The sequence below is a fragment of the Salminus brasiliensis genome, chromosome 12, assembly GCF_030463535.1.
Source record: "Salminus brasiliensis chromosome 12, fSalBra1.hap2, whole genome shotgun sequence".
NCBI classification, from domain to species: Eukaryota; Metazoa; Chordata; class Actinopteri; order Characiformes; family Bryconidae; genus Salminus; species Salminus brasiliensis.
This window is the reverse complement of record NC_132889.1, coordinates 13010725-13154575: the sequence shown is the minus strand read 5'-3', so window position 1 is coordinate 13154575 and position 143851 is coordinate 13010725. Positions and strand designations below refer to the sequence as shown.

The 143851-nt window shown below is 40.0% G+C and overlaps 10 protein-coding genes across 15 annotated transcripts; 4 read left to right on the top strand and 6 right to left on the bottom strand.

Annotated features, from left to right (window-relative positions):
• The first annotated feature begins 21211 nt into the window (after positions 1-21211).
• Positions 21212-22691, top strand: LOC140574195 (ras-related protein Rap-1b-like). The gene has a single exon (XM_072693946.1). It carries the CDS (start codon positions 21418-21420, stop codon positions 22042-22044), a length of 627 nt encoding a protein of 208 aa, XP_072550047.1. The 5' UTR covers positions 21212-21417; the 3' UTR covers positions 22045-22691.
• Positions 22692-25632: 2941 nt separating this feature from the next.
• LOC140574301 (phosphoribosyl pyrophosphate synthase-associated protein 1) lies at positions 25633-36212 on the bottom strand. 2 transcript variants are annotated; one of them, XM_072694087.1, is made up of 11 exons: positions 35868-36212; positions 34805-34857; positions 34580-34646; positions 34306-34478; positions 33967-34082; positions 33830-33885; positions 32564-32709; positions 31573-31611; positions 29760-29830; positions 28540-28686; positions 25633-28138 (listed from the first exon to the last, which is right to left on the bottom strand). In XM_072694087.1, exons 1-11 carry the CDS (start codon positions 35948-35950, stop codon positions 27980-27982), a joined length of 1110 nt encoding a protein of 369 aa, XP_072550188.1. In that variant the 5' UTR covers positions 35951-36212; the 3' UTR covers positions 25633-27979. The 2 variants fall into 2 exon arrangements, with proteins under 2 accessions (XP_072550188.1, XP_072550189.1); XM_072694088.1 differs by lacking the exon at positions 31573-31611.
• Positions 36213-37834: 1622 nt separating this feature from the next.
• Positions 37835-59552, bottom strand: LOC140574300 (uncharacterized). Of its 4 annotated transcripts, none has more exons than XM_072694083.1 (16): positions 59197-59552; positions 56109-56211; positions 51135-51233; positions 50935-50991; positions 48903-48971; positions 48717-48806; positions 48510-48619; positions 47907-48408; positions 47468-47554; positions 44311-46212; positions 42144-42291; positions 41930-42044; positions 40660-40819; positions 39342-39443; positions 38592-38678; positions 37835-38450 (listed from the first exon to the last, which is right to left on the bottom strand). In XM_072694083.1, the coding sequence occupies exons 1-16, from the start codon at positions 59490-59492 to the stop codon at positions 38256-38258; spliced, it is 4122 nt and encodes a 1373-aa protein (XP_072550184.1). In that variant the 5' UTR covers positions 59493-59552; the 3' UTR covers positions 37835-38255. The 4 variants fall into 4 exon arrangements, with proteins under 4 accessions (XP_072550184.1, XP_072550185.1, XP_072550186.1 ...); XM_072694084.1 differs by having other exon boundaries at positions 44311-46209; XM_072694085.1 differs by having other exon boundaries at positions 56109-56208.
• Positions 59553-61540: 1988 nt separating this feature from the next.
• On the bottom strand, positions 61541-67849 carry LOC140574302 (myosin phosphatase Rho-interacting protein-like). The gene is made up of 6 exons (XM_072694089.1): positions 67684-67849; positions 65082-65159; positions 64416-64481; positions 63726-63877; positions 62743-62827; positions 61541-62024 (listed from the first exon to the last, which is right to left on the bottom strand). The coding sequence occupies exons 1-6, from the start codon at positions 67795-67797 to the stop codon at positions 61773-61775; spliced, it is 747 nt and encodes a 248-aa protein (XP_072550190.1). The 5' UTR covers positions 67798-67849; the 3' UTR covers positions 61541-61772.
• A 2469-nt stretch (positions 67850-70318) lies between these two features.
• Positions 70319-86000, bottom strand: LOC140574350 (splicing factor U2AF 65 kDa subunit-like). Its single transcript, XM_072694145.1, has 11 exons — positions 85838-86000; positions 84912-85089; positions 83952-84055; positions 82812-82963; positions 82196-82312; positions 80900-81038; positions 78814-78893; positions 75843-75965; positions 74374-74460; positions 73226-73468; positions 70319-71393 (listed from the first exon to the last, which is right to left on the bottom strand). The coding sequence occupies exons 1-11, from the start codon at positions 85884-85886 to the stop codon at positions 71262-71264; spliced, it is 1404 nt and encodes a 467-aa protein (XP_072550246.1). The 5' UTR covers positions 85887-86000; the 3' UTR covers positions 70319-71261.
• A 1744-nt stretch (positions 86001-87744) lies between these two features.
• On the top strand, positions 87745-92562 carry dhrs7ca (dehydrogenase/reductase (SDR family) member 7Ca). Of its 2 annotated transcripts, XM_072694025.1 has the most exons (7): positions 87745-87835; positions 89724-89880; positions 89979-90091; positions 91590-91800; positions 91875-91967; positions 92093-92245; positions 92354-92562. In XM_072694025.1, exons 2-7 carry the CDS (start codon positions 89733-89735, stop codon positions 92560-92562), a joined length of 927 nt encoding a protein of 308 aa, XP_072550126.1. In that variant the 5' UTR covers positions 87745-87835; positions 89724-89732. The 2 variants fall into 2 exon arrangements, with proteins under 2 accessions (XP_072550126.1, XP_072550125.1); XM_072694024.1 differs by having other exon boundaries at positions 92093-92562.
• Positions 92563-96168: 3606 nt separating this feature from the next.
• Positions 96169-102764, bottom strand: LOC140573804 (uncharacterized). Its single transcript, XM_072693376.1, has 2 exons — positions 102294-102764; positions 96169-100000 (listed from the first exon to the last, which is right to left on the bottom strand). Exon 2 carries the CDS (start codon positions 99898-99900, stop codon positions 99106-99108), a length of 795 nt encoding a protein of 264 aa, XP_072549477.1. The 5' UTR covers positions 99901-100000; positions 102294-102764; the 3' UTR covers positions 96169-99105.
• A 1165-nt stretch (positions 102765-103929) lies between these two features.
• Positions 103930-108316, top strand: LOC140573819 (protein NATD1). The gene is made up of 3 exons (XM_072693393.1): positions 103930-104156; positions 104307-104425; positions 107387-108316. Exons 1-3 carry the CDS (start codon positions 103982-103984, stop codon positions 107501-107503), a joined length of 411 nt encoding a protein of 136 aa, XP_072549494.1. The 5' UTR covers positions 103930-103981; the 3' UTR covers positions 107504-108316.
• A 1702-nt stretch (positions 108317-110018) lies between these two features.
• LOC140574526 (uncharacterized) lies at positions 110019-115800 on the bottom strand. Its single transcript, XM_072694371.1, has 4 exons — positions 115662-115800; positions 112660-112797; positions 111893-112019; positions 110019-110560 (listed from the first exon to the last, which is right to left on the bottom strand). Exons 1-4 carry the CDS (start codon positions 115798-115800, stop codon positions 110299-110301), a joined length of 666 nt encoding a protein of 221 aa, XP_072550472.1. The 3' UTR covers positions 110019-110298.
• A 17676-nt stretch (positions 115801-133476) lies between these two features.
• Positions 133477-138478, top strand: tspan10 (tetraspanin 10). The gene is made up of 3 exons (XM_072694236.1): positions 133477-133572; positions 135740-136347; positions 138151-138478. The coding sequence occupies exons 1-3, from the start codon at positions 133477-133479 to the stop codon at positions 138476-138478; spliced, it is 1032 nt and encodes a 343-aa protein (XP_072550337.1).
• Positions 138479-143851: the final 5373 nt, after the last annotated feature.

The window sequence follows — 143851 nt, the reverse complement described above, 5'->3', positions numbered from 1 at the left end:
AGAAAGAGAGATACAAAGTTTTTGCGTAAAAGCATGTGTTACATAGGCCTGACATGACAAGCAAATTAAATGTAGCTTCTGCAGCTTTTAGATGATCATATTCACATCACTATGTAATCCACCATGTAGTCCATGTCCATTTCAGTCTAAATATGTTGTTTGGTTTCAGGACATTCTGTAGCAGCTCAAGGCAGCAAAACTGTAGTTGCATTGGTTCTACCGAGGAAGTCACACTGGAGTTTTTACATACGCAAGGCCTTCTTTTTTGTCATACACAAATCTAAGGCTTAAATGATTTTGACCTATTGGTTACATCAAAACAACAAAGTCTGATTTAGTCTATTAACAGTCTAACAATACTAGTAGTTAATAGACTACATATTTGTAAAAGCTATATTATATAGCCCAGCCCTATAAAGCTAACCTCATATTGTAAGCTTTGGTGATTTGTAGGTTGTGAACACATGATTTATTAAAAATACAGAAAAAATTTGCTATACCAAGAACTACCAAATCACAAGCAAGAACAAGGTTAGCTTAAATGTGTTACTCTGAAATGTACAGTATATTTCCTTGGGTGTAAACAGCTTCCCTACGCAGCTTCCCTGTGGTGTTAAGGTTGTTAGAAACATTCTGAAAAGCTACACAACCTATTTGAATATATCTGAACTCCACAAAGCAACTCCATGCTCATAAAGCCTTCACTGCTGGTCACACACTTAAACGACAAAGTATCATTTTGGGCATTCAAGCAAAGCGTATTCCTTGTCGTGTGACCGTGTCCAGACTCAATGGCTGACGTCATGGCTCACAACATAGCCCATTTGTACGGCACATTACACGGGCAAACACATCACACATCCTAACACCCAAACATGAGCCACTATAGCCCACGATGCCGTGTTTACAATGACGCAAAAGCAGGGCTAACAGGAACCTCCTCACCTCGACACAGCGTGGCTGTTTGTTTTGGTGCTGATCACACGCCATGTGTGTCTGTCAGCCGAGTTTAGTATCTGATCGTGAGTGCGTGCTTATGTGTGGAGTGCAGTGAACCCTATAGGGTCAAACCACACAAAGGTTTACTGGAGCACGTTATTATGTTATAGCTCTGACACAGGCTGTATTTAGCGCTGAACATTGTAGCAGTCAGCCACTATTCCACTAGCAGGCTTTCATCAAAATGAGCAAATGTAATAATTCCATGTCCAAAAGAAGTGGAGACAGCATTAGGTTTTTCCTTAAAAAACTGATTCAGACCACTTGACATTGACCTGCAAGTAATGTTGGCTGTTAAGTAAGTCTGAAACTGCTGACCCAACTTCCTTCCCTCATTTACTGAGAGAACCAACATATTTTACACTATCCCTTTGAAAAGAGTTAAATTGTGTTCCTAAATCCTCTTCAGCTGGTTGACTTGCCCAGTTAGGGTAATTCTACTGAATGAACTAACAAGCAATACAGAACAGTGACTGTAATACAAGAGAACTAGCACACAGTCAAGTATACTGTGCTAAATAAAACATGGACAAATAACCCCAGCCCTGCAATTACAGTCTCATATACAGGTTCAAATGTAATGTTTATAGTTGCTAACTATCAAGATAGCTGTATCTAAAGCTAATCAAAGCTCAGTGTTCTTCAATAAGGCTCAGCTATGATGGTTATGGCAGAAATAATGAGTATTACATTAAGTAATAATATTACATATGTAATTATGTGCAAATGGCTTTAAAGTGATATACCCACACACAGTGTATATATCATGCTAAATTAGGGGGATTCTAGGAATATTCTAGGAATATGTTAACATTACGTTAACACCAATACACTGGATTTGTTTGGTCATTCTAGAGTCTTCATCAAACAAATATGTTTTCTTTAAAGTTTATTGAAGTAAATTGGAAGTTGACTTCGCAGAACTGGCCATTGTAAGTAAACTCTAGAGACTGTTGTATTAAAAATCCCAGGAGATCAGTAGTTACAGAAATACTCAGATAGAGCCCTACAAGCACTGAGATGACCTTTCCCCCCCTTTCTGATGGTTGATGCAAACATTACCTGAAAGCTGCTAGTATCAGCATGATTTACTGCACTGCACTGCTGCCACACGGTTGGCTATTAGATAACTGCATGAATATGTAAAGTGTATAAGTGTAGAGGTGTTCCTAATCTTCTTAAGGGTTTCTATGCGAGTGACTGCAAGTGAACATCATTGTACGAGGCGCTGCATTTTCTTTGTCAATAAATTAGATTACAAAAGAGCTATCTGGGGGCTCCATGGCGACAGACCACACAGAGTTATCAGTGGAGGGAAGTAAAGACAGTCATTATGACACAGCCAGATATTATAGTAAGCTGCTGACCAGATGTGGCCTTTCTCTATACTGTCATCAACCCTGACCCAAATCAAAGACAGCACTCTACCCAATCACCAGCATGAGCTCATATCACACCGCACTGTGTACATCAAGCCAGTATTTACTCACCATTGAGAATGAGGGTAACATTAGACTACAGGAGTCAACAGGTCATGGAAAGATATGAAGAGGCTTATATATCTGTGGCTATCTATGAAGCAGTGGAGCAAGAGCTATCGACTTGGCATTTCAAAACCATTGATTTCTCTGTAGGCTATAAAAGCACAGTAATCAATGACATTGCAGAAATGATCATTTTTATGCATAGATTTATAGAGCAAGACATATTGGGCAATGTGATTAGTGTAACCTTATGTGGAAGCGTACAAGGTTATATTATTGACGTTGGATCTGCTTTTTCTTAATATACAATGCACAACAAAGTCTTGAAACCTGATCAAACATGTAAGCCATCAAAGGTCAATAGCATTATTTAAAAAGCATACTCAGAATTAACTGGCTATTTGAATAATTAAGTAGTCGAGTGCTTTCAAGTTACTCTTGTACCTTATAAAGCAATGAAATGCAATTTGTATGTGGATGTTTACACATGCCGGCATTTTGCAATTTGGCAAAAATTATTCACTAATCTAAAGAGCTTTTCATATGGCAAGGAACAGGGTGAGAAGCAAGCATGGCCCCGGGAAGCCATGGTGTGGGTCCCTGAGGTGCACAGGTTTGCCTGCCCCATCCTAGTTTGATTCTGAATTAATGTCTATGTTTTTCACCACTGGATGAGGGCAACCAAGCTACACTCCAGAGATGGCAAATTCAGGTCCAGAATGTAAAGCTAAGCTGCACCAGAGCTTACCAGGCAGTTGGAACAACATCCTAGAGCAGATCTTTATTTCTGGACTAGAATTTTCCATTTCTACTACACTTAATAATCCAAAGGTGCTACAAAGGGTTCTTTGATTAATACCACTGAAGAACCAAATGTGGTTGCATAAAGAATCATTTCCAGAAGGTATGAAGAGGTCAGTGTAAAGCACCCTTACAAAAATGGATCTTTCCGAAATCGCAAGTGCTTCTTCAATGGCAGGGGAAGGCAATTCTGGTCCAGGAGGGCCAGGTACCTGCACAGTTTTATGCTTTTCCTAATGCAGGGGAATCCACAAACCGTACTGGACTCTGTCCCCAGTTGTCCACTCCTGTTTAATGGCATCGCTCAAAGAACCCTTTTATTAGCACTTTTCTTAAGAGCGTAGTGTTGAAGTCACAATGGGAAACAAGACATATTCCATTCACTGCATGACAAATTGGGCAACACTTTACTGAAGGGCACTGTTAAGAAGACTACACAGCACCTATATAAGCACTTCACCTGTTCACCCCTGGGCTCCCCTGCACCTGCATCAGACCAGCTGCTCACCCACCAGACTGACCGCCAGGCTCCCCTGGCTGAACAAAAGTGAGACATTGGCATGAAAAACCACTGCGTAATAAATACACTGAATACAGTTCCATTTTGTACTATTCTGCAATACGGCTGCAGTTAGTTTGTAGTGCCGCTAGCTACTATGCTGCTGCGTTTAAGATCAAGTTATTAAGTTAGATGACTGAAAAGATTCTCACTCTGCCTCCGTTAAATCCACTTACTACATTTCCCAGAATCCTAAGCAACCCAACTTTATGGTCCTCATGTGTCACTTCTACCAATCATGGACAACTTTCCAGTTTGACAATCACACTGCTAACTGTTTTGCCTGTTGCTCTTATCTAGACTACTGTATATAAACCTGTCTGTCATCCTTGATAAATATGGCTAACCTTATCCTTATCCATTGGCTACATGTATTCTTTGTTTGACTCACTTGTTACTGACTTAGTTTTTCTTGTTTAAGTTTCGTCTTTGGATCGTGTCTTTATATCTGATCATGTCGGTTGTGATCTGGTTTGGCCTTGATGCTGCTTTCTTAATAGAGAACATTTACTGCTTAACATCTAATATCACTGAAACCTTCATATTAATCCCAACTTTTGGTTATATATATATATATATATATATATATATATATATATATATATATATATATATATATATACACACACACACACACATTTTTTTTCTTGATTTAGTGCTGTCATGACAGATTACTATACAAATTTCATAGTAATTTACAAATGTTTGTTTATTAAGTTGCATGTAGTAAAATCACCAAACAGTTTCCTCAAAAAATATACAGAAGTGCCACTACAGCATCATGGTATTTCAATGAGGACTGACAATAATCAGTTTTACCAACTGCCTCATTTGGTAGGCTGTGTCACAGCATCATTGTAAAAAAGCCAAAAGTCAGCTGACATAACATGCTATGCCATTTCACATTTCAAAAAATGTCATGGCACAATCTCATGTCACCAGAAATCTAGGACACTTGGCACAGTTGTTATACTGACATTAAAGCTGACAGACGCAGCCTTTATGACATATGACGCCTTTTGGACTAGGCATTTATAATTTTTTTATGTCAGTTGTCATGAAGCACTTATGTAAGTGTTATGTAGCCTTCTTAGCAGTGCTCTACAGTAAAGTGTTACCAAAAAATGTTCTGACCTTTGCAAATGGAAAGGGGAAAAAGTCCTTAACTTTAGACTTTAAAGTCAGAAGCTTCCTAGACCTAGATTAAGGCTAACCCTGGTTTGTGGACAACTTGCCAAAACCCATAAACCTTTAAAGCCAAGCGTATCATTTTTGATATCAGTTATTTAGACCATTGCAATATCAGTTTGCTAATAATATTAATACTTAAATTAATTTTTGAACAACAATGTGATCTTAAATAATTATCAAAGCATAACAATAATATATATAGTCCTGCTCATTGTTATTGGCACCCATGAAGTTTAAGGACATAATGTGGAATATCTCCGGAAACAAATGAATCACGTGAAACAGATTTATTTGTATATAGCACTCATGTTTAATACAAAAGAGCAAAAGACAAAAAAATTTACAACAAAAAACAATGGGAGGGAAAAATAGAAAAACCTAAAGTTGGCCATGACACTTTGCATTAAATTAGTATGGAAACATTTTGACTCACCTGTGGTAAATCACAAATGAGAATCACCTGTGATAAATTGTGACATGTGACGGTGACCATGTGACATGAATTAGCCAATGAATGAGGACCTCAGTGTTTTAAAAAGCCACGTTAGGCCCTGTTGCTTTGTCACAATGGTGAAGACAAAGGAGCTGTCTGAGGACATCAGAAATGCTATTATTAGCAAACACAAGACTTCTAAAAGGTATAAGACCATCGCCAAAGAGCTTGGCATCTCAGTTTCAACAGTGTGCAATGTTATTAAGAAGTTTGCCAAGCATGGAACCGTCAAGAACCTGCCTGGATGTGGGGGAAAGAGGACAATTGAATGGAGTGTGAATGGTTGAAAAAAACACCACGTCAAACATCCAAAGACCTAAAGGCCAATCTGGAAAAGTCTGGGGTCATGATTTCAACAAGTACCATACGCCACACACTAAACCAAGCACAGCTTTACGGGCGAATGCCAAGAAAAAAATCATTGCTGAAGAAAATACATAAAAAGGAACGACTGATCTTTACCAAAGAGTACCTTGACAAACCACAATCCTTCTGGGAAAATGTTCTGTGGATAGATAGAAACAGAGCTTTTTGCAAATGCAAAGCAACAGGTTGTTTACAGATGTGCAATGAAGCTTATAAGGCAAAGAACACCCTACCAACAGTGAAGCATGGTGGAGGATCCATAATGCTGTGGGGTTGTGGTACTGGAGACCTTGACCATGTCACAGGAATCATGAAATCAGAGAATTATCAAGAGATTTTAGAGCAAAAAGTCCTTCCCAGTGTAAGAACAATTGGTTTGAGTCCAAGATCATGGATCCTTTAAAGATCTTCAAAAAGTACACAGGAATGGTTTAAAAAATGGACAGCAATGAGTCCTGACCTCAATCCCATTAAAAATCTTTGGGGTGAGCTGAAACCTGCCACTGGGGAAAAGATCCCTGCAAAACAATGTTGTTGTTGTTTTTTGTTGTACTACTTTGGACCCCCAATTAAAAAATCCTGAAGATATAACTTTGGTATATTTCTTTTTATTTTTGAGGATATTGTACAGGTTGTGCAAAAAAATGAAGGGGTGGCAATAATGGTGAACAGGACTGTAATACATTTAATGCATAATAATTCATTACATATAGAAGAAAAGGCAATCAGATGTGTTTTCTGCTCCTTGGTGGATTATCAGTGCACTGCATGCACCAGAAATATGCCTACAGATGCATACATTCATACTTTCTAAGTATGAAATGACTTGAGTAAAAGTCAAGTTTGTTTTTTAAAAATCTGCTGTAAGCAATACTTTCCAGCTATATGAAATGTGAAAGTTATTTCATATTTAAATATTAACTATATGCAAGTTATTAAATGTCTTTTTTTAATTGAATAATTGATCAGATGGTTAAATAAACATTTTAGTTTTAAAGAATATTTGAATGGTTCAGGTTTTACCTGGGTTTTTTTTTTTACCTGTAACAGCACTTTTGGAAATACATCTACATTATTCATGTATCTGATTACTGGAATTGATCATCAAGTGGCCTTAGAGTATACAATGACATCAGCTATCTGGTTCTCATATATACCCTATTAATTAAGAATGGGATGTCACTCAAGTTCATATGCGTGCGCAGGCAGGCGAGCAAATACTTTTGGCAATATAGTGTATACACACACACACACACACACACACACACACACACACACACACACACACACACACACACACAGTTATTTCAGGTCACAATAGCAGACATGCAAGCAATGTCTCTAAAACTCAGCATGTCATAGAAATTATATTTTCACTTACTACAGAAAACGCTGACTCAGCCAACTGCACTCTTTTCATATGCAGAATACATTTTCATGATTTTTCAGCCTACAAATCACCCACGTATGCTCAAACTGACAAAACGCCCTCCAGAAAATATAAGGCATGGATAGCTCTGACCTCAAAGCCAACTAGGCTAGCTTTTCAATGCAAAAGGCGATTCATATGCATGACTCCCTCATTTTCGTCCCATTGTCGCCCCAGCAAATCCATAGAGCTCATGTACCCAAGGAACCCTGTGAGCGTGTCATAGATATTCACAGAGAGCAGGCCTGTCTAAATCTAAAAATGTACACTCTGACACAGTAGACTAATTTGATTTGGAAGCAGAATTTATACCCAAGCCTGATTATTATTCCAGAGGCGTACAGCAGAACCAAGAGGCTACGGCATACATCTGTGCATGCAATGCTGCTACTTCTACCTGTTATGCTGACAGTGGATCTGCTGCCTTTAACCCTGCCAGGGATAAACATATGCTGACAACTTGCCATTGGAAGCCTAAATGAGGCCTCTGCTTGTAGTACAACAAGCATCGACTTCTTGGAAAATGTTTGATTTATGGCAATAAACAGAGTCTGCTTTTCATATGTCTCTGAGAACTTGGGGTGCATTTGAGTTTACCGGGTTAATGCATGGTTAAGACACAGCAAATTCAAAAAGACATAAATGACCTTATGGCTGTCCTAAAGATTTAAAAGGAAGTCTTAAAAGAAAGCACTACGTTTTACAGAAAACCTCAGCTTCTGTTCATCAAGGCCCAGGTTTCTTTCAATGAATGCTCTGTGAAGTCTGCGCTTGGTAAATTAGGTGAGCTTACACTGCGCTGGCTATAATCAAAGGTGTGCTTTATTGGTGAGAAGGGCAGGGCAATCAAGTTTGTCGAAAAAGTAATTGAATTTGTTAAACATTAAATAGTACTGCTTTTGTGTCCTTCCTAGTGTTGTTGCATTACAGAAGTCGGCCTACTTCACTTAGCATGCAGCAGCTTCGTCCTTCAATCAGTGTTGTGGTATAGCCTACAAAAGGACCAGAAAATTAGGCTAGAAATGAGATATGCATCTCCATTTAGACTTTGTGGGAAGCTGAGCCCATTAGCAGGCAGCTGAAAAGAATGTAAAGGGCAATTTTCATTATGCTGAATATGTACCAAGCAGTCCTGTCACTGACATGCCATACCACCACTTTTCATTCCCAATAACATTCGACTTATATTTAGTTTGAAAATGTCAACATACCGCATTTACATTTCAATAGGTCTTGTCGGGTGCACATAAAGGTGGAAGAAATGATGTTTAAAAAAAATCCAATGGAAGCCTTTGGGCTCAATTATCAGGGAAATTACGTTTTTAAGTTAAGTTAAGTTAAGTTTTAAATTAAGTTTCGAATGCATACATAAAAATATCACCTGTAATTCTGCAGAGGTACGTTTTGGACAGGTATGTTTATTGCCAAAAGTATTTGCTATAACTTGCATATGGTTAATATTTAAATGTGAAATAACCTTTAAACAACATTTAGAATTTTATGGTTAATATTATTGTATCATTGTTATATTAATATTATTAATGGTAACATGTTTTGGTTTCTGTTTGTGACTTTGGTTGTTTGTTTGTTTGTTTTTTTCTTTTTTCCTTGCTCCCTCAATTAAAAAAATACATGCTACAACTCCAGTATTAGATACTTTACATGCTTTTGTAATACTTAGCAATAGTACTTATATTGTCATAGTTCATAGTCATAGTTAAACAAGGGGAGCCGTAAGTACTTTTCCAGATTCTGGTCTAACTACTTGACAGAAATAACAAAAAATAGCCTTTTTTTGCCTAAAGGATTCATGTCCAAAAAAGCTGTAGAACATTGACAAGCAGTGATAATTCTCAGATATGAGACCAATTTCCACAAATGTTCTCAACTACTCCCCACAGCAGTGAAAGCTCGGTCTTCTAGGAGCAAACAGAACATGGCTAAACTGCCTAGTCCTTCAGCACAGTTAATACAGGGAAGAAATACCAGCCTCAATGAAATGATGCATGTAGAGCAGCTCTGCTCTTAAGATGGCTCTGAGCTTTGAGATCAGATACAAATACAGCATTATTGGTATCTGATCACAAAGCTAAGAATAAATGATGACAGCGCTGGTTATATTTCAATGTGGTCCCCTGATGAATTACATTACACAGGTTTAGTTCTTAAATAGCTGCATTATATTAAATGACATATGGTTCGGTAGCTTGAAACAGAACAGTGGTCAAATGGCATGAAACCAGACACGTCACAAAACTACTGCTGCATATTGCAAAGATGACGCACACTGTGGAGAATGCACAGTTCGCTATCAAAGTTCGGCCTGAAGAGATTTGATTTATAGCTGCAGCCACAGAAATAAACAAAGGCACTTAAAAACCCAGCTCACTAGTGGCTGTTTAGCAATTCTCTGTATGCGCTTTCATCTGACAAACAATTCAGACTAAAAAACAGGTGCCATGGCAACAAACAGCCTTTTTTCTGAAGATATGCCTATGAAAAAAAGACCCACTCCATCAGAACGCATCTTATAAGGGAACATTTCAGCTTTTATGGATGGCAATCAACAAGTAAGAGTGAGCCCTGTAGTATTCCACTACCTCTCTACAAACACAGAAGGACAAGGAAAACAAGATTGTGCATGTCATCCAGATCCAACAAGGCCAGGACATGCCTAGCAAGACCCATTTCTAGGGTTCCTTCCCTTGCGGTGATTGGAATAAAAACTGGTGGTTGCTTTTTTAATGGTGCCACAGGTTTGTGCAACATTAAAATAAGGTGAAGAAACATCATAAACCTAGAACGTCATACTTCTGCAGTGTTCGAGTGGCTTTGCTACTGGAGCTGGTGCACCAATACAGCCACAACTTTCTTTTTAATATCACAGACTGAATGGGTTATGGGTCTGTTTATTAACGTGATGATATTAGCTCCAAGATGTCATTTATTTTGGCTCAACAGCGCAATATCCTCCGATAAGCATGTTGGGGCTGCGGGCAGTGAATGATGCCAGGGAATTTAATGAGCTTTAAAAATACTAACTGTAGCATAATGACACATCACAGCTTGGGGTTTTCGGAGAGTAAGGGGTCAATTCCCTTGAAATAATAATCACATGGTAATTTATGCTAAGCGTTCCGCCACAAGGTTTCCCAGAGCAGATGAAGCTTCAACTTTCGGCAAGTTGCATTTGAAGTCGACTAGCCAACATTTTTAAATATAATCAGAGCTCATCTGATCAAAAGTTTTACAACTTTACCAGCATAAGGGAAAACTTCTGTCTAGTGTGCTGGAATAACCTTGCTAAGCTAAAAAACACACATGCCCAATCTTTCTGAACAGAAAGTAGGTCGATCTGTGAAAATAAGACCAAATTTGACTGGATGAATCCAAGGCACACTTCACAGAATGATCTCTCTGCGTGCAGGAAAAGTGACGGGAAAGATCGGAACAATGATCAGAAACACTGCTTTGTTCTTTTTACTGCTTTTCCTTTTCATTTGAGAACCTGACCCTCAACACTGTGTGCACCATCTGTAAGATTAGCTGATGGTCACACATTTACTGAAGAACAGGACAGGCCCCAAGCTACTGTATAACTATTCCTGGCAGAATATCAACTATGCACAAACTTCTGAATGATATAATGAATAATGAATGACTGTGTCTGAATAATATGTTCTCATTGTGGGAGAACTAATTTAATGTGTAATACTGCTAATGTCAAAGTTTTCAGTGACCGTCTGAGTAAGAGGTCAAAGTCAATTACTGTGAGCACCAGGACTGCAACATTGCAACATTGCAATGTCAACTGTCAGACAAAAGCTCCTTTCAAGCGGGACTAGATTTACAGGAGGAGTTCTGGTAGGGCAATTTGCAAATATGTTCAATTTGTAATAGATAAAGTACCTGTGGAATTCAAACCGAGGCATCGCTGCCAGGACAAGAAAATGAAAAAGAGTCCAAGCAAACAAACAAAATGCTGAAGAATGCCAGCAGCATTAGGCTAGTTGGCCTCTTTGAGCTTATTAAATGTCATCCTATAAAACAGAAATGTCAGTGCCTAGGCAGGAATACTTTCAAGATTTCATTTTTGCTCTTTTTTTTTTTTTTAATTAAGCCTTTACCACAAGTGTTCTGTTTTGAACAGAGCTGTCAAGATGAGCTCTATTTTAGCAGCTTGGTTCGTTTTCCACCAAAAAAAAAAAAGAGGTGTCACTGTCTAACACCAGGTTTTGTTATTACATTACCATGAGATTGACTCCAGCCAGGACCACTATTACAGAGGGAGCCCTGAGTCTGGCGAATAATAGAGGCCAATTTGCCCCAAAATGATCACTTAGCACACACAAATTACAGCACCTAACTAGCTATAGCTGATGCGTGTTGTACTTTTGACCAGCAGTGTGCACTAAACTGTCTGTCTCTATGTTAATGCCATCAATGAGCAAAGTCTAAAGCCTCATTTTCCAGTCCTTTTGTAGGGTATACCACAACACTGTTGAATGCGAAGCGACTTCTTAGCTCATCGGCTGTCAAACCCGTTTGACTTCAATCAACATTTTATAGTGTCACCTTAAGAGTCTCGGGACTTAGTCTGTCACTCTAGACACATGGAGAGTCAAAATATTCCACCAGTTTTCCCTAATCTTTTATCCTAAGCATACTTTCATTCCAGGAAACGGGACTGTAATATTTTACACAGGTAACTGAAACTAATATAATTTAATATGCTTATATAAACAGTCAAAACAGTCAGTGGTCTTCTGGAAATGGTGCACTAGGTTCCCTAATGCACCTTTCATAAAGTACCCTAAAGCACTTTCTTTAAAAAAACTGTTCTGAGATAAGAAAGTGTGAAAAGGAAGTTTTAATTAAGTTTTTTTTTTTTATGAAGTTTCCCAAAGATTCTGTCTTGGATATTTGGTTTTGGGCAGAAAATAACTGTAACCCCCTAATGCAGAAAGATGTATTATTCAGTAACCACAGGGACTTCTGTACAAACTAGGGGAGGGGGGGGGGCTATTCTTTGGTAACAGAAATTGGTAATAACACTGTCCTCTATTGGGAACCTATGGTGACCCCTACAGCACTGGTTCCTTTTGGCACAATTGTTTTCAAGACTGTATAATCAAGGTACAATATTAAGGAATCTCTAAGCACAGGGTTTGTGAGTGATGGGTATGTTTTCCCAAGTTAAATAAGTTTGAGTTACTGTGAAATATTTTGGTGAACACTGGTGTAAATTAGTGGTAACCAACCTTGGCTGAATTTCCTGAAACATCTTGGCACAAAGATGATTCTTAAATGGCCGAGCAAGCTTCACACAGAACACTCTCTCTACAGTTAAGATGATCTTAACAAAAAAGTGCTTGTGGGGAAGACATAGCAGAGAAAAAGAGTTACTATGTTTCTTTGGTGAACTGCAACACATCTGTGTATTGGGCTGTGAGTGACTGGGACTGGCATGTTTCTTGGCCCTTTATGTATGTGCTTTTTATTAATGCTGTCGATCTATTAAATGGTTTAATCTCGCTTATCGCAATAATATGCTGTGATTAACTGTGATTAATCCCAAGTTAAAATGCTAGCTAGCACGTCCTTGAATTTTTGGGCGGGAGAACAAATAAATGTGGGATATGCAAACAAACAAACTGGCTTGAGGAATCCGTTTTTTTATTTTTTCCTTATAATCTTGCAGTGTGGTTTTGAGGACTGTAGCTCAGAACACGAAGAAGCTCAGACACACAAGCTTTAATAGAGAAAATGCTTCAACATTTTTTAAGAGATAAATGGATAACAAGTTATTGGGCTGGAGTAAGCGAGCTAAGAGAGGAGCAGCTGTGTGTTTGTGTGTGTGTGTGTGTGTGTGTGTAAGAGAAAGAAAAAGAGAGAGAAAAAAGGGAGGGGTAAGAGAATGAGCGTTCGTTATGGGATTTAATCCATATTTCAGCATAAATAAAAGTAATCTACGCTCTGAGCTCAACAGCAGTTACGCTGTGTTTACGTCACTAAATAAAACCGCTAATACCTCACTAGGCTCTGTAAAGAGAATGACCTACAAGAGAAAGTTTGGGCCGAACTTAGTAAGATAAGTTTGCATTAAAAAAGTTTGTATTAAAAAACGCATTAAAGTTAGCAGATTATTCGTTAGCATCAACAGCACCACTTTTTACACATCTAAATAAATCAATTGCACCAGACCAGTTCAAGAATTTTCCATCTCCCTTCCCCGAGTGAACCATTTCTTTCTTGAGAGTTAGGTTTTTAACAACAGAAGAGTTTGTAATTGATCTTAATGTGGTTTAATATAACAATAATACCATCCCACTACTACTTCTGCCCTCAGCCTCACTCTCTCATTAGAATTTAAGCTAGACACACTATAAAAAGAGTGCATTCATTAGCATAAGATATAATGCAAAAAGGACGAATCAGGTAAAACTGAGAAGCTCAGACTGACAGGCGAGATGAGGTAATTTTAGAAGCCACCTCTGAAGAGTGTGAATGTCTCGCTGCACCACGGGCGCCAGTAACAAAGGCTAGCGGCGTAGGAGGCAATGTGTCTGCACAGCACATGACCGTGTGCAGGGCGAACGTACCTGATTGACACATCATCTCCCGAAGTCAGACACATATCTGGGTAACGGAATGTGACAAAGAATAGAGGCAGTTCCTCCAGGCCAGCAAGAAACAAAGTTTGCCTTCCGCTTTGTCTTCTGGATGTTCCCTCCTCAGCTTTATGGGATCTCCAAGCTGGCAGATGGGAAGGGAGGGAGCAGAAGGGAACGGGATAACACAAAGCACGGTAATGGATGGAAAGAACCAGAAGGCACATCGTGCTCTGTTTTGCGAAGGCTGACTCACAGATGGAGAAGAAAGAAGAAAATAATAATAATAACAACAGTACGAAAATAGGCAACACCACAATACACACAATCTCTGGATTGCTTCACATTCAGATGAAGGTCTGCATACACACATGCCACCAATGCACTGTAAGACATCAGCAGGCCCCAGTGCAAAAATAGCTTGAATGTGTTTGCGTCACATAAAAGGGTCTGGGGTCACAGAGACTGAATTCCTGGAGGCTTCCAGAGTCCTCGAATAAGCTAGTATTAGCAGAAAGCTGAAGCTATACTGATCTTCTGCGCCTGACACTCCTTTCACATTATCATTTCATATTACACACACATTAAAGAGGAAGGGCATGGAGCATTCGACCAACAAGTCACCGGCAAAGGTCAGCAATGTTGGACTAGGGTTGCATGAGCAGCCAGAAGCTACATGAGTGGCCCTGTTCTAACACTGCTGAAAAGGTGCCAGAGCGGAAAAAGGTTAAGAATAGAAACAGAAGCTATTTCCATGGAGGATAGAACAGATGGAAAAAGGACATTGTCCATCAATGTATGTAAAATTACTGCCAATTTGTTTAGCTCTAAGCTCCATTACAGTTGAAATGGGCCTTATGTCTTATGGTATTTAATTAACACTAATTGGAGCTGGAAGCAAAGAGGTAACTAAGTCAGCATGATTAGTATCTGGTCCAGCTCTTCTAAATTCTGTAATAATCAGTAAATTCATCATTAAAGGTCCCCTAAAAAGGAAAACTGTATTTACTAGGGCTGTCAAAGCTAACGCTATAATAATGCATTAACGCAATTTCAATTTAAAATGATAAAAAAGGGCCATTAATTCCATTTGGCCCTGCGAGTCATCCGTAGGTTATGTTGAGACTTGACCGCACACGGCATCCCTCATTAAAAGTAGAGGCGCAAGTGAGTGAGTGATGGAGAAAGGTCTGTTAAACGGACTCACTGGACAAAACAAAGGCTGCAGTTATTGTCAGGCTGAGTTTAGCCATCACCAGAGTACATCCCACCTGAAATATCCATCATCAACAGGATTCACGAGCTATATGAAACAAAGAGGGCAAAACTAGCTCAGGATTTGGAACACAGCCACTATTGCTCTAAGGGTGACTATTGGAAATGAACTTAGCAACGACAGCCATCTCAGAGTTACAGCTCAGTATATAGATGAACAGTGGCGACTTCATTCATATGCTTTAACGTTCATGAAAACAGAGGAGAGGCATCATGCTGCCAAACATTTTATGGTTGTGGCAAAGCAGTGGTAAAGTAAAGTGAGCACCCTAAACCCTACACCCTAAATTGATGTTTAGTGCAAGGAATATGCACTAGCATAGCAGTGACACCTACCTGGTATAGATACACTAAAATGAAACTTAATTCTGTAACATTTACACTGATTTTTAAAAATGTGATTACTCTCGATTAACTATATGAAATTCTGAGATTAATCACGATTCATTTTCAGCTCTAGTATTTACCATTGAGGAGTTGAATAATGAGAGTTCAGTACACGCAGTACAGTGAACCTCAAACCCTGTTGTCTCCTCCTTCAAAAGAAAATTCAGCTTAACCAATAAAGTGCTGGAAAATATGGCAGTTACAAAATCCCTAAAATGTTCCATAACAGCCTTGAGTCCATTTATTCACAGCCCAAAAATGTACATCCATCCAGCCCTTTTGACACCTAAAGCTGCGACGCAGTCAAATGCGCGGCCACTCCGGAAGAACATGCTGTTGTCGATACTTGGACACTGGAGAGCAGAACACCACAACCACCACACGCTGCTAGTTATGGGAATACCTGTTGCTAAATGAACGTTGTTAGAGGCTCGAGATCACTGCTTTTCTTGTGCCAGTGTCCAAAGAAGGGGAACTCAAAATTGGCAAGCGATGAAGCAAAAGCCAGGGAAGCAAACAGGGATCCATGCTAGGCTAAAAGCAAACACTAGCTGAGTGGCTTTTACCACCTCGTCTACTACCTATGTCCATTCTCTCGAAATCGAACTGGACTACCTTAGCTGCCTACCAACCTGGAGCAACCTGGAAAGTGCCTTTCAAGCAAGCCAAAAACTGACTGTGAATCCCAATGTCAAGTCATTCTGTCATATTACCTAGACTGAATTCTTTTTATTTAAGGACACCCATAGAGGTTTGATAGTGGATTTAATTACAGCTTGAAATAGTTGCCCAAGATGAACAGGATTACTTAGCACAACATAGTTGACTAAAAAAATAGCAGCTGCATCACGTAGCGTAAAGCTTAAAGCTTACAAGATGCTGTTCAAAGGCAGTAACTGATGACAAACTCTGTTAAAGAGGCTAGCTGGCTAGCTAGCTGACAACACTAGAGGCTATTCATCTGAATGTTCATCAATCATCTGATAATGGCCGTAATTGTCTCTACAAGGTCTTCTAGCAGGTGCTATCATTTTGAATGTGGAGTTGTTGGTGGTCAGATTTGGAAGATCAGAAGTTCTAATTTGGACCGAAACTCCAGGCTGTACAACCTCTCTACACTCAATGTAAGAAGTAAAACAGGATGAACATGAATTATAATTAAATCATAAAATCAGCATGAGATGAGTGAGTAATGTAGAACGAGCTGCTGTCATTTTTTGAAGTAAGCTTAAAGTTACACCCCTATGCCTGAATCCTTCTCCACCGTTATTACCCTGAATGAGCAAGAAACCACGAGGCCTCACTGCAGATCTATTTCTGGCAGGAGGAAAAGTCAATAGCAGGCTTTTCAAGTTCCTTCAAGCACCACCACCACCATAGTGTGCTTATCGTTTGCGGCTTCAGACTGCGAAAACTCTTGAATGATACAAATCCAATTAGACTGCGTGCCTTCGTAAGATCCCAAACTGGGTCAGTGCTAAAGACGCACCCGTGCACGAAAAGAGAACTAACGTTAGGCGTTGGGGATGATTCATATGGGTCAGTGCCTGGCTGACTAGGCTGATGGAAGCGGGGAGCAAGCTTCTCGTCTATGAGCTCCATTGCCCATAAGGCAGACAAACAGTCTGCAGCGAACGGCGTTCTGCATAGCTGGAGTGTGAATGATGACGCACACAGTTCTCATTAGTACAAATAACTGTCACTTGGCTTCGCCCTTCTCCAGGGAGAAAATTGTCCCAAGACGGCTATAAAACGGGAAAAATGGTGCTGTCCCCAGCTGCCGCCGACAGAAAACTGACTTGTTTTGCAGATAAAAACAGGTCAGGGCCCGCTTCATTTATAGAATTAACCTTTAAAACGTCTGGCGACTATTACAGCTCTCGGAGACAGGCACAGTGTCATCCTTTCCTGATGCTTTTACAAACCGAGCTTCTTAACTCTCTTAGTTGGGATGTTTGTCTCAGCCTGACACAGTAACAACGAGCATTTGAGTGAAGGCCTACGACAGCTTGTTAACTTTAAATGGTTCAATAATAAGCACCACCGTCACCGAACCTTCCGAAATGCCTGCTGTTTCAGTCTTAACACCGTTTACATAAAGTCAAACTCTTCTGTCCATCACAGATCCCTGCAGGGCTCTGGACTGCACCACTACAGTTGACCTAAGATTACCCAATTAACTCAGCAAAAAACAGAAATGCATGAGTTAGAGAGATTGCTGGAGTCAGCTCTGTCATTCCAGCCAGAGCTGCAAATCCGGTGGCATCCAGTGTAATTAGCAGTGATGCTTGATTGAGGGATGTGAGCTTTGTGTTACAGGAACATGGTGCATTCAGGGATTTTTTAGAGAGTGAAAGGAGCTTCAGTTTTTTGCTTTTAGTCTTAAAAAAAGCATTTCTGTATTTGACAATTACAAACTTATCAACTAAACAATAAACTATCCTTTTTTGTATTCATTTTTTGGCCTGTGAGCCTTAGAACAGCACATGAGTCCCCAGATACTCAGCTATGTTTAATTATGGTAAACAAATCACCTCCTACCTCTCTGAACCAAGCTCAGCGACATGGGCGACCAGGCCTTCTGTTCTATCAGCCCTTGTTTATGGAATGCCCTCCCTGACCATCTGAAGGCACCCTAGATAATAGAGAGTTTTACATTTATTTTACATTTCAAAACTTTGTGGGTTTTTTTTATGACTTTTAAGAAACCTGTGCATTTGCAAGCTGTTTTGCATTAGTTTGCTGTCTTTTATAGTCCATCTTTTACCTTGTAGCACTTTGAGATTTAATGTAATGATTTAAATGTAAAGTGCGTAAGTAATTAATTATTATTGTTATTATTATTATTATTATTATTATAACATGAATGGGAGCACATAGCATTTACATTCTGTTCTTTCACATTTCTTGCACGTGGCACATGTGATTTTCCTTCTGACAAAATTAGATTTATATTATATATAGTCTTATTTTCATTGTAACCATTCAAAACAATGCACATTTTAATCACCATCAAGAGTGAAGGCAATTCGAATGGGCACAATACAGCAATACACAATATTGTTGTCAGTCGTACACATTAGTAGTAAATGGCCCTCTTACAGTAGATCACTTACCTTCCAGAACAAGATGTTCCTGCCATTGTCTGTGGGCTTGTGTGACACTAAACCTCTGGGTTTGGAGACAGCTAATGAGTGGTTGGTGGCTTAATATCAGGATATTATGTTCAAGCACACAGCCCCCTCAATCCCACGGGAGTAAATCAGTTGTACTGTTTTCATCTGGCAAGCACAATCTGAGTCAGGACAGCAATGCTGTCGTAACGCACACAATTTAATTCCCATTTACATACTTTCACAGAGATGGTGATTCATGTTGATGCATCATGGCAAAGTATCTGTGTTTCAATTACCCACGCAACAAGGGGTGCTTTAGCAAAGGCGCTCAAAATGAAATAACGCGTGTTACATCAGGATCATAAAAGCACACCAATGCAAATGTGCTCTTTTAGGAACGAGACGAACGCAACAATTAAAAGAATTATGATACTACGGAGAGCAGAGGCTAGGGTGTCATCGTGGTTTCATTTTCAGAACAGCAATTTGAAAGCAGTAATAATGCCTCTGTTTTGGGATGTAACTGACAGCGCTGCAGCAAGCGCTCATTAGCGGAGGACAAATATTGTGACACCAAAAAAATAAATAAATAAATAAAAAATAGCCTAAGGCACAATGTTCACATACAGTGAAGGGAACTAGCACAACATGTACAACCATGTCTTAAGCATTTCTTTGCTTAGATATACAGTCTTAAGAAAAAACTTTGGACCTTTATTTTTATCATGTGCTTCATGTTTACTGCCCAGAATAAATGTGACTAGATAAAGTATAGTGTACAATAGTATAGTATAGGCAGTGTTTACCACTGTAGCTCATATCTATTACAAAGCAGAGTGCACTGAATCCAAGGAAAAAGTGAGCGCTAGCAAGGATCCGACAGGACACTGAAATAATGCCACTGCTCTCAAGCTTCTTTATTTTACTCCGACAAAACTAGTGCCAGCCTATTACAGTGATGTGAACAGAGCCAGAGAGATGGGACTGATGACAGTCTCCCACACAAAAGCTTACAAGCTAGAGGGGCCACATCAGCAAAGAATGAGAGGGGCCTTACATGTGAGATGAGCAGATGGAAGGTGGCTCGTGGCATAGCCTCTGATCATCACTCAGATCATGATGAAAGCCTCTAAGAGTAAAGTCCTGAGAGAGAAATGGAATCCTAGGTCGATACCAAGAGAACTACATGTATGGGAATCTCAGAATGATACCAAGAGAGTGACGGGGGAAAATACAGAGATTATGACTGCAATTTTTGCTAGGTTTCATCGAGCTTTTGAGTATTTCTACACTTCATTCACCATCAAATTAAAAAAAAAAATGCCTGTTTATACCTGGCATTAACATGCCTTTTTGGTGATCGGATCACATTCGCATTTTACTTGTCCGCAAATGTTAAAATAATAACTATTTATGACTGTTTTTAATGGTTATTTAAATGGTTGGTTTAATAAAGTATGCAATCAAAAATGTTCTTTGGAAAAAAATACAAAAATGAAAAATGTAGGGCGTCAGTGAGCTCCATGGTATCTGTGCTCACTATTGCCGATACAGATACAGTGTGTAAGTGCCAGTACGCTAGTAACTTGGTCAAGGGTGCCAGAGCTTTTGCATAAGACTCTATGGCTAAGAATAAAAACAGATAAGCATGTACCAAAGCAATGGCAAGAATAACACTAGTAGTTTTCCTCCAATGCCACACACATACTTCATTAGAAATGCCGCAGTGAACCCCATTGTATATACAAATTGGAGTTTGTACATCCCAGAAACTGACGGAATATTCATCTCTGTTTCCATAGGGTTTGGCTCTGTGACACAGTGACACAGTAAGGACCGCTGAGGTGATTTCGCATGTGTACATGTAATGTCTTAGCTGAATCGAATCCACTCTGCTCTCACAGCAACGGCTCATTTGTAAGCAGCATCTAATCCTCAGCAGTACTGTCAGGATCTCATGCATTTAGATGAGCTGAATAAAAATATGTATTAGTAAAGTATCAGTATCTAAACTCTCTGGCTCTTTGCAAAGGTTCTCTAAGCACACTAACAGAGAAAACACTTGATAAGACACTCTGCTAAATAAGCTGGTTTCTGTCACTCTAAATTGCATATTTATTGCATTTCTGGAATTTAATTTGGCCATTACAGCCCATGTCCAAACAAGAACAGAGGGAATCATTTTAAACCCTTTAACCTAAACGTAGTTAGAAATGATCGAATCAGCCCATCATAAAAAGAAAAATTGCCAGCCACTCTGCAAGAACAGATTTTGAAGCCCAAAGCACATATAGAGCTCCACACAACATAACCCCTTATTAGAGGGTCTCATAACATTTCTCATCTGCATACTTCTTTTCAATTGGTCACAGAGTTAACAGTAAGGGATGCTGCTGTGGCGCGATTGGCTGACAGCTCGGAGGGGGCATGCAACCTCAGTGATTGAGAAAATCTATAAATAGAACGCACAGGCGCACAAGACACAGAAGCACCTGTCAGCTGTGTAGCGCGCACTTCTACGGCTCCTCGATGGCTCTTTGCAAGCTCTGAGACAAGTGCTGCTCTTCTTCTAGCATTCTCTGCAAAATTCCAAAGCTCTGTTTTCTGACGGGCTCCAGAGGCTTCCAGCTGAGCGCTTGCTGTGCCAGGGTCTCCGAACTTTGTTGGGGTTTTTAACTTAAGACTTTCACAGAGCTACAGGAGAACATGTCTCTGGACGTGAAGGAGAAGACAGAGATACGCCTGGTGTTCATGGGAGCGGCCGGCGTGGGAAAGACAGCTCTGATCCAGCGCTTTCTTCAGGACAGCTTCGAGCCCAAGCACCGGCGTACCGTAGAGGAGCTGCACAGCAAAGAGTACGAGGTGGCCGGCGTCAAGGTGACCATCCACATCATGGACACCAGCGGCAGCTACTCCTTCCCGGCCATGCGCAAGCTGTCCATCCAGAACGGGGATGCCTTCGCCCTGGTCTATTCCGTGGACGACCCAGAATCACTGGACGCCATCAAGAGCCTGCGCGAGGAGATCCTGGAGGTCAAGGAGGACAAGTTCACGCCCATTGTGGTGGTGGGCAACAAGACAGACAGGCTGGGCGAGCGGCGGGTGTCGGCAGAAGACGTGCTCGCCACAGTGGAGCTGGACTGGAACAACTGCTTCCTAGAAGCCTCGGCCAAAGAGAACAACAACGTGCTGGAGGTGTTCCGCGAGCTGCTCCAGCAAGCCAACCTGCCCAGCCGCCTGAGCCCCGCTCTCTGCCGCCGCAGGGAGACCTTCCCCAAGAACAGCGGAGCACGGCCGCCGATGAACAAGACAAACAGCTGCACTGTCTCCTAAAGCTGTGTGGGGACGGGGGTCAGGAAAAAGGGGACGGAGGCACGTCGGTTCGAAGCCCTGAGGCAAGGGGAGGGTAAAGTAAAAGGCTATGAAGCTGAACTCCTGTCAATCTTTGGAACCTTTCAAACCTAGCATCACTGTCATCATCCTAGTATTAAAAACGACAAAGGTTATGAAGATGGACACGGACCGCTCACAATGGGAAGAAAAAAGAAGAAGAAAAGGGGAACTGTGATGGAAAAGCAAGAACTTTTCAACAAGACAGGGGGAGCTACAGTAACCCAGTGAAGCTCTAGTGCTCTGATGCAAGATACGTGTGAAGTGTCAGGCTGACGCAAGTTAAAAAAATAAATAAATAAAGTATCAGACTATAGTCAAGTTGTGTGGGCTGTAGATTAAATATTTATAAATATTTATATAAACATCTGTTCCGTTTTCTCCAAAGTCATTGATTGTATGAAGTTTGCATTGGTTGAAAAGTCACTGCAACAAAGTACTGAGCCATGGTATCCGTTTTAGGTTTGATCTCCAATACATGCTTGTAACCACTCACGTGGACTTTTTATATTCTAAAGACATCTAATATGTTGCACATTTTTTATGTTTTTGTTACTCTATCAACAAATAAATATTTAAGTGTTCAAACATTTCTGACTATGGAATAAATGAGGCATTCGTATGGGCTGGGGTGGCTGCCAACTACTCAATATTACTGGTTTAATACAAGCACAATTATGCATATTTATTATTTTTGGAGCTCACTAGAATCTATTTATTCATATGTACTGATCTGAATTATTTGTCCTAAGGCTTACATGCAATATGTGCATCACGTCCACATATTTACACAAACATTCGTTTCAGGAGAACATACCTATTCTAAAAGTTGTATTAACTGGGCCTTATGATCCAGCATCGCCGTACTTCAGAAACTATTGATTAGGAAATCTATAAACACACCTCTAGACGGTCCTTTCATTCAAGGTTTATGTGGTGGCAAGCTTCTTATTATCTTATTATCCAGCATCTCTGTATTTCAGAACAGCCTAGAAACTACAAACACATAAGCACATACAGTAAGCTTTGAGTAAAAGGACCATCTAGAAGCCTACCGCCCTCTAGTGGTTACCCGGACTCCTCACCTTCCACTACCCACACAACAGTGCAATTGTTATATGCTAGTCAAAGCAGAAATACAGTGAGAGGAAGCTCATGGTTTGTTAATCAAATGCCCACTTTCTCTTCTCCTGATCTTACGGAACATCAGCTGGGTCCCATTGTCCCTTCCAGTAAATTAGACTTTTTTTAATGTAAATATCTGCCAGGTGATTCGCTTCTGAAAATGGAATTTTGGGCCAGAATAAGCAGTCGTCAACTTTCTTTTTTTTTTACCAAAACATGCAGGTCAAAACAGTTACACAATGTGATTGTATAAATGCATTTACAGTATTCATATATTTGTTATGCAAACATACCTCCTAAAACCAGTTCCCTTAGTAACAGCAGCCAATTCAAACCACAGTGCTACTTTTATGCAGTCTGCATGCCGCCTACAGCTGCAGTGGAGTCTGTAAGTACTTGGACAGTGACCATTGTATTTTTTCCCCCTTTGTAAACTATCATGACAGATCAGATTTAAAACAAAGCAGTGAAGTTTTCAGCTTTAATTCAAGCAGCTTAAAGCTTAAATGCTTTAGGACAGTCATTTACTGAGTACCTTTAGATTCTTTGCCAGGTATTTTACTGCAGCAACCTGGAGTTGCTGTTTGTTGATCTGTAGAGTCTGCCATGCTCAGTTGGGTGGCAGTGGCAACTGACTACATTTTATATCTTTTGCTCTTACTCTCAAAACATGCTTGAGAGCACTGATAATATATCCAAACTGACAATCTGATACAAGCTCTATACACATTATAGTAGCCTTGATTCTGCTACTTTAATAAGCAATTTTAGTATCAGTGGATCAATTACCACCAGTGAACCAGTTCCACTGGCAGCCATATATGCTCATGCCATAACAGTGCCTCCACCATGTTTGACAGGCGATATGGTATGCTTAGGATTATGAGTCTTTCCTTTCTTATCTCAGTTCACCATTCCAGTAGAAGCTAATCTTGATTTCATCTGCATAGCATCTGAGATCTTTTCTAGCAACGTCTAATCTGGCCTTTCCATTTCTCCTTCACTTGCATAGACATCTCTTCGGACCGTACATCTAAAAGCTGCCAAATGCAATTTCAACAACTTGGAACAAATCTTGTTGGCCACCTCGACCAGAAAACTACTAAACAGTCAATTGTCCAATTACTTTTGAGCATGTGGAAGTGAAAGCTTTATATAAAAAAGGTCTGTAAATCTTAAGCAGTTCAAGCAATGTTAGAGCCTTTGAATTGATGCTGAACATCCACTGGGGTGGCAACAGTGTTTGTTAATATACTCAGATGTAAACCGGTGGTGATCTGCTCTACATATTACAAAGAGACACACACACACACACACACACACACACACACACACACACACACACACACACACACACACACAAACACTTCTATTCAGCACAGATACACACACACAAAAAGTTTTTCCCCTTTCGAGACAAGGTGTATTGTTCCCCTGACCTGAAAGAAGGAAGTAACAAAAGGGTCAGTGCTCTAGTTCCTCTTAAAAGTTCGGTTAAAACACACAGCTGCCTCTGTCCTGTCCACCAAGCTGCTCGAGCCTTCCACACACTGGGGTGAGTCGTTTTCTGTTCAAAAAAGTAACAATATCTGGTAAAGCGCTGATAATATTTTCAATAAAGTTCAATTCAGTTATTAGAACATGCTTGAAATCCTATGTTTAGAAGGATATGCCAGTTGTGAAAACATGTATGGCGGAAAACTGGTAGGGCTGTTCTAACTCAATGTACTACTGCAGTATGGGCTGCTGTATCCTATAGTGGAGGATCACAGGTATGTTCTGAAATTTTCAAACTCTACATTATACATTCATACATACTTCAACTTTGGATATTTAGCTAATTAAAAGTTATGCTGATGATTAAATGGTCATGGGCCGAGATCAGAAAAACCTGCGGAATCAAAAAACACACTTACAACATAGCTGAAAAAGGTAGTGTTACTTTAAATGACCATCCACTAAAAGGCCTTCATTCAAGGGAATCAAAAGTGGTTATTCTAGAACATTGATCAAAATAACATCTTTACTTTTAAGCATGTGAGAAACAAAGAAAATTAAAGTGAAGTGAGACTTCTAAGAGCAGAACTTGAAGCCATGGTTTTAGAATGCATGTAATGAGAGTAATGGACTAGGAAACGCTGTCTCTGCCCCTGGACTTGGTCTAAGCTCCTCAGTGTCCTCAGAGTTATCCTGAGGAGTTCTGAGCAAGTAAAGGGTCTGTGACCAAACCAAATAGCGGGATCCAAGTAGTGAACAGCCGAAAGAATTTCTTTATGAGGTTCAAGGGTGTATTTTATTCTGCCATCTTTTTCCAGATGCTAGCAAGGGTCTCAAGCTAAAGTAAAGGTAATTTAGCGGGTTTTTTTGTTGTTGTTTTTTTTAGTTTAATAAGACATTAAACACAGCTTTAAACAGTTTTCTTTATTTACAAAAATATGGGTGCAAAACAACAGTAGTGACATAAGTAACATCACAAGCCAAAAAAAAACAAAACAAAACAAAACCTCTGCTTTCTAAGATGTTGGAACGCAGGGCATATCTGCACTGCTGTGTAAAATAATAATAATAATAATAATAATAATATTATAATAGCAACAAATACAGCTTTGAGTACGGTTGCCACAGCAACCATTATCGCTCTCATAGAGACACTCAAGCAACTCACGTGCCAGGCACGCAAGTGTCTGACAGAACGTTGTCCACCATCAGAAATGACTGAGTTCAAAACTGGAAATGTATGTTACAGAGAGGACGTTGGGAGTAACAGTGCGGGAAGCACCTGTTCACAGAAAGAGTAGTACATGGAACAGCACAATGGCAGAACGACAAGAGTATCCAGCACCAGGATGTGAGAACACTGCGGTGATGCAGATTTGGTCTTGGATGACTATTAAGTAAATGGTACTGCCAATTAAATAAAGCTACCTTGTGAGTATCCAAAGAAAACTTCAATTTTTTTCTTAATGGCTTTCCCTTTTCTTTTCTTTTTTTAACTGTGAATAGGTGTGGTAGCATCTCCACAGTGGAGCAGAAATTACTGTTGTAGATCAGCTGCCAGGTATAGAACACAAAGGCTAGCTGTGTGAGGTCTTATGTTAATTCACACGTCTTGTGTCACTCTGCTTTAGGGTTAATAAAGAAACAAGCTGAGCTGTGAGAACACCGCATCTCAATGTAAAGGCAAACGAAAGCATTAACTAGTGCCTAGGTCTGTTCCCTTCACATGCTACAAGCTTGAGGTGGGCAATATGACAATATTTAATTGTTATCGTAGTAAAATTTGTTAGCACTATGAACAATGCGCATATCAGAGAACATTCGCCAGAACTTCTCAACTGCATGGTTCATGGCGAGGCACATACTAAGCCCTGTTTTAAGAACTACAGCATGTTTTTAAATAAAATCATTGCACTAAAGCTTAAGTTCAAATTAGTTATAATTCTCGCAGTACTAGTGCAGTGTGATTTTCTGTGACATTTCACCTCTGACACACAAACAAAAAAACCCTTTATCGCCATTTTTGCAGTTTTTTTTCCCCCTTTTTCTCCCAATTTGGTACTGCTAATTGACTCACCCGTTTGTAAATCCCCCAGCACTAACAAAACACCCCCAACACACGACTTTTCAAACTGCCATCAGTCCGACTGACACGCTCGGAGGAAAGAACCCGGTCCCCAACTTTACCACATCAGCTAACAGATGCCTGTGCCAGCAAACACTGCTTAAGAGTGATAAGGACAGAGAGCGCCATCTACCCACCCGGAGAGAGCACTGCCAACTGTGCTCTCTCTGACTCTGATTCAGGATTCGAACTCGCGACCCCCTGAGTCACAGCAGTTGTGCATTAGACTTGCTGAGCAGTTTGCCCAATTTTTTACATAATGTGAATCATTGTGTCCCTTATTATGATGTCAATTTCATGATGGACCAACAGAAATGCTCAAAGATGTCTTGTAATAAAATATTTTTTACACAGACTTCCAGTATTTTTAAGTATTTTTTTTCTATTCCCCAATAACACTATGAGATTTTTGTGGACACATCAAAGTATCATGATATATTCATGTCATATTGCCCGCCTCTACTACAGGCATGACATTTTTAGGTATCCCTTTCAAACTCGAACCTGAAAGCCAGGTACGCTACACAGAAAAGAAGAACGGAGTACGACTGCCAGGACAGGACAGACACAACATATCTTGCACAAAAGGTTTGGTTCGCTTCACTTCAGGATACATTAATACAATACTAAGAAAGCTGTGTGGAATAACCAGCAAGCAAAAAGCTACTCTTACACACACACACAAAACACATTTAGGCTCCTTCATGTGCATCACATGGGTATCAACTCTGACCAAATGCTTTCATTACTATTCAAGCAAGCAAAAATATGAGACCATACAGCATACAATTAATGAAATGAATACCAGTGAATGAGTGCAAATTAATAGAGTAACATTCAACACGTTTGCATATAAGAGGTACTGCTGCAGCCATGAAGAGCTGCACAGATTAACTGACGACTGCAGAAGAGTAAAGTGGGACAGTTGCTTACTGACACAATGGTAAAGTCGGCTCCTAAAATCTAGCTTTTTTTTTTTTTATCTTCTTCCCCCCCATGAAGCACTTATGTTTATTTGTTTTATTGTTTTAAGTAGTTGTGTTTTAGAACACTTGGCACTCCTAGCATGTTCACCAGGGGAGGGAGCGCCTCCTCAACTCTTTGGACAGACCTCACCTCCAAAGCTGCCCTCTAATCGTCTACAGTGATGTTACGGAACAGGTAAGCCATGGATTCGCCATTGTGGATGCGGCGGATGGCCTCAGCCAGGATCATGCTGACGTCTACGGTCTTGATCTTCGGGCACTGCAGCTTCTGTACCTCGTGGGGGACGGTGTTGGTCACTACCACCTGCAGGAGAACATTCATTTCATTTCATGATTAAATTACACATTTTACATAAGCAAATCATGTGAAATGCTTTTGCGGGCAGGTCATTTTGCTTCATTTATTCATTCATTTATTTCTTTTTCAAGAAGTAACTGAACTGAAATGAAGCAGGAACTACACGGTCAGTACAGGAGTCACACCAACATAGTAGTGTGGGGCACGGTTAATAAGTTGGCCTGAGCACTGCTTAGACCACTACCAGAGAATGACAAAAGCCAAAGTCACTGACCCTAAAGGAAAACCTTGCAAAACATGTTCATCAGACTAAACAGAAGTATGATGAGTTATGTGCCACTCTACGCAGAGATGGTCAGGATAAGGACATGGACTGGGTGTGACTCAGAAAGACCCAAGTGACTCACTTCGTCTATGGCAGACTCCTCGATGAGACGTGGGGCGTCAGCAGACAGCAGGCCATGAGTCGCCATGATATAGATTTTATAGGCGCCTCTCTCCTTCAGTATCTCTGCTGCTGCCACAAAATCTTCAACGTCATCTATGATGTCATCCTAAGAGCAGGTAAACAATATTGCTATAGCTCAGAAGAGCTGTAGACACATGCATGGCACATTTCTGTATATATATATATATATATATATATATATATATATATATATATATATATATATATATATATATAATCTTTTATATATAAATGAGGCTTTTCAGTTTCATTTCAGTTAACATAGATAATTGAGGTTACTGTGGCTTTTAGCTCTTCACTTTTAACTAGGCATGCACCAAAATGACTTGGAATAAAGTCCTTTTATAATGACTTTCCTTGAAAGTTGAGAAGTTTCTTTTTTCTCCTGTGAAGCTTCCATATTTGGAGAAAAAAGGTTTTTGCACGACTGTGAGGATATGGTTAGCTATAGCTGGGGTATGCGAGGTCAGACAGAAAAGGCTGGTGTGACTGCAGATCTGCATTGCAACTAACCAGAATCTCCCATGATCTGAAATCAACTGATTACACCAGTAGAATCAGGGGAGCTCCAGCAAGGAAATGAAACCCTGTAGCTACTCTGGCCCTTCGCAGCCAAGACTGAGGCTAGACACCCCTATGCTATACCAGCATCTTGGGCAGGACTCTTAAATTTATATTCATCTTCCTCTGTAACATGATTCAGTTGTAACTTGCTCTGGACAAATGCCATAAATGTACCATTAAATAAACAACCATACCAGTATCTCAAACTTTTTTCACTTTAACCCAAAACGGCAAAGACAGATCACTGATTAATTGGTAACACCCAAAAGCCCCAAACAGAACCGGAACACAAAGCGCTTCACCTGTAACAGTGCAATTTTTAGTGTTGTATGTTTTTGGAATGCAGAAAACATTAAACAACCTTTTCTATGAATATACTAGAACTTATGAAAGAATGTGCTTTTAAAAAACAAATATTGGCACTGTGTAAATGATAGTTTTTTCACCGCAAAAAGACAACAGCAGCAAGCTTTTTTGTGCATTTTAATTTTTTTGCTTGTAAATTATATCGTACTTTGGTGGAAGCTAGCTATTATTAGGCGCAATTTTAGTACAAGACTAATAGTAATAATACACACATGCAGCTCTACTTACAATAATGATGGCAATGCGTCCTCCAACATCTCCCACCACTGTGATGGGTGGTTTCTCCTTGGCCATCATTACTACAAAGAGAAAGAACAGCAAGTCAGTGACAGAATCACCACAGAAGCTTCTGAAGAGGGACACCATTGTCAGTGTAGATTGGGTAAGATGGGTTAGAGTGCATAAAAAAATTACTTGACCTATTCTAACACTAAACCAGCCCAAAACCTCAAATAAATTGTAAATAAAAAGCTGCATCTGAAGAGCTGCACAAACTATAGTCGGTGTGCTTTAGTCTTTCATTTTTGAGTCTCTCATTCGTTTGATAAAGGTTTCATGCTTCCCATTTTACCCCACCTACAATCCAGCTTCAATCTGGAATGGCAGACTTGTTAGCAGCGCATGCCATGCAGAACTCAAAACATCTCTTTTCACCCAACATACCCAATCACAGAGGAGAATTTCTAGGAGGCTTCTGCACAAGAGCCTGTGACAACAAACTACACCGAATACACATAAACCAATCTTGTCCTTGAAAGCCAACAAGCCTGGCTTTAGCTAGGCCAGAACTCAAATTCATGGGGGGTGGTCAAGATTGCAGGGCCATTCTCATTCAACATCAAAGTCTTCGGTCAGAGGAGAGGCACAGGAGCACACAGAGAGCAAACACACTTGCGCACACACACGCTCCCTCACACACACATCTGCATATGGCTTAACACAGGGAGCAGATTGCAGGTTCTGAAGGGTTAAACGAGTTAAACATGCCTTCAACACATGCCTTTTATCTAGAGAGCAAAATATACTACAGCGACTTTATTGGAAGCCATAATGGGTTATAATGCTTCACTCTGAGCTGCACTCAATCAAACAACTCTTATGATACATTGCCAGTCTTCAATCAGACTTTAAATAGCTTCAAGAAAGCCAGTGGCCTTCTATAGGCCATTTTGTTAAACAGCCTTTATTTTAATCAAGACAAGAGACTGGCAAAGGATCATTATTATTTAAGTTTGTTAAAATGTGTGAAGCAAATCTTGAGCAAACCATTAGATAGCAATGCTCCCTACCCTGTTGTCCAGAGGAGAGAATGCATGCAAAATGTACATGATGACCAACATGAAATGGAAACCCCCCCCCTCCCCTCCCACCTCTCAAATGACGTTCAATTTCAACCCTTTACCCATTTTTACAGTCCAATGGTAGGTGTTTTTTTCTCAAGGTCATGTGTTTCCAAGGCCTTTCAATAGCCTTGGCCCATAAGCAGCTACAAGACCACTGCTCTAAAAGGTCTAGTCTACATAGTTCTCCACAAGCAGGCATGGATGTGTTGATTGGCAAGATGGGCCCTGATCGAAACCGATTGCATGAACATATCCTGGACAGATATTCAATGGTTCCATTGGTTTGTTAGGAAGGATGGTGGTTACGGAATATTCAGAATAGAAACACTTCATTTGAGGTTTCCCAATCCTGACTGAAAGCACTCTGAAGCCCACCGGCCTGCATGATTCCAGGATTCAGCTCTGTGAAATATAGTTACTTTCAGAGAACAGTAAGTGGCCACAGATGACCAGGCACTGAGAACCACCGAACAGCATGTGATACGTGATGCAGGTTTCAGCATCAAGTGATCTATTGAGATTAGACAGCCTTCAAATGATGGACAAATCGGTTTAGCGCAGCAGCCTTGCGTCTAAAGCCCTCAGAATGCTTTTGGCTGCAGGTATTGAGAAGCCTCGATCACTGCATGCACGCATAGAGGAACCATTTCAGTGCGGTCACTGCTGTGATCGGAAGCAAAGAGAGTTAACCATCGTACTTGGGAGCTCTATGCCTGGGAACGGAGCTTGTTGCTTGCCTATTACCAACAAATAAACATCACGTTAAATAACGTCCACATACATACAGCTCAAACAAAATAAAAACCCACAGATGACAGCAGGACTTTAACAATCCTCAACATTCGCTCAGGTTATTTTTCAGTGGGGGTTTCCCAGTTTTCTCCAGATTTAGTCATTGCCTGTTCCTACGCTAGATTTCTACAAGTGCTGGGAAGGTCAAGGCTAGCAGGAGATCCATCTGCGTCATGAGAACTGCGTCATGAGTCATTGGACAGCTGAACTTACTTTGAGGAAAATGCTAATGGTTAATGTTAATATGTAGGATATGGAAACATTGTACATTTTACAATGATTCTTGATAAACAGCATGTTTACAACGTTCATGTAAAGAGGAAATTAAAAATGTCTCAATTACATTCAAATCTGCACTGCTTAACCTCACCAGACTACTGCATTGCAAATACTAATAATTACTGAGGATTGTCAAAGTCCATGAGATTTACAAAAAACACAAATGAAAACACTGGGGTAAATATCTGTCAAGTAATATTAATTACACCAAAGCAATATAGTAGGTAGCCCAAAATACCTGCTCGTGACTTTGTTCGTGACTTAGATTTTTTTTTCATGTCAAAGCAGTGCAGGTAAGAAAATTAGTGTAGGCACCCAATCATTTAACACATGCAAGGCAAAGCAGTGAGAAGAAAAAATGTGTTTTGCAGAGAGCGCTTCAGGTAGGCTGTTAGTATTCAACTGCAATTTCTAGCTTGATTTTGTCCTCACCCCCAATCACGCTATATACAAGCTCAATTGAGTACAGTTACTAACTAATAACATTTATTCTAAATTTCATATGACAACCACTGGCTGAAATAAAGGTCCTATTTTGGCAAATTATCCAAGCTAAGGCCTTACTGAGAACATCATCTTTGAGCCTATCTACAGCCAGAAGAAGCAGTAGGTACTTACATGGCAGCTCCAGGCCAGGGTGGCCAGAGGTGTTGCGTACACAGGGAGGAGAGTGTCGCCCGTCGGCCATGTCTGATTCAGAGCACTGTGCTTCTCCATGAATGACAGCTAAGCCCAAACGCAGTCGTTCTGCATAAGACTGAGCCCTGCGGTTAGCACACAGAGAAAGAGGGGTTATTGTTTATCATCAAATTATTTCACTGATTTAATGCCCCAAAAAAAGACCATGCAAGGGGTCTTAAGCCTACATTGACACCAGCAATACAAGCGGTTACATTTTTAGATATTAACTATTAAATGTTTAATAAGAGTAATGTCAGATCTACAAATCTATAAAGCCATTCTAATTAGTCATAGGGCAACATATCTAATGTAATTATAAAAATTCAGTGACTCCCTTATGTATACATGCATTTTTACTAGTAAAAACTCCAGTTTCTGAGATGTACAGCTATGTTTTAGTAACAGAAATTGTGGTTCTAGAAATCTACACTGTAATTCTGACTAGTACAAACTACAGTTCTAGGTATCAATGACATTAACATTAGTAAACCCAATTGTAGATATTACAAAATTATATTTTAGAGATCTAAAACTGCACATCTCTGAAATGTATGGCAAGCCGCTTTAGCCTAAAATGTAAAATCACCGAAGATATCTGAAACTGCGGTTTATACTAGAAAAATGTAATTGTAGATATCCTTAACTTGAGTTTTTAATCCTAAAAAAATTATTGGCTTTGTTAATCTGTTTATCTGGTATTAGCACTAGTAAACATTTCCCAGCAGATACCTGAAATACGTTTCTCACAGTAAACACTGCATTACAGAGATTCAGAATTTGAGTTTTCACTAGCAAACAAAAAGTTAGGTATTGCTTGTATTGCTGCTGTGATTTTAGGCTTAAACAGACTGCCATATAAATGCACATTACAACTAGTCACAACTACATTAGAGATATTAGTATCTGAGAAATTAGCGTTGGAGTGAATTAGTATTTCCATTAGTTGTGAACCTGGAGCTTTTACTGGTCAGAATTACAGTGGTGTTATCTAGAATTACATTATATTACATTACATGAGGTGACATATTAATTAAAATACAATTTGAATATTTTGGTTAGTTAAAACAGGAGTCAGAAATCTGGTTGAGTGATAATATCGTCAGAAACATGGAAGATATACCTGATATGTCTATATGGAAAGCAGCAAACAGCCTTAGACAGCACAAGTGGTTACAAAAAAAAGTTGTAGATGTACAAACCTACCTTTTAGCAGCGGAAGGGGACTTTGCAACAATAATGGCATTTCTGTAATCTGGAACCTGTAGGAGGACACAATATATAGAATGACAATATTCGAACCCTCAAAGGTGATCAAAGGACAATTCCAACCAGTTACTTGCCTCTTCTTGAATGTACTGTAGAAGGAAAGGGGAGGCACGTAGATTGTCCACAGGGAAGCTAAAGAAACCCTGGATCTCTTTCTGATGGAGGTCCATGGTGATGATGTGGGACAAACCTGATTCATAACAGCAAACTCATGAACTCTATCAGTGACATGCAACAAATACACAAAGGGGGAAAAAAAGCTATCAGAATTACCACTTAGTTCATACACATGCACAACAACAGATTTCATTAACTTGAAATGCAAATGTGCTTTCTACATATTAAGAGTCTTGGTCCAGAGTTGGACCAGTTATTAAAATATGATCACTGTTTAACAATAAAAACAGATATACCTGCTTTGGCCAGCATGGATGCCAACAGTTTACACACTATGGATCCCCTCTTCCTCATCTTGCACTGCTTACTGTAGGGGAAGTACGGGATGACTCCAATGATGTTTTTGGCACAGGAGGTCTTGAGCGCATAGGCCATGACCAGCAGCTCCATGATAGCTGTGTTCACATCTCTGATAATTGCACAAACAGACAAGCAGCTTAAAAGTAAAACTAGGCCCTTTCACCCAGACTGCTGTTGGAGAAAAAAAAAAAAGTGAAACCATCACTTTACCTGGGAATTGTTTGGATGATGAAGATCGTTTGGCCTCTAACGGACTCTTTGACATCCACTCTGGTCTCTAGGACATTAGAATTGAATGAACTTAAGTCAAATTGAAGCACATAAGCACAGACCTATGCACAATGTTTAAGAATCGCAAAAAACAAAGCCTAGTTTGCACACAATCAACGTGAAATAGCTACACATTAATCCTCAACTCAGTGGCCGTGACATCACCTGTGTTGGCCTCCTGGTAGACCACAGATTTCCCCAACTCCACTCCAAGGCGCCTAAAGAGGAATGAGAAAGAAAGCTTGAATGTGAATCACAGTGAGAATAGAGGCTCAATCTTGTGTCTTAAACCATGACTCAGCAAGGCGATCATTCTGCGGCCTTCCCAAAGTCAGGTCAAACCCACAGTCAAATCGATAAGAGCGCACCAATCACTGTAGCTTCAGGCTTTACTCCCATTCTCACGTCCAGCAAGCTGAGCCAGGTTTAGAGGAAGGCTGTGTGCAAATCAGACAAGTGTGCGTTTTCATCTGCCGTTCATACACATCGTACCCGAAGTCTCCCATAAAAAACCATGCGACTGGGCCAGAACAGGGCAAAGTCCTCCACTCCGCTAAACACGTAGCTATGCTCTTTCTAGGCACGTTATAAATGATGGCTTGCTAGCTGTGAGTTCAGTCCAGTGAACCCAGACACATCAGTCGGAAACCTAGAGCTAGCTTAAAGTGACGGGCGGAGGATAGTACCAGCTAGCTATCTATATTTCAAAACCTTGTGTAGCTATTTAGCTATAACTAATACAGTAAACTGATTCATTGACCATTTTGTTAAAGCAAAACTAGCTAGCCTGGCTATGGATGAAGGAGCTGGGTTTGTTTGCTCTGCTCATTCAGACAGAGGTTAGCTAGCTCCAACTTTTTCTGGCTGGCTATCTAGCTAGCTACATCAGTTTAGCCTAACCAACCAGCACTAGCACACAGGCTATCTAGCTAAAATACTCATCAGCACCAGCTAGCTAGCTAGCTAACTATTAGATACCTTGTTATTATTGTTCTAATACTGAGAAAAAAATAATATAATAATAATTAAAAAAATAAAAACATCAGATACAACACTGTGTCTTTGACCTGGAGCTAGAAACTCGTCGTGGCGAATTTATCTAGCTAATAGCACCGTGTCTCTGTATCTGCTCGCTTCAAATCTCTTGAGACATTAAAATAGTCTGATATCAGCACAATTAGCTAAGTGTATTTAGATAGCTGTGTGCTAGATATCTATAGCTACATACTCAGTGATCTTCTTGGCGAGCTCAGTGCAGGCAGCGGTGGAGTTGGCGGAGAAGACGCGATAACCGCTTTTCGGGACGTTCATTCTTCAAGTTTGGACGGTCCGCTAGCCTAGCGGGAGCTAACAACAGCTGTAGCTCTGACAGGCTGAGAAAACGCGAGTCTGGCTCAGTTCAGGTGCGCTTTTTGTAGCTATCTAGCTATTTTCCTCGCGAAGTCGATCATTAAAACGTTGGCTAGCTAATGTTAGCTACAGTAAAAGCGAGAGGGCTAGGCTAGCTAACTAACACAGCCCCAGAGAGATGAAGACTGGACGCCGAGCAGGCTGTTGCCAAACAACCGCTCCGTTACTCCCCGCCCTCGAGCCGATGCGCTCCGCGTGCTCCTGTAGCGCGACCAGCTGGTCTGGAGATGTGCCTGCGCTGCTCCGCCTCTCTGCCTGACAGCGCTGTGAAATGAGTCCGATCGTTGACTTTATGTCTTCAGGTAACTTCTATTTCCGAAATGTTACCGTATTATCCTAAAATAATTACAAAGCCTTCTGGACATAGTGCTAAAATATACTGTATCTATTTTTTTGTCATTTCAGTTGGCATTATTTTGTCTTACACTGTTATCATTTTGAACCACTGTCTCCTTACTTGAGATCCCTTTCTTAAGATTAAATAAATAAATTATATATATATATAAATATATAAAAATATATATATATATATATATATATATATATAAATATATAAATATATATAAATATATAAATATATATAATACAATGCAAGTTTTGTTGTTTTTTTACAATGCGAGTCACCCAGGTCCCTTATGTAAACAGGCCTCAAGCAAATACTGCCATCACATCAGCTATAAGCACACCACTGGCTAATAGGGCTGGACAATGTAGCAAAAATATGAGTTAAAAAAAAATATAAGTTTTCACTATGTGGTGTATATCACTATTCATATATTAATATTTTTTTGTTTCTCTAACATGGAGAGACTAAAGCACCAGTAGTTAAACTACATGCATGTGAAAGTTTGGGCACCCTTGCTTTGTATTTTGTTTTTTGTTAGTAGTAGTAGTAGTAGTAAACACAATCTGTAGCTAATCAAACATAAAACACAATATGTCCCCCCTCCAAATATATTTCAGTATTTAGCGGTTTTTATTTATCCATTCACTTGTGCAATATTGCCAAAGCCACTAGCAGCCCACATCCATCCACCCTGTGTGCTTCACAGTTGCTTCACAAGGTGTTCCCTTTTCACTCCAGACGTACCATGCTGATTGCAACCACAATCTGAGCTCCAGTTTGACGTCATCAGTCCACAGCACTTGTTTCCTAAACTCATCCGGCTTGTCCAGATGTTCTGTAGCATACTTCTACCGTTGGATGTTATGAGAAGGTCAGAGTTAAGGTTTGCTTCTTAACTATGTACAAGAATAGTTAAGCTGTTTGTACAAGCAACACTGATGGTGCGCACCCTCTTCACGCAGTTAAAAACTGACTGCAGGATCTTGGCATGCATATGTGAGTTGGATTTGCCTTTCTTACCAGCATACAGTTTGTCAAAAGAAAAAACAATCAGGGTGTCCACAATTATGCATTTGCCACATTGAGGATTTACATTTTTGGGATTTTCTGGTATGTTATGAGAGCCAACACATTAGAATTGCATTAAGACTTGCTGAAATTGTTGTGTTTTAGAGTTACCTTCAGACCCAGTGTTTTAAGCTTTTGCATACAACTATATGATTGTAACTGGTTTTGTGGAGTAAGCAAGGAAGCAAGAAAATCTTGTCAACGTAAGTTCACTGACAGAGGCTTCTGCTCGATATCATGCATCAGGGATATGTAACTGTAAGGGGAAAAGGTTTGTACCCCTTTGTACTTACTATATTGTAGAATAGCATAACAGTTGCACACACATGCAGACCAACAAGCAAACATCAAAATGATACACAAGTCAAATGAACAGTTCTGAAACTCTCCTTTCATTTATTGTAAAGCTTATTGCTCTAGGTTATAAAAATAGCCCATTGTCTCTAGCTCACAGTAACTTACTTTGTTCATGATATCTTGAGATCTTTATACAAAATAAATACAGCAATCAAAGTCAATCTTGACGTCCATTCACTATAGCGCTCGCTGGTAACTGTTAAGTGACACAAAAGCCCACTACTCGTTCTGTGATGGTCAGAAGTAGTGATACAACCTACAATCATGTTGTTCTTTTTTTGTTTGTTTGTTTGTTTGTTTGTTTGTTTCCTTCGGTTGAACGCTGACCTCGTCCCATATAGGTAAGCATCTGTCCCATAGCCACGTTGCAGGTACACTAGTAAAAAGTAGTGTTAGAAACGTAATGTACAGAAATGCAGCACTGCAGGTTCAAGGTCAGCTTTTTAGTAAGGTGTGACGAGCAGCAGTAAGAACAGTGGTACATGTCCTCTTCTCCACAGACTCTGCTAAGGCCTTGTAAACAAGTCTCAGATGCTCCCTGAGCTGCTCGATCTGCTGTTCTGCCTTCTCTTTCGCCATGCTGAAGTCTGTCTGCAGTTCCTGGTGTCTCTCTGTTGCAAGCTTTTGACCCTGAATAGAAGAGGGAAAAAAAACACCCACACAAACAAAATGCGGCTGAAACATTGAATGCATTTCAAATGACTTCTTATTATGCTTGCAGATCTGATATCTCCAGTATAGTAGCTTGTGCTACTAGCTCGTCATGCTCACCATTAGGGAAGTGTCAAGTTCAGTTTTTAAAGTGCTGATTTCCTGTTTTAGATATTCAACTTCAGACTCTTTTACCCGCAGCATAATCTGAAATCAGACACACAAAAGCATAAAACATGCACCCCGGGCTCCTGGAAAAGCTCATAATCACACTGTTAAAGCAGCATTATGTGAGGCTTGGGTTAAATCTCAATCTGCGTTCTCGTCTGTAGCCAAGTGCAGTCCAAATGCCCGCCATGTTATCAAGGACACATCAGGATGTGACTTGTGTGGACTTGGCACAGCCAAGCATTGCAATTGCAAAAATACCGTACAGCGTCCTTCCTTCCTCGGGAGTTTGTACTTTCTAAGTCAGTAGTACCACAAGTGCACCAGTCTGAACTTGGTATGTCTAGCCACTGAAGGACTAGCTCTACACATGCTTTTCTGGACAAGCTGAGAGATACAGAACCGGTATCTGAAGTGAAAGAAGCACATGGACTGACACTGTAGACTAATATTAGAAGATTTTCTTCTTTACCAGAGGTACAGTTAGCAGCGTGCCAAGCCCGGAGTGGGAAAGACAGAGCCGCAAATCTCTGAGGTTTATCAAAATATATATATATATATATATGTTATTTTAAGGTAAAAATGCTACATAATGTTACTTTGAGTAAATGTACAAACTTCTGCTGTCAAAACTGCTGTTTATCTATGCCTCTAGAAAGGCACGATCACAACGACGTGGTGACTCTCAAGAAGTGCACTAACCTCAAGTTCATATCGTTGCCTGCCGTCAACCAGCTCACTGCTGCCATCGTTTGCTTTCACAGACAATCTGATGATTTCCTCAGCAAGGTGATTATACAGCTCCTGTACAATGGGCACACATGAGGTTTTAGGATTTAAACACAATGGATTAGACCAAGGCGTCTGTGGATGTGGATGCAGGTTTTCCAGGTTTTCATGCCAACCAAGCAGAAGCACACATTTCTCACCCCTGGCCTTGAAGGCACACCTGCTGATTTAACAAATTAGCTCATTAACAAGCCCCTGCAGAATTGCAGGGGATGTGTTAAAGCAAGGAGTCCACTAAAATGTGCAGGGCAGGGTGCCTCCAAAACCTGGGTTGAGAAAAATCCACTTTATGTAACCACTCAGTTGTTTAAAGCCCAAGGCAAACTGATTACTGATTAAGTGAAACGGCTTGGATTCTTTGCTTAGTTTGTTCAAAACCAGGATTTTCTGTCTCAAAATATTTGGCCAATAGATATTGTCATATCTTATAGCTGCACACCTAACCTGATTCAGGGCAGGTTCCGTTTGAGATTTCAGCTCATAAACACCTACTGGGCCAATCTAGGCTGGGTCTCTAATTGAGGAGGACCCCCTTCTTTCCTTCTGAGGTCACATTTGTGGTGTTAATCATGTGACAAATACTGTATATTGATTTTGTTGGAGGAAATGAATCATACTTTAGGAGAATAAGATTATTTGTGCTCCAATAAGCACTAATATGAATATATATATATATATATATATATATATATATATATATATATATATATATATATATATATATATTTTTTTTTTTTTTTTTTTTTTTTTTTTTTTTGAACCTCACACTTTTATTTGCACATACTTATTTGCAAGCCTGGACCTCAAAAACGAATTAAAAAGAAAATTAAGAGTGATTACAGCAATTAAAAAAAACTAAATGTTTCATGGTAATTTTTAGTCCTCAGAATTTATGTTTTTCCAATTTAAAAAAAATGGACATTAGAGAGTAAAAAAGCACAAATCCAGGCAAAACAGCAGTAAATATAAAGCAGAGAGAGAAACTGCCATTGTCTTGATTAGTTCTACAGCATATAAAAACAGTATGACCCACACATAAAGAATTAATATCCTTGAAATTACATTCTGAACAACACATTCACACTGTGTATTTTGTGTTGAGAGCCATAATAGTTCATTATTTCATAAGACTGAATGGGATGTTTGCCAGTGTTCTGTAAAGCTTGTCCAGGTTCACAACAGTAGGTGAAAAACAATGACCTATCCGTGATCTGCCCACAAATGCAGTTACCTGGTTGCTGGTACCAAGTGCTAGATTCTGGTGTTGACAATGCTGTAGAGCCTTTCTCTCTGCCTCCAGAGCTTGGGTCAAGTGGACACTCTCCAAACACTTCTGTGAGTACTGCTTGGACAGTGCATCCAGCTCCCTCTGAACTGATTCCAGCTCCTCACTAAAGTTCACACACACACACACACACACACACACACACACACACACACACACACACACACACACACACACACACAAAGTGTGATGGACCACAGAAGTCGTGTTGTCATATGTAGTTGGTTTTGTACTCATATAAGGAACTCTGGGCCTAAGCAGAATTTCTGAACATTTAATACTAATACATGCAAGCTAGCGCTGCAATCACTGCTGCGTCTAAACTGACATTATCAGACTGACTACCTCTAATAAGCTTTGTAAAACAAAGTCAGTTAAGTGTTCTAGCAGTATTATAGTACATATTAAGTAGCTGGTGCCCCCCCATGTCACTCAGTTTGTGAGGACGGCCTGCTCTAGGCTGATTTACACATGTGCTATGTTCCTTGTATGCCTTAATAATGGAATTAACTGAGCTCCAGAGGATTTTTGTATCCACCCCCATTGTATCCAAACTCTTCAATAAACTTGAAACACATTCACTGCACTCAGTTGATCTCCATTTCAGTAACTGTGAGAATACTAGCAAGTGCCTGGACCTCTGTTAAATAAGGTTAATCACTTTAAAGGAGGTGAATATTTATGCAATTTCACTGCATTCTACACTATAAATTCTTATTTAATTGGCATTACTTATAAATTGGCTTTTTGAAAGTGAAAACTTTCTATAACCATGATTTCATTTACAAAATCAATAATAATAATAATAATAAGGGAATAACATCCAAAGGTGTGAATACAGGCACTAGAACAGAGCTTTAGTGTAGTAGAAAACTACTTATTACAATGCAAGTTTAATGCACAGGAGAGTTAGCATGCCTGTATCATGGATGTAGCAAAATGAATATTTTGACTTGTTAAAGACTTCATAATTTAGAGGATCCAGTGGCATTGAAAACAAGGACACTGCACAAAACACATTTCAGGTTTGTAACACTGGTTTATAAGTGGACGCAATAAACCCATTCAGAAATCCAGCTAAACCCCAGAGGCCCTAATGATGACACATCATTACTTATTACTATACTTATTATCACATATAGTGATCTGTACATAATCTATCTTACCTATACACTTCAGTGACTCACTTCAGTCTCTGATCTTTGTGAGCCCTTACCTGTGATTTTTCAGTATCTCAGCAATACTCGTGTCACCACTGCTCTTCTCCCAATTTGCCTTCTGCAACACTCTCTCCATCTCCGAGCTATGGGCTCTCTTCATGGCTTCAATCACTGTGGAGGGTCAGATCAGGAATTACACACCACAAATTTCCATAAATTAAATAAATAAATAAATAAATAAAAACCACCCCCAAACAAATAAAGAAACACCAGTGAGAGTAGCAGCCGCCTCCTCAGCTAGAAGTCTTTCATTCTCTTCCTGTAAGCGCTCCTGGTCTTGCTGATGCTTGAGGAGAAGGTCTTCTGTAAACTTCTGATGAGACTCCTTCAACAAGGTGAAGCCCTGTTCATATGCAGCCTGAAGAAAAACAGCACATCAAGAGACTATGTTGCTATGAGCTGGGCCAACTGTGAAACCGTGATAACAGGATTAAAGATTAGAGATCAGATCTGAATTGTGTTCATGCCAAGCTGTGCATTGAAGACATTTTAAAAATTGAGGGAAAAAAAAAAAAAAAGTTACATTATGATTACATTAAAACTGCACTACTGATACACCTCTGATCTTAATTAAACCAGTATTAATGATAAACACTAGGAATCTGGCTGCATCATAACAAATAAAAGTGGGAGGGGCCTCAAATGACCAGGCCTTCTTTTATATATATATATATATATATATATATATATATATATATATATATATATATATATATATATATATATATATACACAAAGCACTAGGAACATGAATATTATGTATAGTGAGATATGGTCCTCTAACTAAATAAGCCCAAAAACGTCCAACCCCTACAATTAAGGCGTTTCATATATATGGTATATAATTAGAGCTCATTACAGTGAAGTGAAGGTGGCCATTTCTAAAACAGGAAACGGGTCATAAGGTTAGTTGGGTGCATTCATTCTGAAAGAGACTCACCCTTATTCATCAAAGTTCTACACGTTGTACGTTTGCTGTGTCTGTCTAGATCAAATTTACATCAGGTTGGAGCGCATGTTAATTTTTTAGCACCAATGTTTGTTTAACTGCAAACCAAGAGTTTTCCATGCGTTTTAAATCAAAATTATCAGCCATAGCAAAGATGGAAAACAATGGTACAGATAACACTGCACAGCACACAGCAATCTCTGCACCAAAGTAAACATAAGAAGTACGTATTTATAAGTGCACGCTGATAAAAAAACAAGAGATGAGGCTATTTATATTGTATTTGTTTGTTTAGACGTAATAATAAATATATTGCGGAATATAGTTCATTGCACTTGTTATTTTGTTTTACCATTGTCATTTTAACACTATAAAGCTATTTAAGAGCAGGGCAGTAGGCAGAGCTGTGCTGTATATACCTCAAATGATACACTGGATTTCCAAATGTTTGCGGACACACCTTCTAATAAATGCATTCAGCTACTTTAAGTTGTGCCCACTGCTGACACAGCTTGTCTAGTCCAAGGAGAGAAGTGCTGCCAATAGAACAGGGCTCTCTGGAGCAGATAAACATGAACCTATTGGCACCATGCCTAATGCCAGAGGTGTGGGCTAGAGAGGCACAAAGCCCCCCAGTGCAACCATGTTCTTTAGAACGATGGTGCTCCGTAATCTAGAAAAAAAGCCTTGCATGGACAGTAGAGACAGCTACAGTGATTTTTGGAAGAACCAATAATCTAGCAGGTGTCCCAATATTTAGGTCCTTTTAGAGCAGGGGTGGGCAACTCCGGTCCAAGAGGGCCATATTCCTGCACAGTTTTGTACTTCTTCAGCTCAAGCAGACCTGAATCAACTCACCTGTTAATTATCAGGTTTAGTCAGTCTGTTAGAGATGGGGAAGCAGCAGACTAGTTTCCCACCCTGAGTATGTGTTCAAATGAACAAGCACACGGCGCCCTCTGCTGGTCAGACCTTAAATAGCGTTATAGTGTTATAATTTCCACTAAAAATAAAAATACATATCTATCTATATTATCTATATTAAATACAAGTAATACTGTGATTGTATAGTGGGATTAATTTCTTAGATCTGTGCTGCTTTGTATTTTATTGGTAGAATAAAGCACAGTGCAATGGGTCTTTAAATTAGCATTAGTTTCTATCAATGTGCCCACAAAAATAAATTCTTGCTCTTTATGTCTGGAATTCATGGAGGTTTGAGAAAAAAAAAAAAAAACAATCAGATTCAGTACAGAGTCATTGTACAGTTACGGTAACAATGAATATTAAATATCAGTGGGATTCACATGATATCGTTTTACACATTTTAAATCAGTGTTGACTGCATGCAACTTTGATGATAAGGGCTTTTTTCTTATATATTTTAAACCACAGAATTCAAATAATTAGCACAACTACTATTTCCACCTTGAGGCTGGCCTTGTCCTCGTCATGCTGCCGCTGTAGAGAAGCGAGCGTCATTGCACCATTGGACAACAGGTGCTCCAGTTCCTTTATACGACATCTCAAGGAGGAAGCAGTTTCTGTCTCATTCTCCTCACTGACCTCACTTTTCTCATGGGCAACCATGTTGTTCGGATACAGGGCTCCCTCACGAAGGGCAGCTTGTATTTCAACATCTTTTATGTTGCTATAGAATAGCTTGGCGACGGGCCATGTTCTTTCCTGAAGAGCATTACGATATCCTACCAGACAGGCAATAAAGAGGTCCATGGCTGCGCTGACAAAAGGATGCAGATGGAAGTCGTCTGTCTGATTCCAGACATCACAGTGTCTTTCACTATTGATGGACGACTCTAGTTTTGATGCTTCGTGGTTTAGCAGAGTCAGTCTCGTCTCCACGAGTTGTTTTAAACCTCTCCATATCTGACCATTACCTAGCCGCTCGTCAGTAAGTACTGTCTTTATATTTTGCTGGTCCTTCTCCATACCATTATAAAGGCCAGTAATGTCAAAGTTGGGGCTACTGCTACCCGTGGAAATGCTAAGGGCCAAGAGGTCCATTGTAATCTCTTCCAGTTTCTTCTTGGCACACTGTAGCAGAGAGCCAGCTCCCTCAGTCCCTTGAGTACCTTGAGACAGATGGTCTTTCAAGGCGTTCAGAAAGCTTTCCCAAATGTTCTTCTCCAACTGTAGACTCTGTACCACAGTACAGTTCACCTGTGTATTCTCATGTTCTAAAGCAGAAACCTGCTCCTCATTCTCAGCTAGAGGTTTGATGACCTCTAGTAACATGTTGAGCTCACTGGACCTCAGCTGGACGCTTTCCTCAACCACATGTTGAATTCCTTCTCTTGATCTCCGGCCATCCTGGACCTGTCGCCTGTTCACATGCATCAACCTTGTCCATTGGGATGACGTATCAGGTTCTCGCTGCAACTTTTCGACGTTCCCCTCAGCCTCCGTTACCCTCAGGCTGTTTACAAGCTCCGATTCTCTGAGCGGTGCATTCTGGTTCTGGAGTTTCCTGCAGGTCTGCTCCGAGAGACTTAGCTGGCTTTCCAGTTCAGACACTTTGCTCTCCAGCACCTGCACACACTGGCAAAGTCTGTTCATTTCATCTGGGCATGAAACTTTGCCTATCTTTTCATCACTGTCCTTGGTCAAGAAGCCCAAGCTTTGGAGCGTGGCTTCCCTCAACTGCAGAGTTGCATGTGTGTCTTTCAGATTCTCCTCCATCTCTGCCAGCTGGTTCTGTGCCTCCTGGAGTGCCCTACAGTTCCTAGCTAATTCCATCTCAAGACGCTCGACTACAGACGCCAGGTCTGGCTGGCAGCCATTTGGTTGATGTAAGAGTTCTGCCTTAAGCCGGTCTATCTCCCTGTTTGCCTCAGCAAGCTGGTTCAGTAGTTCTTGATTATGCCGGTCCAAGGCCTCATGTTGCCTGGCTAGGAACTCGTCTTCCTGAGAGAATCGCTCCACCATGGTTGGATCTGAACCAACATTTTTCCTCAGCGGCAGTACAGCTCTTTCACTGAACCCATCGACCTTAGCCCTGCTATGCTCATCCTCCCAGTCTCTGCTTGCCTCACACCAATCATGTGATCCAAGGCTGGAATTGTTCATCGTTTCACAACACAACACATTGCATACAGTCTTCAGTTCAGGTTCGGTTAAGAACTCAGAGTTTATCTGGGGCAAAGGACAGAGGTTCAGCCGATTCTTGATACGCTGTCTTCTCAGATTCTCCAGTTGAAGAAGTTGTTTGGTTTCTTGATATTTGTCAGTCAGAGTTAACACAGGGTTTGGCTTATTTGGACCAGTCTGCTGAGCTTTACATGGTATTCCAGTATCACGTGTTGGCTCCTGCTTTTAAAAGGGAATGAAAGTATTGGTCAGATGCATTTCAAAACGTAGTACTTCAGCTTATTTTCTACAGAAGTCTATAAGATCATCATCATCATCTTTTTTTTAGGTCACAATAATTAAGGAAAAGTTCATGATTTCCAAAACATTAGGCTACATTACAGGTTCTATTGATACCATACACCCCCCCCCCCCCACACACACACACACGTAAATATTAAAAACGTACTTTTATGTGTAGCTGAACTGTGTTTCGGGGTCACTCGCTCTGTATTTCAAATATCCTTTAAATGGTGCAGCAGATCCTGCTCCCTCTAATTGGCTGAGCTAATTCTAACTGCACAATGTTACCTACCCACCTACCCACCCTTTTGATGAAGAACACTTTTTCATGCGCAGTATTGCACCGTTGTGCTTGTTGGGATGCATTGTGAATAGCGTTGTGCAATGTCTATCATTTTAGTCTTCATTTAAAGGATTAGACTGGTTTATTAACTGCATAAATTATAACAGGTATAAAAACTAAACTTTCACTTCCTGTACAAAGACTATGTCCTCATAGGATGATTAAGTAAGAATCATGATACATAATCATAAGAATAAGTATCATATTGCAGAGAAGCAGAAATGTTATGTCCCCATATGAGGACACAGGGTCTCAAGAGGTTACAGTTTACTGAGTAATTGTTTACTACTTTTAGTGTAAAAAATGTTACTACTAATTAGTGTTTTAATACTTTTAGTGTATGAGTACTTCTTCTTCTTCTTAATTTCATTTGTGAAATCGTGTATCTAAAAGTGCAATATTGGCACTCCTGGAACGTCTCTCAGCCAATCACATTGTAGGTATTCAAAATTATTCCACGTGGACCTGTTCTGGACTTGAACGAACCAGAAGACAATATTAAATGGTAGCTTTCCTCATCCACCAGTTTCTATTTTCTGCATAATTAAATGGTTGAGATGTTGTGTTAATCAGATTGGTCTGGTATGAAATTCTCTATTCCAGAGAAACCTCCAGAGTCAGAATGTCTACAGAGAGTGATTGGAGACATCTACAATTTTTGTTGACTGTAAATCACAGAAAGTTATTACATGCTTAAGACACTGTTTCACAGAATGATCACTAAAGGGCTACAGTGCATATAAAAACATCACAAATACCAAAATATTGATGGTGGAGAAAAAAAAAAAAAAAAAAAGATTGGAATTTCCTTTAACCTAACAATAAGGAAACCTGAGCGCAGTACAGACTTACCTGCCAGATCCAGTCAGTGTTGTCTTCTCGTTCCAGGGACTGGTTCCCATCAGCCAACTTTGTTAACTGGACAGTCAGTTGCTCCACCTGACAATATTCAGAACGCATATACATGCACAATTACCAAACTTAAACGTACCAAATCTAAACTCCTCACTGCGTACACTGCTGCTGTATTTATCGATGATCAGTACACTGAAAAAACGAATAATATTACTTATGAGAGTGTTGTAAGACTTAGAATAGAATAGTTTTATCCAGAAAAGCGGTCTTATTTTATCGGCAGACCATTTTGCTTGTTTCAAAATTTCAACATTTTATAAGTATTTTTGCGTGTTTGTGTCGTAAATGCTTAACTGCAAATATAACAAGACAATTTCACTAAACAGAACTGAATCTAAAAGGACCCCAACCTCCACAGTAGCACTTTCTCCTTTACCTTTCTCTGATAGTGTTCTAATATCTTCTCCAGCTCTGCAGAGCTCTTGCTCTGGCACTCCGGATACAAAGGCACCTTCCTTCCATCTCGGATGGCTGTCCTCTCCACCTGCAGCCAACATTCCTCAATCTCGCTTATCCTCTGCTGCTGCTGCTGCTGCTGCTGAGCCTGGCTGCTCTTCTCCTCATCCTCCCCAGGATATGCTGAAGAACCCATCACAAACGCATACCTCTGTCTGCGCTCTTCTCTTCCCCTTCTCCTGCTCCTGCTCTCTTGCTCCTCCTGCTCCTTTTCAGTCTGGAGATGCAGCCACTCTTGTTCTCTGCTTTCTTTCTGGGCCATCATGTGCAGGCCCTGACTGAACTCATCCCAGTCCAACGTTTCAGAACCTCGTCCATGTCTTCTGTTGTGGTTGGGCCGCTGTTCTGGACAGCAGCGGGAGTCCTGAGTGACGTCGGGGCCAAACTGGGCTTTCACTTGGAGAAGGTGATTATCTGCAAGGCTGTCATAGTTCACAGCTGAAGTGCACTGAACTCAGATTCACCACCTGTTCATTCATGCATTCATTCTGGTGCAGTTGTTTTATGACTGATGAGCAAATACCTGGTAACATCTGGCGCATTATGGCTCTGCATGTTCTTTGTGAGAGCCTGGATCCAGTTTTGTCGTATCCCAGCAGTCACAGCAGCCAATGTGTAAACCAGTTTAGGAGTCTAGACAGATGAATCATAATAATTAGGATCTACTATATACACACATACACACTTCCTCCATCAATATGAAGAGGTAGATAGAAACTGTTTGGCTTACATGAAGCTGAAAGCCATAGTTCCTCTGAACTAGGTGCTCGGTCACTTTGCGACAGGTTGTCAGGTCAATCTCCCCAACCAGTTCGGAGGCCTTTCAAAGCAAAACGTTATTTAGAGCTTTCTGAAACTGTTAAGGGAATGCAGTGAGTGAGTGTGATGTGATTGTACGCAAGGTCAGTGAACCTGCCTCCTCTGCTCCAGAGTCTAGGTAGAAACGCAGGCTTTGAGCAGACAGAACAAACCAGTACTTCCTCCACTGTCAAAAGACAAAAGAGAAATCACTCAACACAGTGATAAAAACATGTGCTCACAGAATTGTCAGCTTTGTTTTTTAAATCAGAAAGTATTTCAGCTATTTACTGAAAGCTAGCAAAGGCATAACCTCGTTCTCCTTTCCAGTTTTGATATTGCAACCGCAAGTATTTGGCAAAAACCAACAGCATAAAAAAGTCCCCTTCCAAAATGAACAAACTTTAAATTGAGATATTTTTAACTGTAGCTTTTTAACGCTGATAAGAATCTAAAAGCAGGCTATGATGCTCAAGCCACTCAAATACTGTACTGCCCCACAGATATCAATCAACATTAATACGCCAGTTCTTCCATACAGTCAGGTCCAGAAGTATCTGGACAGCTCTACACTTTTTGGAATTTTGCCTCTGTTCACCACTTCAATCAATCTGAAATCAATCAACCAAAATGTTATTACAATACAGAAATTATGAATGAACAGGCTATGGTCATGAAACTACTTATCAGTCAACTGTCCCGTAACTTTTGAGCCGCTGAAAATGGAGGGACTAAATGGCAAAAAAAATAATAATAATAATAAATAATGTCAGTAATTCCTTCAAACACATGTTGAATGCTTCATTTTAAACAAACTTTGTCAAACTGTGTCACTGTCCAAACACTTATTGTTAGTGTTTGTGTTATTGTACTACACCGTAAAATGACAGAAAATCAAGAAAGGCAGCTATATCTGTCAATATTAATACTAAAATATCAATAATTAAATACTTTATGGCATCACGGCTAGATTTATGCAACACCAATCAGTAACACAAATTTTGAGCATTTTCTAATTTACCAAAATAACAATGATTCAAGTTCCATGCTAAATTCAAACGTCAGAGTTCAAACAGACATCTATTTAAACTGGTCTTAAATCAATACTGAAATTCTTCAAATAAGATAAATTCCTAAAAATCTCAAAGTGAGACATTAAAAGTGCAAAAAAAAAGGACAGAAACAAATCATATGTGTATGCTTGTGTGGTTACACTGCAAATTTTCTTCTTTCATAATGGAAGGCTTCACATTTTCTCAAGCTTGCTGAGTAATGTAATGTTCTAAAGTCTAGTCTGTTGGAAAATCCCTGAAATAAGGATTACAACAATATAATAAGAATTTATTTTAAAAATCAAATGTTCTGGAATGTTTTAGAAAGACTATGAAGCTAAACATCTGTCCAATTAAACTCTTACAGTAAGCTGCCTTAAAGTGGAGGGCTTCAAACTCTTCAGTCCTCTGAAAAAGGGTTTCTTACTTATTTTAAAACATCCAAGTACAATAATAGTTCTTAGTGTTTCTAAAAGCAAGCTGATTTATCCACACAGAATCTAGTCTTGCCTGTTAATCTTAAAGCAAAAATTGCTAAACACTAAAACTTTTTCCTTTTTTTTCCTGTCATGTCAAAAGCTGCCATGTGTGTGAACTGTTAGACTGGGACTTTTAAACACTACTGTGTCTTACAAACATGTAAAAGTAGGCATTATGGTCCACAAGTGAGGACAAAAAGGCACCCAAGTCATCTGATCCCAAGGGGAATCCCACATAAACCCATTTTCCTCCCCACAATAAGGCATCTGACTTTGCCCCACTGCATCTCATTGACGACACCAGCACAGACAAATAAAACCCTGGAGTACAGATAGTCTGCACAAACTGTCCCAATCGAGTGCAGACTACGCAGGTCACTGGCAGGTCAGGAAACCAACAGGGAACCGTTCCTCACACAAAAGATACATATTCTTTGTCGTTCTACAGAGCAAGATGCGAGTTTGGACTTGTGTCTCGAGGGGCTACATTAGAGCCGGCCCCACGTGAGCAGAAGCCTTTTCTTCAGTTACAGAAAGGAAGATTCTCAAAATACTGCTAGGACTCTCGGATCATCGCGGCTGGCACTGCTCAGAGGATTCCAGTTTAGCATGTGCTCACCTGCTCTTGGTCGTCTAGAGTGAGCAGCCATCCTTTTTTGAAGTTCAAAAGGTCTGGCTGTGGAGAATTAATAATGATGTAAGTGTTGACATCTTGACATTACATAAACACACATTTGCAGTAAACAAGCTTGATCTTTAATTAAGTTACTTCAGCACTTCAAGTCCAGCACGGAGTAACAGGGTTATTTGCTCGCCTACCGTCGTGGTGGAATCCGAGGCCCTCCCATCCAGTGACCTCGCTCTTCTCCGAGAACGAAGGCTGCTCTGGGGAGCTTCTAAAAAGCCTGCAGAGATCTCCTAAACCACAAAAGGAACAAAACATAAGTACACTTATTTTCATGTGTTATTATTTAACAGCTGCAGAAAAGATATCATGGAAGCTGGTGGGCTAAAAGCATGGTTCTCTGGAGACAATAAGGTTTGTCTACAGAGAAGCGTATTGAAATCCCACTTTTCCACATGGATTTCACATCTCGCAAACCAAAGGATATCCGATGCCCATCCCAGATCTCAAGGCTTTCCAACATGTGGTCCAAAAAAAAAAAAAGATTTAAAGCTGCTCTCTACTACGTCAGGAAACACTGAATCACTGCATGACTGATACTGGCCTCATGTCATTTCCCAGTGAAAATGTACCTCTTACAATAGAATTTCCCAGCTGATCAAGGACTAGTTTGAGAACAGTGTGAGACTCATGTCAAGTAATTTTCAATTTGGTGATTTTAGACCATTTCAGTTCCAAGGAAGCTCCCTTGGAACTAGGGAGCTTCAACAGAACCACAGAGCTAGGGTGGAGACTGGGGGACCTCCCTCCTCTAAACATATGGCTAATCCACTTCTACAGCCATAGTTACGCAACAGTTTTAGCTCCATGTGATATTCATCTGGGTCTCCTTATTCCATAGGCATATCAAGATCAGTTCAGTAAAAGAAATCAGACATCAAGCAAGTAACATTTGGGGTTTAGGTGTTGTTGTGTAATCAGATTTTTAGGAAATTCCTTTTTACAAAATCTATTAAAAAATAATATAATAATAATAATTGAGCCGAAAGCTCAGAACTGACCATACGAAAATCATTAGCAGTGGAAGGGTCACAAACGAAGGAGTCTACACTCTTAAAAATAAAAGGTGCTACAAATGGTTCTTTGAGTGATGCCATAGAAGAACCACTTTCGGTTCCATAAACAACCATGTTTGTCATAGAGAAGACCCAAAAAACTCTAAATTGATAAAGAACCTTTACATCAATTTTAAGATCACATCTCTGTTACAAAAATGGTTCTTTATTAAACCAAATGTGGTTCTTCTATAACATATTTGCAAAACAACATTTTGTACCACCTTTATTTTTTAAGAGTATAGAGGTATGATTCTCACCTTGGTGCAAGAGGTCCCAGGTTCAGATCCTGGATGAGCCCCCACATTTGTCACAACTGGCTGAAGTAAAAGGGGCACACACAGTGCTCTGACCTTTTATTTTAAATGTATTTATTTCTTATTAAATTGCAAACATCTCGGGAGAAACAGGTTTTGACCCAAAAGAAGTCAGAAAAAAAAAACTAAAGCACAAATACCCCAAAAGAAAACAGGCCCAAAAACAACCTTAAAAGCAATAGAACAAAAGAAGCCTACCACAAGCACACCACACAGGTGTAAAGAGTGCTCCTGATTTGGCCTTCAGCCCCACCAGACATTGCATAGGCTCATCACAGCAACAGAGGAATAAAGACAGATGCGACACAGTTCTGATACTAATAGGTTCAATAAATAGAGAAGTACTCATTTTATATTTTAGCATTAATATTAAACGCATAGTTTAACTATAAATTGAATACACAGAAATGGCCCCTTACCCCAAAGGTGACAGTCGATCAGTCTATCAAGACATATTTGGTATCAATAATGATATTTGGTATCTGTGCTTCTAAACAGAGGTGGGAAGTCACAAAGTTGAAGTATTTTGCTACTTTCTTGAGCATAAGTACTTGAGTATTTCTGTCACTTACTACTTTTTATTTTGCCTGTCTACATTTCACAAGGAAAAACTGTACCTTTAGAGAGTAGGCTCATTACTTTAAAATTTAAGGAGTTTCAGTTAGTGTAAAAAACAAACTGAGCTGAGCTTCAGCTGTGTTATCAGATTTAAAACAGAACGATCACTGTGAAACTATTCAACTTTTAAAATGTAATAAACCTCTAACTGACACACTAACACAGCCCTAACCCGCCACCCACCACCGTTCTGCTGGATCATAAAGTTTAACAAAACAGCTAAATGTGTTCTTCAGCCTCTACCTTCATGTAGCCCAGATTACTTTCACTATCCGTCTGTTTTGATCCAAAGTCAAATTAGCAGAGGTACGCATCAGATACCAGGAGCTGATAAGTTCATAAATCTGGTCAGTTTCACCAGTTCAATAGATAAATCAGTTGGTCCTGTGAGGTGGGAATGCTGGGGGTTTTAGTGGTCTGAGAAACGGGGCAAAAGGAGTGGAGGGGTTGTCGATTTCATTTACATTTACATTTAAGGCATTTAGCAGACGCTCTTATCCAGAGCGACTTACAAAAGTGCTTTGCCATTTACCCAAGAATAACCTCAGCTAGTTAGAATAGACTAATAGTTCAAAGATACCTCTAAGCTTTAGACTCTAAACACAAGTCAATAAGGTGACCACTCTGCTATTCGTTGTATTCTCTGAAGAGGTGGGTCTTCAGTCTGCATTTGAAGACAGCGAGCGTTGGACTCTGCCATTCGGACACCCAGGGGAAGCTCGTTCCACCACTTTGGTGCAGGACTGAAAAAAGCCTGGACGCTTGTCTTCAGTGGATTTTGAGGGATGGCGGGTCGAGCCGAGCCGAGCCGTACTTGAAGCTCGAAGGGCTCTAGGTGCGGAGCGGCTTTTGACCATTGCCATCAAGTACGGAGGAGCTGGTCTGTTCTTGGCTTTGTAGGCCAGCGTCAGGGTTTTGAATCTGATGTGGGAAGCAGCTACAGGAAGCCAGTGAAGAGAACGCAGCAGTGGAGTGACATGACTGAATTTAGGAGCGTTGAAGACGACCCGTGCCACTGCAGGGGCCTGATAGTGCGCAAAGGGAGACCAGCCAGAAGAGAGTTGCAGTAGTAAAGTCTTGAAGTGACGAGAGACTGAACGAGCACCTGGGCGGCCTCTCTAGAGAGGAAGGGTCGAATTTCAGATAGGTGGTGTGAGTTTTTATCTTGTTACATGTGTTACATGTGCACCGATTGCCGATTTGCCTCTAGCAAATTGCCGCTAGCAATCTCCATAAACCTGGCATTAGTTGACTAAATAATTCAGTACATTTTTAAAGACCCAAGTAAGTCACACCCCAGTGATGTAATTCTAAACAACATAGATCTAAATGAATGGCTCTATGCATTTTGAGCAGGTTGAGAGGCCTTTTAGCCATGCATTTACAGAGAGGAGATTGGAGATTGTTTGTTAGCAAGAACAGCCTAGCCTCACCCATTGTAAACTAGAGAGTCTTTATTTGCAGAATAATTCCAATAATACTATTCGTATTAAGCTTAATGAGGAGGTTTATCTTCTAGGAGGTTTTCTATAGTCCTCGAGATCATAGCAGAGGACTGTTGTTTTTTTTTTTCAAGGAGTAAGCAAGGACTTGCCACAGATTTAATGACCAGGGTTAAACAGGAAACACATAGGAGCGCTCACACGCACAGCTCAACAAACTGTTGAGTGAATTACATCCTACTCCCACACAACAAACGCTGAAAAACACACACATTGAAGTATCGGGATAGCCCGAGGGCAGATGACTCATTCATTCACACATGCTAGTCTAATTGAGGGTCTGTTTGTACGTCTGACGCTATGACTCGGCAGTATTACACCAGCTCCCTGCCATCACCTCACGTCACTAATGAAGAAGTGACATTTCTTCCCTTACCAACACCTGGTCTTCTGAGTCAGGGTTAAACAAGCCCCAGGGGAAAAACTTCCCCAAACAGCTGTGCAACGGTCGTAGCACTGGAAACAAAAATGACTCAGTGTAGAGAGACTGCACAGGTGATGATCCCATGGAATAACTGATCAGATTTTTATAAAGTGTCTCAGAGACGTCATTTGACCTTGGCCAATCTAGGACAGCAACGTCAAGGACATGCCGAGCCAGAAAACTTTAGACATTTAAACTGCTACTGTTTAGATGCTTAGCATCTGTAGCCTAGCATTAGCCACCTGGCTATACTTTCCATTCCACCTTAAAAAAAGAATGAAGAATTTCACTTACATTCTGACACTTGTGCAGCATTTATAACTGCTGCCCTATTTAAGGTGGATTGAAAATTTTCAACAAGGAGGCAAATAAGACACTTACGTTTACTTATTTATGGTTCTATGAAACTCATTTCATTGTTAATTTAGTTACTTATTTGAATCTAATTCAGTTTTAATAACTATTTCTTTTTATTTGACATGTCTTGCCTTCCATATCTGTACAAATAAGTGTTAACTTTTTCCTGTAATACATCATTTTTAAAGAATTAGGACTACAAGAGTGGCTTCCTTAGTACAGTTTCCCCTTGTCTTATAAACTGCTCAAGCTTGAGTCATGCAAGTAGCATGTTCTCTCGAACTGCTAATTAGTTGTGTCTGGTCTGCCTTGCAACCCACTCTCCACCAACAGCTTGTTACCATTACATTACGTTTGCCCACCTCATTAGCCTGGACATGAAGAAACTCAGAAACAAATACAAATTACAAATATAAAAGGTACTTATGCACATAGTAGTATACATATTTAATTATTTATGTCTTTCCTAAATCTATTTATTTTAATATTTTTTCCATTTACAATAATGTGCCCCAACATTTTTATTTAACTTCATGGTCCGATGCAGCTCATTTATTCACTGAATTCATTTCTTTATTTTTATTAATTATTTTTGTTATTGGTATGCATTGTTTGGCATGTCTTGTGATGCCTTTTTTTTTTATACCAACCACAAGTGATTATTATTTTGTACATTTTGTGTTATATTTTTGATTGTTTGTATATTGGCATCAACATTGACAGACGTGTACATAAGAAATCCCATGCTGCATCCTTAACTGCAATACTATTATGTTGTCTGTGCTGAGCAGCCCTACCCATGTGTCAACGAGGCAGGTGGACAGTGGGACAGTACCTTGTTGTAACTTGGGGTGGTGCACGTTTGGCTTCTGCTTCTGCCACGCCTCCTGCAGCACTGACACATTTTACCCATAGACAAATAGTCACCCCCAATCCTGCTGAGAGAGAGCGAGAGAGCGAGAGCAAGAGAGCAAGAGCGAGAGAGAGAGAGAGAGAGAGAGAGAGAGAGAAAGAGGGAGTAAGAGCAAGAGCAGACAGAATAAAAAAACATTAGAGACCTGCACTCTCCCTTCCACCGGCTTCCCTTATCTAAACCCCAGAAAGAGGGTTTTTGAAAACCGTGGTCTTCTGCGCTCAATAAAAAAAAACATGTGCCAATTAAAAAAAGTTGACATGTACAGAGAAAACATGTCCGTCACACAGGATTTACGAGTGACGCCCCCTCCATATGCACACACGCAGCAGGATGTGCTGAAAATGGAGGTCATAGACGCATGACCCATTTTTCTTAGGAATGTCTTCTGCAAGAATGCCAACGCCGAGAAACATGTACTGTAAGTGTTAAAACACGTTACAGTAAATGTGAGGTCTTATGCATAGGATTAACTTACCGGTGGAAAAATGGCAAGTATGCAAAATCCAGGCAAGGAAAGAGCAAGAAAGACTAATTGAGTGACTGATCTCTTACACAAGCCAGACAATACTTAAACTGTGCCAGTCATAACTTCAAGCTTTTCAAGCATTTTAAAGATTGACCGTGATCAATCCTGCTAGTGCTTTCTTTATATACTGCTTCTACATGCACCGCAATGTAGATCTACAACGGTCACTCACCTAAAATATTTCTGTTACGCTTTTCAAATGCTAGTTACTGTAATACAGTGTTCAGAGTACTGTAGCATGCGAAAGTTAGCGCACCCTTGATCAAAACAGTTGTTAATGTGAGTAGTAAAGCAAGTAAAAGATGACCTGATTCCCAAAAGGCATAACAATTGAGTATATGAAACATCTACAATATCTGAAGCAATTAAATGTCTTTTATAGTTTCAAAATAACCCCCAAAAAAACAACAACAACAACAACAACAACAAAAAAAAACACAACACCAGTTTTGACAGTGTTTAAGTCGGGGGACTGTAAACCTAAGGAAAAGATATTTAGCTTCTTCTTGAAGATCCAGTGTGGATTTTAAAGGTGTGTTTAGGATCAACAACCTGCTGTAGAAGCCATCGTCTTAACAACTGCTCCTCTTTTTTTTTTTTTTTTTTTTGGTACAGATACTGTGATGAATGCTTACACAATTGCTGGCTTGGTTCTTCTTTCAACCACTGGCTGCAATATGACTGCAGGTTTTTCATTCAGTCCCATTGCCACAGGTGTATAAAATCAAGCCCTTAGCCACGCAGTCTGCCTTTACAATTATTAGTGAAGGAATGGGTGGTTTTAAAGAGCTCACTGAATTCCAGCATGGTACTGTAATAGGATGCCACTTAGTAAAAATTTCTTCCCGTCTAGATATTCCACAATCGACTGTGAGGAGTACGATTAAAAAGTGGAAGTGTTTAGCAATCACAGCAAATCAGACCACGTAAAGTGACACAGTGCTGAGGTAAATTTCATATTCTTGCCTATGAATTTCGAATGGGAGGTCATTAAAGCTCCGGATGTAATGGTTTAGATCTGCCCTTCAAGCAACCCTACAAGCAGTTGTCTTGGAAACCTTTTCCAGTCTTCCAGACCTCCACATTTTCCTTTGTTGTTACTTGTTCAGGTTGTGTTTAGGGCTTAGCGATATGGTTAAAATGCTATAGCACGACAAGTAAAGACATTTTCACAAAACACAATTTGTATTGTTATATTTGTGATGCAAACCAAATTCACTAGTAACTGCAGATTTTAAAAAACATCCATCCAAATTAGGGCTGCACAAATAGATAATTTCAGCATTGATTGATCTATTTTATTGGGTTTATTGTGTGTGTGTGTGTGTGTGTATGTATATATATATATATATATATATATATATATATATATATATATATAGCAATGTCAGGTTTTTTTAGTAGTCCATTTAATTAAACTGGACTAAAAGCATATTGTGTGTCTCAATAACAAAATCTATTATGATACTGTAAAATATCGACATATTGCTCACCTCTAGCTGTGCTGCACTGTCTGTATTGTACTTGTTTGGGTATTATGTATGTCTATGTAAGCGTTTGTCTATGTATGTGCTTTTTTTTTTTGCTTTTTTTACACAGAATTTCATCACTTTAGGTTGTTGTTTTAAGAACTGGCCAGGGGCTACAAATGAAAATTAGCCTTTAGGACAAACTGTGGCTCATTTACCTTAAATCTTCTGTTGATCAATGAGGGCTGCGTCGTCTTTGCTAACTTTCTATGGCTTTCTCCTGCTTTATGGGCATCAATTATTGTCATTTTCAGAGTGCTAGGCAGCTACTTAAAGGGGCCCATGGCTGCTGACTGTAGGGATAAGGTTTCAACAGTTAAGAGAATTTATAAAGCATCATAAAACACCTTTGTAGTGCATTAGCTATTGCTTCTGGACACAGTGAGGTTTACCAGATCATTCCCAGATCACTGTGCATTCTTATTAATTATTGCAATATTTGTCTTTATTTGTCCTTCAATGATTCACTAGTAACTGCGTTCCTCCTAGGGATATCTTACTCAGTTATTCTGCCCCCCTAAAAAGCTGAAAGTCTGATCAGGCATGGTTTTTTTTGTGTTGTGTGTGTGTGACGCAGGCCTCACACTTTACAGGCTGTTGGGGATTGGACTGGGAGAGTTTCTGTAAGCTAAATTGGAAGGCAGCTTGCCCGCTAATGGTGGGGGGAAAGGCCTTTGATCTAGCCCTCCGCATAGGCTGTGGCGCGAGTAAAACTTTTTACTACATCGAAGCCATCTGCTGTCCCTCGCTGCAAATTGTTTGCACATTGGGACTATCCTTAACCAAACACACACACATACATGCAGGAAAAAGAACACACACACACACACACACACACACACACACACACACACACACACACACACACACACACACACACACAAATTAACATGCACAGCAAAGAGTGGAGCTGTTTGAGATTCCTCAAATCATTCATGCTTGATTGTATTACCTGCTCTTGATGAAGCAAGAATCCTCATGGTCACATTCTTCACAGCGCTGATAAGTTGGTCGGCCTCCCTCCATGGCTTGTGCTGACAGAAAGTTCTCACCGGGGCTAATAGCATTGCTCTCTGTATCCTCATCCAGCTCCCAGTCAACTGAGCTGATGGAGCTGCTGAGAGTGGAGTTAGTGAGAGGAGGGTTGTGGTCTGAAGGGAAAGGGTCACGCTCTGTACCCCATGGCTCAGGACTGGGGCAGAACAAACTGAGCTGTGGGGTCAAACGGGAGCCCTTCTCAGTGTCCATGCTGCATCTCTGATGGCAGAAGTCATACTGCTTCACCCTTCCTATATATATATATATATAGAGAGAGAGAGAGATGGAGAATGGTTTGTTCCTCAGGACACTGTAACAGTTAAATGTAGTGGATCAGTCAAAAAATGGTTGGCTTCCAAAGTCCCCATCCTCAGCCTTTCTGCACTGGAGCTACGAGTACTGGTCTCACTTTGTCATAAACACATGAGCAAGTCTATCTGAGATACCTAAACCATTCAAAGCAGTCTGAGGCTAGTGTGTGATGGGGTTGGCATGCAGTTTGCACAGTGATCAATATGCTTCCATCTAATTTGGAATTTCATTTGTAAAGTAATATTTACGAGACAACACAGCAGTGAGCATGCAGTACTCGTAAGGGGAACAGTACAAGTGTTACCACAAAGTGTATGCATACTAATAGCAAAACAACAGCAGCCTAGTATATCTAATATATCCAAATCACACATCACACTGTTCAGCCCATTGTGTCACTTAATTTAGACTATCTGGCACCAAATTATTTAAGCAAAGTGCTTCTGCGGTCTGAAATCTGACACAAACCTCATTTGGTTAATTTATTTTAAATATAGCTAGATTTTGAAGGATGGATTTATTTTAGTCAAAAGAGACTAGACAACATTACTCAGCACAAATATGTGCATACCTCTGCTGTTGTTTATTTGTTATCCATCTAAATGGAAGTTGCTAGAAGCAACTTGCGACTGACTTTGCTTTTAACGAGTTAAGTGAACCAGAGCAGTTGAAGAAGTAGCTTATGTGCCGTTCTCGATAATAAGGCATCACCCCCTAAGGCTGTTGCTGCGTTTCTTTGATGAGGAGCCTTGCTTGAACAGTCTGCACAGGAAAATCGTCTTCTAGACCTAAATCACATCCTGTCTGGTTTTCTAGGGGACTGGCTTGGGGTTAAAAGCACCATCTAAGCACATAATGTCCAATATGACCTTTGAATCAGATTTGTTTTTCAGGACAAGTTGATGAAGACGAAATGAGACAATGAAGCCATTCACAGTAACATGCAGGACTACGCTGTTTCCTGTCATGCGGCGTGTTGATTGGATGGTGGAAAAAGGGGAGAAGGACACAAATTATGTTCTACGTCACCTTATACAGGCAACATGATGATATTTTATTGTATTGTGCTAAATTTTGTTCTGGTGACAAACAATATGCTTTTCTAACCATATCGAGGAAATTGTCAGGGTTTAAAGAACCCTGATCAACTGAAAGTTTTATTTCAGACAGTGTAAAAAGGGCTGTTAAAAGGGCACATTTGGAGATAAAAACGGCAGTACTAAGTACAGGAGAGTATTTGAATAGTAGTTTCTGAGAATCTTTGGCTACCGATGCATTTTGTCTGCAATAATGTGTATTGTTAATATTGTGTATCGCGGAAACGCCTTTAAATATCATGAATTAATATTTTAACCACATCGCCCACACCTAATTACTATAAATAATACAAGAATCCCATGAGGAGAGCTTTGGAAATTGTAGGAGAGACAGTTACAGCTGCTATCCAACTGATTAAAGTTGTAACTGTGTTGCTCTTCCCCACTTAGGGTGCTGGAAACTATCAGAGTACATCAAAATGTTCTTCTTAGCGTAATCAACTCAAAACAAAAAAATTATTAACAGCTTAGAGGTTTGTTGTTCTTTCTCACTAAGGGTGCTGGAAATGTCTCGGGTACATGTAAATGTTAACGGAAGCTTTCCCAACTGCAAATTTGAAAGCAATTTGCTAACACTGGAATCCCAAGGATCAACTTCTGAAGGTACAATTCTGTTTGGTTACGGCATAATATTTATTCATCCATTTTATTTTTAATTCATTTTTTTAATGCTTTTCTTTTTCTTAATCTCTTTGTATGTTTCTGTATAAAGAACTTTGAATTGTCACTGTCTATTAAAGGTTCTATACAAATAAACTTGCCTTGCCTATTATTAGTAAATAAAAAAACTTATATATATATATATATATATATATATATATATATATATGCTTTACTTTGCCTTTCAAACACATTTCCTTCAAGAACATTAAACAATAAGGACACAATTCAGGTTTTAAAATGGCTGCTACTAAAGATTTAAGCTAGGTGTTGTTCTTTTTTCCATTTCCATCACACAGTTTACATTACAAAGCATATTTGCGATTACTACACAACTCAGCATGCTTGTCTGTACAGGCTGTGCAACGCTTACATTACCGGTTAGCCTTGAAGCTAGTTACAGCTGGCCAGTTTTCTTTAATTAAACTATTTCTTTAAGTATTAAAAAAGCAAAACAAGATAAGAAACTAACAATTTTGTGCTCGCTTTCGCTTTCTGTTGTTCTACACTTGCCTGAGCCCAGGGAATCAGCAGCAGCAACCGCCGCAGAAGCAGCAGTCTCATCAGGACTCTGTCCCTCTTCCTGCTCTGGACTGCAGAGTTCATTGCCTGCTACTGTTCCTATATCTGGGGCTGCAATGCCACACACAGCTGTCGTTGCAAGAGCTTTCTCCTATGAGAGCAGAAGAAATCAGTTTAGGGTTTTCATCGCTGTCTAAAAAGGTCTGGCAATACAAAAACAACAAAAAGTAAACATGGGACCGTAGGGAATTAAATAATGAGTTATTAGCTATGTTTAAACATTACACACTAATGGTTCAATATTAGCTTCACTGAGACTCTTAGCCTTAGTCAAATAGCAGGTTTTGGCTGTTAGTCTTAGCCGACCTATGCCTAGCCTGATTCAAGCATGTGGCCCAGGCTGATATTAGCCTGATTGAAAGAGATTGATCTGAACATGGAAACACTCAACTGACTCCATGGCTGACATGGATCACATGTGTAATGGTGTATTGGAGGAAGAGATCAGACATGCTTAGATACTGAAATGGAAAGAAAAAGCTATGTAGCCATTTGTAGACTGAAAAAAGACGTGCATGTAAACAGGACTATATAAGTGACTACTACTCTTTTATACAGCTCTCGTTAACTTGGTTCCAAGGACTAAAACCTTATTGGGGCTGTTGCGTGCATGTTAACATACTTAACATAAAAACTAAAACAAGGACACGCAGGGTCTTTAATGCAAAGCACCAAAATGTATTTGAGTGACTGGGTGAGTGAGGGAGTGAGTTACAAGCCACATCCACGAGATGCTGTGCATTAAAAAATGTGCTGCTGTTTTAGCAGTTTACTGTAGCTCATAACAGCAGTTAAACTGTGAGGATCACCTGGTATGGAACAGAAGACACTTCATGAATCTTCACTTGGTTCTGATTGTTGATCTGCTGGAAAACGATGAGCTGCTCACTCCAACTGGACAAAAAATAAATAAATAAATAAATAAATAAAAAAAAATACATACTTACATAAATATACAAAAATGAATATGCCATTCAAACCACTGTAAGTCTCTGTACATAAAGCATGTAATAATTACTAACTATCCTTAAACCCCACACACCACAGATGTAGGGTTGCCATGATTGCTTCATCAAAACTATTATCTTTTTAATCATAAACAACAATGTGAAGGTGCACAACAATAATAAGTATGATTAAAAAACTGTTTTGGACAGTAATGAACAGAGCACATTTTTGTAACTCTTTATTTTTATCCTTCTAAATTTCAGCATGATTAATGATATTAATTTACATCTATTCAACCTTCAGCAGTTTAGCCAAATCCATTAAGACTGAAGCTATGAAGAGCTATGAGAAGCCACTTTTTAATGAGACCCAATACAAGACAGTGTCGCATAAGGCGGGGGAGGGGTCATTTTCAAATGTTATTAAAGGGCGAGACCCCTTTATGACACCTCAATCTCAAAAATGTCTAACACTTACACACTTTAGATGAGCTTCTGTATATCATGTATAGTATTTACATACATCTACTATATTTTGTACTGTATATTTAGTATTTTTCATTCAATATATTTAGTATTTTTCGTTCAATATATTTAGTATAATTGGTACATTTCTGTATATTAGTGTTGCCCTGTCACAGAGTAATTACCTGACATGTTATGCAAATAACAAATAAATCTTGTCTACTGTTAAGTCCATATATTAAATTATAATTTACATCAATATTATTATAGGTGTTGGAGTTCCTTCTTAAAAATAAATATTATTATTGATAGCGGCAGCTCTATCCAGACCAGACATACACAACTATGTCTGTACTCAACTAACGAGACCTGTCACCAACCCGTTAATGATCTCTTTACTGTCTCCTCTGATGAAGATCTCCTGCTCCGAGGTGATGATGCACAGAGCGTTCTTTTGTCCTGTCCTGGCCTCAGCTTCGACCACCTCAGTGCCCAGACTCAGGTCCACTGTGCCTTGTGGAATAGTACTGGGCTAAACAAACAAACACAAAATCGTCCCCCCCCCCCCATCAGAAGAGGTCTAGACAGCTGTATGACGCAATACCCGCACTCACACTTATGTTTTGAGTTTTTTATCATAACCAAATAATGAAATCATTCAATCAACCCAAACTGAAAACACACCTGTCCGAAAAGAATCCCGTTCCAAAGCGGAAATTGGAATTATATTCCGTCACCTGTGCTTGATGACTCTTTACACAAATCAAGGGTGAGATCTGTTGTGGAGACTAGCACACAAAGCATGGCCCACGTTCCACCCCATGAGGTGAGCGCTGTTCCACATTGTTGGTGAGGCCTGTTGCTGTGTCTAACCATCAGCAGCACATCTGGCCACAACATGCACAAAGCTCTCATAAATTCACGGAGCCATGGAGCAACGGAGCCACCGAGACCTATTCCTGTTCTTCGGGTTCGTTTGTTTGTGAGCATGTGTGTGTGTGTGTGTGTGTGTGTGTGTGTGTGTGTGTGTGTGTGTGTGTGTGTGATGACCTACTAGTCTGCTCACTTACCGACTCATCAAGAGAAAACTGCAGCCTGCCGTGCTCATACAGAATGAAAAAGCGACGCTGCCATTTCTGAAACCCAAAAAAAAAAAAAGAGTCAAGCTTCCCTGACTGCACACAGCAAAGCATGTCTTCTTTGGCAAATGCCAGTTTCATAAATCTAACACTTATGTGAAAACTGCTGCAAAAATAGTATTAGATCATTTCACTTAACTTTTAATTTAGTATTTATTTATTTCTGCTCATTATTATATTTTACTTTATTACATTCACATGTATACAATACAACTGAACTCCAAGCTGAGTGTAACTGATTCTCATTTGAATGTAACCCTGCACCCTAATCTTACCCTTACTCTTTTAGGGATAGGTTAAGGGTTAGAGTTAAGATTTAGGTTAATGTTAGGGGTAGGATTTAGGGTTGATTCAAGGGTAAGGTCAATATTAGGATTGGGGTAAAGTGGAGGGTTGCATTCAACAGACAGACGTTTACATTCATTACATTCAACTTTTGCATTTAATGCGTATTCAGTTGAATATTAGTTGAATGTCTGGTGAGCATCTCCAAGGCATCTACAATGGACCATCCGAGTAAAGGATTCAAAAGATCCCATTATTTTTTTGCCAACATCATTCCAAAGCAACAAATTTCACCCCCAGCTCCGTGCGTACCCTGGATCGATGCATCGGATTGTCAAAATCGGTGCCTTCAGGAGCGAGGCACAGCCAGCTTGCATAGATGGGTTTCGCCTGTGAAGAAAGGCATTAACATGAACAGATAAATTATAAACAATAAATTAAAATCAAATGAACCTCTCCTAATGAACACCTGTCAGAGGAAGTCAAAAAGATCTACTCAAGTCACAATAACACTTTAGATACTACTAAACACAAAAGTCAATATGGATACCACAATACTCAACACTACACTTCGCCCAAATACACTTGGAAGACACTTAGAAGTTTTTAGTCTGCATTTAAAGACAGCAAGCAACTGTTCGGACACCCAGCGGAAGTTCGTTGCTTGTCTTCTGAGGATCTTAAGGGATGGCGGGTCAAGTCGAGCCTTACTTGGCGCTCGAATGGCTCTTGATGCAGATTGGCTTTTGACCATCAAGTATGGAGGGGCTGGTCTATTCTTCGCTTTATAGGCAAATGTCAGGGTTTCATGATTAATTGAACAATCAATTTAATATTTTACCTCAATGACAATTAATGTATAAACGATTATATAAAGCTGCTCTACACTGACACTTTCTATTCCTTAGGTGACGGTACGTATTCTATAGATTCTCTGTCTCACAAGTTCCTGTGCTGACGGATGCTGGACATACTAAGAACCTCCACTACAGCTTTATAATTAACTCAAGCAATTTACTGTGTTTTATCTGCTACTTTTGCACTTGTAGCTGTTCTTTAAAAGGATCATTTTACTTTTCTTGAGTGTGGTTTAAGGGCATTTGTTCCTAGATTCAAAATTCAAATATGAAGTTATATATTATTTAATAGTACAGTTTTATGCTCATTGGTAGATCAACACTCGTCACATGACAAGACTTCTTCACACGGGTCCATAAACCCACCCAGATATTTTTCTACACATACAGAATTCAGCTTGTATACCTTCATAGAAAAGAAAAGTATTTCTACTATCACTACTACTACTACTAATAATAATAATGATAATAATAAATTAAAAATACAGTTAAATGGACTGTATACCTTTACAGATACCAAATACTGTTGTAAAAAATACTAATAGAAATTGTAAAATAAAAAATAATAAAATAATAATAAATAATAATAAATAAAATAAAGTAAAATACTAATAGATAAAAAAATACACTGAAAACAACTCGTATACCTTTATAAATATCATGATACTGTAAAATCATAATAAATAAATACAATAAAACCAGCTTGTACACCTTTATAAATATCATGATACTGTAAAATCATAATAAATAAATAAATACAATAAAACCAGCTTGTACACCTTTATAAATATCATGATACTGTAAAATCATAATAAATAAATAAATACAATAAAACCAGCTTGTACACCTTTATAAATATCATGATACTGTAAAATCATAATAAATAAATAAATAAATAAATAAATAAATACAATAAAACCAGCTTGTACACCTTTATAAATATCATGATACTGTAAAATCATAATAAATAAATAAATACAATAAAACCAGCTTGTACACCTTTATAAATATCATGATACTGTAAAATCATAATAAATAAATAAATAAATAAATAAATACAATAAAACCAGCTTGTACACCTTTATAAATATCATGATACTGTATCTTTATCGATATCATGACACTGTAGTAAAAGTAAAAATAAAACATAATAATAAATAAATAAATAGCTAAATACATTACAACAGCTTGTATGCCTTTATAAATATTACAATAGTGTAAAAAAATGTATAAAATAAATAAATAAACACAATAAAAGCGCTTGTATGCCATATATAAACACACACATACTAAAACCCAGTACTGAGAATGATGAACATGAGCATCCAGGCGCTACTTGGGAGATTTCTAGCTTTATGTGTGAACTATATCAACTATAAACTGTTCAAGAAACAGGCTAAACAGACCGACAGCCAAGCCTTAACCGTGTCTCCAGCCCTGTTCACACCCTAAAACCCTCGCCGGAGACGATCGCTAGACTCCTCTGACAGATCCCAGCCGCAGCGCCTCGCTGCCCTCACTGTAGCCCAGCTTCAGACTCACACAGGAAGAGCGACGGCAGAGAGGTTCAACACCAGTCCGGACACACATCTCAGCAAGCTGGCTGACTGACTGGCTGGCTGACTGACTGGCTGGCTGACTGACTGGCTGGCTGACTGGCTGACTGACTGGCTGACTGGCTGGCTGGCTGGCTGACTGACTGACTGGCTGACTGGCTGGCTGGCTGGCTGGCTGGCTGGCTGACTGGCTGGCTGGCTGGCTGACTGGCTGGCTGGCTGGCTGGCTGGCTGGCTGGCTGACTGACTGGCTGACTGACTGGCTGACTGACTGGCTGACTGACTGGCTGGCTGACTGACTGGCTGACTGACTGGCTGACTGGCTGACTGACTGGCTGGCTGACTGACTGGCTGGCTGGCTGGCTGGCTGGCTGGCTGGCTGGCTGGCTGGGGTTATCTGAACCTCTGGCCTCAGCTCTGCTGAAACTCCGTGTATTTCTGAAGACAGCTAAGCTACGTTACATCAACTAGCATCTCTTCAGCCTCGAACTTCAGCCTTACCTGCTCAAATTCCTCGTCGGTCATCAGATGCAATTCTCGGGACTTGAAACAGTTCTGACATCTGCTCTTGTCGAAAATATTCGCCTGGAATTTGCTGCACGACATTTGCTCCATTTTCACCGCCGACTTGCCGGTGCTCCCTCCGCTCCGGCCGGACCAGTGTTTGTGTCTGAGACAGCCGGGCCGCGTTATCGCGTTTCTCCCTCCCGCATTCCCCAAAGCCCCGCCCCCTGAATTAGGATTGGCCAGGAGGGGTCTTCGAGATCAGCGCATGAACAGTTAGATCGCAGGTGGGTGTGGGCGGGGCTTAAATAGGCGGGGCTCCAATCCTTTCTGAGCCCCAAACTCAAGGGGACAAATTAAAGGAAAGAGCTCAGAGAGATCTGAATCGGAGGCTCGGGACACCAGTCTTCCCCAAGATCCCCTGAGATCTGCTGGCTGGGAAGACCCCAGCATACGACTTTTCAGTGATTTTCAATCTCATCAGACCACTTAGGGACCACTCATGCCACTCATTGTGAGGCTGGAAGAGGCCTTGTGATCGAAATGCACAAGTCTGAGACCTGTTGAGCAGTATTTCTGACTGAAGCCCCAGTAGTGAACCCTCACATCCATCCATTCATTCGTCTTCTTATCTGCTTCCTTCCGGTCAGGGTCGAGGCGAGTCCAGAGCCTGTCCAGAATCATTGGGCGCAAGACAGAGACACCCAGTGATAGGACGCCAGTCCACTACAGGGGAACCCTAGCTATCTTCACTGACAAATGAGGTCTTCTGGGCCTGTTTAGCATTTGTAAACATGCCACAAAGCATGAGAGGATATCATACGGTACAGCTGTCTGGAAGCATCTCCACTCATTTATTAATAAGCTTCCTTTGATTTGATACTCATCTGTAAGCCACTTATTATACAGAGGCAAATTATAATAATAATAATAATATCATAGAAATAGCACACAGTATACCACAACACAACCTACACAGCAGTCTAGTGTCTAAACTTAGAGGTATCTTTAAATTATCAGTCTATTCAAACTAGCTGAGGTTTTTCTTGGGTAAATAGCAAAGCACTTTTGTAAGCCGCTCTGCATAAGAGTGTCTGCTAAATGCCTTAAATGTAAATGTAAATGTAATGTTAACCCCTCAACAGCATTTCTATAGACATGATCTATGCAGACGAGAACTAAAGACCTCCCCAGTAGCAATATCATTACATTATTTGTGTGTCTCTGTGTGTGTGTCTATCCCGGGATCATTCATTTCAATTATGACCACCATCTCTTCAAGTAAGAAGATAGCTCAGTACAAGTGAAGCCATCAGCATATGATTTTAGCTGGGGAGGGTGTATGACTGTTAGAGGGTGGGAAGTCTCAGAACTTGGGCTGGAGTTCAGATGATTTATCTTTTGAGTTTAAAGACCAGACCCCACACACCCCCCCTCCCTGAAGACTGAGAGATATGACTTAGTCATGGGGGGGGGTGCGGAAACTCCATTGTGGGTCATAGAAGGTAGAGCACTAGCTGAGAGCAGAAGGCGGGGCTTCGGGTATGTTCATCCTCCTAAACTTCCGTTATTTCATAACTCCAGATATTTTAAGAAGCTATTTTTTTGGGACTTTTAAAATGACAGTAGTCCATTACAGAGCAACTGATGTGACTCATATATTTAAAACACTGCTGATCAACAACAGGCTGAAGTATCGCAACAGGCATCATTTATTACAGGGAAGGCAGTGGCAGGTTTTGAATTTTTGAAAAGATATTTAAATTTAATTTAATAACTTTTTTTGGTTTAGGATTTTAAAATGTTGCACATTACAGAGCAAGTAAATGTTAAGGTGTTACTTAATAGAAAGAACCTGAAATGTGCTTGTGTGTTTAATGTGTTCACTTAGCCCACAAAATATAACTAAATTAAAAATATTAAAAAATGGGCTTTAAACATACCACAATATCCCCAAATAGCCCAATAAAAAAAATACAAATGACAACATTACCAAAAAAAAAAGGAAAAAACCCAACTTTCAATGGATGTAAAAAAATATATATATTATATTAATATATTAATATATAATATAAATAGTACCATTTTGGATCATTTCTGTTGAGCCACTGATCATGACGTTTTTATACAATGTAAGGAATAACAACCAGCTTTGCATTATGTAAAAAAAATGGAGACAAGGCTTTTGCATGTGAGCAACAAAATGTTATAACCCTTAATTTTGGTCATAAACTTATCAAAAAACATTAAAATAGGTTTATGCACGAAATGTGCCACAAAAAAATAAAATAAAAAAAGGACCATTATCCCCAAATACATCATAGTGTTAAGCTCACGGTCACTGGTAGAGGGAATGTATAGTTTGGTGCTCACGCTACCAATTAGGGATCATTTTGGGTGGGCTATTTATGCTTTTGGGGAAACCCAGCCCAGAACAGTGACCTCCCCATTTATTTTTTGCTGGGAAAAAACAACCTGCAGGGGGCGACTCTGTCTAGGCCTGTAAAACTGTTAGGGACTGAAGTTAAGCCTTAAAACTCTATTAAGACTGAATTAAACACGGCTGACTGGCTGACTGAATCCGAGCTGCTGGATTAAAAAACAACAGGCTGAAGTTTTGCAATAGGCATCATTTATTGCAGGCAAGGCAGTGGCAGGTTTTGAATTTACAAAAGCAAGCATTGCTAAAAGTTTCTACATTCACTCTAAAATGACGAGCTGTTTATAGGCTGTGTGATTTTACATACTTTTAAATGGCCAGATATCATGAAGGATATGAGATTAAGTCCAATTAAATAAGCCCAAGTCCAGATAAATTCATATTCTGTGAGTCACAACCAGACCACTGCAGTGATTTAAGGGTCAAGTCTAAGTTGCAATACTTTCATTATAAACAAACATACACACTTAAAGGTCATACACTCTCATAATAAATAGAAATATCGGGATAAATATAGAACAGGCAGATTTATATATACTGTTTGCACAATTACCCTTTCTTTCACTGTCATTCACACATATTGTAACCTACAGTTCTACTATATTACAGTATTTACACTATTAGCAGCATTAAAATCTACACATCTGAATACTGTGATTGTATCTTACAATAAGATAAAGGAACTACAAACACCAACTGAGTTCTGCTGGTATGAAGCACAAGACCTTCCCTAACCAAACTACTATAAAATATATATATATATTTTTTATAGCTACAACACAAACGTAATTGTTGTGTTGTCTGTCAAACAGCACGGCTAAATGCTAAATGCTTTTGGTGTAAAGACACTTTTGTTTTGGGTTAATATAAAAAGATTGTTTATCTAATACTAAATGGTCTTTTTATTATATTTTTAAATGGAAATACTTCACTTCACACATGAACAATAGCTTTTTAATCCCTAATTTTGGTCAGTAATCTAGAAGATCTATGAGTCTACTCTTTTAAAACCGTGCCAATAGCAACTGTGTGAACAGTAAAAGTAATCAGGACTGATCACTGTTCCTACTTCCTGCTCGTCGCACAGTGCAAATTCAACGTCTCTCCCTCCTCTCAGTCGGCCTTGTCTTGATCTTCAGAATTCATGTCTGTGGTACATGTCTGGGTCGTAGTACTTGGTGACCACCACACGGTTAGCAAACTTGCGTCCAGTCAGCGCTTGCATGGCCTTCTGACAGTCTGCCGCTGACCCGTACTCCACAAAGATCTGCAACAAAGACAATTTGTTGTTGTCAACAATGGCAAACTGTTCATCATCAGGAGCCGTTTGTTCGAGTGAATCGTTCATCATTCCATCGTCTCGTAAAAACTAGGGGTGTATGAAAATATCGATATATCAAAGTATTGAGATATTATGTTTTGCAGCACCGTATCGATCCTCAAAAATACAGTATTCTTCATTTTGAATGAATAGTTTACATGTAAAGACTGGAGGCAGATTTTGTGTTTTGTTTAACACCTGTCTGCTAGATAGCAGGGTTGTCTTTAGATCCCACTGCATGGAAAGTAAATGTTTCTTTTATTCAGATTTTATGCAAATGATGGTGTGTTTTTATACTATGACAATTTAATTACAAATTTTGATTACAAATATATAATATATATATTATAAAATAGATATAATAATAAATCATCTTGTTTACAGTATCACAATATTTTGAATCTTAACCTGTTTTATGCATCAATACACAATCCTAGTAATTAAGTTTATTTATTTATTTTTTTGTATGATTTAAATCTAAGAGTTGCCCTTTACATTGGCTCAAAATGCTGACAGGACCAATAGAAGTGCCTAGAAATGACTTGGAATAAAACAAAACTTTAAAACAAAAAAACATTAAAAGCAAAGAAGCTGGATGTCCAGTGACGGCCAAAACAGAAAGAAAACAGTGTTTTCAAAACACAGTGGACAGAAAACAAAATACGGTTACAATACAAATAAAATTTTTGACTTTATAATATATTGACCATTTCCATCATTACAACCAAATTAAATACTGGTCAAATAACATTGATTATCTTGTTACAAATGCTGCAAAATATCAGCATGTAAGTGAACAGTAAAAAATGTTTTAGCCAGTTTCCTGAGAAAATGAACATCAACCTCTAGACTCAGCAAGTTCTAAGAATATGGGTTGCTGCATGAACCAGGCCTTGTGACCGCAGCTTTTCATGTGCCACAGCAGAAGCATATCTCAATCACTGTAGCTAAAGTCGAAGAAACGCTTGAGTGGGTCAAGAGAGCGCCAAAACCTGAGAACAATTACAAAAAATTATTACAGTGCTAAAAACAAAGCTATGCTATGCTGTTCCTGAGAACCGGCTAGTGGTGTAAACCAGCCAATCAGAGCAGAGCTCAACGGTTTTACATGAGAAAGCTAAATCTTTATGTCAGTCCTTCCAAGAGGACATTATTCAGAGTTAGTGAGGAGCTGTCAGACATTCCTGCACATCACCTACCTAATGATCAACAGCCATGCCCTGCTCGCACCTGCTGCTAATGACTCAGCCTGCCACTTAGTCTACACAAAGTCTCTAAGCCATGTAGTCTTGCTGTTTTGTTTTTTGTTTTTTTACCTGTGCCCTGCCCTGGTTCCCCTTTCTGAATTATGCTTCTGACCTCTGGAACTTCAACTGTGATTTTGCCTATTGCCTATTCCTGAATTGAAAAGTCTACCACAGCCTACTTGCCTCCTACATGTGTGACAGGGCCAAAAAAGCAGTTACATGCTTTTGACAATGAAAAACTGCTACTGTTTGAATGTGGCATTAATGATTGGTATTTAACAATTTATTGTCTGCCTTTGTATCAAAAAGTATTTGGTGAAAATACCAAACCAAATAACAATAAGCTATTGACCTTTTTTTAGCCAGATTTTATTAGTGGCGGACATTCTACTTCCGCTCTACTCATCACTGGAACAGCAGCATTTTTTAGCACCACACAATGAAACCGGACTGAAGAGCAAAACATGAAATTATTAGATGACTCATTTTCACAAAGCAGCACTATGGAAAGTCTGTATTACTGTGACTGACCTTGCCACAGCCAGGCACCTCCACGCCGTCAATGGGCCGTGGTATTTCGATAGAACGCACGTTGCCGTACTTGCAGCATTCCTCGCGGATGTCCTCCAGGATCTCCTCGTAGTCCTCATCGTCCAGCAGCTCCTCAGGCATTACCATGTTGAGGAGACACAACACCTCCGTGGGCAGGCCAGAATTCTGCAGCCTCTGCAGCCCTGGAACCTGCAGCGTCACTGGCGTCTCGATGATTGTGGTCTACGTGCAAAGAACACACAAGACACTTTAATTCAACTCAGGAGTTCATTGTGTTGGGTGAAGGACTCTGGGCACATTTTCAAGAAAAAGCTTACAATAAACCATTGAGAAAATGTAAAGCCCTAATGAGGACATTCAGAGCAACAGCTAAGGAAGAGACAAGAGGTTGGGACATGTTTCCCTTTTAAAACAGGAAGGTTTTGGTGGCTTGCCTTGAAGAGAAAATTTGGCTCAGTTTCCTACATCAAAAGCTGCCCCATTAGACTTACTGCCACACATCTAAGCAGCTAAATAGACGACATATATAAGAAAATAATAACTAATAACTAGAAAACAAACTGCAGCTGTATATCGATCCCGATTGGAGTAGCCTATTGTAGTAGTACAACAGAATACAGCTGAGAGAGAGAGAAAGAAAGCGATGTGAACTCAAGGTGAAGTAAATGCTATCTAACTAGTGCAAACAAGGACAAATAAGAATGAACTTAGTGTGTCAGTTAAAGGAACAGGACGTTAACTTGTGGGAAAAAGGGGATAATATTTCTCCTTTAAGATTTCAGAATCTGTACAAAAAAGCATTGGCGATGCTACTGTCCCACATTGTCCCACAATGACATGCAAAGGCTATAAAATGGTTGCTGATTCTGAAAAATGATTGCCAAGGACAGCGGAGGAATTATTCATATTGAGCCCTGCAAACCAGGTATACGCAACATATGATTATATTATGCATCTGATGAAACTAAAACCAGTTTATATGTAAGTTAGGTTTTCATTGTTAACAAACCCTCAAAGTCTGAAGAACAGCATGGTGGGACAAGAATTCATCTGGACTGGTGAGCTTGGCAAAATGGAAAAACTGAGAGCCCGATGTGGGCATGACGAGACCTGGCATTGGCACTTACTGGAGTGGCGTTTTTTGCACCCACACTGGCTCGCTGGACGATGAGCTTTTTATCGCCGAGCTGCATGCCGTTCAGCCCTGCCACCGCCTAAACACAACAACACTTTCATTTAGCCTTGAATTGTCTAAATAGTACACGAGTCACTCCCTTCGTTATGAATGTCACATTAGCATCTTATTTTCCAGACAAACTGATATTCAGCAAACCAGTTAACATACACCCACTAGGGCAGTGGTGTACACTCTTATCCACAATGGGCCAGTAGGCCTGCAGTGTAACTGCAGACACACCTGATTCCATTGGTTTAATCACTGGCTCACGTTTTGTAAGCTGTTTATCATGAGTGCGGATAAAATTGGATACTCCTATACGAAGGCATGTTTACAAGACATGTTAACATGTACAGTTGTGGCTCAAAGTTTACACACACTCATCATGGACATTTTGGTCATGATTTTGGTCGTAATTGTACATAGAGGGTAAACACGTTAACCAATTTTTAACCAATTAAATAATTTATTGGTTTCCTGACCAGATAAGTTACCATAGTCCACATATTAACATCACATAAAGGTTGAGCTCAGTTATGCCTTAAGGCAGCCATTTCTTAATGTTAGCCTGCTTCATCCATTTTACAGCCACCTTTGATGTGTCTTTGGGGTCACTGCCCTGTTGAAACACCCAACCCATGCGCCCATGTTTCAACAGCTGATTGTTTAAGGTTATGCTGAAGAATTCTGAGGACGTCATCCTTCTTCATGTCATCCACTTCGTAAAACGTACCTGTTTCATTCTGCCCCAGTAAAATAACTGTAATGTCTCCCTCTGCTGGCCTCAGCAGGGAGCCCATGCACAAGGGCTGGGCTCTGCCTCTCACCTGAGGCTTGGCCCCAGGCACACAGGTGAAGTTTATTTCTGGACTGATGAGGACTCCACTTAAGCAACTTTGTTGGGTGTGCTGGTGTGGAGTCTCTACGACACTACCTATTCCGTTTGCTGTGCTTGTGGTGCTAGTTTGGTTTCCTTGGTTTTTGACACTGGAATATGAATTTGCCATTGATATACCTGCCTGCCTGTGATTTGACCCCTGCCTGTCCTGATGTTGAGTTTTGTCTAAGCCCTAATAAAGTCTGTTTGCACATGCGGCCTGCCTCAAACATTCCATCACAGTGACAGTTGAAATAAATAATTGAAGGCCCAATGAATAACATGAATTATGTTCATGATAGGTGTATGTAAACTTTCAACCACTGGATAAAATGGGCTGTCTCTCAGTTTCATGTACAATCATACTGATCAGGAGGTACGACGAGTCCTGTCAGTGTTAAAGTTGGATGTTGGAAACAATTATATAGTACACAGATCTCTTCTACATGCATGCCAAACTGCAAATCCCTGAGAAATCTGCCAGCAAATCCACTGAAAACATTTCCATACTGAGACTGTGTTCTTAATAACGGTTGGCTTACCTGGTCAGTGGCACCGATATCCACATATTCACAGAAAGCGTAACCTTTTGACAGTGATGTAGCACTGTCTTTCACAAGGTTGAAAGCTTTGAGTGGTCCAAATGATGTCAAGAGCTCCTTGACCTGCACAAGAGAGGACGACAAACAGAATGTTTAGCATAGCAAAGGGTATTACAAGAGCAGCTAAGAATGAATGACAAGGTTCTGTTCCACTATAAGACATTGTAGGGGAAAGAGATGAGGAGGTGGAATGACTAGGGTGCAAGAGATGACAGCGGGAAAATAAACCCAATGATAACGAGAGAACACACTGCTTTACTCTAAACGTTTACAGTGTTTAACATTTAACCCCTTAACGCAGAAAGGCTTATTATACACTAAGTATTATAATATAATTATTATAATAATATTAAGTATTATTCAGTAACTACAGGGACTTCTGTACAAACTGCTGGGGCTATTCTTTGGTAATACAAGTTTGTAATAACACTTTTGGGCCTGTTTTAAGGCTTGATATATATGTTTAGCACCATGTTTCTTAGGCCTGGCTGACGGGTACAAAGAAGGCTGTCTGATTTAAGAAGAAAGTGTACACTGTATAGCAACTTACTAAAATGCTTATACGTGTTGCATCACAACAGAAATGAGGACAGCACTGTGCAAAGACTGTATGGCTAAAACATTCCCATTCTAAACCAAACATTCTGTGAACGTAGAGGTACCACTCTATGTGTCCCACCACCAAACCCACCACCATTATTCTTAAGTCTCGTGCATTTACTGCAACCCACCAGCTCCCGCCCTCCCCACTACCCAGGAAACCCTCTGCGGGTTAGCGCGCTCCAAAAGAGTGATGGTAGAAAGAGAGCAGCCATGGGAGGACCCCTGCTGGCAGGAAGTGTATCCGTGCGAGGAACGGAAATATCTTACTTGCCTTGTATTACATGTTGGCATGGCAGCAGTGGATCAGTACTACTGAACAAATTATGAGCGCAGACTTAACGATCTTACGGGCCCCTAGCTGGGGACAAAGTGGGGGGGAACAAAAATGAAAGAGCTGTGAGTTTCAGAGCAGTAACAGTGACTGCAAGAAATAAAAAAAAAAGAAAAAGAAAGAAAGAAAGAAAGAAAGAAATGAATATCAGGGTACATTCACCTCCATCTTAGTCTAGTACGTTGGTATTTTGATAATTAGCTAAACATCACTGAGAAGCAATGATAGTCCCTCTAACTCTAGACAGGAATTGTTGGAGCAGTGTTTAATCTATGCTACACTGGTACTGATCCAATACAGAAAGGAATCTTACCTTCTATAAAGCCATCCACAGTTACAAATATCAACCCTAATCTAAATGTCAACAGTCAGTTACATTATTACTATTAAATATTATAATTATGTCTCTAAAAACTATCTTGTGAAGATGTCTACACTGAGAAGCACCGATCTGACCACCAAACTCTATTATTATACTTTCTTACCTTCCCTGCCCCCTGTTCTTTTTTAATGGTCGGGGTCACTTTCAGCACCGCAGTGACACGGACACGGTGGTGGTGTGTTACTGTGTGTTGTGCTGGAACCAGTGGTGTAGACACAGAAGTGCTGCTGGAGTTTTTAAACACTGTGTCCACTCACTATGTAGTCAGAGACAGAAGCCCTGTATCTGTTGCTGCACAATTGGTGTTCGTGTTGGTCATCCTCTTGTCCTTCATCAGTGGTCACAGAACGCTGCCAACAGGACGCTGTTGGCTGGATATTTCTGGTTGGTGGACTATTCTCAGTCCAGCAGTGACGCTGTGAGGGGTTTAAAAACTCCAGCACACTCCAGCACTACAGCTCTGCTGTGTCTGATCCACTCAGACCAGCACAACACGCACTACTAACACACCACCACCAGGTTAGTGTCCCTGCAGTGCTGAGAATGACCCACCACCCAAACAATACCTGCTCTGCATTGAAGACCACAGCAAAGTGCTACAGTCTGTAATTATAGAACTACAAAGTGCTTCTACATGGTAAGTGGAGCTGATATAACGGGCAGAGTTCATTTCAAACCAGGGGTGGTCTTAACATCTGGATATGACTGTGTATATTGTCGCGGTCACGCATAAACCTTGCATCTCCAAAATGGCAACTACACTGATGACGGAAAAACCTTCTTAACTTAAAATGGAAGTCAATTCAGGAGCATTTCTGTTGATCCACTCATCAGGACTTTTTGACACATTATAAGTGGCTGCTTGTTTTAAAATATGTCCAAAAGTGAAATAGAAAATCAAAAATGGAGATGAGTTTTTGCATGACAGCAACAATACACGATTGGAAAGGGTCATTCTTTACAATAAGAAAGACCCACAAAATCATTGATTTTAAAGCCTAGACTTGGGCATCTGTAGATGTATTCCTTGACCATTCAGAACAAACCATGCAATTTTACCTAGTGTTGGCTCTCTATTCCAGTGCATAATGCAAGGCTGTGTTTCCATTAAAAGGCATAAGAAAAGCAATACATTCTCATTACTGTGGGGAAAGAAAGATAACACCAGGTAGAATGGCTAAATGATCCCTAAATAACAATCTGCAGATGCTAAATTAAGTGAGAAAATGGGTCTAATGTAACAAACAGCTTTTTAATGATACAGTTTGAATGGATTATAAAATTATAAGAAATACTCATACCAGTGTTTCAAGTAGTGGGGGAGTGTAGTTGTAAGTCCTAAATTGCTCCCTGAACTCACTCACACTGTGTATTCAACTGCTATAACTGAAGATACTGCCACCTGTACCCAGGAGGTGAGGTTCAAATCACTGAGCAGTTAACAGCATGACTGACCTTAATCAATATGACATACATAAGTGAAGAATCTCAACAAGACATCTACAGAAACATGCATGCCTGTTACTGCTGCTCATAGATGGATGGAGTGAGTTTTAAAACTGAATAAGAGACTTGACGCAACAGCTAAGAAATACCTGATCATCATTGAGATAGTTGGGTAGACCACCAATGAAGAGTTTGTGGGGAGAGTCTGGTACAACTGTGGACACAACTCCTGGTGGAACAAAAAAGAAACCACAACAACTCATTTAAAATATATATAAAATATGTAAATAAGTCCAAATGTTTGTGGACACCCCTTCTAATGAATGCATTTAGCTATTTTATTCTATTGCACCCATTGCTGAAACAGACAAACACAGCTTATCTAGTCCCTGTAGAGAAGCACTGCCAAGAGAATAGGACTCTCTGGAGCAGATAAACATGAACATAATTATGCCCCAGCATTGAATGGTGCTCCATTCAGGATTTTGCTCTTGCTACTAAATGTAATCAAATCCTGACAACAATGCTTCATAATCATTTGCTCCATTTCAGAGAAAACAATAAATGAGCTGGTGTCCCAGTACTTTTGGCCACATAGTGTAGCTTTTGAGTGGCTGGTTGGTTCACAAGGCACAGCAATGACACAATTAACATGTCTAGCACATAATGTCTTTTGTAATTCCTGCTGCCAACTCAAGTCGTACCAGACAGTGCTGTGCTATTCTGTCAACGTGATGTGTGGTTCGCTGATCTAGAATGCTGCCAAGCTAGAGTTAGCTTTTAGCCTAGCACGGATACCTGCGCTTTCACTTTCATACACAGTGCATCTGACATATCTTCCCAAGCTACTAGCATAACGCAAAGCTGAGGTATAGAGGCCATAGCATATAGGATATTTTCCAATATCTAGCAGAGTCTGTCATTGATATGCATGCTTCAGTTAGTTTTGCGAAGGGGTGGAAATGTCAGATAAATTTCCAGTAAATTATCAGTAACTTTCAATGGAAACTTTAGCTCGGGAACTTTAGTAAACTTTCTAAATGGAAATTTTGGGAACTTTGGGAATAAACTATTGGAATGAATAGGAAATATTGGATCATTTAAAGGAACTTGTGATGGACGAATAAACAGTGCATGCAGGGGTTTGGTCTCAATAGCCTTTCGGTGTGTAATGTGCCATGTGCCTGGGATTGAGGAGCAGTTTTGCTATTCAACTTTTTTGGGATCTTATCTAATTATTTTAGCCAAGATTATTCTTCAGTATATTTTTGTTTTACCAACTATTTGTAGGTTTCTTACCTTTAGCTTTGAATGTTCCCATTGTATTCCCATTAATTCTTGTTAATTCCCCTAATTACCCGTTAATTCCCAAGGAAAATTTCCCAAATTTTGCATCCCTATTACCAGTGTTAACACATTCTGGGACAGAATGTCTCAGATAACTGACCAGAAAAGCTGCATGTTACCGCACGGCCATCTTAGACTAGGGCTAGAATGTGGGCTGGTGATTGCATCTTTCGATGCTGTAAATATTAATGAGTGAAGACTGTTACAAAATACTTTAGGGTTTTGGAATTGCCCCGATTAAAGCCCTGTTTTGCGAAAGCAGGATAGGCATTGGAATGAGGAGACAACAGTGCTTGAGGTTCCCGGTATGTCACATTCATGTACCAAACTCTGATGAATGAACTATAGCAAAGTAAATACAGTTTTTCATTCTAGGACACTTCAGGCCAGACTAGGAAAACTAGTGTTGGAGTCATTTATCAAGACACACATCAAAACAAATACAATTACTGATATAAACAATTAACATATTGCTACTGTTTCATTATACTATAATCCAAGACAAGACATTTGACCCTTTGTGCTGGACAAGGATGGAATTTGGCCCTGGCCTTTAGCCCATCCAGGGTAAGCACACGTGCCCAGAACGGTGGCAGCCATCGGTGCAGCGCTCGGACAGCAGGGAGGGTTAAAGGCCTTGTTCAAAAGTGGCAGCTTGCCTGGCCCGGGTATCGAACCCACAACCCTGTCATTAACAGTTAGATGCTCTAACTGCTGAGCTACTACTGAATCACTTAGCAATCGTAGCCTCTTAAACTCTGCAAGTTCCAATATGTCCTAATACTACATATAGATCTAAAACAATGTCAAGTGACTGAGTTATTCCTACATTAGTGAGAAACGCAAGTCTGCAACCACCAGTGGTTCTGTAGAGCATAAGACGTTAACCTGGAACATGGAAGGCTGGCTGCTCAGAAATGCCAGGCAGGGGGCGATAGTCATGAGGCCGCCTGATCTTCAGCGACTGCCCTTGAAAGATGATTCCGTCAAACGCCATGGCCTGCGTGGTCTCGTCTACAGATCTAAACTGAAGCAGAAACATAAATGCAAGCCATGAAGACAGAGCAGCTCTTCACTCTACACAGGAACTTAAACGGAGTCACGCAGACACAACCATGCATTACCACAGTCTAAGGTCTAGGCTATTTGTACAAAAGTATTGGGACACCTTCTCATCAACTGTTAATCAAGGGGATTCAAAAAAAAGTTTATCCTGCTTTTGTTGGAGTAACTCTCTCTACTGTCCAGGGAAGGCCTTTTTCACAGCATTGCTGTGAGAATTTGATTGCATGTTGAATAATCACCACCCCACCTCATACCCCAATCCCAAAAGTACTGGATGGAGCACCATCTTTCCTGAAAACACAGTTCCACAACTCCACAGCTCATTGCCATACCATTCTAGCCCATGCCTGGCATTAGGCATGCTGCCAATAGGTTCATGTTTATCTGCCACCACAGAGAGTTCTATTCTATTGGCAGTACTTCCTACAAAGGAACTAGACAGGCTGTGCATGTGCATCTGTATCAGAAATGGCTGCAACTGCAGCGAAATAGCAGAATGCATTCATTAGAAGGGGTGTCCACAAACATTCGGCCATATAGTGTATCAGCATTAAAACATTCCACAGGAGGGCAGTATTGGGCCATGAGATTAGAAACCCTGTGTGAAACATGGATCACCAAATTACATTTAAATTAAATTAAATCCATTGCATTGCATTGATAGTATCTTGAAAACTACTTTTGTTCACCATAGAGAACAAGAACACTAAACATTTATTTAAAATAGACAACAACAATTATAATTACAATATGAACATACAATATATAAAAAAATAAAGAAATAATAAAACAAATCTGCTCTGTGTTTAACCTCACTGTGAAACTGCATGTTTTGCTTCAATGCTTTTAATAGCGATGCCATTTAGACAGAGAGGCCAAAGTGGCTTATTGTCACAGATTAAAAATAGCACCTATAACTCTCCAATCTTTAACAGACGTGTCTGGAAAAGGTCTGAGAAACTGGATTTTCCCTCCAAAACAGAGTGAAATGTATTGATTTGAATATATAAGATACTGGCATATCTTTTGGTATCTGTTCATGCCCCTAATGAACAGTACTTTGCATGCTTATTTGCACGAGAGGAGCTAATAAATAACCTAATGGAGAAGGTCACTTACCTCAAGGAACGCAAAGTTCTTATCCTGATTGATCTGCACTGCAAGCACCGGGTTGCTGGGTGCTTGGGAAAGTCCAGCCAGTCTCATCTGAGTGTTGAAGAACTCTGCCATTGACTCCTAAACACAATATAGCAAAAGCAGAACATCTCAGCATAAAAATGTACTGGTGCCAGTACTGGAATCAGTAACTGTCCATCCCAGCGAAACTATCCAAGTCAACCTATCCATGCTCCCATCTTCACACATGAGGAATCCCTTGTGGTCTAATAGAATAATTGTATAGAATAAAATATAGAATATTTTATGAATTCCAAACATGCAATCAGCATTTGATTACTTGCAAAGAGACTGTGAAAGATGGGGAGAACTCCCTTCTAGATAGAAATAAAAGATATGGCAGTTAAGCTATGGAGCTAAGGAGCAGACAAGGTGATGAAGGGGTTGCAAAGATTTTGTCATGGACACGTGAACAAAGTAGAGATGGAAAGTTATAGAACGTTAGATTTGGATCTCACAGTATAAGATTTTTTGGCCAGGGGGTTTTCATGCCTAGGGATATTTGCTGTGACCCTTGTATCATTAAGTAAGTAACAGCCTTCTATTTTGGGAAGCTTACCTCAGTAACTCCAAAGGGTATATTGCCAACATAAAGACGCCGAGCTTGTCTGGTCATCTGACTGCCAACGATGGGCACTTGTGTTGGCGTCACAGCCACTCCGGTTGTAGTGGATGTTGCCAGCAGAGCTATGGTGGGGATCTGCCCAGCAGCTGAAACAATGAGAGAATATATGCATGAAAGACTGATGATTTCTAAAAAAGGCTGCTGTGCCATGGCAGTTATAGGCAGTTGACTTAATACACTGTTATTCAGTAACTGGAAACCAGGGCATAGCAGCCATGGAGTTACACAGAAGACTCCACCCCAAGAATCTCATGCGTAAAACTAACTTCAAATATGAACATTTGCATTTGACCTTACAACCTTGATGGTGATTCGTCAAGATTGTCAAAAAAAATTAAAAAGCTACTTCTTTATTAGGCAGTAATGGTTTATTGGCTCAATAAAACACCAATATTACAATAAATACAAATAACAGTTGTACAGAAAGTAGAGGATTTATATCTTCTCATGGGAGTCTAGTGTTGTTTACAGTTATCATCCAACACCTGCTTGAGTAAATCAGTGCTATATGGTGTTAAATCAGGTGATGGATCCCACTCTGGCTGGGGGAGGGGGGCATCCAGGAGAAATCTAAATATCAACTACTTGCATCCGTTCTAATGAGGTCTTGAGCTTTTACAGGCAAAAAAAACGTTTCCCCCTGAAATAAATGGTTTTAAATAATGTACCTAGGTGTCCAAAACCTCTGCACAGCATTGTAGGTTTCGTGTGCTATCTGTAGCTACTGACTGCTCAATGCTGACTGTGACTATGTTACTATTAGTTATGGGCTTCAGGGTTTTTAGGCCTTGCATGGATGAATTATGTAAAAGAATGTGTAAAATTAAAAAAGGATTTAATAGATATTACAGAAGTCACATGATCATGTCCACTGCCATCAGTTAAGAGACAATGATTGTTCAGCAACACAGCGATGGTTCAGGAGATGCTCTTCTGTTTGGTGGTGTTCACGTGATTACATGATTACATCAACGCTCAGTAAAACTCTGGGGAGCTGCATGTAATGATCAATATACTGTACACTGAATGCACCGCCCACAAGATTCCATGGGATAAGGAGGACATTTTCTGTACCTTGCATGGCTTTGTACTGCATCGGAGTGATGTGTTCAAAGCCCGGGGGTGGAACATCCCAGTATCTGTACGTCCTCTTCTTTCTAGTTCGCCGAGGAGAACAGCTGAACAAACAGAAAGTGTAAAAAGCGTAGGCCAACAGCTTATTCAGAAAACTGACAGAATCTGACTCATATGCCTCAGCCAGGCATTCTTCAAGGGGCCTACAAGCGTTTTCCACATCACTTCAAAAAGGCCAACTAACAGACACAACGTCTCCAGCGGAATCAGACTGGACTGCTACAGCTTTGCACTTTGCAGTCAGTGGTTTCTAAAGGAGACACATGAAAGAAATGAAGGGTTTAGCTAGAAAAGCCATTTTGGGTGGGCTTTTTACGCACACAAGATTTTGCAGTGTTATTTGATGATTCTTTTTTGCTGGTTTTAGAGAAAGAATATTAATTTTTATTAATTAATAAAATTATTAATTTATATCAGCACTGCCATGAAAAAAACGTTCACTTCCATTTCCAGAGCGACTAGGATCTGAAGATCCCTCTAAGCTTAGATACTACTAAACACAAAAGTCAGCATGGAGACCATAACACTCTGCACTACACTTCACCCGAGTACTCTCGGAAGAGGTGGGTCTGCCGTTCAGACACGCAGAGGAAGTTCGTCCCACCACTTCAGGGCCAGGACAGGAAAAAAGCCTAGATGCTTGTCTTCTATGGATCTTAAAGGATGGCAGGTCAAGCCAATAGAAATGCTCCAAAATGTTACATGGAATAAAATCTTTCTACACTGACTTCCACGTTCCAAGTTCAGATGTTTTTTTTATGTTGTTGTTGTTGTTTTTCTCCTGTAAATAGATTTTGTGTGACAGTGATGATAAACAATACCCAAAGTGATTCTGAACAGATGATTCTGAATCCTAACATTCGATGAGAACCATGCTTTCTCTGAGAGTCTTGCAGGCACCTGTGTTTCTTATGGTCCCTGGAGCTGCTCCGGCGATCCCGGCTCTTGCGGTCTCGACTGCGGCTGCGTTTCTCTCGACTGCGGCTGCCTCTGTCTTTGCTCCAGCTGCGATGCTTCTCTCCACTGCGGCTCAGTGAGCCACTGCGGCTCCTTCTCCGGTGCTTCTCCCTCTCTCTCTCTAAAGGAAAGGCACAACAGGGGACTGTCTGAGAAATACCAACAACGACTGTTTGTGTTTGCGGTGGGATACTGCTGGTCGGGTTAGGACAATAGGGGCAATAAAAACAAAATAAAAACATGAAGCTATATTCAGTGATGATCTCATATTAAAATATGTAACTACAGCAACACAGGGGGCTATATGTACCACAAATAACTGCCTGCCATCTGAGCAGCACTTGCAAGAACATACAGTCAGTCATATCTGGGCATGCATATAGAGGCCTGTTTCGCAATAGGGCCCACAGATGTGTGCCTGTCCCAGGCTAATTCAGCTGGACTGACACGGGTCAGACTTAATGTAGCTACAGCAGACACCCAAGCAGTCTTCCTGCTTATGCCTGCTAGGCCTTCGTAGGCTTTCTGAACACTTGGCTGGTGGTTTGAACACAGACCGGAGAGTCAAAAACAGGTGCCTGTGCAGCTGTCCCCAACTGAACACAACTCAGGTGAGAAACACAGCGCTAGCTAACGGCTGGCACACTCTCTCCCGCGACTGCCATGCTGGTTTGGAGGGTTCCGAGAGAGAAACCCAGAAAGTAGCGATGAAAGCAACATTATCTACAGATTAAGACAGAAATAGTGGATCTAACCAGAGCTTCAAACTCCAAATCAGCTCGCCAGCTAGCGAGCAAGAACCTGATATGGCACTGCCAGGTGCAGTACTTGGAGAAAAAGACAAGAACACGAGCTAGCGAGCCAGCTACCTTGCCTGTTTTCACATAGCTGCTTCTCGAATTCCTCAAAATCCGACATTTCCCCCCGCAGTCTGGTTCAGCCGCTCTGGGTTCAGCCGGGACTGAGGACAGCGGCGGCAGCGGCGGCGGCGGCAGCAGCAGTAACGGGATGGATTAGGTAGGGTCGCGTCCCATTCAGAAGGGACCATACCTATACCCTACTCCCTATGTAGTGCTAGATGTTCCGCCCTCCGCGCCGAGAGCGCGTAATCGCAGCGCTCCAGTACTCGTAGTGTCTGTTTTTTGTTTGTTTGTTTTAAAATGCTACAAAAACATAAACATGTTGTAATTATAGAATTTATGAAAAAAACAATGTGTTAAAAAAAATACAAATATTAAAATAGGGAATAAATATTGAGGGGATAACGAGATGATTTTACAAAAAAAACAACAAAAAAAAACGGAGATGATTTCACAATATCTTGAGATAATTTCTCATTATATTGAGATGATTGTACAATATTTCTAGATGATTTTTTTAGATTTTCTGATATTTAGAGATGATTTCTCATTATTTTGAGATGATTGTACAATATTTCTAGATGATTTCACATTTTTTAGATGTTTTTCTGTAATTTAGAGATGATTTCTCATTATTTTGAGATGATTTTCTGATATTTAGAGATGATTTCTCATTATTTTGAGATGATTTTCTGATATTTAGAGATGATCTCTCATTATTTTGAGATGATTTTCTGTAATTTAATATTTCTAGATGATTTCACATTTTTTTAGATGTTTTTCTGTAATTTAGAGATGATTTCTCATTATTTTGAGATGATGTTCTGTAATTTAGAGATGATTTCTCATTATTTTGAGATGATTTTCTGATATTTAGAGATGATTTTCTGTAATTTAATATTTCTAGATGATTTCACATTTTTTTAGATGTTTTTCTGTAATTTAGAGATGATTTCTCATTATTTTGAGATGATTTTCTGATATTTAGAGATGATTTTCTGTAATTTAATATTTCTAGATGATTTCTCATTATTTTGAGATGATTTTCTGTAATTTAGAGATGATTTCTCATTATTTTGAGATGATTTTCTGTAATTTAGAGATGATTTCTCATTATTTTAAGTTACATTCTCAATCTTCTGAGATAGTTCCAAATTACAAATGGTTGAAAATCTCTTTTTTAGATGCTTTCTCATTTTTTAAAGATGATTTCTTATTATTTAGAGGTGATTTTACAATATTTTGAGATTGATTCTTATTGATTTGAATTCTGTTCTCGACATTCTGAAATAATTTCTCAATTTTGTGAGATCCTTTCTCTTTATTTTAAGATGATTTCTTGACATTTTGAGATGATTTCTCATTCTTTTTAAAACCTTTTTTGTTACTTTGAGATGCTTTATGATTTTGAAATGAAAAGTACTATTTATTTATTTTTTTAAGTTAAGGAAATGGGTCGCCACAGTTTGCAGACGTGTAAACCATCTGTTTAGAGTTGGAGAACAGAGCACATATGGATGGAAAACCATGTGTCATTGTTTTAGATCACAGACGACATCATCGCTTTAATCTTGTCCTCTGTCATGTTGATACAGTAACCGATGTTAAACTAATATTATGCTGTTAGACTCATTGTAGCTCTTTTATTGCCGTGAATGGTTTTCTTACTGAATACTGGCATACCTGACATACCACTGACCTATTTAAAGTGAGGCTCCAAAAATAGGCCAACACTTAACCCCACCCAAGCAGCCCCCCCCCCCAACTTATCCTGCAATAATGCTTCAAATGCTGCTATGTATACAAACAGCATGACAAGCGACAGCTTCAGCTGTGTGCTATTAAAAGCACTTAAATCTCAGAGCGCTGCCTGGAGTTCAGCCTGCTGTCCAGAGCCAAGCTGTGGGAAGAGGTACTGGAAAAGATCCTCAACCATTTATACCATTAACTAAAGACAGACAAGCTGAAAATCTCACCACAGCCTCACACTTCTAAGGTCGTCATTCTGTAAGTCTCAAAAGAGCTGCGCATCGCCTGTCTGCTGGGCTTCTTATGTGCATGTGCTGGTTGTTCGTGTTACTGCACTGCTGGAATTTACACTGGAAGGAGCATTTCTGTTGCTCATTTGCTGTGAAGGGAACGTTGTTGTTGATGCATCTTGACTGTACCTCTGCTTGTTTCTCATTTAAACGAATGGAACCTGTCTGGATCTAACTTACATGACTGGAATTTGCATATGAAATATATTTAGGAGCAGATCATATATTTAGCTCTTCTCTAAACACAGACACAGTACACGCTGGTGTGGATTTGGAGCCCCCAGACTCTACACTCTCAAAAAAGAAAGGAGCTTTAAATGATTCTTTGAGCGATGCCACAGAGGAACCTTGTTTGGTTTTATGAAGAGATTTGTGAATGTGAAGAACCTTTTAAAGGTGGTAAAACACTGTTTCAGGAATTGAAAGTGAATATTTCATGTAATACCTCTTTGTGGTAAAGCTTTTATAGGCATTGAAGCATTTTACAGTGAACCACACCACCAGTGAATGTTTACTTTTTTGCCCTTTTTTTAAATTATCCTTTCGAAAGAGGCCAGATTGAGGTGAAGCTGAACAAAGGTTGACTAATAGGTCCAACATAGTACTACTATGCACACCAGGACATTTTACAGGCAATATGGAGCTCCACCAGTGAATGTTTACTTTTTGCCCATATATTTGGAGCCCCCAGACTGTACACTCTTAAATAGGTTCTTTGTGCAGTGCCATAGAAAATGCTCTTTTGGTTCTATAAAGAAAGATGCATTTATATATATATATATATTATTTTTACAATTTTTTCAAACCCTAGAAAGAGGGCAGGTTGGGCTAAAGCTGAACAAAGGTTGACTAATAGTTCCAACCAGGAAATGTTTCAGGCAATATGGAGCTTCATATTGTTGCATAGTGCCTCAATTGCACATATCACATAGTCTCTGTTAAAGGGTAAGTTAGAGTCCATTTTTCCCAATTTTTTGAAAAAACATTCGTAATAGAATTTTTGTAAATAATTTCCATCCATTGCTCTCCTGCTGCATCTATTTTCTAGTTGTGGTCTTTTTACCAGCTGCCAACAATATCTTTAGCCAGTATTTATCATTGCTCAACCACTAGTTGAAGCACCTTTCCCAAAAAAAGGTTCGCCCTAAGAACCTTCACTTGTTGTAAACCAATGTAAAGGCTCTTCTCACTCACACATCTCAAACAGATATTCTCAGATATCAGCTTTAGACTAGATTTAGATTTCTGTACTATATAACTATATAAGTACAAGAGTTTAGAAGTACAAACAATGTTGAATACTTTAGTACTTCCACCTAAGTATGGTGCTTAAAGAAGACTTCTCCTTTAATAGAGCACTAGAGCACTTGTACATTTACTCAAGTCTGGGTCTCTAGTACTTTATACATGTCTGGATGGTAACATGATGAATGTAAATACAGCCTTTTTATTTACAACCCAAAATTACCCATGAACCTTTTCCTGTCTTAGGCTTTATAATTGCTGCTAATGAAAAAGATCAGCTTTGCCTTATAACGGCCTCCTTAGCCCCTAGTGATTTCACACTATGGCGTATTACTTAGTAACTACAGGGACTTCTATACAGAGCTATTCCTTGGTAATAGAAGTTTGTAATAAGACTTTAGGACGGCTGGCAGGCCAGAGTCTTTTTCAGGGTCTTTATCCTACAGATTCATGTTTTAGCTGAAACTAACTAACTGCAAACTGATGATTAAATGAACCATCTAATACAGTGGACAGCAGGTGGGGTAAGGAGCTGTTAAAGCATAAATCTTTTAAAAGCACACTTTTATATTGCTCAATATACCAAACTGCTATTGCATGGTCTCTTTCAGAAAGCAGGCATGGCCGCAGTTGTTCTGGTGCCTGTGGTGGTGCTGGTCACAGCAGGGATATTCTACCTGTATGGTGTGCTCCTACGGCTGCTGAACAAAACAACACTCCGAAACAAAGTAGTGCTAATGACAGACTCATTATCAGCACTGGGGAATGGTATGCTTTTGTTCCACACACAATTTTTTTTTGTTATTGGCAGCTAGTTTGCAGACAGTTGACCATTTTTCCATTCTGCTGCTTGGCCTTTTTTCCAGAGTCTGCAAAACTGTTCCACAAGGCAGGAGCCCGGCTGATCCTTTGTGGGAAGAACTGGGAAAAGCTCGAAGATCTGGCAGAACAGCTGGCGAATGAGTCAGACCCAACTTTGGTAAGTAGGGAAAAATGGTACTGACAGCTCAAAACTCAAACTTGACTCTAAAACATAACCTGACCCATAGAAAACAATTGGATCAGAAACCACTACATGTTGTGGAAAAGACAAATGCTGGACACTGACAGACTAAGGGTCACCGTTTCCTCACAGATAGCATCCCTAAATATCACAATCACTATGCTGTGCTGCTGGTGGTGTATCCACTACTACACTATTATGACAACATGATAATGCTACTGCATTTTTAAGTACTGTATATATATAACATTTCAATAAGATATAACATTTCAATAAGTTGCAATTGCAATTACTTTCAACTGTAAAAAAAAATTATTCCTTCAAGATTGGCTTTATTGGTATATTATAGTGGTGTTTTCTATTCCTGTCTGAACATAGGATTGAAGCCCATTCACCCATATGTGAATCGGCTGTGTTATCCACTACATTATCCAACTTTTCCTTACTGTAACGTCACTGACTGAAACTCTCATTCTGACCAGAAATAAACAGTGCCATATTTTTAGTAATATATTAGTCAAGGGGCTCCCAAGCTTTTGCAACTCTCAGTTCTTAGAACTGGCCACAAAAGCTTTCATGGACCACTAGACGATTTAATCGACCCTAAGGTTTAAGATACTAACAAATATAACCAATTTTATTAAACATAAAAAGATTTGAAACCTTTCTGAGTGTGTCCATTTATCTATGAGGAAAGAATTCTATATATGAAAAGTGTTTTATATGAACCTGCATTGATAATATTAACACAATGATCTAGCAGTGTTAGCTTGGCCAGGCCAATCAACACGCTCTACCTAAATATGATGTTTGAGGTTTTTTTTTAACAATTATCACAACAAATAAGTATCTATATAATAATAAGAAGAAAGAAAGGTGCCAACAGACACCCAGGTTAGTCTATAATAGGTTTAACACTTATGACATAAGTGTTGAGGCAGGCTGCATGTGCAGAGAGACTTTTATTAGGGCTATAGCAACATTCATCGTCAGGTTAGGCAGGCAGGCAGTTACAATTCAGGCAAATCCATAATCCGGGTCAGACTACAAAGCAAATGGGCCAAAACACAGACCACAACAAAGCACCACAACCACATCAGAGATTCACAGTAACATCACAAACAGCATCCAAAACTGAGAAGCTTAAGAGGAGTCCTGATCAGTCCAATCATGAACAGCATCTGTGTGCTAAAGATGAGCCTCAGGTGAAGGGCGGAGCTTAGCCTTTGCACACTACAGTACATGGCCTGTGCATGAGCTCCCCACTGAGGCCAGCAAAGGGAGACATTTTAAATACATAGTAAAATCTGTATTATAAAGCAATAAAACATAGATATTGCTATTGCTATTGCTTACAGTATCGCAATATAGCGCAATACAGGTCTCTCTGTCAATACACAGCCCTACAATCAACACGACCAACACATCCACATACATAAAATGGGACGAGTCTTTGTCATTCACTCTTTGTCAGACGTTTCCACCTAAGCTAGTGGAGTTGGACTTCGCTGATACAGAGTCCTTGCCAGAAGTGGTCTCAGATGTGCTGGACTGTTACGGCTGCCTGGACGTACTCATCATCAACAGTAGCATGAAAGTGAAGGCGCCAGCGCAGACGCTGTCTCTGGAGATGGACAAGCTGGTTATGGATGCCAACTACTTTGGACCCATCACATTGGCCAAAGGTACAGTACACAAGCGAAACCCAAGAGTGGACCACTCATCTTTGATATACTTTTTATATACTGTACAATTGCAGGTGTCCTGCCCTCTATGATCACTAGAAGGTCTGGCCACATCCTCCTGGTCAACAGCATTCAGGGGAAACTGGCCGTACCTTTCCGCACCACCTGTGAGTACAGCTAATGGCTATCATGGGCTAACGAGTGATCAAATGTAGAGGTCAAGTGCTCTCGTGGGGAACAAGTTTGAATACAGGGAACCTAAATGATCCTTGCTGATCTTCTTCTGTTCCAGACGCTGCCTCAAAACATGCAGTGCAGGCCTTCTTCGACTGCCTTAGAGCCGAGGTCCAGGAGTACGGCATCTCCGTTAGTACTCTCAGTCACACCTTTATCAAAGCTGCTCCCTCAGTCAAGCAAACCACCACAACAAAATCCATCCTGTCAGGTATGTCCACCTCACCATCGTCTCGTAATGTTACAACATACGATTCCTCCTTCGGCACTGAATCATCTCACCTTCATGCTCACGAGTGTCTATCCTTCAAACCTGCAGCACTCACCAGACAGAAGCCTCAAGGCATTTCACCAGAGGAGATGGCCAGTGAGCTTCTGAAAACCTTGAACAACAAAAACAACGAGATCATCATGGCCCACTCCATCTCTAAAGCAGCTATTTATGCAAGGCCCTTCTTCCCCAACTTCTTCTTCTCTGTGATGGCGTCTGGAGTGAGGAACACAGCAGTTATGGAGTACATGCAATGAGAGACAATGATATTTCCTGAGCTGTGACGTACATGAGGACTATCAAGATCTATTAAAACCGTTTTTCCCCCTAAATGGCTACAAACAATGTTGACATAGAGCAAAACATGGTTAGATGTGAACAATTTCATCACTAGAACCACACTGGAAGATGTTTAGAGACAGATTTTGACCACATTCAGCACAAGTGCAAATGGAATCCCTTTTCTACTGTTTAACAACATACAAAGGTCCAATCTGGACAGGAGTGGTACTGACCACTGGAAAAAAGATCACAGCATATGCAAGGCCCTGTCTACACGTATCCTCATATTTTTAAAAACGTTAGGTTTTTGGCTGCATTTTGGCCTCCCGTCCACAAGGAAATGGCATTTTTGGTCGCTGAACATCACAACACAAGCATGTTTCTGGCTGAATCTCAGGGACCTCCTTACTCTCTCCATATTGAACTACATAAGTTATTAAAATACAACGTCTTTGTGACAATTTGTGACTTGCATAGTAAGATTTGTGACACTACATAGGGGATAATGTGTAATTTGGAATTAAACTTCTGTGTTTTCTTCCTGCTTCATGATGTTTTATGAGGTACAATAATTGTCCCATACAGGGCTAGCATGCTTATGCAAGCGTTTTCATCTCTGTGTGGACGGAAATATTAAAAGAAAATGTAGGAAAGGGAATCTCTGTTTTAAAAAAATTCTGGATACATGTGTACGGGGCCTTGCACTAAACAAGAAATGTTATTACCAGTAAAATTAATAGCAAACGTATTTAAGAGTTTGAACGATTTCTATGTAAATATGCAAATCTAATCAAGTTTGTTAAATTGGCCATATTAACACCTTAAAAAAGAACAAGACAGTATCTCTTGATATTTAAAAGAGCTGAAGATATGAGTAATGAATACAGTGACATGCAAACGTTTGGGCATCCCTGGTCAAAATTTTAGTTACTGTTAATAGTTGAGGGAATAATAGTTCATTAAAAGTTATTTTTTAGTAAATATTTTAACCAAGAGCTCCACAGTTCCTGTTACATCTTAATTACAGTAGAAAATGCCTGAAAATACTTCACTATCTTCTCATCATTCTCCTCCAGTTGTTTTATTTTCAGAGTGATAGGCAGCTGCGTAGAGGAGCATATGGCTGCTAAATTATATATATTATGTTTGAGAGCTCAAATATTTCCCACTGATGCCTTTTGGAGATCAGTGCATCTTTTACTTACTCACTGAACTATGTACGGTAACCTTTGCTTGCCACTGTAGATATGTGAGAATGTATATTTGAAAGAAGCCACAGTGCATGTGTGTACTGACTACAATAGAAGGCTGTGGGAAGGTATTTGGCCTGATACATACAGTGCACTGCAGTGAGTGCATTACCATGCCTGTGCAAGTGTTTATAGCAGAGGGATGTGAGCTGGGTCTGTATTTAGGTGGATACTGGCTTGAGGAAAGGAGCTGCAAAGCTTTGCAAAGGTGGCAGCTGGGCTCCCACTCATGGTCATCTAACCTCCTGTCACTTTAGTAGCACCTTAAGCCGAACTGTCAGGAAGAAGGCAAAGAGGACACTGAGAAAAGTCAGCATTAGGGAAGAAGCTGAAAGTCACAGATAGAGGACAGGACAAGGAGTGTATAGGAACAGAGAGCAGAGTTAAACTAAGCCTTAGATGTGAGCGTGGAGTGCACTGGAGTTCACCCTTCTTACATGTCGTGTATAGGATTTATGTTCTGGCAGTAGTCTAAGCAAACAAGTCCTCCACCCAGTGACTGTAGATGACATGGACACTGTGTTTCCATTCCCTTTAGTTCTATAGAAATTAAGCCAAAATTGTCCACCATGTTGTCAAATTTGCAACCACAGTCTGCGGGGTAGAGAGCAGAGGCGGAGCCAGGTTTGCATACTCATTTGGTAGACCTGCCCCCTTCTCCCTGACCAAGCCTGTCTCAGACCACCTTTACTGAGTTTACAGTGGGTTTTTATATCCTGGATAGCCATTTTGTCTGAGAAAAGCAATGTTTTAACAGTTAAACTGCCAGTTCCTGCAGGTTCCACTCCCGCTAAGAAAGAGTGTGAAGCATTTCCTGCGGGCTGTCAATCACTTAAAAAGTGTAACCCTGCCTTCTTATGATATAGCAGAATAAGGGTTCAAATAAAAGGATTTCGGGGGGGAATAGAAAATGCGCCAATATTAGCAGAGGGAAAATATTAGCAGAGATTTTTTTGAGTTTTGTCATTGAAACATATGAGGATGTGCAGAGCTACACATCAAACTGCAACCAGCCAGCAGAGGCGTTAGACCTGTGGTTGCTTCACTTTTCAGAGCTATCGATGGTCGCTGTCCATGCTTTATACAGTCACCTCTGAACAAGTAAGTGAAATATTAAAAATATTGCCTACCTTGTTGTGTTATGTTTTGAGAGTCTCCACTCATGACAATATGTCTCAATTTTTGCTGAGTTCACTGTAGTTGTGCACAAAAAGCATCTTAATAATACATCTCCAGGGCAGAAGATCTCCAGAACTCACTCGGACCCCACTGATCTGTACAACATGGATGAATGCATCAATAAACACATTAGATACACTATATGCCCAAATGTTTGTGGACACCCCTTCTAATAAATGCAGTCAGCTATTTTTAATGCACATGCTTGTCTAGTCCCCGTAGTGAGGTATTGCCAATAGAATAGAATAGAAATGATCTGGAGCAGAAACATGAACCAACTTGCACCATGGCTAAAGCCAGGTGTGGGATAAAAGGGATTAAAGGCCCCCAGCACTGAGCTGTGGAACAGAGTGACTGTGTTCTCTGGAATGACAGTGCTCTATTCAATACCTTTGGGATGAGGGGGGATCATCCAGCATCCTGACTTCACTAACATTCTTGTCGCTGAATGCCATCATATTCTCACAGCAATGCTTCAAAATCTAGTAAAAAGCCCTCCCTGGACAGTAAAACTTTTTTTAATACTTTTGATTTCAGAAGAAACCATACATAAAAAGGCAGGTGTCCAAATACTTATTTATTATTTATATTTATATTCATGTATTGATATTTATTCTGGTCTTCGAAATCTGCTTTCACTCACTGGTCAGAATAAGCTCCATCTACATTACCCACTATCTACTGTAATGCATTATTTCTCAGGCACCCTCTACACTGTTCAGAATTGGCCCGTTTCACAATTATGTGAACGGTGGACTCTGATAATGATATGGTGGTGTGTGTGGTGCTGGTTGGTTAAGGTCCGCCACCAAAAAACAGCCAGCCATGATTAGCTTTGTGTTCTGTGTTTCTGGACCGTTTTGTGCTGTATGACTGGTTAGCAGTACCTTGTTTCTTTTTGGGTAGCATTTTACTGATTGGATGTTGGTACCAGACAGCGCTACGAATGGCTAATTCATGCTCAAGTAGTTTTCCAATTTGAAGGTAAAGCTAAATGAACACATTTTATTTGGATGCTAAGCTTCGACCTCCCACTTGCAAGCCAGTTTGAACGCACCACAGTCACCAATGTACCGCCTCTGAACCATCCCCTTTTGGAGAATCTCGAGTCTGCTGCATGTGAGTGAGTGTAAAAAACCTAGGCTACTACAGGTTAGTCATGTTGTTTATTCTGGGTAAATTGGGTAAACTCAGAGTCAGAAGATAGTGTTAATATGCAGTTCTTACAGACGTGCAACACTGTCAATTTTATGGTCACTGCAAACTTGCCGTTTTATCAAATGGGCAAATCCTGAGGTCTTGTAAGGCCAGTTGTTTTGACTGAATCTGATGAATTATCCTCCCACACACAATTCTGTAGCCTTGCCTGCTTGAGTATACACTTCTGACCTTGTTCCATCAAACAATGACAAACATGACAACAATGTACGCGTACAACAATTATGTTTCATCAAATTCAAATAAAACACACTGTATATCAGCCAGAGCCTAAAGGTGGGGGGCAGTGGAGCTGCGTTCTCTGGAGGACTGGAGCTTCATCCAGTATCTTTGGGACGAGTTGGAGAGATGCTTGGGCTAATCATCCAGAACTAATCATTAGAAAACAGTACCTGATCTCCTTAATGCTCTCGTGGCTGAATGCAATCAATATCAGTATCGCAAAGGCAAAGGTCATGAGTATGATTAAGAAACAATACAAAGTACAGCTCTAACTCACACAGTCGTTACATACATAATAATCACACAAGGAGAGAGGCATGCAAATCACAGACCATGGGGAAAGTTTCTGTATCCCAAATATCTGCATAATTCAATCGCAGAATTGAACAGTCCTAAATGTAAATGCTGCACTGCAGAGAAACCTGTCAACTCTTATTTCTGTACATTAGTGTTGATAAGAACAAGGCATTGTGATCTACAATGCAAACAGGAAGGTTTATATGTAATGCTGATAATGGATAAACAATGAGAAATCTGAGAGGTTATGTATGGGTACTAGTTTGTTTTACAATGCCCTGCATGTATTTCTTTAACATTACCGTTTAATGTTTTTTTTTAAAACACATTCTAGGCCAAAACTAGTGTTAGAAAACATCTCAGGCGCCAGAAACTTAATTTGCTAAAGACCAATAATTAACAATTCTTCATACAACTCGTACATATACCACTAAAGTGCACCCCAAGAAATTCATATCTATATATATAAATTTTTTTACGATTCACAAGGAGCTCCCGTCCAGTTGTGGTGCTGTGTTTTGCCAAATACACACAACCCATTCTGTCATGTATGTGTAGGCTCCACAGCATTCTGCTTTTCCTGCAGAAATGCCTGCAGAAATGGTAAGAGTTTCTAGGGTCTAGGGTCATGGTTAAAGTTCGAGTTTGGCTTAGTTTGGCCTATGTTTAGGTGTAACGTAAGTAGGTTACGTTTAAGGTTAGGCTGAGGCATAGGTTCAGGTAGTCAAATTAGTTACTTTGCAACATTCTCTGTCCAAATCCTTTCATTTCTGCGTGTCTGGGTTGCTTTATTTTAATTTTGTGAATATCCATGTCGGTCCAACTCTATTTAGCACACATTGTATGAAACCTGAAATGGTCTTCTAGTCACATATGTACGAATCTCTCTTGAGACCAGGTTAAAAACGTGAACCTAATGATTGTGTTTATAAATAATAAAAATGTAAATATCAGAACATTATAAATATAAAGTGCGTTGATCCTTTAGAAAGTTTTTGGGGAAAAGTTGGTTTGAAGAAAGAACAGCTATCTAACAGATTTCAAGAAAACATAATTAACATTAAAAACATGGAAAGCATGATTTGACAATTTTAGATACACTTTACATGAAATGAACCCTAACACACTTTTTAAATCAATTTAAATGAAATGTGTTTAACTGATTTCTCATAAACAAGCCTGTGGGGTGGCTAGTTGCCTCCTGTTAAGAAATGTAGGCTGGCACCTGGATGGTCGCATTTCAAATTCAGGATTGACTGGGAACTTCTGGTTCTGCTCTTGGGCAAGGCACTTAAATGTACTATTAGTCGATCAGCTTGGAAGTGCTTTTCCAAAATGGAGTTAATTATGACACACAAATGAAATGAAGGTGGGTGCAGAATTTACAAAGTTTCTCCTGGACAGGTCTCAAAAAGGTGTAATGGCAGAACTAGAGTAGATAAATCTTCATCTCTTATGTCTTGTTCTCAGTACAGGAGTACATGTTCCACATGGTTTTGACAAGGGGTGGCACCTGTGTAGCAGGTGCAGAAAGTACAGCATGGCCCACTGTGAATGCTCTGGAAAATGACCTTCTCTGTTCACACATGGGCTCACTCGGACATTATGTGGACCGCATACTAAGGGGCTGGCAGGATAGAGTCCGGGTAATGTCGGGTGCAAATGATCCGGACATTTGCGTTCACACATACAGCTCCTCCAGGTACTGTGTGGAAAAGTTCTGGTTTATCGCGCATGTCTAAAAGGGGCTATAGAGAACATCCTTCAGAGAAATCTGTGGAACACTGGTCAGCTGCAGCTAACGATGCTAATTAGCTAACACAGGTAGTAACTGATAGGGACTCATGCACATACACATGGCTATTCTCACAGCAACAAATGGTTGGGAGGTTTACAGTTTCACCAAGCTTTCAAGAATGTTGTAGTGGGCAGCACAATGTATCAAGGAGTTTAATGCTTGCTCTGGCCAAACACCACTGCTATCAAAGAAGAATTTGAAGAGTAACCTGGCCATGTGTGATAAGTCTCTCTGAAACAGAGGTCTAAGGCGTGCTTTGTGGTCACTGGTGGGAATTCAAGGCAGATCCAAAGAGTAAAAATATGGTTCCAGTATTGTTGTGTTCTTCTACTTAAGCACTAGAGAAGGTGTTTTTTGAATTGCCATTTCAACAATCAGAGAAAAAGATACATATTGGATATTCCTATTAGCTGGGGTGATTTTTTTGTCAAACCCTAGGTTGAAATATGCAGATTTTTGGGGAAACATCGGTGGAGTTGTCATTTAACAATTGCCACTAGCAACCGATTTGAATCACAAAAAAAAAAACAGAGAAAGAAATGACATTACTGACGTCAAACTAAAATGACCTGATAATAAAAATCACCATCTTGATCTGACAAGCTGGTGTCCTGCGTTTCCACCTCCTTGTTAATGCACTTGTGTGTCTTTAAAGTATTCGAATGCCTGAAGCTCTTGCCACACTCGGAGCAGTAATACGGTTTCTCCCCGGTGTGAATGCGCTGGTGTAGCTGGAGATGACTCTGCCGATTAAAACTCTTCCCGCAGTCGTCGCAGCTAAAGCGCTTCTCTCCTGTGTGAATGTTCCGGTGCGTTTTGAGGTGACTCAGTACATTAAAGCTCTTCCCGCACTCCAGGCAGTCGTACGGCTTCTCACCCGTGTGAATGCGCTGGTGTGTCTGGAGGCTGCTCAGCTGATTAAAGCTCTTCCCACATTCTGAGCAGTAATAGGGTTTCTCTCCAGTGTGAATGCGCTGGTGTTTTTTGAGGGTGCCTCTCTCTCGGAAACTCCTTCCGCACTCTTCGCAGTCGTACGGCTTCTCGCCTGTGTGAATGCGCTGGTGGATCTTCAGATTACCTTTGTCTCTAAAGCTCCTTCCACACTCAGGGCAGTCAAACGGCTTCTCTCCGGTGTGAATGCGCAGGTGTCTCTGGAGATGGTTCTGTACGGTGAAGCTCTTGCCGCACACCAAGCAGTGGTGGGTCCTTTCCTTGAACGTACTTCTTTGGCCTTCACTGTGAAACGTGTCGGCAAAGAAGTCTTCAGACGAGGTCGGCTGAGGACTGGAGCTCTCTGCAAATTCTAGATCCTCACATTTAATCTCTTCTGATTCCAGCAGTGAAGTCATGGTTGCACCTCTTCATGTGTTCCTGGAGAAAAATGTAAATGGTGTCGGAAAAGTGGACGGTAGTAGCAGGAAAGATCTTGCAGCTGGTCGTCATTCGTTTCTAGAAGAGAAAAGTGAGAATAAATATAGATATTCAAAATGTATTAAAATAAAGGCCCCATATTCTACATTTTCCATAGGTACCTCCAAACAGATTTGTTCTTTATCACAACTCCCAAAACGTAAGATTACCCTTAAAAATCCCTTAAGGTTAAGTGTGTTGCAGAAAAAATGCCTTAAATGTTACCTGAAGGGCTTTCTTAAGGGCGAATTGTCATAAACCCTTATATGTTCTGAGAGTAAGAAAGTATGTCCCTGAAGTAATCTGTTTACTGTGGCATAAAGTTCTGTAACGGTCAGTTCCCTTAGAATTATTTAAAGGACACAAAACCTTACCTTAACATTGTTAAGATAAAATCTGACTAAAAGCTTTCGTTTGAGATCAAGACATGGCCAGATTCTGAAGCTGGCGTGAACAACAGCGTTGTACTATTCAAGATGGACTAAGTGACCAGGTGTAAACGGGATCAACGATAGAGCGAAAAATCTGGACTGCCAGGGCCAGTTTAGAGACCAGTATACCTCCATCAGTCTGGTGCAGCTTAATCTGCCCCTCCACAATAAAGAGGCATTTAGTTTATTGTACGTAGTTTTATTTTATTAACTCTTACTTTAGTTACATTTTTATTTATACAGTGCTTTTCACAACGAATCCGGGCCTCAGCCTCTTTTGAGCAAATCAATGGCGGCAGCAGCAAAGAAAAAAATTCTTAGATCAGGTGAAACCCTGGAGCCAAGACGGGCCAAGACTCAAAAGGGAAACCGGACCTCCTCTGGTCAGATAGCACAACAGATTATCCTACTCATTACAGTGTAATCAGACTGGTTTAATTAGATGAAGTGCAGCAGATGTTGAATAAAAATAACTGTATTCCGTACAGGAGAGTCTCTAAATAGTATTTTTTTAAGAATCTGTTGCTACTAATGTAACCATGATAAATATCGTGATATAGTATTTCTTACCATATCGCCTAGCCCTAGTTCAAACCATGGGGAACACTAAAAATGGACAGAAATAGACAGTGGCGATATGCAAATTTACTGGTATGGATATGTGTGTGTGTGTGTGTGTGAATACTTATTGTCTGCTACTGTGCACTGTGAGCTACCAAGACAAATTCCTTTTAGGTATGCATACTTGTCCAAAAAAGCATGAAAGTAATTCTCCTTATAAACAAAGGGGGTAAAAATATGAGCCCTGACCAAAAAACACCCTCAAAAATATTCCAGGGTTTAGAACACCTACAAATACTACTTACTACAGCTGTAATTAGGGCTGGGCAATATGGCAAAAATATTAGATCACATTATTTAAAGACATTTTCACGATAGACAATTTTTATTGCGATTGATCACAGACAAAAAGCAACAGCAGTGACAGATTTTTAAAAACTACTATCCACGAGCTCTCCAATTTAGTACAGCAATTTTTTTATTTTTACATATTTTACAAGCACTTCATCATATTAAATCAGACTAATTACACTGTTTGTAATAAAACGTGCATTTGACCAGTGTTTTTCAAGCATATGCTATATCAATCACGTCCATAAGGCCCAGCCCTAGTTATAATGCATTTATATGTATGAATACAGAGCCACTTTCAGGGGAGTCTTTGCCTCATTTACCAAAAGTGTCCCACTTGCCCTGACCTTGCCCACTTTTTCCACCTGTTTGGCACAAACATCTGTACGCAAACATTTAGCTAAGAACATTTCTATTTATTAACACATAGATAGAAAAATCCTAATAAATATGCATATGATTTTTGTTTTGTTTTTTTTCCTTTCTACATGTTAAATTCTACAGATAATTCTGTATTAAACTAAACTGTGCAGAAGTGTACTGGTCAGTACGGTCAGCTCCATGTGTGCAATAGGCCACACAGGTAAAGCGCTGACCTGTGCAGCGTCGTAGGAAAATGAGCCTGATATCGTTAGCGATACACAAACAAGGGCGGACAGGAGAAGCCCAGAGGAGTTTGTCGAAGGCAAAACAGCCCTTTAAATCTCAATAAAAGCACCTTACGACGATAAATACGAGTCCTCGAGCTGTTTTTTCTGCTTCTCGAGAGCGTATCGAGTAACGACAACCAGCATGGCATAAAAACAGGCAGCAGCTAAACGCTAGCTAATGCTGCACAGCCACGTAGAGACGAAGGCCGCCCTCTGCTGTGTTCAATAGACCTGTCTCACAAAATGTTCGATATTTTAATATTAACACTTCTCCAGCCAAGAAAAACATAATAATTTATCTATTAAAATAAGACGAACAGATATTGTATAGCCCCCTACTTTCAGCGGCGCAGCTCCTGCTCCTCTCCGAACAGCACTGGCCGCGCTGTCCGAGCGCTAATGCAGGACTGCGGATCAGATCTTCTTCTCCACTTTACTGTAGTTGGAGAACCAATATTAGCGCCACCACCTGGGCAGCAGCTGGATGCTACTGGACGCGCCTGTGTCCGAAACTGTAGCTAGTAGCTAACTAGCTATCTATCTCGACAGCTGCCCCGATGCCTTGCTGTCCTGTCTTATAGCTCAGCGCTAGCCAGTGGCCAAGTCAGTGCTTGATAAGGCAGTGAAGTGGCGAAGGGCTCTGGAACTGAATCACAAAGGACAACGCAATGCGTCCTAGCGTTGCTAAAGTAATGCCAGTCCACTGTTAACTGCTATCCATTAGCATTTTACTCCATTAAATACATTTGAACAGAGGGATAAAAAACTGGGTGCCTTCCAGCCCCGGACTACTGTCTGAGCAAGCAGCGTTTGTTGTGACAGGCGCCTGTCGGAGACACAAACAGCCGTCCGAGTCAGCCTCCTGCGCTGCGATTGGCTAGCGGGCCATGCGAGCTGTCCTCTGATTGGCCAGTTGAGGATTCTATCACATCACCGCGACAACCGCGGTGTAACTGGAGCTAGCTGTGGCTTTCCCTGCAATCCGATCAGCGAATACCGGGACCAGGAATACATGACTGTGCCTGTGCCGAGGAAGCTGAGCAAGCTTATTTTGTATTAATTTAGGCTAAATAATACATACATTGAATAATAAGGATAAAAAGGTAAAAAATAAAAAAAAGAAGCTGTGGAGGAAGGAAAAGTAATATGTATTAAAATTATTTCTTTGTAACAGTTTTGTTCCCCTTTTCAGCTTCAAATACACATTTATTTGATAAGTATTGAAATGAATTAATCACCTGGTATAAAATAAAAAAAATAAAAAAAAAACATTTCATGGGAGTAGCCTAATTGTCACCACCGCAGTCAGAGACACTGCTGGAGTCATTTTCTTGAGTTCAATCCACACAAATAAGCGTCTGGACAAGTGGGGTCTGTAACACGATTAAACTGTAGCTAAGAGGCTCTGGATGTCTGCCAAATGCCAAAATTGTACATTTAACCAATAAACAGCAGAGGCATATCGTTATAGCCCTGCTGAAAACATCCATCTCAAGACCAACTTCTTCTTCTCATTATTATTATTATTATTATTATTATTATTATTGTTGTTGTTGTTGTTATTACAGTAAGTTTCACGGTTGTGCTTAGCACTAAAGCATGGCAAGTAATTTAATTCATATTTGTTATAATTTAATATTTTATTCATTTGACAAAAATATAAGAAAAATGAAATATTAAAATACTTATTCTAATAAATTCCAAAACGAATTGCTTTTTAAAAGTAAATAACAATTGAACATTAAAATAGTTCTTTGAATTGTCTTTTAAAATCATATAATATAAAAAAACATGGCAAGTCATAAAATGCACATTTTTTATAATTTAATATTTTATTTATTCGACAAAAAATAATTACAAGAAAAAAAATATATATATATATATATATACACAAATATTCATTTACAACAACGCATGGTGTTACTGCGCCATCTGCCGTCCCTCTGAACGCACTGCCTGGTTTCCGGCATGAAGAGGTCACGTTGACTTGGTGAAGAACAACAGCAGCAGTGCGCGGTTTCGGCAGTATGGGGGGACTGCACATGTTCGTGTCCAGAGCCCGCGTCTGTAACCTCCGACTCTCTCAGACTCTGAGGAGAGGAACTCTGGCCAGATCTCCCTTCTGCGGGTCGAGTACCGAACCGTACCGTGTGATTCACGACAGGCAGCGGCGGTGCTTCACTCTCAGACTGGAGGACGGAGGTGAGGCGAGGGGCGTTAGCTAACTAACTAGCTAACTAACTAGCCTAGCCAAGAGCTTTTTACACCTCTAAAGATTCTGTCCTCCCGTGTCTGAAGCAGGTACATGCTGAAACTGACCCGTGCTTAAACGGCTATTTGTCCTGTTCACAGGTGTGGTGGACAGTGCGGTGCTGAAGTACTGCTACCACACTGACAGCCACGTCCATTTACTGTCCACCCTAGTTCCAGAGTCCTTCAGGGGGAAAGGTGTAGCCTCGCATCTGGCAAAGGTAAAGGTCGTAGAGACTTAATATAGAGCCCAAGCCTTTATGGGGCCCTAAGCAGATTTTCATTTGGGGCCCCTATACCACCACCACCACCACCACCTCAGCTCCAGGTGCTTCATCATTTCGTAGAGAGAGAGAGAGAGAGATATGGGTGCAATACACTGAAGCTCCAGAGCCTTTATCAGTAATACCATTTCTTTTTATTATTCAATGTTATTTTTAATATCATTTTTATATGTAATTATTATTATATTTTTCAATCATGATATTTTGATACTCTTGGGGGCCCCCTATTGGCTGTGGGGACCTAAGTGGCTGCGTAATTAGAGTATGCCTTGGGCCGGCTCTGCTGAACAGTACAGTAGTGGTGGTCTTGAGATGGTTAGCTATATGAACTATATTCATGCTAGTCCAAGATGGGCAAGGGGGCAGTTTACTTTTATCTGGACAACTAACTCTTTAGGGCCAGTTTGGCCAAAATTCTCAGGGTGACCGAACAGCCTGGTCTTGGTCTGGTAAGTCTTTGAGAACCCATAAACAAAGGGGCTGTCCAATACAGAGAGCAGACCGCGTCAAACACAAATTCCCAAACTTTTAATCCTAACGCAACACTGCTTTCAGAACACACCCCAACCTATTACACTAAAGTAGAGGTGGGCAACATGACAATATTTTGTTGTATTGTGATTTTTTTTAAAATAGTTTTTATCGATACATTAAGGATATAGTCAGGTACACTAACCAACTGCGTGTTTAATCACAAACAGTGTAATTTACTACAAAATATGGGCTCGTGTTTGGATGGTAGTGGTTAAAACTTCGTCACTACTGATGCATTTTGTCTGCCATCACGTCTAGCGTGATGAATATTGTGAAAATGTCTTTAAATATTGTGATACATTATTTTTTACCATATCGCCCAGCAAGGCGCTAAAGGCAAGAAAACAGCAGATTATCAACTAGACTTGTTGTCAAATGTACTTGTCATTCTTAGTAAAGATTTTCAGATTTGAAGAAGTATATAAACATACTTAAACCCTTGTAAAATATTTATAAATACAATAAAATTGACTTTTTTATGTGCAGAGAAACAGAAACAATGAACAGAAAGTATATATTTAGAAAAGTGGGCTTTATTGGGCCTCGGTGTTCCACCTGTGGGCTGAGAAAGCCGAAAACCTAGGGTCCTATGGAAATATGGTCCACAACCAAAAAAGTTTAATTTTTAAAATCAGCCCAGGTTCTATCCCCCCCGCCCACCCCCACCTCTCCTTGCCTGCATGCTTCCTCTGGTCTTTGCTTGATTTTCAGTTCGGTTAAATTCAATTTTATGTATTTATATTGAGCTTTTTACAACAGCTTTACAGAGATCTGTGTCCAAGCCTCTTTTAAGCAAGCTAGTAGCGAGAGTGGCAAGAAAAAACTCCCTCGGTTGAAAGGAAGAAACCTTGAGAGGAACCAAGACTCAAAAAAGGAACCCATCCTCCTCTGGTTGACACCATATAATAATAAAAATCAATAAAACAAAACTGAATTAGGAGAAATAAAATGGGAAATGTGGTGTCAAGCCAAATAAGATGGAAATGTGAGTGAGAATGATAAAGTCCATGCAGGTAAACAGTCAGAAGAATAGTCACGCAGTGAGGTGAGGACGAATCAATGCAAGGCTCCAGGGCAGGACAGTGGGCAGAAGGGTAATGGAGATTTCCATTTCACCAAAAGTTGAAGACGGAAGTACAGTTTCTCCACTGTTTGACTGCAGCTTTTAACCCTTTGAACAGTTAAGCTTGTTCACACCTAAACCATAGATTACAGCGGGCTGGATTTTGGAGGATTAATTGCCAGAGCAGCAAAAAGCAAGGTTTCACTTCTCCACTGCTTAAGGCAACAAACTATTTAACCAAACAGCCCAAAGTAAGGTTGTAACTGCTTGAGTTATTTTGATTCAAGAAAACCTGAGCTCCCCTGTGACAACTGCACATTTTTACTATTTTACAGTGACAGAATGGCAATAGCTGGCCTACCATTATTGGCTGTGCGAGGTCAAAGCTCTATACGTTTTAAAGACTCCATTAAACATTAGACACTAGTGTAAAGAGGGGCGAAGGCTAAATGTGCTTTGTATTGAAACTAAACCCAGAATGAAACCATGTACCATGACAAAGCTGAACAACGAGAGTTCGGTACGTGGAAGTGGCGTACCGTAAACCTGTTGTATCCATATTCAGACAGAAATCCCACATAAATAAAAAGGTTATAAATCGGTTCGGTCGTTCGGTTTTGTTAAGCTCCACAAATTTAGGTACATCCAGCCCACAAGCGAATGCCTTACATTGGTAGAAACGGTACTGTGAGCGAGAGCTGGGCAATATAATAATATTTTAGCGTATTGTGAAACAGTGTATTGTGGATATTGTTTCATTACAAAGAGTGTAATCAGTCTTACTTAAATAAAAATGCAGCATATTGTGAGTAAAAATCACAGTACTCCGGTATGGAAGAGTATTTGGATAGCAGTGTTTAAAAATGTTACGCGTGTATATTGTGATAAATATCGTATATTATTAAAAAAATGTCTTTAAATATGGTCATATTACATTTTCCCATATCGCCCAGCTCTACAGTGACCCCTTTAAAGTCACTCCAGAAAGTGTATAGCAGTTTGTGTGTATCAGTAGATTACTGTCTAAACGTTTGCCAGAAGAGTTTTCCTTTCTGTAGTCGATGAAAACATTTTTGGGGATTGTGTTTCAGGTTTTGTGTGATACATTTTTAATTTATTTAAATTTATATATATTTTGTCTTTTTTAAATCGTGCATTTATTTATTTTTTCAATTATGCAAAACATTTAACTCACCCAGTTTTTTCAGAAATGTCTCCTATATGTACTCATCTTTGGTTAGCTCATCCTTGTAGTAAACTGAAACATGACAAAGGCATTTCTTTCTGTTCTCCCTCTACAGGCTGCAATGGACTTTGTGGTGAAAGAACGATTAAAAGCAACCATCTCTTGTTGGTATATTAAAAAATACGTGGACGAGAACCCACTGTCTGGATACCAGGCATACATTGAAGATTAGATTTACATGAGCTGTCTGTGTTATAGGCTGCAGCAACCATAAGGCCACTGTAAGGTCGTTCCTGTATAAACTGGACTGGATTTAAATGTGGGCAGGCAATAGAGCCAATCTTTGTCAACGTACTTTTTGGCCACTTACCTTTAAGCCATCTGCCGGACGTGTAGGCCGGATGTTTAATTCAGTAGATGAGCTAATGAATGCCACGTCTGTTTCACAGCCCTTGGAGCTCAGCAAATGACCTCAATACTTCCCAGATTTGGACAGTCGTATGGTACGCAGAGGGGAGACGAACAGCGCAAGTGCTAAAGACATATCTGTCCACAAACTGACCGAAAGGAATGGATGGCTACCTTAAGACATTCATGCTTTTAATTACTGGATCCTCTGCTCGTACTTGCTATATCACCCTTAATGGAACAACGCGTTCTGCTGTTAAACATGGATTATGGGCCTTTTGCACTTAAAAAACACTGGCGAAACGCTACAGATGTGAGACTGACCAGCAGTTGTCGGAGTTTTCTGAAATTATTCCACTGGACAATAGTGGCAACTTAATGTACAAACGATAAGGACTTTTTCAAGGAGGTGCAAATCTTTTTTTATTCGCCTAGATACTCTAAGCTATCTCTGCGCTCTAAGCGATCTCTGGATTTATGACAAAGTAGACAACACAGGCAGCTGGATTTAACATGACAAAATGTGATAAATGATGTTCATATTTGCCTTAATCCTAATCTCAGTCGCTACATCCTCACAGTCAGTCTCTCGTCTCTCCCTAAAGGGCATAAACATCTGTTTCTTATTGTCTGAAAATGAGATGTCTGTTCATTTATGTGAATCTAAAACAGACTGGTTTTACTGTCAAAAATGAAACCTGGAGTAAATCATGCTATTAATAGGGATTTCCCGTTGAAAGTCCTACATAAAAAGTCCAGAAACTCAAGAGCTTCACAATTTATCTGTTGTTTTACAAATGTACTTTATAGTCATGTAGCTGTGCATATACCATTGTCATTAGAAAAAGAATATATATAATATTATATAATATATATACATGCTCTGGGTATTCTTACAATACAATTGATCCATTCGTACCAGACTTAAATTCATTTAGTGCATCTAAATGTGGCAATATCCTCCACAAAGCTCTGAACATTACACAGTGCCTGTTCAAATACACAATATGAACTATTCAAATACATAGAGGTGTATGCAGAAGTTTGGGCACACCAGGACAATTTTAAGAAGTGAAAAGAGGTGAACATAGCAAACGGTATAGCAAATTATCTCAATGTGTAAATTATTTTCTGCACATTAATGAATAGTTACTGTATTGGATTGAAAGTTTCTCAGGGCTGATTAGCCATTTCTAGCATTGTCATTAAGAATTGTCAGTTGAATGCTCGAGCTCTTTAAACTGTATGCTAACACTCTGCTCGCAACTATGGGCTCCTCTGAGCAGCTTGCTGAGTATCTACTAATGAAGTGCATTATTAGTACATTAAGTGCAGTAGATTAGAGCAAAGAACCTGCAGAACAGTTTATCTGACACTAGAGGGCTGGTGCACCATTCTACTGTGCGGCTTTGCTTACACAAACCTGATCTGAATGCAAGAGGCACCAGAAGGAAATAATTGGGATGGGTCTATTATGTTTTGGGATTTTGAGGCGAATTTCTGAATTTCAGAAATTGAATTGAAAGACTGAAATTCAACAGTAAATCGAGAAGAAACTAAAGCTGAAACGAGAATGACCTTATCAGCAGAGCAATGGTCAAAAACTGAAGCTTGTGGAGTGACAGTCCCCTGTCTTTGACATCATTGGAAATCTGTAAAATCTATAGTTATAGTAGTTTACTGCAGAGATTGTGCTTACTTCCTGGTCCAGAAGTCTAAGAGCACAAGTAAAGGGCTGCAGTTCGGCATTGTTTTCTATTATTGTGAGTAATATGATCAGCATTTTTCGTGTGAAATTTGAGTCAAATCTGTGAGAAGTTTGTAGTATGAGCCGTCTAAGATTCAATGACGGGGATAAGACAAAAAATATATATAAATAAAATATATGTCATATATTTTTCAGTTGGAATATTTATGTAGAAATAGTGCATTTTCATTTGTCTGTTCTTGATTTCAGGTATTCGAAATTCTATTTCCAGGTTCCAGATTTTCAGTGTTGTCTTAGATATTTGGACCCCACTGTGAATTATTTATCCTGTGTAAGCAATTAGCTTTTCATCGATCATGACCCAAAACCACTCAAACAACACTAATAAACCCAAATATGAAAGAGTCTGGTCTTGGAGGGCTGCAGTCCAGCACAATTTGGGGATTTCCCTGCTCAAACTCACCTCAGTCTATTAACTGTAAGATTAAGTAGTTGTGTTTGAACTGGGAAAGCATCAAACAGTGCGAGACTGAGGCCCCCTGGGACCAGAAATGATTGCCCTTGGTCTATTTGATGCGTAGAAGTCCATTGGTATAAATCTCATTGTAAATATATAAGTATCTGCTATATTAAGAAGGATTTATAAGCAAGTGTTGTCAGCCCCGCTGATTTTGTATATAATGTTCTCAAAAAGACACGGTTGGCAAAGCTTTTTTTGACTTCCCTGCAATACGCCACCCAGAAGTGCTAAAGCTCCTAGCAGTCAAAAGATTAGAAACCAATGGTGAGCAGTTCGGACACTGACCACCTAGTAGCATTTATAGCATTGGTAGCATTGGCATTTTGGGTGATGTGTTCTAATCATGATTTATATTTTCATCGTTTCTTCATTTGAAGGCTTGAAACATCCACTAAGTACCAGGGCCTCTTCTGGCTCTTGCCCTCCGGACCCACTGTCCTCTTGTGGAGGCTCTTGCTGGTGTCTGAATCGGGGCTCTCACAACTGGGCGCTGCGGAGCCAACCGCAACGAGGATCTGGGCAGTTTTCCTGCCTGGAGCTCATCCACAAAGCTCTCCACTTTGTCAAATTTGCTAGAAAGCTTAGCCAGGTTCTCCTTCAAAGTGTCAAACTGCTTGTAGAGGTCTCCCACCGCATCAGACAGGGGCTTGATCCTGGGCACACATCAGAAGCAGCAGCAGCGTGAGCAATGAAATCTAAGACTTGAGAGCTTTCACAGTCACGTGTGCAATGTCTGATGTAAGGGGCCGTTGCATAAGTCAGGTCATGGGTTATGGCCAGATTTGCCATGCACTTCGTAACACGTATGTACATTAGGTGGTATACTAATATCATTCATAGCTTACTTTGAAGAAAAGCTTTCCTGTAATTAATCAGAGCTCCAGTATGAAGGCCAAAAGTTCAGTAAGTTCTGTTGGCTGTGGCAAAGCAGTTCTCCAAAATGACTTCATCGTACCCACTTAGCTCTGTTGCACGTCAACACTTCACTGGATAAACACAGTTAGAAGCTGACTCACAGGGAAACAGTTCTGCTGTCTTTTATAAAGACTGTCTTATACATGAGATGTTTTAAGATTGTTCTGCAGTAAAGGTTTAGCCTAAAAAGTATTTTTAAGAATACCTACAAGCTGGAGAGGTACATGCAGAGCATTGTGTGAAAAAAAAAGAAGACGGTCCCCAAAGAAGACGGTTTTTCAGATCTATTAACATTGAAGAAGATCCACTAGTCAGTTTGGATAGGAAATACACTGGAAATAGACTAGACATTGCAACCCCTATATTTCCATCATAGCCACTGTAAAGCAGTGGTGAACTGTCACTGTTAGAGCTAGGCCTTCAAAAAACACCTGAAATACTATAATACTAGAATGTACATTCTACAAGCTGCAGGTTTCTAATAGCATATTAGCACCATGCTACTGCTGGTAGTGGCCAAAAGTGTTTTTTTTGTGTGTGTCTGTTCAAGATTAAGTTGGAAGCTTATAAAAGACAGTCCATATTAATTTGAAGATTCCTACATAGATTAACATATAGTTTACCTTGTATGCTGCAGTTTTACAGGAACTCTTACAGTAATGAGCCTTGCCACAGAGTCAATACTGCTGATTATTAACCACTTTGAATAAAAAAATAAAAAACAAATCCTATATTTTGAACAGACATGATACCCAAAAATTACTGAGAAATCACTGTATAAAAATACTAATGGTAAAAATTACTAAAATGTAAAATAAAGTAATACTGCAGTGTTTGCAAAATTTAAATAGAGCAAGCATGCTGATTATATATACTACTATATATAATAACAATCAACCAAACAATTGGTTTTTAATCAAATAAAAAAGTAAAACAAAAAAGTATCTAAATTTGGCCTAAATTTCAAAATTCTCCTTTAATAAAAGGTTTGCCATTTACTAACCAGTGTTTTTCTATACTTTAACCTTTATAAATAGATGTGTTCACACTTAAGATAAGTGTTCACTTACCTTACATATTCTGGTAAGACTGAAGCATGGTCATTGACTAACAGATCCTTCACCTGATACATAATAGCATATTTCCAGTTGTCCAGCACTTGGGTCAGGTTCGAGCAGCTTTTACCAACCGATTTGTCTGTAAGAAATGAACACACGGATCACTGCTTGAGTTTACTTGTGTACCATTCAGCCAAGCTTGTAGAGTAGATCCCAAACATGAGCACAGGCAAGGGAAATGGTGTCCATCATTATTAGTTATTTTAACTGTATACAAACATTAATCACTTTTAATATATCAACACTGTTTACAGATTTTGAAACCTTTTGCACCGTACAGTTCAGTTCAGAGTTAATGTGGTCCATATATGTTAATTATGTAATATAAGTCTTAGAATGGGTAACAAAAGCAGCATGTTTAATTATAATTGAATTAGAAAACTGGAAAAATGAACTATGACATTGTAAATGGATGTAGGACGAGGCTTTTAAAATGCTTGATTGTAATATATTGCATATATATTGTATGCATATAACTGGTGGAATGGTTACATTCCAAATGATCAGTTGTTTCTCTGGTAGCCCATCCCAAAATCCAAATATGTTCACCCCCAAATGACAACGTCCATGTAAATATTTCTGTCCTCAGCCAGATCTTGTGGTATGGCATAAAACATATATAATAATAATTATTATATATATTTATATATATAAATATATAATAGCCAGAACATTTTCAGCACCCATTCAAAATAAAACAGCACAATGAAAGATGTTACCTTTGAGCTCCCACATCTCCTGAGTCCACTTCTTCTGTGCAGCACATAGCGAGACCAGCCACAGCAGGGCCAGAGCCCTCCTCATCCTCATCTTCCTCAGCAAAACAACAACATTGATGTCATTGGAATTGTGTAATCCTGAGAAACAGCCAGTGCAGATTTTATATTGGTCTAAACGGACTGCGGTTAAAACCCAGCTAGGCTTGTTGGCCAGAGAGTTCATCCTGACTGGGCAGCAATAACATATGTTTCACACATTTCAAGAAAAAAAAAAGGCTTTCCAGTTTGGAGGGGTTTATCTCTTAGTCAGATATCTGGACCTCACTGCTATGTAATGCATTAAATCCAGGGTCTTTCCATGTAGCCAACAAACCCCATCAAATCCATAAACTCTCTATTTAACCTCAGATGTACTCTGCACAGTGTCCTCATCACACTTGATTTGACAAGCAGCAAAAAAATAGACAGGCTAAGTACATTTTGACCTCTTGAATACCTGATTTAGTGTGCTGAGAGTGTATTCCTCTGCTCAGTGATATCCCAGCCCTGGATTAATCCAGCTGTGTGGTTTACAATGAGGAAACGTGTCTGGAGTAGCTCTTATATCAGTATCCTAAGCCCCAAAAGCCATCCCTCCATGCCTCCGCCTCCACAAATGGACAGGGAGTTAAGAGTGAAAGAAGAGAGAGTTAAGTGAAAGAGAGAGAGGTGGAGAGTTGAGCTACTGATACAAGATCGTGCATACTGTGTAGAGCTGTGATCAGAAGGTTATATACATACACTTATCATGGACATACATGTTGTGGCAATTTTGGGCTTTCAGTGACGTCTTTGAACTGTTCTGAACTAAATGAGAGCTTGTTGCACACGTTTTAAATGTTTGGCTTTATTTTAAAATTATGCTCACAATATGTACCCACTTATAATTATATTGGATATTTGACCACTCTTGTTGGCAGAATTGAGCTGTTAAGCACATCTGACATATTTTTTCAACATAAATGTATATTTCTACAAGAAGACTCTGGAGACATAAAGGCAGTATTTTATTAAATTAGTCTTTAGCAAGTTAAAACTGTTGATTGTCTTTGGCGTGGGTCCCGTCACCCCCAGGCAGCCGCCGAGACCAAACTGGTGGCGGGTGGGGAGGCCTGACGTCACCTCTGGAGGCAGCAGTGTGTAATTAAAGGTTAACACAGGTGGAGGCTGGTAATTGGCTGAAAGATGGTGCTGCATTAGAATATCCTGCTAAATTTACCTTCATGGCATTTGGGTGACGCTTTTACCCAGATATTTACATTACATTGGAATCTTGTTATACATGCAGGCCAATGTAGTGTTAGGAGTCTGGTGGGTTTGCCCAGGCTGCTTATTATTGATAGAGTTGAGGTCAAGACTTTGGCAAGGCCATAAAGTCCAAATGCCTAATGTTAACCTGCCTTTTTCATTTCACAACCAAGTTTGATGCGTTTTGGGGGTCATTGCCTAGTTGTGTCCACATTTCAACTGTTCAGCTGATGGTTTAAGATTTTGCTGCAAAATTCTGAACTAAATGCCTACCTCCATCTTCCTTTATCCTTTGACTTCCAGTTCCAGAGAATGATACTACCACCACCATGCTTAACAAATGGTACAGTGTTCTTAGAGTTGAATGCCTCATTTATGTCTTTTGACATTTTGTATGTATTATTTTGCCAACTCATTCTGCCATGATATTGATGTCCATAATAAGTTTATGTAAACCACAACTGTACATACTGTACTGTACTTTATTAGTTTATTTCAAAACCCTCCATAGTCAATCCAAGTCCACTTCCAACATTTTATTACACAGCTAAATGAAATTGTATATGCATGGAATTTTGCATGCAAGGCATTTGCATTTTTACAACAACATTGATATTTATGCATGTAAACTACATGCTCAATATTTGTGGGCACCCCTTGTACTGAATGCATTCAGCTACTTTAAGTTGCACCCATTGCTGACACAGATGTGCAAATGCACACACACAGCGTGTCTAGTTCCTGTAGAGAAGCACTGCAAATAGAATAGGACTCTCTGGAGCACATAAACATGAGCCTATTGGTACCATGTTTAATGAAAGGTGTTCCCCCGTGTTCTCTGGAACAATGGTGCTCCATCCCAAACTTTTGGGGAGAAATGGGGAGTTGGAGATGAGGTAGGGTGGTGATCATCATCCAACATCCTGACCTTACTAATGTGCTTTTAATTAAATACAATCAAATCCTCACACAAATGCTCCAGAATCTAGTAGAAAGCCTCTCCAACATAAGCAGGATAAACTCATTTTTAATAGCCTAGATTTTGGAAGAAACAATGAATGAGCAGGTGTCCCATTAATTTTGTCCATATGGTGTTTAACAACATGTACTCAGATGAGCCAAAACCAAGTGACCAATCACAGATAATGAGCAATGCTGAGAAGAGTACAGGTCAGTGCAATGCTTTGCTGATAAATCTTGGGACCAAAACATTGTTGTGGACCAGGTACCCCCCTTCATGGTGATGGTGTTCCCCAATGACAGTGGCTTAGTTTGCTTCTTAGGATGATGTGCCCTGCCACACTGCACACAATGTTGAGGAGCATTACAAAAGGTTCCCATCAGCGAACATCTGTGGTATATGATAGAGCAAAAGTCCCATTCATGGCAGCGCCACCATTCAACCTACTGACCTTAGACTGGAGTTTAGAGCTTCTCATTAAAGCACACCAAGAAAACGCTCTGCAACGACCTCCAAAAGATGTGCAGTTGTCTTTAAAATGTCCTGAAAAAGACATGACAAGGCCTGTTCTAGGGTCCCCAACCAATCAAACACTGGTACAGCTTACCAAGTACATGCTCCTGTTTGTGTCAGTGGTGTTTGTTCAGTGTTTTCTGGTCTTATAGATAAATGAGGTAGGTGCCAATGCTCAGTCAACTCTAGGTCAGTTGCATTTTCACACTGACCCAAAGGCAGCCCCAGCAAAGTCACTGACCGCCTTCCACCGAGCGGACTCCAGTCACAGAGGTGATGCGGAAGGAGCAGTCATATTTTTTTCCCGGCAGCGGTCTCACGATCGGGCTCGGCTCCAGCAGAGAAACGTTTGATGTAACAGCATCTCTTCGGCCCGGCATTCCTGCTTCTCACTGTAATGGTCTGTGAAACATCTGGGCCTTTTTGGTGAGCCCAGGCAGCTTTTGTATTCATGCACCATAACGGTACAGCAGACAGCAGAGGCAAACCTGGAGCTGAAGCAACCTGGGTTCTTCTGACACACTCCACAGACTCATAAAAGCATAAACAGTACATTTTATTCAGATTGTTAAAAAAAAAAAAAAAAAGAGCCATAATAAGTTGCATCAGTGTCTGGCTGAGATTAAGCAGCATGTGATAGATGACTGAATCTGAACTTTACGAAGAGCAGGTCACAAGAGAGGCTACTTCAGGGTTGTGTTTGGATCCACACGTGTGTGTGTGTGTGTGCGTGTGAAGTTTATGAGTCTGTGTTGGGGCTACTGAGACCAACAAGAATCAGGCAAACAGGTTTACTGCAGTAGAGCTTTTATTCATCGCTTATTTTGACAAGCCCATCACTTTCTCCCAAATCTCTACCCACACTCTTAAAACTACAAGCGTCAAAGGGGTTCTTTGAGGGATGCAGTAGAAGAACTATTCCGCCTCTTCAAACAACAACCTTAAAACCTTAACTAAGAGGTTCTGCACACGCTTAAAGGTGAGGGTTCTTCGCTGTAATAGAAACCCTACTGTATATGGTTCTTCCGCTTATTTTTTTATTACAGGTTCTATTCACCTTAATCTGCCACGCCCATGTTCAAGAGCTAGTTTCTTCCACCGTTGCGTTTCTTGTGAATTTACGACCATCTCGTATCAAATGGTTTATGGATTGTCCTGTTCAGTGAATGTAGTCTGATGTAGGTGAGTACTGTGGAAACTAATCATAAAGTAGCTGGCTATGCTAACCCAGCATCCCAACAGACTACTTAACATTATTTAGAGCTATTTAGAGCACACAAAGATCTTTGCATATCCAAAGAAGAAGAGGACCTGCATCTATTGAAGGTTGAAGATGCTAAGTTTAAAAACATCCACCTAAACATCTATAAGTGTGCTCACACCTTTTTGTGGAGGGGAAGCTCTCTAATGAAGCTTTCAGTGGTGCTTGTGAGGCCTATACCTTACGCTTAGCCTAAAAGCTAACCTAGCTTAGAGCCTCACAAGCACTCGACACATCTGTTTCACCAGAGCTTCATAACCGAACCATTTCTCTGGGAAAGGGTGTTCAGGTATTGGTTTCTTAAGAGCAGACATATGGTTTAAGTTTTTGATTTAGCACCTTCAACTTCTGATATATATATATATATATATATATATATATATATATATATATATATATATATATATATATATATGTATATATATATGTATTTATATATTTTTTTATTGATTTGAAATTCTCTTCTTCTAATTATTGTAACACCATCTAACTACACATATTACTACTGCTTATATGTTTATTAACACTGTGGCTCTACTCTATATCAACAGATCTACTATTCCAAAAAAAAAAAAAACTTTATAAAGATGACCACTCCATTGTTTAATGGAAAATAAGGTGAATGTAATACCAAAAAGGATTCAGCTACTGTTGTAGAACTTATTTTCTCATGCTATTGTCATGACAGGTTTCTTTTGAAGGAACTGTTATTTGTAAGAGTGTATGCATTGTTCAGTTCACATTGGTCAGCAGCTTCTAGCAGAAAATGATGTAGTTTTGCTATGCGCATATATATGTGCATATATATATATATATATGTGTGTGTGTCTGTGTGTGTGTCTGTGTGTGTTCTGTTTGTGTTCTGTATTCATCTATTTATAAAGAAGCACTGATAAACCACAAAGTGGATCTATGGAATATGAGTGCTGATAGAAGATGGGCGTCAAGCCAAAACAGAAACCAGTGTTTCTCTCGTTCTCCTGCATGTGTGGACTTTTGAGCTTGAGCTTACGTAATGCGAATGTTCTGAAAGTGTGCTGAATCTGTTTTGGATAATGTTATTCTCAAAGGAGATGAGCTGGAGTAAAGCTGGAGTGCTTACGCAATTCAGTGCTGGAAATAAATAACAGCTTGTAGTGTTAGTGCAAAAAGGAAAGGGTTAGAAACTGGATGTCTCTGGAACAATTCTTCATGTTTTAAAGATAATACTCAAGCCATACAATCATTCGATGAAATTAACTTCAGCTTCACTTTAACTTCAGCTGCAATCGTATTCACTCTTGACGACTTGGGCAGTTGTTTCCCTGCAACTTTTAGCAAAAATCTACTGATCTCTGCAGAATTTGCCTAGCTAGCTGAAAACACAGACGCTACCATCCAGTCACATTGGAATTGTAGTAATTGTAGTAAACTTCGATTTAGCCCCTTTTAGCATTACAAAAACATGTAAAGAAACAGTTGCAGCTGCTGATAATTGTTATTATATAATATATGTATTATTATTTATTTGTATTTTGTATTTAACTTAAACAACCTAGGGCCAAAGGGTTACTATAGACTTCTATTTTCAAAGAATAGCCTCAACTGTTTGTACAGAAGGCCCTGTAGTTACTAAGTTATACACTTTAGTATGTAATAAGCCTTTATTATTGAGTTAAGGGGTTAAGCCCCCAAGAAGGAAACAAGACACCTGTATAAGTCTGTATGTCTTTAGCTGCAAATAGTAAAATAGACAAGTAAAGCTGATCCCTGTAGAATCAGCGCTTTCTGTGTGCTGCCATGTTTTGTTACTGAATGAAAGATCTATGAGGCTTTTGCTATGACCTTTTCTGACCTTTTGAGGCCAAATTTCAAATGAGTTGCTATTCGCCATGCCACATTCTAGGCTGAAATCTAAAGGAGACATAGCTTTCTCTGCAGCTGCCCCAAATATGTGGAGTAGTCCACCACCCTATATAATAATGTCACCTACAGTTGAGGCTTTTTCCTTCTAAAAGGTTTTAAATGTCCAGTAATATTTACATTTTCAAATGTTATTAATCTATTTGTTTTCAAATGTTAAATAATATTTAAAAAGTAATAATGTCATATTACTTACTCTATTTATTTATTGTCTTTAGTATGTTTTGTTGTTTTTATATCTTTGTTGTTTATTTTAATTGTACAGCACTTTGGCAGTATGTTGGCTTCTTTAAATGTGCTTTAGTAAATAAAGTTTGACTTGACTTGACTATGCTGTGTTTTCTCCTGAGGGGGCGGTAAACATCACTTACACATCACTGCTCTTTATTTATTTTGTATAATGTTTGTCTTTCATGATAGAAACAAATGTAAACTAAGAAAAATACCCCCCCCCCCCCCCCACCAGGGCATTAAAATGCAGCATTGAGGATGACCCCACCCTTCATTCACACAAATTGTTCTCCCTCCTGCGATCGCGAAGAAGGTATCGCAGCATCCGGTCCAACACGACTAGACTCTGCAACAGCTTTTTCCCCCAAGCCATCAGACTTCTCAACTGCAGAGACTAAATTGCTGGACTCCTCCATATACATACACACACACCCAATGTGAATCCCAGACAATGTAAAAGCATTGCACTACATACTACCTCACTACATCACTGGACTCTTTGCACATTAATGCGCATAAATTGCACATTGCATTGTTGCCCAGTTTTTGCATAGATTTATTTATTTCACAATAACTATGAGAGTACCACACTAACCTGTGCTGCACTCTACTGTTTTAACACAGAATGCACATTTTATTGCACAACCCTACTACTGTCCCACTACTGTCTCAGTCTCTGTCTTATTTATTACTTGATTTGCAGCTCAGATTTGAAAAATTTGATAAAGTTACATAATTGGAATCATTCTTTCAGCTCACATAAATGGCCAGACAGGGCATGTTAGAAAACACAAGCATAACATTGGCCTCAAATTCAGTGTGTCCTGTATTTCTGATCTCATCAGTTTCTTATCAGCCAGAGGCAAGAGTGCAAGAAGTAAAAACTTGACAAAAGAATAAAATCTTGACGATTTTCAACAGTTTGATAGATAACATAAATTGAATCTCGTTGCACATGGAAGGCGGGACCAAACTGATAGCATTTGAAACGGCAGCATCTAAAAAAACTCAGCAATATAGGAGTGTAAGCAGAGGTCTTATAAATACAGGTGGAAGCTGGTGATTGGTGATCAAGGTAAATGTGACATAGCATTAAAGTCTCCCAGTAGAACTTTCACTGAAGCTGCATTTCCATGTATAGCAACAGTAATGTTGCTATAAATTTAGCATTAGCAAATACACAATTACGTCAGTCTTTAGTAGCAACTGCATAACTTTTGTTAAGATGAAGTACTAATGATGCTAAATACCTCCCCATAAGCGTGTAGTGTTAGGAACGTCAGCATGACTGATTAAAGTACTCCGAATACGACACTTGAGAGCAGCGCTCTGAAATACGGAAACACTGGCAATGTCCATCCATGAATCAATGATACATGAGGGAGGAAGAACAATAGAGGCCAATGAAATGCTTTCTGCCAAATTTGAATGAAACACAGTATGAAGGATGGGCCTAACGGCAGGTTATGGAATGAGCAGACGTGGCTGTAATCTCAAGCCTAGCAGCAATGACTTAATCGCAATACGCTAAATACGAGAAAAAAACCTAACATACATTTGCCAAGATAAATCCCTATACTAATAAAACTGTATTCTGTATTCTGTATTCTGTATGAACTTTCACAGTGACAGCAGTGGTCTACTGTACATATTATCAATATATGATTAATGGGAAAATACTGAATATGAGCATATTCTTGGCAATGACTTCACAATTCCCCAAAGTAACAGCATTCAAAAATGTTCCTGTTAGTGTTAGATAAAAGCTATGGCTTATTATCTGCAAATTAAAGGCAAAATATGTCTAAACACACATCATAGTGTTAATTGGGGTTGACTGGGGGACCCGGTACAGTGCATACTGTATATCAGGGTTTATCTGGATGGAGAGGTTCTGGCAACCATGCTACTATAAAACCAAGGAATGCGGCCTGTCAGCAATTATACTGAATATCAACAGAAGGAGAGATTAGGGGGAGGGGGGGGGGGGGGGGTGACATAATTTCATGGCAGTATTTCATTATTCCTGTGAAAAATGGAGGGTGGAATTGAAGATGAAGGTAGACTTTTGTTTGGAAAGAAAAATTGTAATAGGAATGATTTGAGTGTTCACTGCAATTGAGAAGACTGATGTTTATGCTATTTTTATTTTGCTTCTTTTTATGTATCACACTTTAAATTGCCTTGTGTATGAAATGTATTACAGAAATTATAGGCAGCAGTTATACTAAAAACCATACTTAAAAACAGTGAGTATGCAGTTTATTTTTTCTGTGCTTATCAGAGGTATACTAACAAAATTTCTACTTGGCCTATACTGACAAGTATGCTGAAAAGTTTAAGTATATTTGGCCTTCCTGGTACTTAATCCTTTGCTCTAGATATACTTTAGAAAAGTATAACTAAGTATTCTTGCCTTATACATGAAGTTTCAGTACACTTGGCTTGTGGTCTGGGGTGAAAAAGCTTTTATACACAGTGTTATTGATTCACACAGAAACAGATTTGATTTTATTGATTCTGATTTTATTGGCAATTCTTTCATTGTGTGCGGGTATTGTAAAAGATAACATGACCTGTTCATGACCTGCCTCCCTCTGTAAATCTAATATAAACAGCAAGCCCATCTGCCTAGGAGTGTCTCTAATATATATATATATATATATATATATATATATTGTTTGTGCCCAGGGCCCACATGAGGCCATGATTGATCCTTAATATATTTATTTCACTTTACGTCAAAGGGTTACGTAAGTGTTATACAGCCTTGTGAACACTTCCCAGTAAAGTGTTACCAATAAATGTTTCTTTCCTTGCCTAACAAGCCAGATTATGTTGTTAGTAGCTAATTCAGTACAGGCAGGTTTGAAATGAATGTAGTTGTTTGCTACGGTTAGCTTAATCTATGGTAAGTCCATTGCAGGGAGCCACACACTATCTTTTCACTCACCCAACTAGAAACAATACAGCATAACCAGTTCACCTACCATGTGCGTTTTTGGGGGGTGGGAGGAAACCAAAGCACCTGATGGAAATCCATGCAGAACATGCCAAACTCCACTGAAGCTGTGCGGCATACAGTGGCGTCCAGGTCAGTGGCATCCAAGGTGCTGTCAACTGATTGAAGAAAGGAACTGAGAGAACTTTCCTAACAAATGAAATTTACTCTTCTGGGGAATCCCAGTCAAGAGTAGCAGTGGAATTGCTGGCACTAGGATCCAAACTTCTGAGGCAGCTGCACCGTTAAGTGACAACAGACATGTTCTTTCATGGTCCAGTCAATGTACTATAACAATCCAGGTACATCAAAACAACACTGTATACCAAACATCTCTGTAGTCCCTGGGTTCTGCCTCTGAGACGAAATCAGTCGGGCCAAGCCAACCAGTGGAACATCCCATAGATAAACGCTGCACACGCTGACAGATCAACCTCAATGTCCAACAGCAAAGCCTTAATGGGAGCCAGGATGGGCCACAGGCCCTGATTCTGTTTATCCCATTTATAGACAGTCCACCGCATGTTCCAGCATGTTTGTCCAATCTAGGATACATTTCAGGCATCAGTCATTTTTACTCAGGAGGAAAATGCTCAAAGTAACTAAGCTCAATGCAGGATCTGCTATAGCAGTTGGGGCCTGTTTTTCTAGCAAAAGGTCCCGGGCCTGTGCCAGAGAAAAAAGGAAAGTACTGGATGATGAATAGTCTGAAAAAGAACGCCAGTACAAATCCCTTCCTCCTGCCAGGACTCATCCTTACTCTATGCTCTGACCCTGCAGTCAGGCCCAAGTCTGCCTAGCCTAGCTTCGGCAATGTGGTCTGATTCATTCTGGAGTTCGGCTGTTGGGGCAGAAGTTCTCCAAAGATCATGCTAGCCTGGGCCTGTGGAAAGAATGACGGCATGTAGGACCACAAATGCCAGCAAGAGGGAAAAGCAGGCCCACATTTTCTCTGTTTTTCATCTCTCAGTCTATCTCCCTCACGCCTTCCTCTGTTTACACGTGACAGAAGCTCTAGGTCTTGACAATAACTACATTGCAGTACATTAGCCATATAGGCCATATATAACTATAGAACGAGTACCTAAAAGGCTTGAATCTTAGGACATACAGATGCTCAGTAGGTTTGCTTACACTGTAAGTTTTGTTCATGTTCTAAAGATCTATACAGATCTCTACAGGTACATCTCATGAATCTATTTAACCTCTTAAACTCCTTGGAATCTCCAGTGCTTTCTGTTTTTTCTTTCCCGCACTTGGAAACAACTCAGCCAGTTTGCATTGCATTTGCAAGTAGTTACCAGTTAGTAATCCTTAGGATGTAATAAAAGTCATGGAGTATAAGGGGTTAATATGTGAATGAGGAGCCCCTAACTAAATTAGGGGACGAGTCCTATCTGGGAGGTGTCCGGCACAAGTTAAACACTGCATATGGGCTCTTTTCCACACTTCAGAGGTTTGCATCTGAGCACATAATATAGTCACTACACAGATGGTCTAGAAGCGCAAAGGTTCGACTTCAGCAGCATGTGTTTGTCGCCTCTAATAAGGAGAGTGCTTGACTAGAAGAAAAAAGGCACACTGCAGTCAAATCACATCTACCTTTATTATAACACAGCCCTGTAATGCCTATTAGCACGGACAATAACTGCTTCCATGTTGGAAGGGCTCAGAGAGTTTAGTGCATTTTCCACACATGGTCATTACTAAACGTGGCAGGGGCTTCGTCCAACTGGTCTTGTGATCCGCAGTCGCATTCACAGTTTAAGAAGTACAGCTGCTACATGCTGCCTGACTGAATGCAGTCATTTTATTTTTAAAGCAAACTCTCAACCAAACATCAGATTTTTATTTTATATCTCCCCCTTTGTCTTTGATACAAGGCTACTGTCCAAAACCTTTAGTTTTGCACTGCAGTTGTGACTCTCAAATTCATTTGATCACAAGCATATTTACCATCAGTAAATATGCTTTAACCCATCCATTCAGTGAACACACACACATACACACTTGTGATCAAACACACACAGTGGACAGTGAGCACACCTGCCCGGAGCGGCAGGCAGCCATTGAAGGGCCTTGCTCAAGGGCCCAACAGTGGCAGCTTGCTGAGCCCAGGTATCGAAACCCACAACCCTGTCATCAATAGCCCGGTATGTCACAGTACAGACAAAAGTCAGGCACTGTTACTGCCTGCTATTTCTGTTTTTAGCTATGTAACATTCATTTACAGAAGAATCACAGTTTCAGAAATCACATAAGCTAGTCTAGTTGCATGATGCTAACTGGCGATCACTAGCTTTCTTCACTTGTTAGCACAGCGGGGCCTAATCTCCAAGACTTTTTCCAAGACTCTGAAGCTGTGTTTGAAAATGTAAGATCATACAATAGAGTAGGCGCTAGTTAACCCCTTAATGCAGAAAGGCTTAATACACACTTCTGTATGAACTGGTGGGGCTATTCTTTGTAATAGAAGTCTGTAATAACACTTTCAGTGTAATAACACCCACCAGCGGTCCATAGGCTGTTTAAGATGTTACAGCCATATAAGAGAAAACCATGCATAAATAGATATAGATGCATTGTTGAGGACTATTAAAAAAGTCAGATGTCTAGGATAAATAAGAATTACCACTTCTGATCCAAGATCTGTAGAGAGGAGAGAAAACACAGCATCTCATAGAGAGATTCAAATGAAGGTGGTCAGATGGTCAATATTACAACAATCCAAGCTATAGCCTGAGAGCCACGATTCTACCATCTTTCCTGTGAGTCTATCATGGGTCTGAGCGAGCACACTACTACTTGTCTCAAGTCCCTTACAAACCAGCCTGTCTCCATTTACCCCAGGTGCATCCCCTAAAAAATAGCAAAGCACTTTTGTAAGTCGCTCTGGATAAGAGCGTCTGCTAAATGCCTTAAAAGTAAATGTATTCCACTAGCAGCTAAATTCTGAAAAACATTTTAGAAAGTTGCAGCATTGTTTTATGTAAAAGTATGTAAAATGTTCTTAGAACGTTAAGAAAATGTTTTTTGAAACCAAATAGTTTTGTGTACAAATAAAGTTATTCTAATGTTGTAGCAAAGTCTTTACTAAAGTTCTGAGAACATCCAGAAAACCTGACAGATTGAACGTGTCGGGAATCAATAAGGTTAAATATTTAGAGAACATTCTGCTGACGTTTTCAAAACATTCTTGGAACATTCAAAAAACATTTTGGTAACATAAAAATGAGGTCCTGGAATGAGATTTTCACCAGGGATAACTTTTTAAACAGATAAACCAAAACGTGTTCTATTAACCAAAAATTGCTAGCTGGCTAGCTGTGTCATATTAATAGCACAGAACCCAAAATATGGCATATGGCAATACACCTACACAAAATACATTTTCATTTGTATGTTCAAGCACATTTTTTTGCATTGAATAACCGTGTTAGCAAGCTAAAAGCTGAGCCAACATGATCTGTATGTGTTGAGTTTGGGGTCTATGGAAAGCAGAAGTCGTAAGTAAGCAGTACGCACAGACGGTCAAGTCGATATAAAACACACATGCGGAAATCAAGTTTAAAAAGAGCAGTGTATTTTGATTAACAGCTACTGTTCTTTCAAAACAGGGAACACTTCTAACAAACGTGGTGAGATTACGCGAAGCTAAGCTATAGCTACAGTGTATAAGCCGAGTAGTTCCAGTACAAAGCTAAGGAAACTTCTGATGAGAGTGATGCTGTTGTAAATTACCTAACGCTGGTGCTTTAAGTAAAATATGTGATCAAATATGGTGGCAGTGTAGAGAATGCTGTGGTACAGACTACAGAGGACTGGTACAATAGTCAGGAGAAAGCCTTTCAAAAGGAGGACAAGCCTATGAAAGAAAGATGTGGAGAGATTGTGCCAGAAGGTGACATTAAAGCAGCTCAAAATTATGATGATCTAAACGACTTTCCAAAGCCCTGAACTCCTACACAGGAACAGAGACCCACTTCACACTTCTCTAGAGCACCATATGAACCAATTACTGCCAGACTGATTACCTGTCCTCTGGAGTCCTGGCAAATATGTTCAATATCTTTTCTTTTTTTTAAGGACAGCTTTGCATCGCTGCCTCCTGCTACATAGTTTCACCTCCAACTTCAAGGGTGCCGAATCTTTATTTCAAATGGTGGCTTTATTTCAGTGGAGTGGATCTAAGTTAATGCACTCAAATTGGCACCCAGGCTTCAGCACATTGCCAGATTCCACAGATGGGTTTCATTTATACCAGTGAAAGGGAGAGAAAAATGGTAGGTTTTCCACTCAAATCCCCAATTAAACATCACCAAATCTGCCTCGTGACGCATTCCAGACGATGAATGGAAAGCGATAAAGATGATGAAACAATGAGAAGAATTTAGCAGGCCCTGTAGATTACCTTTGGAGAAGAGCTACCGGGCTCTGCTGACATGTGATACAGAACTATTTGCTGATCATCTACAAATTTGTGTTCCAGACACATGTCCTAAGACATGTGCGCATTATGATATCAGTAAGGGAAAAAAATCTTTTGTGATTGTGATGTTTTTCCTGCTTAAGTTTGTTTTGTACCATAATCGACAAATTGAAATATTTAATATTTTCATGCTAAATAAATAAATAAATAATATTTAAAAAATAACATATGTATTTCTATATATGTGTATTAATTTAAAATATTCATTTCTTTAACTATTTGGTTTGGATGAATCTGGCCTTCATTATATTACACATTTCATATTTAATACAAAGTCACATTTTATATCCATCTGGTGCTCTCAGTATAACCAAATCATAAGGATATTGCACGTTGTATTGTTACATTGAGGGATCTCTGTTCCCTGAACATGTGTGTGTAGTTAAGTGTGTGTGTATGTGGTCCGCTGGGAGCAGTGCTGGTTGTGGAGTCTGACGGCAGCAGAAAGGAAGGACCTGCGATACCGCTCCTTCACACACTTGGGGTGAAGCAGCCGGTCACTGAAAGGAGCTGCCCAGTGCTGCCAGAGTCTCATGCATGGGGTGGGAGCTGTTCTCCAGCATGGATGCCAGCTTGGCTGTCATCCTCCTGTCTCCCACCATCTGCACTGGGTCTAAGAAGCACCCCAGGACAGAGCCGGCCCTCTTTATGAGTTTGTCCAGTCTCTTCTTATCTGCTGTCGAGATGCTACTGCCCCAGCAGACCTACTCCATAAAAGATGGCAGATGCCACCACTGTGTCGAAGAAAGTCCTCAGGAGTGCTCCCTGCACTCCAAAGGACCTCAGTCTCCTCAGTAGGTAGAGTCTGCTCTGGCCTTTCTTGAAGAGTGCAGCAGTGTTAACTGACCAGTCCAGTTTGTTGTTCAGATGAACACCCAGGTATTTATAAGAGTCCACACTCTCGATGTCCATACCATGGAGGGGGGTGTCTGCACCAGCGAAAATCCACCACCAGTTCTTTGGTCAGACACCAGTCCTGGATAAGTTCTCTGTACTCGCTGTCCTCCTCATTAGTTACATTTACATTTTACATTTACGGCATTTAGCTGATGTTCTTATCCAGAGCGACTTACAAGGTTACTGGTATTACAGAGGAGGGCCAATGGAGTGTTAGGAGTCTTGCCCAAGGACTCTTATTGGTGTAGCGCAGCACAGCCACCCAGACCAGGAATCGAACCCCAGTCTCCCACATGGTGTGGCAGCTCAGAGGGAGGTAGTGGTGTTATCTGTTGCGCCACACCAACCACTGTTGATGTTATAAGGCCGGCAAACGCTGAGTCATCAGAGAACCTCTGGAGGTGACAGGTCGGTGAGCTGTACATGAAGTCAGCAGTGAAGAGTGAAGAGGAACAGTGCCAAGATCATTCCTTGAGGGGCTCCTGTGCTGCTGACCACCATATCAGAGACACAGTCCCGTGCCCTCACATACTGTGGTCGGTTGGTGAGATGTCTGGTGACTGAGGTGACTGTCTTTTTTCATCTTCTCCATCCTCACTCTCACTCTCTCCCTGCTGGATTGTCACTAGGACCTCATGGTCTTCAACTTCCTAATCCCTATATGACATCTCTTCCTTAATCTCATCAACTAGCAGCACCACCTGTTCTTTCTGCCTTTTGGAAGTGCTAATGTGGGGATTCATCTCCTGCATTAAATCCTAATATGTTGTATGCAAATGACATGTAAATGACATATTCTTATTAATGAATGACAAAATGTTATTCATGGCACACACATTTAGATCATTCTAATAATTTTCCTCACAAATAAAATTGAATGCTAATGTTGCACCATGCTTGTATTCCAACCTAGGATGCCTGGCATGGCCTTGCCATGCGATTCCATTATGGCACAATGTCGCCTCAGGGCAACATGAAGTTTTTTTGCAATTTCCTATGATATATTTGATCAAATGTTCTGAAATGTTTTGGTAAATACTTCTTTACTAAACAAAGAATGTCATTCTGAGTCTTGTTGGCGAATACCTGGATAAAAATCAGTGGGAAAAAAGCACTTTTCATTAAAGAAAATATGAGGCTATGTCACATGTTCACACTGAGTTCTTTAAAGAACATTCCATTTAGGGTGCAACAAGTGGTTCCCCTATAGCATCACATCTTTTATGGTATCAGACTGTATGGCCTCTAGAATTGAATAGTTGTAGTATTCATATAAATTGGCCTTGTTTGCCAAGTATTTCATTTGTATGTATTTGTATGAAAACCTATGTCTCTAATACAGCTGTCATACACAACACTACTCACACACCCACTGTATGAGTTTTTCCCGTCAGATTATTGTCTTAAGCTGTTTCCTTCAGGTTACATTCAGGTTTCAGTAGCTAATAATCAGACCTATTGCTGTGGGCGGACCTCAGCAGGCCATGCATGCGTAATGAGGTTTTTAGGCCGGTCCAAAACTGACACATACATTTCACTTAGACTAAATTATATATTAAAATGTTATTCCAGTGATGGGTTTGTGTATATTGTTGCATGTTGAGAATATTGGGCATGTAGAGGCCAAATTTCTAACTGTAAGTCCAAGTATACTTGATCTTAACATGCCCCTTTATATGTTGTTGATGTGACTGAAAGAGATACAGTAAAATCTTGGTGTCGGACGAATAAAAAATAAGCCTCTAAAAGCCAGCTTGCATTATGTGAAAGCTGCAAAAAGAAGGTGCTAGTCCTCACAGATCACTGCAAAAGGTATGCTTACCTGTAAAAGGCTCATACTTAGTGTAGGAGCCAGTAAGTGGGTGAGCCAATCAGCAAAATGTACCTTTTGCAACCCTTAATTCATGTCTTGGGAAGTTACGGTACACCAGATACCAACAAGGTAAAAATGCAAGCCAAGGTAGTTTAGTAAAGATATAGCTCCGGTATATCACCATAATTGTGTCTCCTTTGGGTGTGGTAGCATGAGGAGAGGTTTGGAGCCATCCAGGGATAAAGAACTCTTCCAAAGGAAAATCTGCTCATCTCATTCCTAGAATTCCTACTGCGTTGAGTTCTACTTCAAACCGTTCAAACAGCGCAGGGCCACAGCCAAGGCCGGCAGGAATGCCTCTGCACAGCTGGCCTGACTGCACGTGCAGCCCTTGCAGAAGCTCTGCCATCGCAGCAGGCCTGGGAAACCTTTAAAAGCGATAGAGGCCCACAGAAGTTGGGATGTTTACTCTACATACGGCATTCAGCAAATACTGTGCATCATATTACCAACACATTATGGTCCCTAAAACAGCTTTTATGGACAAGCTATTAATTTTTAGCAGAAATCAGAGAGAAGATGGAGTTGATCAAGCTCCACTCAGCTCCACTGGCCTCAGATCAAAAAAATCCACAGGTGTTTCTGTCAATCGCTCTATTGTAAGAAGACAATGTCGATGTTAAGCTGATGAAGAAGCTCTTGCTGAGAAAAAGAACATTTGTAAAGTGGTGTTCTCAGAAAAATCTAACCACCCCAAAGTCCACATCTTAACATTGTTGGAATTACTTGGATCTTGAAAAGTAGAAAATGCTCCAATTTGTATGACTGAAATTTGGAGCTGTGGGAAAATCTCTCTGTAGATTTTTATTTTTAAAAAACGTGAAATGAATGTGAATCTCCTGAAAAGAATGAAACCTGCAACAAAGATAAAGGGTGGACTCGCCAAATACTGAAACATTAGATATTATATTTAGTTGTTGGGGCTTCTGTGGACTTGTCTGTTAAACATACCTATATTTTTGCTCATTTCCTGATTCAAAAATACTTAATGACTGGTTTGAATAGAAATTCAAGAAATGAATGGTGTTATCTGTCTTTAGCATAGCACTGTAGCCATCTGCCACATTTACCACAGATAAAAAGTTACACCTTTTCTCTGAACCTCGTAAAAGATTAGAAAACCTGTTGATTGATAACAACTAAAGCAACATTATGTAGCTTTTTCTTATCTTTAAATCCCTTAAAATAACAGTTTAAAATAATTGTTAAATGCTCTATTGACTTGTTACAGGGAGAATAGCATTGATAATTCAGGCTCAGTGTGTTGGGTACTGCACTGTATAACTTTGGTGGAGCTGCACAAGACCGCTCTGTATAGCGCTGTGTAACTCCAGTCATATTTGGGTAAAATCCTGTAATATTACTCTACCACATTAGTCCACATTAGTCCAGTTCTTTTCCTTAGATGCCAGTTCTGTGTCCCTCAAATGGCATGTGTGCCATGAGAGGAAGTTCAAAGTACAGTTTGTCTTCACTGTAGTGGAGTAAAAGTGATTTTACTCCCCACCTGCAAGGGGAGCCCAGGATGAAAACATCCATGCAACCAATTTATGCATAATGTTTTGTAAATAAACGATTAAATAAATAAATGATTAACTAATTTTACTTCAACCAAATTAATTTTGCATTGCGATGGATTTGTCGCCACTGTCATGGCGTGTATGGCCAGACACGGTGGGATGAACACTTGCAGAGATACTTTGTTAACTAAAACAGGTACAACACAAAAGGGTACGAAACGTGGAGTTCTACAACTAAGGGCAAAACAGTAAACAAACTCAAACGTGGCAAACACAACAAACCTGGGACTGGGAGGAGCAGGGAGCTGAGCGTGAGGGAAGAGAACGTGGCAAGGGGAAACTAAAGACGGGGCGAAACCAAAAAGCCACAAGCCGTGCTTGGGTGTAGGGGAGTTAATCAAACAAAGGGGTAGAGCGGCGCTCTGTAAACAAAGAGGGGAGGCTGGGGGACCAGCCGCTAGACCAAAAGACAAGGCCGATCTTACCTGACTTTGCAGCGTACTGCCTGGAACGTGGGTCACCTTGGAACCTGAGCAGAAAGCAAATGCACCTAGGGTAGGGTGGAGACTTTTTCTCGAACGTGGACCGCAACCTTGAGCTACAACCTTGAGGAATCTCAGAGTGTCTCAGAGATCCCAATGGAGTCAATTCACGGTAGTAAACAAAGAGGATAACGCTCCTTAAATGCTGCCAGTCCCAGGGGAAATACATGAACAAGGCAATGAACAACGAGTGACCCCAACTGAACATGAATCAACATAAATGAACTCAAAGGAATGGGAGCCGAAGGGGAAGTCCTTATTTGGGCCTATAGGCGGGGCTCGGGATCGCCCCGGGGGAGGGCGCAATAACGAGGGCCTGACATCCACAATGTCCAAGATGTTTTTGTTAAAGCCATGGCCTTTTTACATTTTGCATAATACTTATTTAATACCTGGCTAACTATCCCATTGTTTTATCCTTTTGCAAATGACTAGTCTTCTTGTCCATCCTAACTGGCAAATAAAGAGCGCACATCATCATTTAGCAATTATTCAGCCATCAGTTAATGCCAAATTAAGGAGCAGAAGAGCAATAATCATGCAAATGTCAAAATTCAGTGCAATTATGTTTGATTCTGCCTTTACAGGATTCTACTGTTTCTGTTTTCCTTGATTCTATTCACAATCCATCAACAACAGAATCAACAGGACTCTACCGCAATTGTTTGAGGAGGGCAGAACTGAGGCCCAGCAGGATTGGAGTTGGCTGTAAGTTGTTCTAGCTGGAGGTTTACTGAAAGCTCTGTAATAGGCAGTTTACTGCAAAGCCCATCGATGTTCAGCTGGGTGAGAAAGACTTTGGAAAAGTCACCCCGGTGCTGCTAACTTTGCAGTAGGCTCCTCTTGGCTCAGAGGTGACAGATTTACTGATGCAACTCCATAGTTTACTGTTGTCTGGAATTTTATTCTCTGCTGTTGCTAAGAGAATTCATAACGTTTGACCGTAAATCTGTAAATCAGAGCCTAACAGATCAGCGTGTCCACACCAAAAGAGATGAGATCACGATCAGAACCTGATACTTAGTAGGTATTCCTATGTTATGTGGAATATCTATTTATGTATCGGTCTGCCGGTTTCTCTGTCTATCTGTCTGTCTAATATACTGCACTATTGTGTACCCAGATCAGCCAGAACATTACCATTAGTACTAATATTTAATAACTTAAATTGGAAAGTGAGTTAGTGAGTTAGTGGTTGGTTAGTGGTTGGTGTGGCGCAACAGACAACAACACCATGTGGGAGACCAGGGTTCGATTCCTGGTCTGGGTGACTATGCTGCGCTACACCAATAAGAGTCCCTGGGCAAGACTCCTAACACTACATTGGCCCACCTCTGTAATACGAGTAACCTTGTAAGTCGCTCTGGATAAGAGCGTCTGCTAAATGCCGTAAATGTAAATGTAAGTTAAATATGGGTGGACATGTGGATCGAAGGGTAGAGAGTACACAGTAGAGCAATAGCTAAAGTAGCTACAGTTATCAACACTGTAGATATCTGAGAATGGTACAGTCATTAGTCAGCTTATTAAATAAGGACATAATGCCAGAAATCTTCAGCATATTAGTATTATTTAGCAAACCAAGTGCAAGTGAGCATGAGCATGTGTTTGGGTCAGCAACCAAGCTGGGGTCTCCTACTGTAGTCCTTTACTTTCTCCAGTGTTTGAATCCTGATGGGAAACATCTTGGTTATGGCCACGCTATGTCTTTGTCTTTTGCAGCTTTTGCAGTACCCATACCATTCACTCTTAAAAAAAAGGATTCATCAGATGGTCTTTAGTAAAGTGAAGATTTTACATAGAATATGAATTCTAACGGCTGTGGAAAACTGATTTCTGGCAGTTTAAGTAATCGGGATTAGCTCAGATGTTTATGGTATGCGTGATCACATAACTTGCAACAATCCTTATGGTATTAGCAGTACAGTTGTTTAAACATACATCTTTTTACAGCTATCAAATATGTATGCTTAGGATCATCAGGCGCTTTTACAAAACCATGTATTGAGTGTATTTCTTCAAAATTGGCTTGAGTGGTCCGCAGGAGCCAATAAGGATCCGAGACTTAGCCTGAGGGCAAGCAGAGCATTCAAGCACCCACACACACCCATACACTCTTGGCCTAATCTCAGCACTGTGACTCTCACATGATGCAGGAATGCCCATGCTCACAACCACACTCTCGACACACCACGGTGTGGGAGGTTACGGGGTGTCTCTCACGAGTTCTCTCCACATCTCTGCTTCTCTTGTGTTTGGGCCTGATTGCCATTGGACTCCACTGGCATCCTGCGCTGACCCTCCGAGTTGCCATTAAAAGTCCTCAACCAGCAATGTGAGATGAGCCGCTTTTCGCTTTCAAGGAGGTTCCCCTTTTTCTGGGAGCGAAGGGCAAACATTCAAGATGACCAAGAGACCAGACCACTTGTTCCAAAGGTAATGCAGTATCAATCCCTTGCTCTCCAATTTTTTGTGACGGAATAGAGTTTTATTTATTTATTTTTTTTTATTTATATTATTCTTATTATTTAATATTTTTTAATTAAATTAACATTTTCTTTGTTAGCTTGCAATAGATTCACACATTTAAACATAATAGTAAGTCATTTAGCTATTTTCCTTGGCAAATTCTGCGATACTGATCCACTACTAATTATACTAATTATACCAAATTTCATTTGTGGTGATGTCAGCATGCAAACTTTTCAGCTGATTTAAGGGGGAATCCTATAATTTCTGCATAATTCAGCTGATGAAAAACATTCAGAGTGGTTTCATTTCAGAGTTGCAGGGGTTTTAGATTATTAAGATGGTATAGGTTCAGCTTTATAAGTTAATTCTGTTGATGATGCCTTAAAATCTCTCCAACCTGAAAGTCAACGTCTTTTCAAAACCTTTAGAAAACAGTGTCTCTGGCATAGGCCAGTGTACTCCTAACTGTTTCAGGTAACAGCTTCCAAGTCTTCAGACATCTGCTCCCGTTACTGGAACTACTGTGAAGTTTCTCTAAAACTCAGTTAATTCCAATATGTTTATTATTTATTAACACTTTTTAAAGCAGATGTTGTCAAAAAGCAGCTTAACAGAGATCCTGGACTGAGCCTATTTTAAATGAGCCAGTGGTGACAGCTGTAGGGGGAAAAGTTCCTCAGAGTGAGAGGAACTGATGCTCCTCTGGTCATCACTGGGTAGTAAAACATATAACAGAGCAGCAGCAGAACTGCAGAAAACTGTTTAGATGGGGAAAATGAAGAATTATGACTAATGTGAAAGCAAGACACAAGTTACAAAGATGTGAGCAGGTGCAGGACACATGCATGGAGAGGAGCATTTCACCTCGAAACACTCTAAATAAGGGAAAAGGGAGTCTCTTAAAAACTCCTTCAGAGAATATTATGTTAACAGATGCTTTCCAGGTAGTCCTTTGGACTTCTGATCTTTTTACTTTATTGGAAAGTAACAGCCCAAAAGTACACATTTCAAATGCTTATCCAAACTTTTGACAGGCAAGTTGTTTTTCTGGTATATACTCCTGTCAAAACTGTTTGTCCACCTGTCTGCCAAAATCTAAAAGGCGTAAAAATTTACCCTGAGGGAACAGAAAATCCAAAAAACACAAGGAAACGTTTCATAGCTTGTTACACACTCATTTCGCAGGAATAACTGCAACTAAATGCTTTGTGTAGTTGTTGATTAGGGTTTTACAATGCCTTGTAGAATTATTTCAGCTCAGTGACATCCAGAAGGCTATATTGAAATGTTGGAACTACGATTATATCAGATTATATCAAAACCTGAGCAGAAGAATAAGCATTTGGTGTCTTATTTGGTGGTACAGTGACTTCTTATCAATAATTTATAAGTGGTGTTGACCAGAGGAGGCTTCTTCTTCCAGCTTGGGGGGAGTTTTTTTGTGCCACTGTCTCCTTTAGATCATTTACTGGGGGTTGTATCTTTTGTTTCATTCCTGGATTTCCGTAAAGCTGCTTTCCTACATCAGTTGTAAAAAGTGCTATACAAATACATTTGATGGTTTGATTTGATTTCAGTCAGGACTTTGACTAGGCCATTCCAAAAGTCCTAATTTCTATTTTTATCATTGTGAAGCAGATTCTCTATGTGGGTGCTATGGATCATTGTCTTGTTGCATGACCCAACTTTGCTTTAGCATTTTATCTTGTGAACGGTCTGTGACACTGTGCTAGATTTACTCTGCTATTTACTCAATTGTTCATTATCAAAGAGTGAAATGTAGCAAACATGGACATAGAAACTGTACACCTGGCTACCCTTGTCATGCTTGTGCTTGTGTGTTGTGCTTTTATATGATCAGAAAAGCACCAGAAAAGAAAGAAATCACAGCAGACACTATAAATATAGACTCGCGTGTGTTTCCCAGAGCCCTGAGATTGTAGCTCCCATTTCTGGAGTCCATGGCACACAGCAAGAGTTTGCTCTCGTTGTCCTTTATCAACTAGGCAGCTATTGGCTGAAGCGTGTCCACTCACTGATTGTGTCGCAGGTCACAAATATAAAATCACTTTTGAACAAAATTGGGTTATGACTACTTTTATGACTATTTTACATCTGTCACATCATCAAGGAAAGCTCTCAGACGCGTCCTGCCTCATCTGTACCATACCTGGGCACGGACGACAGCTCAGAGAGCAAGACCGACTCAAGCTCGTCCAGCCGCGAAGACCGAAGTAGGACTTTCCTCAGCCCACAAACACGCAGCATCTCCAGCCTGACTGACTACCTGCTGAAATACATCCTCTTCACCAGTAACCTGCTCTTCACCGTGCTGGGTCTGGCCACGCTGGGGCTCGGGCTCTGGGGCCTTTTGAACAAGGAGTCATTTGCCCAGGAGAAGCTGGGCAGCATCGGCACAGACCCCATGATGCTCTTCGTCTTCCTGGGCCTGGTGCTGTCACTTCTCTGCTTGACGGGCTGCGTGGGGGCTGTGCGGGAGAACTACTGCCTGCTCCGAACCTTCTCGGTTGTCTTGCTGGCCCTGGTGGCCGCCCAGGTGCTGACTGCCATCGTGGCCTACAGCCTGCAGGGCCGCATTTCTGAGCTGCTGCGCACGGGCATGCTGACTGCCATGGTGCGCTACCAAGATGACCTGGACATGAGGTTTATCACAGACGAGATCCAGACGGGGCTGCAATGTTGTGGGGCGGATAACTATCGGGACTGGCAGATCAACAGGTGAGGGAATGGCTAATGACTAAGTCACTATGTTCAAGAAATGCCTCTTAATCCAGGGGTCTCAACTCTAGTCCTTACCCACTGACATTAACATAAACTCAGCTGATTTTAATGTAATATAAAGACAACATGAGTAAACATGTGACCTCCTGGATAAGTCGCCGATGCGTTCTTGGTGAAATTTTGGTAGGCCGGACACTTTTCAGAACGTTCTCCACTGTTCCAATTTTTCTTCTTTTGTGGATCATGGCTCTTGCTGCAATGGCTTTGTTACCCTTTCAGTGCCTTTGTGCTGATTCCTGAGACCTTCTAGCCTGCTTTACATTGCCAGACAGGTTCTTGTAGTGATTTTAAGATCCAACTGTCGGGAATTAATCATGCCTGGGGTCGGCTACAGACATTGAACCCAACAGTCAATTGAATTTGTTAAACTGGTTGGTTCAAATTAGTGGGTAAGGGGGTCAATTACATTTTCACAATAAATGGAATGATCATTTAGGAGCTGCACTGTGTGTTTACTCGTGTTGCCTTCATCTTACATTTATATTACATTAACTGGATGATAGGAAACATTAACATGTGACAAACATGCAAAAATAGAAGGAATTAGAAAGGGGCAAATACTTTTTCACAGCACTGTGGATGAAGAGATATTGTACACTGCGTCCACTAGGGTGCGTTAGGGTAAATGACCTATTGTAGTGCACTGTAGGACTGTAAGGGTACACTGGATGTTCTTCTCTATGCTTTCAGACATGTATAAATAAAGCCAACCTCCACATCAGTGCATGTTATAGTCCAAAGGACAGGGAAGAAAACAATAGAATGATCTGGCATCAAAATAAGAACATTTATATTATAATATTCTTGGAACAATGTAGTCATGTGCAAACTTGTGAGCACCCCTGGTCAAATTACATATATTTTAAAGTGGAAATAAGTACAAATCCTTTAAAGAAAACACAGTTCTGCATATTACTGCACATTCGTTTACAATTTCTGTATATTTGCTCCATTTTGGATAAATGAGGCACGTAAAACAAATGTTGCTGATTTAGATAAGTAATAAAACGTAATGCACATGTAATGCACAGGGTCTTTTTGCATTGTAGACAGAACATCAGTGGTGGTGCAGAACAGCATACAACAGAATAGAATAGAATGATTGCAGTCAGAGTTGGCAACAGTACAATATTCCAAGACCCTTCTGAGACCCTTGTGAGAGTAGTGCCAGTAGTGCCTCTTCATTAACACCAGTTGTCTCAGATAGACAAGTTTATAATAATTTAGAGGGCTCCAGAGTGACGCAACATATTAAGCATCGGCCTTATTGCAAATTGCCGGTTCAATCCCTGATAGTGCCAGGATGGCCTTCACGTTCTCCCCATCACTCAGTATGATGCTAGCCAGTGTCTATAAGCTAATGTAACAGAAATGGGAGTTAGTGCTCTCCTGCAAGCGTGTTTCACTTCCCAATGATGTTGCATTGGCGGCAGTTGCCAGGAAGGAAGCATGTGCTAGTTTTCACCCTCTCAGCACTGGTAGCAAACTGGATGGGAACTAGAAATAGTCAAATTGGTGTGAAAGTTGGGTTAAAAACTTAAATTGAGAAAGCTGTCTAAATGGACACATTGTATATTGTATTATACAATAGTATACAATATCTGATTCCTCATACCGTATGTATAAGGTGGTTATGAAAGCCTGAGACACATGGCATAAAAAAAAGATAACAGATAGATATGATGGGAAACATGCATTGGAATCCTCTCTCTGAATTAACATTCTCTCTCTCTATCACAGCTACTTTAACTGCTCAGCTCCAGGAGTGCAGGCCTGCAGTGTTCCGCCCTCGTGCTGTGTGGATCCTCTGGAGAACGGGACGGTGTGGAACTCTCAGTGTGGATTCGGAGCTCAGCAGCTAGATGAGTTCTCGGCCCAGAGCGTTATATTCCTGGGGGGCTGCTTGGGCAGCATCTCCCGCTGGATCGAGCGGCACTCAGGTCTCATAGGCACAGTGGCAATTGTACTGCTGGGAGTCCAGATTATCACGCTGGTCATTACTGCACGCCTGCTGGACAGGATCCACTGGAACAGGGCTCAAGCACGTCAAAGGCTAGTGAGAACCTAATGCTATGACAGTATGAGGTGACCGACAACTATGTATAGACACCTTCTGATCTTATGGTGCATTCAGATGGTCAGAAAAGTCCTCAAACGATGAAAAGGACCTGCTGTTCTCATTTGAGTGGTCACTTGCTACCAAAATGTATCTTCGTGTGAATAACATGCGTATATGCTTAAATCCACCAAAGACATCTTGCACTGCAAAAAAGACTTCTTGGTACCGTGGTCATGTGGCAGCCTACCAGAGAATGTACTGGCTGGTGTAACAACATGGACATTGCCTGAGGTTATCACTCGTATTTGCAGTATTTACAGCTGTCTTGAGTGCAACATCTTGTGGAACTGGTTATCTTGTGGAAATTCATGAGTTTTGCAAGGACTGTCTCAAGGCACCATTACTGTAGAAACACGAGAATGTCATGTGTTGTACACAAATACGTTCTGCTTCAGGGCTCTCTACCATGGTGATTGTGGACTGGGGCTGTGTGTTATAATCTTTAAAGGTTTTCAGGGCAAGGTGAACGTGTGCCAGCAGACCAGCAATGCAGTTCTCTTTAACTGGGTCCAGAATGGTGCTCCATGTCTGTGAGACTTGCGTAGGTTGATGCGCACAGAAAGTATAATGTAAATGAATTTGACAACAGAAAGTATTTATCATGTTCTGTAAATATCATATTTTTCCAGCACATCAAACAAGGGAATGATCACAACCACTACTAGTTTTATTTTCCAGCATTGTTTAATTTTTTGAAGTCTTAAAGTGTGCAGACTGGAATGTGTACAATGTATGCTAAACATAGCTGTACAGATGCACAAATTAGTTATCTCACGAAATCAAATGATCTGACCTACATAACCTACACTTAACCTTAATCATAACCATAGCCCAAACTTAACCCTAACCATAACCTAAACTTTAACTAACCCTAACCATAAACTAAACTTTACCTAAACTTAATTTAACCCTAACCCTAACCTAAACTTAACCTTACCATAACCTAAACTTTACCTAAACTTAACTTTACTCTAACCATAGCCTAAACTTAACCCTAACCATAACCTAAACTTTAACTAACCCTAGCCCTAATCATAAACTAAACATTACCTAAAACTTAACTTAACCCTAACCATAACCTAAACTTTACCTAACCCTAAGCATAAACTAAACTTTACCTAAACTTAACTTTACCCTAACCATAGCCTAAACTTAACACTAACCTAAACTTTACCTAACCCTAACCATAAACTAAACTTTATCTAAACCTAACTTTACTCTAACCATAGTCTAAACTTAACCCTAACCATAACCTAAACTTTACCTAACCCTAACCATAAACCAAACTTTACCTAAGCTTAACTTAACCCTAACCATAACCTAAACTTATGCATATCAAAGACCAATAGATTTCTTCCACCAGTCGAGTTGCCTCACATTTTTTATGTGTTTCATGTTGTTTTAATAAAAAATGAAAAAATATACCCACCCACAATTTTGCTAATTCATCTTTTGGTTAGGACCAGTATTACCAATTGGTTGCTTCAATCACACACCACCACATTTTACAGTCAGTTCCAAGTATTTGGGCAGTGGTACAATTTTTTGTAATTTGGCCTGTGTACACCACCTGAATAGATCATGATGTGACTAGAATGTAGACTTTCAGATTGCATTTAAAGAATTTAACAAAGGGTTTAACAAAAACATCTCATTTACTGTTTAGAGGGCACAGCCATTGTGAACATAGCACATATATAAGAGTTTAATATAAGATATACTTGGAAGCAAATCCTTTGCAGTCAATGACTGCCTGAGGTCTGGAACCCATGAACATCACAAAATGCTGAGCTTTTGTCCTTTAGATGCTTTGCCAGGCCTTTACTGCAGCTTGTTTGTGGGTCCTTCTACTTTCAGTTTTGTCTTCAGTAAGGGAAAAGCTGCTTAACTGGGTCAGGCGACTGACTCTACCATTTTAGTACATTCCATTACTTTGCCTTAATGAGCTATGGCGTTGCTTTTGCAGTAGAGTTTGACTCATTATTCAACTGTACTGTGAAGCGCCTTCCTATCAATTTTGCAGCATTTGACTGAATCTCAGCAGGAAGTATAGCTCTACTCACATTAGAAGTCATCCTGCTACTTCTATCAGCAGTTACATCATTAATAAACACCAGTAACCCCAGTTCCATTGGCAGCCATGTATGCCTATGCCATAGCCACAGTACCTGTTATGTTAGACAGCTGATGTGGTACTGCTTAAATCACAAACCTTTCCCATCCTTCTCCAAAATCAAGTTAATCATGGTTTCAACTGTCCAAAGAAGCTTGCTTTACTATTGGACAAGATTTTCTAGACATCTTCTTGCCATTTTCTCCATTTTTAATTGTCTTAACTGTCTTTATTTACACTCATGAAGGTGTGTCTTGATTGTAGACTTGGAAACAATGGATACATCCACCTTCCCAAGTGTTTTTGACTTTACTAAATGTAAAGGATATGCATTGATATGCATTCCAGCTGGAACATGCCCCCTTTTTCTATTTTTCATTTTCTATTTATAGTAGTCCTTCATAAGTTATCCACCTCAAGACCTTCTCTCTCTTTTTTTTTTTTTTTTTTTTGACATTTTTAATCCATTTGTTTGCTCCCCAATTTTAAGTGGCAATTGGATCTTTTGACTGAAGGCTGGGACTTTCTGTAAAGCAGAGGGTAATAACGTTAAGTTTTAATGCTTAAATCATAAACTTTAGGTCTGATGGGGTTTTTCTCTATGGGATTTTTTTATATATATATTTGCTACACAAAAAATATCTGGCTATATTACAATCTGTCTACATTACAATCCTAGAGCGGTGAGCATGACGACTGGTTTCATGTAATGGGACAGTAATCCTCCATAATTCCATCCATTCAGTTAATGAATTAGTACTGTTTACACCTTAAAGCAGGCCTCAACAGGCAGGTAAACACTAATGAATCTAATGGCCTACTGGGTAGGGCCTCCTTTTGTTCTAGTCCACACTGACATGAATGCATCATGTAATCCCTGCAGATTGTTCACAAGCACTTTCATGCTGCATATTTTGTGTTCTACCACACCTTACATTTTTTTTTTAAATTTACCTTAAATTTTACTTAAGGTAATTAAACTTAACCTTACCTTAAAACTTTTTTGCACAATTCTGAGGAAACTATAGAAACTTTTCTGCCAGACAATTGTCTTAAAAGATCAGCATTTATGTTCTTCTGACACCAACGATCATGCCTCACTGAAAATCACTGAGATCACTTTTGTCATCCATTCTGATGGTATATGATTTTACATATTGCACCGCTGCCATGCAATTAACTGATTAGATAACTGAATGAATTAATAGGTATACATTGTTCCCTTAACAAGCTGCTTGATGAGTATATATGAAGATGTATAAACATATATGTTACACTTGTTTAAGGAATAAGCTAGAATCTAGGTAAAGTAGTGTTGGTTTCTGGAGTTATTAACCCCATCTGCTCTAATACACACCTGTGAACAGTTAATGAAACACTGCGGCAACAGACACGTGTGGGCACACAGCCGTACGAGACACCCTTTTAAATTTCTAAAGGAGTGTTTGGTGGTCTCTGTTTTAGAAGACCTACATCTGCAGCAGGATTCATGTTTCTTTTTTCATGCCCTTGAGACATGATCTACACTGAGAAAAGTGCAGTAACAGTGCTAACAACCTTAAAGGAATGCCATATGTACATGCTGCAAAAGATTCTGTATAGCGGTTCCAAGTGAATTGACTTCTTTATCGGACAGTTCAACCATATACAGAGATATAGTAAAACAATATGGCTAAAGCTAAGCCTCTACATATAGCATGCATGTCATCATGCAAAAATCCAATACTAGCAATTGTAATTAAACTGGAAGACAGTAATGATGTGTAATTATTTGATCCATATTAGATTCAAAGCAATTCAGTTATTTGTATTTCAAGTATTTGTGTAGTGTTTGGTCAATAAATCCACACAAATATCATTAACAGTCCTGGGGGGCACGGGGGATGTTTATGTCCATGCTGTTGGTTTGGAAATCTGAGAATATGGATGTATGGCATTTTTTCCCAGTGTATATTTGACTAGTACCTGCCTGCTGAACATTTACCATTAGATGGTGCCATTGTCTCAACGTAGAAAGATTCTCTGGGACCCCTTCAACTGGATTGTAGTAGATTTGAGCCCAGTGTAAGCAAAAGGAATAAACGGAGTGATGAAAAACATCCACTGGGCCTAAAGTTGATTTACCACTTGCTACAGTGTTGGCCTGCAGCACCAGCTCTGGGCTTAGGACGCACTGGCGTGCCAGTTTAAATACATTCTGTGTCTTTTTTAAGTCGTCCATTTGGTAAATAAATCTTTCCATAAGAACAAAGAACAGGCACTGGCAGTAACAGTCATTTTCAACCACAGAATGTCTAAAGATTGCAAGAATGGCAATTTCTACACATGGCCTCGTGCAAGTTTTTGCAGACTCAACCATCTGGATTTGGAATAACGGATTTAAAGAGGGCCAAGCAGTGATTGGTCGCACACATGAGGCACAGCGGAAGAATCCTGCCTCATCATATGAATTTGGTGATTGGATTAGCTGGCAAGGTGCTGGCTTCTTGCTCTATCTACCTCGCTTTCACTCTCATGTGTGTTTGTGTGTGCGCGTGTTCGCACTTGCGCTTGAGAAGAAGAAACCCTGAGAGCAACCATGACTCAAGAGCAAGAGCAGGAAATGGTGAACCACTTAAGGATTATTTAAAAAAAAAATGAGTACAGAAATAGAAGTGCGCCTAACACAATACAGGTGTGCTCGGAGTAATCACTGAAGTCTATCGAGGGAAAAAGCTTGCTGTGTTAATATAAATATGTGAAGAACTTCACACCTTCACAGCGGAGCTGGATCAGTTGAATTTAGTTGAATTTACTCCCCCTCCTGTAATTAGGAGTGGACAAAGTTGATAAATGCTATAATTGAGTAATCGAGGAGTGGTGAGGCTCTTTTTAAAGCATCACTCCAGTAAAAGCTAGGTTACTTTATTTGTACCAGTAGGTTAACTTCAGCATCCATCGATACACATTTTACAAACAACATAGATAAAAGCGGTAGATGACTGGAATAGGAGTTTTCATGTTTCCAGTCCTCTATGCCATGTTGCTACCACCTGTTCGCCTGAGTAAAGACGGCTGGAACAAAGCTAGCTTCATACCGCTTTGTTCTGCATTCTAGAACTCCAAACCTTTGTGCAGATGAAAGGAACTGGAATTCAGTTTATAAAAGGTGGGTGACGTCATCTAGAATCAAGGCAGTTATCCGCTTTGACCATCTGGTCTGGTGTACA

Bases quoted from the DNA above. Each gene is read 5' to 3' on its own strand.
- LOC140573804 (XM_072693376.1), bottom strand. From the start codon at position 99,900: ATGACTTCACTGCTGGAATCAGAAGAGATTAAATGTGAGGATCTAGAA.
- LOC140574300 (XM_072694083.1), bottom strand. From the start codon at position 59,492: ATGGACACTGAGAAGGGCTCCCGTTTGACCCCACAGCTCAGTTTGTTC. The intron at 42,292-44,310 runs GTGGAAATAGTA...GTTTTTCTTCAG, and splicing joins AGGACAAGGCCAGCCTCAAG to GCTGCATATGAACAGGGCTT. The intron at 40,820-41,929 runs GTAAGGGCTCAC...TGTGAACTTTAG, and splicing joins GAGATACTGAAAAATCACAG to TGAGGAGCTGGAATCAGTTC.
- LOC140574195 (XM_072693946.1), top strand. From the start codon at position 21,418: ATGTCTCTGGACGTGAAGGAGAAGACAGAGATACGCCTGGTGTTCATG.
- LOC140574302 (XM_072694089.1), bottom strand. From the start codon at position 67,797: ATGGAGCAAATGTCGTGCAGCAAATTCCAGGCGAATATTTTCGACAAG. The intron at 65,160-67,683 runs GTAAGGCTGAAG...CTTTCTTCACAG, and splicing joins CCGACGAGGAATTTGAGCAG to GCGAAACCCATCTATGCAAG. The intron at 64,482-65,081 runs GTACGCACGGAG...TTTGGGTTTCAG, and splicing joins ATCCGATGCATCGATCCAGG to AAATGGCAGCGTCGCTTTTT.
- LOC140574526 (XM_072694371.1), bottom strand. From the start codon at position 115,800: ATGCCGGGCCGAAGAGATGCTGTTACATCAAACGTTTCTCTGCTGGAG. The intron at 112,798-115,661 runs GTCAGTGACTTT...GCTGTTTCTCAG, and splicing joins AGTCCGCTCGGTGGAAGGCG to GATTACACAATTCCAATGAC. The intron at 110,561-111,892 runs GTAAGTGAACAC...ATGTGTGCCCAG, and splicing joins GTCTTACCAGAATATGTAAG to GATCAAGCCCCTGTCTGATG.
- dhrs7ca (XM_072694024.1), top strand. From the start codon at position 89,733: ATGGCCGCAGTTGTTCTGGTGCCTGTGGTGGTGCTGGTCACAGCAGGG. The intron at 89,881-89,978 runs GTATGCTTTTGT...CCTTTTTTCCAG, and splicing joins ATTATCAGCACTGGGGAATG to AGTCTGCAAAACTGTTCCAC. The intron at 90,092-91,589 runs GTAAGTAGGGAA...ACTCTTTGTCAG, and splicing joins ATGAGTCAGACCCAACTTTG to ACGTTTCCACCTAAGCTAGT.
- LOC140574301 (XM_072694087.1), bottom strand. From the start codon at position 35,950: ATGAACGTCCCGAAAAGCGGTTATCGCGTCTTCTCCGCCAACTCCACC. The intron at 34,479-34,579 runs GTAAAGTGATGG...TGCAATTATCAG, and splicing joins ATCATCCAAACAATTCCCAG to AGATGTGAACACAGCTATCA. The intron at 29,831-31,572 runs GTACGATGGTTA...TTCTCTTTGTAG, and splicing joins CCCAGGCATAGAGCTCCCAA to TAATGATGGCCAAGGAGAAA.
- tspan10 (XM_072694236.1), top strand. From the start codon at position 133,477: ATGAGCCGCTTTTCGCTTTCAAGGAGGTTCCCCTTTTTCTGGGAGCGA. The intron at 133,573-135,739 runs GTAATGCAGTAT...CACATCATCAAG, and splicing joins CCAGACCACTTGTTCCAAAG to GAAAGCTCTCAGACGCGTCC. The intron at 136,348-138,150 runs GTGAGGGAATGG...TCTCTATCACAG, and splicing joins CGGGACTGGCAGATCAACAG to CTACTTTAACTGCTCAGCTC.
- LOC140573819 (XM_072693393.1), top strand. From the start codon at position 103,982: ATGGGGGGACTGCACATGTTCGTGTCCAGAGCCCGCGTCTGTAACCTC. The intron at 104,157-104,306 runs GTGAGGCGAGGG...TCCTGTTCACAG, and splicing joins TCTCAGACTGGAGGACGGAG to GTGTGGTGGACAGTGCGGTG. The intron at 104,426-107,386 runs GTAAAGGTCGTA...CTCCCTCTACAG, and splicing joins TAGCCTCGCATCTGGCAAAG to GCTGCAATGGACTTTGTGGT.
- LOC140574350 (XM_072694145.1), bottom strand. From the start codon at position 85,886: ATGTCGGATTTTGAGGAATTCGAGAAGCAGCTATGTGAAAACAGGCAA. The intron at 82,313-82,811 runs GTAAGCTTCCCA...TATTGTGTTTAG, and splicing joins TACCCTTTGGAGTTACTGAG to GAGTCAATGGCAGAGTTCTT. The intron at 71,394-73,225 runs GTCAGTCACAGT...TCTTTGTTGCAG, and splicing joins AGGTGCCTGGCTGTGGCAAG to ATCTTTGTGGAGTACGGGTC.